Source organism: Aotus nancymaae, unplaced genomic scaffold (genome assembly GCF_030222135.1).
Source record: "Aotus nancymaae isolate 86718 unplaced genomic scaffold, 86718_ANA_hifiasm-v0.15.2.pri h1tg000021l, whole genome shotgun sequence".
Classification (NCBI taxonomy): Eukaryota; Metazoa; Chordata; class Mammalia; order Primates; family Aotidae; genus Aotus; species Aotus nancymaae.
Genome location: NW_026988433.1, coordinates 8072894 through 8214563, shown reverse-complemented (window position 1 = coordinate 8214563; position 141670 = coordinate 8072894). Strand labels below are relative to the sequence as shown.

General features: G+C 49.8%; 3 protein-coding genes, 3 non-coding genes and 1 pseudogene across 6 annotated transcripts; 2 read left to right on the top strand and 5 right to left on the bottom strand.

Annotated features, from left to right (window-relative positions):
- Nucleotides 1–31117: 31117 nt before the first annotated feature.
- UBC (ubiquitin C) lies at nucleotides 31118–33682 on the bottom strand. Its single transcript, XM_064379583.1, has 2 exons — nucleotides 33575–33682; nucleotides 31118–32789 (listed from the first exon to the last, which is right to left on the bottom strand). The coding sequence occupies exon 2, from the start codon at nucleotides 32784–32786 to the stop codon at nucleotides 31185–31187; it is 1602 nt and encodes a 533-aa protein (XP_064235653.1). The 5' UTR covers nucleotides 32787–32789; nucleotides 33575–33682; the 3' UTR covers nucleotides 31118–31184.
- A 10121-nt stretch (nucleotides 33683–43803) lies between these two features.
- On the bottom strand, nucleotides 43804–43875 carry TRNAA-UGC (transfer RNA alanine (anticodon UGC)). The gene has a single exon. It is a non-coding gene; the product is annotated as a tRNA-Ala (tRNA).
- Nucleotides 43876–49654: 5779 nt separating this feature from the next.
- TRNAF-GAA (transfer RNA phenylalanine (anticodon GAA)) lies at nucleotides 49655–49727 on the bottom strand. The gene has a single exon. It is a non-coding gene; the product is annotated as a tRNA-Phe (tRNA).
- Nucleotides 49728–57494: 7767 nt separating this feature from the next.
- On the top strand, nucleotides 57495–57566 carry TRNAA-UGC (transfer RNA alanine (anticodon UGC)). The gene has a single exon. It is a non-coding gene; the product is annotated as a tRNA-Ala (tRNA).
- A 2369-nt stretch (nucleotides 57567–59935) lies between these two features.
- DHX37 (DEAH-box helicase 37) lies at nucleotides 59936–106640 on the bottom strand. The gene is made up of 27 exons (XM_064379582.1): nucleotides 106459–106640; nucleotides 100463–100632; nucleotides 96748–96860; nucleotides 95096–95414; nucleotides 92032–92180; nucleotides 90168–90260; nucleotides 87988–88084; nucleotides 86803–86916; nucleotides 84432–84533; nucleotides 84111–84225; nucleotides 82064–82159; nucleotides 81732–81817; nucleotides 79873–80017; nucleotides 79133–79209; nucleotides 78594–78826; nucleotides 75427–75538; nucleotides 72486–72592; nucleotides 72131–72319; nucleotides 69856–69980; nucleotides 69649–69765; nucleotides 65679–65851; nucleotides 64268–64382; nucleotides 63991–64128; nucleotides 63727–63821; nucleotides 63563–63636; nucleotides 61540–61637; nucleotides 59936–61344 (listed from the first exon to the last, which is right to left on the bottom strand). The coding sequence occupies exons 1-27, from the start codon at nucleotides 106562–106564 to the stop codon at nucleotides 61259–61261; spliced, it is 3444 nt and encodes a 1147-aa protein (XP_064235652.1). The 5' UTR covers nucleotides 106565–106640; the 3' UTR covers nucleotides 59936–61258.
- Nucleotides 106641–110912: 4272 nt separating this feature from the next.
- BRI3BP (BRI3 binding protein) lies at nucleotides 110913–140757 on the top strand. The gene is made up of 3 exons (XM_064379581.1): nucleotides 110913–111119; nucleotides 127707–127809; nucleotides 139088–140757. Exons 1-3 carry the CDS (start codon nucleotides 110913–110915, stop codon nucleotides 139525–139527), a joined length of 750 nt encoding a protein of 249 aa, XP_064235651.1. The 3' UTR covers nucleotides 139528–140757.
- Nucleotides 117487–117567, bottom strand: LOC135276298 (U4 spliceosomal RNA; annotated as a pseudogene).
- Nucleotides 140758–141670: the final 913 nt, after the last annotated feature.

Sequence of the window (141670 nt, the reverse complement as noted above, 5' to 3'; positions counted from 1 at the left end):
GAATGTCACGTGCCTGTGGAGGCAGAGACGGCCGTGCTGTGTCTGCAAGCCAAGAAATGCCGAGGGCTGCCGGCAGCCACCAGAGGTCAGAGGAGGCAAAGAAGGCTCCCCACACCCCAGGCTTCAGAGGGCTCTGCTGATGCCTTCATTTCTGATTTCTGCCTCCAGAAATGTAGAAAATACATTTCTGTTGTTCTAAGCCACACAGTTGGTGGCACTCTGTCCCGCAGCCCCAAGGGACTGACACCCTCTCCACCCTGTTCGTTTAGCCCGGCCGTTCTTGCGCTTGAGCAAACAGCAGAACCATCTGGAGGGTTTGTGAAACCCAGATGGCCCGCCTCGCCTCTGGAGTGCCTGATTCAGTAGGGCTGGGTGGGCCTGATAACTGCATTTTCAGCAAGTTTCCGGGGGACGCTGGTGCTGCTGGTCTGGGGACCACACTTTGAGAACGACTGATCCAGGCCACACCATCTCCTGCCTGGATGACAGCTCCAAGCCACTGACTGGCCAGAACCCTCTCCCCTCCTCCCTTCCCCTGCCACCCGCAGGCAGGCTGAGCTTCCTAAAATACCTCGGAAATTGTCACTCCCCAGCGTAGACTCTCCAGTGGCCTCTCATGGCCTGCAGGACAAAGTCCAGACACCTTCGCAGGCCAACTGCAACCGCCTGGTCTCCGCTGGGGTGCCCAACACACACTCCCCACCCATCCCCAGGCACAGGAAGGAAGGGAGAAGAGACACTTTCAATAATTGTTTTTGTTTTAATTTATCAAATACTTGTGAATAGATATAGTGTTAGTTTGCTAGGGTTGCCATACAAAGCACCACAACTTGGGCGGCTGAAAGCAACAGAAAGCCAGGCACGGTGGCTCGTGCCTGCAATCCCAGGACTTGGGTAGACTGAGGCGGGAGGATCACTTGAGTCCAGGAGTTCAAGGGCAGCCTGGGCAACAAGGTGAAACCCTATCTCTACAAAAAAATACAAAATTTACCCGGGTGTGGAGGTGCATGGCTGTACTCCCAGCTACTTGGGAGGCCGAGGTGGGAGGATCACCCAACCCAGGGAAATTGAGGCTGCAGTGAGCTGAGATTGTGCCACTGCATTCCAGCCTGGGTGACAGAATGAGACCTTGTCTCAAAAAAATACAAATAAATAAATAAACAGAAAGTTTACTCCCTGGAAGTTCCGGAGGCCGGAAGTGTGAGATGGAGCTGTCTGCAGGGCCGCGCTCCCTCTGAAGGCTCTCAGGCTCCTTCCCTGTTGCTTCCAGCCTCAGGGGTTGCCGGCAACCCTTGGGCTCCTTGGCTTGCAGATGCCTCTGCAGTCATGGGGCCAACTTCCCCCATGTCTGACCCCGTCTTTCCCGTGTACATGTGTGTTTACAAGATGGCTCCGCTCTTACAAGGACACCAGTCCTGTTGGATTCGGGGCTAACCTACTCCAAGAGGACGTCATCTCAGCTCATCTGCAATCACCCCACTTCCAAATGGAGTCACATTCTGAGGTTGGGGCTTCAGCATTTCTTTTTGGGGAACACAGTTCAACCCACGACAGATCGTATTTTTCTTTTGAGACAGGGTCTGGCTCTGTCACCCAGGCTGGAGTGTGGGGGCACAATCGCAGCTCACTCAACCTTGACCTCCCAGGCTCCAGCAATGCTCCCACCCTAGCCTCCCTAGTAGCTGGAACCACCGGCATGTACTACCATGCCCAGCTAATTTTTTTTTTTATTTGTAGAGACAGGGTCTCCCTATGTTGCCCAGGCTGGTCTCGAACTCCTGGGCTCAAGTGATCCTTTCACCTCAACCTCCCAAAGTGCTGGAATTTCAGGTATCTGCCACCGCGTCTGGCCCCATGACAGATGTTGATCATAAAAAGAGCTAATATTTATTAAGACTGAACCTCTTGCAGGGCAGTGTTCTAACGGTTTTACATTTTAGCTCATTGAATCCCCACATCCACCTCTGGAATCAGAACCAATATTACATCCACTTTTCAGATTCGGAAACTGATGCACAGAGAAGTAAAGTAACTGGTTCAAGGTCACACAGGGACACAGGGAGGGAGTAACCAAGCCCGAATTAGAACCTGAGTTGTCATTGCTGGAGTCTGAGCTTCACAAAATCCAGGAGAAACAGAAGGAACAGAAAGGCCTATTTGATGAAAGTGAGTCCCGCCCCTCCCTCCCTCACCCTCGACACCTGTTCTCCTCTTGCAAATTTTGGAAAAGATTTGGTAATTAATGCTTTGCAAAGGCAAACAGTAGAGAGCATGAGATCATCAAAGCACTGTCAGACTTTTACGTACCACACTGCAGAGTGATGGGGTTATTCTGAATTCTGGCGGAGCGGCGGGGTCCTTCCTTATCCTCGGGGGATACGTTCCAAGACCCTATCGGACGCCTGAGACCTGAGATAACACTGAATGAACCCTGTGTCGAAAGTTTTTTTCTAGGATAAAATTTAATTTATAATTAGGCACAGTAAGAGATTAACAACAATAACTGATAGCACAATAGGCCGGGCGCAGTGGCTCATGCCTGTAATCCCAGCACGTTGGGAGGCCAGGGCAGGCAGATCACCTGAGGTCAGGATTCAAGACCAGCCTGGCCCACATGGCGAAACTCTGTCTCTACTAAAAATACAAAAGTTAGCTGGGCTTAGTGACACATGCCTGTAACTCCAGCTACTCAGGAGGCTGAGGCACAAGAATAGCTTGAACCCAGGAGGTGGAGGTTGCAGTGAACAGAGATCGCTCCACTGCACTCCAGCCGGGTGACAGAGCAAGACTCTGTCTCAAAATAAATAAATAAATAAATAAAACAGAGTAAAAAATTGAAATATATATATAGCATGTATGTGTATATATACATACATATACATACACTATATATATATATAATTCTTTTTTTAGAGATGGGGTTTCGCTCTGTCAGCCAGGCTGGAGTGCAAGGGTGCGATCATAGCTCACGGCAACCTCTGCCTCCTGGGATCAAGCCATCATCACTTCAGCCTTCAGAGTAGCTAGGATGGGACTACAGGTGCATGCCATCACGTCCGGCTGATTTTTCTTTTTCAGACAGAGTCTCGCTCTGTAGCCCAGGCTGGAGTGCAGTGGAACAATCTCTGTTCATCGCAGCCACCACCTCCTGGGTTCAAGCAATTCTCGTGCCTCAATCTCCCAAGTAGCTGGGATTACAGGTGCCTGCTACTAAGCCCGGCTGAAACTCCTTTGTATTCTTAGTAGAGACAGGGTTTTGCCATGTTGGCCAGGCTGACCTCAAACTCCTGGCCTCAAGTGATCCACCCGTCTCAGCCTCCCAAAGTGCTGGGATTACAGGCTCACGTGAGCCACCGCGCCCGGCCTAATTTTTGTATTTTTAGTAGAGATGGTTTCACTATGTTAGCCAGGCTGGTCTAAAAGTTTTTTGTTCTATCCTCCACATTTCTTGGGAAGTTTGCTGTTGAATATTTTATCATTACAGTTGCTATTGTAAACAAGATCTTTTCTTTCATCAGAAGTAAAGTTACATTTGTATAGATAGGTCCAAAGATTTATTCCACAGATGTGGGATGAGCCCCTGAGAAAGCTGCATTTTCAACTAATCCATGACCCAGCTGATCCTAAGGCACATAATATCCAAGAACCATCCTCCCTCCCCACTACTGTCTGGCAAGGGCTGGGATATCACGGAGGCAAAAGACACAGTTTCTGTTCTCATGCAACTTCTATTTCGGTGCAATCCACTGTTTAAAAAAGTAAAAATTGGCAGGCCATGGTGGCTCACGCCTGTAATCCCAGCACTTTGGGAGGCCAAGGCGGGCAAGTCACCTAAGGTCAGGAGTTTGAGACCAGCCTGGGCAGCAGTGCGAAACCCCATCTCTACTAAAAATACAAAAATTAGCCAGGCACAGTGGTGCACACCTGTAATCCCCCCATTCAGGAGGCTGAGACAGTAGAATCACTTGAACCCAGGAGGCAGAGGTTGCAGTAAGCCGAGATTGCACCACTGCACTCCAGCCTAGGCAACAGAGCAAGACTCAGTCTCCAAAAAAAAAAAAAAAGTAAAAATCAAAATTGTATAAAAAGGGCCAGGCACAGTGGCTCACGCCTATAATCCCAGCACTTCAAGAGACGGGGGTGGTGGATCACCTGAGGTCAGGAGTTCCAGACCAGCCTGGTCAATATGGCAAAACCCTGACTCTACTAAAAATACAAAAATTATCTGGGCATGGTGGTGAGCACCTGCAGTCCCAGCCGCTCCAGAGGCTGAGGCAGGAGAATCGCTTGAACCTGGGAGGCGGCGGTTGCAGTGAGCCGAGATCGTGCCACTACACTCCAGCCTGAGTAAAAAAGCAAGACACTCTCAAAAAAAAAAAAGTTGTATAAAAAGGCAAAAGCCACCTGTGTTAGGGTATATATTAAGCTGCTAAGAGACTCCAAAATACAGTGGCCATAACAAATTAGAAACATATTCTCTCCCTTAACAGCACAGAGGTGGCTGCTAGTCCAAGAAGGCAGGAGATTCGGCTCCACATGGTCACCCAGGGACCCAGCCTCCTGCTGCTCCACCATCCACAGGGGCAGAGCTGGCTTCTCAAATCCTGTTCACATTCCAGCTCAAAGTGAGTGGGAAACAGAGGCGGACCACCAGCTTCCCTTCTACCCATGCGGCCTGGAAGTGTTCCCATCACATCGTCCACCTGTATCTTATATGCCAGAACATAATCTCGAGGCCACACCTAGCTTCAGCAGAAGCTGGAAAACATCACCTCTAGCCGGTGACATATGTGCCTCTGGAATTTTAGGGACCCTAAAACTAAAAAGAACAAGAGGATGTGGTAATTAATCTCGGCTCACTGCAACCTCTGTCTCCCAGGTTCAAGCAATTCTCTTGCCTCAGCCTCCCCAGTAGCTGGGACTACAGGCTCGCGCCACCATGCCCAGCTAATTTTTGTATTTCTAGTAGAGACAGGGTTTCACCATATTGGCCAAATGGTCTTAATCTCTTGACCTCGTGGTCTGCCTGCCTTGGCCTCCCAAAGTGCTGGAATTACAGGCGTAAGCCACCTCGCCCAGTCCTGAGAATTATTATGATGGGCAGCAGTTCTGGATTCCTCCTGTGGCCTCATTTCCACGTTCTTTGGAATTTCTGAAAACTGAAGAACTGAAATTAGAGTTTTTCCCAGCATCGAGCTGGCATGAGGAACTGAGTTCCTATTAACTGAAACAAAACAAGAACAGAACAGAGGCTGACGCCATTCAGAGAAAATGGCTTTCTCTTCTAAAAAATAACCTCTTTGAGGCCGGGTTATGGTGGTACATGCCTGTAATCCTAGCACTTTGCGAGGTTGAGGCGGGGGGATCACTTGGGCCCAGGAGTTTGAGACCAGCCTGGGCAACACAGTGAGATGCCTTCTCTACAAAAAATACAAAATACAAAAATAAGCCAGGTGTGGTGGTGCATGCCTGTAGTCCCAGCTACTCAGGAGGCTGAGGTGGGAGGATCGCTTGAGCCTGGGAGATAGAGGTTGCAGCAAGCTATGATCACACCGCTGCAATCTAGCCTGGATGACAGAGCAAGACTCTCTCTCAAAACGGGGGGGAAAAAAAAAGAAATAAACTCTCAAGTCAAGACAGAGCCTTCATAAACCTTCATGAAAGGAGGGCTGAGGCTCGTGGCTGGGCTCTTTCCTGGCGTGTGGGCCGTGTTCCTCCCCGAGGATTTCAGGAATTATCCATTTAAACTCCCTTGTCTTACCAATGGGGATACTGAGGACTCAAGAGACCTCTCACAACCAAGGTTCATTCTGCACGAAAACAAGCTGCACAGTTGTCTATGGAGATGTTACATTAGAAAGCCTCAAAGAAAATCTCCGGACAGCTGTACAAGAAACTGGTAACAAAGGTTGCCTCTGCGGAGGGCAGTCAGGGCAAGGCAAGACTTACTGTTTTGCCAAAACCCCTTTTATATACAGAGATGGCTTTCTTTTCTCTGTCTCTGTCTCTGTCTCTGTCTCTCTCTCTCTCTTTCTCTCTCCCCCTCTCAAGACAGGGTCTGCCTCTGTCGCGCAGGCTGGAGTGCAGTGGTGTGATCTTTGGTGTCACTGCAACCTCTGCTTCCCAGGTTCAAGAGATCCTCCCACCTCAGCCTCCCAGACAGCTGGGACCACAGGTGTTCACCACTATGCCCAGCGAATGTTTTTTAATTTTTTTTGTAGAAATATCGTCTTGTTGCCCAGGCTAGACTCAAACTCCTGGGTTCAAGTGATCCTCCTGCCCCTGCCTCCCAAAGTACTAGGATTACAGGCATTAGCCACCGCACCTGGTCAGTGATGGCTTTAAAACATTTATGAATTCCATAATTCCAGCACTTTGGGAAACTGAGGTGCGTGGATCACTTGAAGTCAGGAGTTTGAGACCAGCCTCACCAACATGGTAAAACCCCGTCTCTACCAAAAATACAAAAATCAGCCAGGAGCACATACCTGCAGTCCCAGCTATTTGGGAGGCTGAGGTAGGAGGATTGCTTGAATCTGGGAGGCAGAGGCTGCAGTGAGCCGAGATCATGCCACTGCACTCCAACCTGTGCAACAGAGCAAGACTCTATTTCAAAAAAAAAAACCACTTGTGGGGCCGGGCGCGGTGGTTCACGCCTGTAATCCCAGCACTTTGGGAGGCCGAGACGGGTGGATCACGAGGTCAAGAGATCGAGACCATCCTGGTCAACATGGTGAAACCCCGTCTCTACTAAAAATACAAAAAATTAGCTGGGCATGGTGGCGCGTGCCTGTAATCCCAGCTACTCAGGAGGCTGAGGCAGAATTGCCTGAACCCAGGAGGCGGAGGTTGCGGTGAGCCAAGATCGCGCCATTGCACTCCAGCCTGGGTAACAAGAGCGAAACTCCGTCTCAAAAAAAAAAAAACCCACTTGTGAATTATTTAACATTTCTCCATAAAAATGCAGAGCCTTTATGCATCAAAGGACACAATCAATAGATTTCCTCCCACAGAATGAGAAATTATTTGCAAATCTCATAGTTAACAAAGGATGAATATGCTAAAACTCATCAACAAATAACTCAATTTTAAAAATGGGCAAAAAGTTTATCGTGATGGCTCATGCCTACAATCCCAGCACTTGGGGAGGCCAAAGAAGACATAGCAATTGATAGGAGTTCAAGACGAGCCTGGGCAACATAGCAAGACTCCATCTTTCCAAAAACTGAAAAAATTAGCAGGGTGCGGTGGTGCGTGCTGTAGTCCCAGCTATAGGCTGAGGCAGGAGGATGGCTGGAGCCCAGGAGACTGAAGCTGCAGTGAGCCGTGATCACGCCACTGCACCCCAGCCTGGATGACAAAGCAAGGCCCTGTCTCAAAAAAAAATAAAAAAAGCAACACGGTGGGGGCAGGTGTGGTGGCTCAGGCCTCTAATCCCAGCACTTTGGGAGGCTAAAGTGGGAGGATCCCTTGAGCTCAGGAGTTCAAGACCAGCCTGGCCAACATAGTGAAAGCCCCATCTCTATAAAAATACAAGGAAAATTAGCTGGGTGTGGCGGCAGGTGCCTGTGGTCCCAGCTACCCAGGAGGCTGAGGTGCAGGTTGCAGTGAGCCAAGATCACACCACTGCACTCTAGCCTGGGTGACAGAGTGAGACCTTGACTCAAAAAATAAAATAAAATAAAGAAGAAAGAAAGAAAAAGAAAAAGTGGAAGTGGGAGGAGGCGAAAGACGTGAATAGACATTTCTCCAAAGATGATGCACAAATGACCAATAAGGAAATTAAACAATGCACACTGCTCATAACCAGAAAAGCACAAATCGAAACCACAGTGAGCTACCACGTCACACCCATCCAGATGGCTGCTTCCAAAACACAAAAAGTAGGCGGAGTGCAGTGGCTCACGCCTGTAATCCCAGCACTTTGGGAGGCTGAGGTGGGAGGATCACTTGAAGCCAAGTTTGAGACCAGCCTGGGCAAGATGGCAAGATGCCATCTGTACCAAAAAAAATGCAAAAATTAGCCAGCCATCATGGTGGCATGCACCTGTAGTCCCACGTACTCGTGAGGCTGAGGCAGGAGGATCACTTGAGCCCGGGAGGTTGAAGCTGCAGTGAGCCGAGATGACATCACTGCACTCCAGCCTGTGCAACAGAGCAGGACCCTGCCTCAAGGGAAGAAAAAAAAAATCAAATTAAATTAAAAAGTGGCTGGGTGCGATGGCTCACACCTGTAATCCCAGCACTTTGGGAGACCAAGACAGGCAGATCACTTGAGCCCAGGAATTTGACACCAGCCTTGCCAACATGGTGAAACCCCATCTCTACTAAAAACACAAATGTTAGCCGGAAGTAATGGTGTGCACCTGTAATCCCAGCTACTCTAGAGGCTGAGGCAGGAGAATCGCTTGAACGTGGGAGGCGGAGGCTGCAGTGAGCCCAGATCATGCCACTGCACTGCAGCCTGAGAAACTGAGTTCCTCCAGCCTGGGTGACAGCAAGACTCCGTCTCAAACAACAACAACAACAACAAAATGCTTAAGTGGCGTTGAGTTCACTCAGTGTCGTCTAACCACCACCTCTACCTAGTTCCAAACACTTTTATCACCCCAAAATGAAACCCTTACCCATTAAACACCCCCCATCCCCCTCCCCCAGCCCCCGGCGACCCCTCATCTGCTTTCAGGCTCTGTGCATTTGCCTGTTCTGGACGTTTCCCATAGATGGAGTCACACAATATGTGGCCTTTTGTGTCTTTTCTTGTATTTAAAGTATAAAGTATTGTTGACATTTGAAAATGTGTTTATGTTCCTACCCAATTACCATTCCTATTACTCCATCTTGAGAACTAATTAAGAATTGTTTGAAGGTAGGAAGGATGCTTTGGGAAGATAAGAAGACTCAAAACTGTAACAGAAATATTTCCCCAAGATAGAAAAAAACATTGTTATTCATTCATTGTTTAGTCTACATGTATTTATTGAGCACCTACTATTGTCAAGCCTATTCTAGGCACCGGGATACAGCAGTGAGACGGATGAGGCCCCTGCTCGCGGAGAATGCTGGAGACGTAAGAAGTGAATACCAGGGATCCAAAAGTGCTAAGAAAAGAAGTAAAACAGATGCTGGGATCAGGCAGGACCGACGGCAGCCTTATGGCGGGAGGCCAGGGAAGGCCTCTCTGAGTTCAACTAACCTGGGAATGACAAAATAGGCCTGCCACTCAAAGCTAGGAAAAGATTTGCAGGCAGAGGGACCAGTACGTGAAAATGTCAAGCCAGGAGACTAAGGCTGCACAGCCTCTAACCGGTGGTCAGGGAAGGGGAGGCCGGGAGACTAAGGCTGCACAGCCTCTAACCGGTGGTCAGGGAAGGGGAGGCCGGGAGACTAAGGCTGCACAGCCTCTAACCGGTGGTCAGGGAAGGGGAAGGAGGGAACGGTGCCCTCAGGGAGGGCAGCAGCATTTTCTGCAGCCATGACGCCAACGGCAGACAGAAGCGACCTCTCCCTTGCTGTGGGAATTGGCAAGTTTCCGGAGGACAGCTTGGCAACAGAATCAGAAAGCTTTAAAATTTGCAAACTGCTGGGTGTGGTGGCTCATGCCTGTAATCCCAACACTTTGGGAGGCTGAGGGGGTGGATCACTTGAGCCCAGGAGTTTGAGACCAGCCTGAGCAACATGCTGAGACCCTCATCTCTACAAAGTATTTTCAAATTAGCCAGGTGTGATGGTGTATGCCTGTGGTCCCAGACACTGGGGAGGCTGAGGCTGGAGAGTCACTTGAGCCCAGGGAGGTTGAGGCTGCAGTGAGCTGTGACTGCACCACTGCACTCCAGCCTGGGTGACAGAGCGAGACGCTGCCTCAAAAAAAAAAGTACCTGCTCTGAGCTAGCGCCTCCATTTGTAGATACTCAAGCAACAACGAAATGAGGATGATAGGGAACGGCTGCGAAGAGAGCGGCTCATACTCTGCCTCGGGCGGCCTGGGTTGCTCAAGGAGCTTTCTGTTAGCTGCTGTAAACAACACGAATTGATTCCTTCCATTCTCTTTTGTCTCTGAGGTCAGAAGTCCAAATCCGTTTTACCTGGCTAAAGTCAAGCTGTCGGCAGGGCTGCATTCCTTCTGGAAACTCTAGAGGACAATCCGTTCCCTCGCTGTTGCCAGTTTGTAGAAGTCACCCTCACTCCTTGGCTCACGGCCCCCTCCTCCATCTGCAAAGCGCATCACTGCAGCCGCTGCCTCTGTCTCCACATCACCTTCTCCCCCAAGACTGACTCCTGTGTCCCTCTCATAAGGACCCTTGTGGTTACATCAACCCACCAGATAAGCCCCAGATCATCTCCCCATCTCGGCACCTTTAATTTAATCCCAAAGTAACACAGTCACGGGTCCCAGAAAATTACGATGCAGACATCTTTGGAGGGGCCATTGTTCAGCCTGCCACAGAGGGCCTTTTTGATGGGTAATCTGAGCCAAAACCAAATGATTGAGAAGAAGTCGTCCATGAGAGCAGAGTATTCCGGGTGGGGGGGCAGGCAGCAAGTGCAAAGGGCCTGTGGCAGGAGCTGGTTTGGCAGTTGGAGCACAGACCTTGAGACAGAGAATGGCACCAGGGGCCAGCCCAGGGCGGTTGGACCTTGTGGTCTGCAGTGAGCTATCATCCTTCCTTCTGCTCAGGCTGTGATTAATGTGATGAAAAACAAAATCGGGTTCGTGTAGAAGACAGCGAGTGTGGGAGGAACAACAGGACAGTCTTGGAGTCTCTCCAAGGAAATGACTTTGACCTCAGGCCTGAGTGGTCAGCGGGGCAAGGAGCAGGAGGCCCCGGTCCTGTGGAGCCTTGTGGCCTTCGCACAGGAAGCTGCATATTGTGTGTGTGCGCTGGGAAGAAGCAGATGATGGAGTGTAAGCAGGGAAGGGGCCGGAGTCGTGCACAAGTTTTAACGGACTCCCTGGCTGCTTTGCACAGAGAGGCAGGGATTCAAGAAGGACCTGAAAGTCTCTATATTGAGTTTTCTCATCAAAATCTTAAAGGAAGGAGAGGAAAACCGTTTGGCAGTTCATCAACAAGTTAAACATACAGGGAGTCTCTCCGAACCTGTTCTGGTTCAGGGGCTGCTCGATTGAAGAAAGGAAAAGAAGAGAAAAGAATCAAGTTAGACGTAACATCACTATATGACCCAGCAATACCACCCCTGGGCGTACACGCAAGAGAACTACAGGCACCCGAACAAATACCCGCCTGTGCGTGTTCATAGCAGCAAAAAGCAAAAATATACATCACATAATATTCATTTATTTTTAAACACTTCAAAACCTACTTGGGAAACAACTAATACACATCAACGGATGACAAAATGTGGTCTGTCCATGCCATGGAGTATGATTCAACCATAAAAAGAAATGAAATATTGGCTGGCATGGTGGCTTACACCTCTAATCTCAGCACTTTGGGAGGCTGAGGCAGGAGGATCACTTGAGGTCAGGAGTTCAAGACCAGCCTGGTCAACATGGCAAAAACCCATCTCTACTGAAAACACAAAAAAAATTAACCAGGTATTGTGGCAGGTGCCTATAGTCCCAGCTACTCAGGAGGCTGAGGCAGGAGAATCACTTGAACCCAGCAGGTGGAGGCTGCAGTGAGCTGCAATCACACCACTGCGCTCCAACCTGGGTGATGTCTCAAAAAAACAAGTCAGAGAAACCAGACACAAAGTGCAGGATTCCATTTACAGGAAGTCTCTAGAGTAAGCATGTCTACAGACAGAACACAGAGGAGCTCACTCCTGTTATCTCAGCACTTTGGGAGGCTGAGGCGGGAGGATTGTTTGAGGCCAGGAATTTGAGGCTGCAGTGAGCTATGATTGCGCCACTGCACTCCAGCCTGGATGACTGATCAAGACCCTATCTTAAAAAAAAAAAGAAAAAAAAGTGACAGAAAACAGATTGGTGTTTGCCAGGGACTGGGGAGAGGGGAGATAGGAGGTGACTGCTATTTCTATTGCTAATTGGTAGAGGATTTCCTTTGGGGGTGAAAAAATGTTCTGGAACTAGATGGAGGAGGTGGTTGCATAACATTGTGAATGTCCTAAATGCCCCTGAACTGTACACTTCAAAATGGTTAAAATGGTGACTTTCGTTTTTTAATGGTAAGTTCTATGTTATGGGTATTTTACCACAATTTATTTATTTATTTATTTTTGTCTCTGTCGCCCAGGCTGGAATGCAGTGGCACGATCTCGGCTCACTCCACTTCCCAGGTTCAAGTGATTCTCCCGCCTCAGCCTCTCCAGTAGCTGGGATTACAGGCGCCCGCCACCACGACTGGCTAATTTTTGTATTTTTAGAAGAAACAGCATTTTACCATGTTGGTCAGGCTGGTCTTGAACTCCTGACCTCGTGATTTGCCCTCCTCACCCTCCCAAAGCACTGGGATTACCAGCACGAGCTACTGCATCCCGGGCCTTTTACAATTTTTAAAAGACAGAGGAGATGGAGGAACGCAGGGAGGGAGTGGGGAACAGTGGCACCAGCTGCAGGTACCACGTGTCCATGCCCACTTCCCTTAGGGGATGCCAGCCTCAGCTAGGAGCAAGTCACCTCCCCACTCCCCCTTGTGGCTGCCTTGGAGAGAACTGGGGCGCCAAGACAGCCTGCATCATCTGCTTAGGAGATGCTCTGGCTTTGGGGCCATGGACCTTCCATTTAGGCTCTGCAACATTTCCCCAGGGCCCTTGCCAGCCCCTGACTCAGCGTGGTGCCCGTGAGCACTCACGGAAACCTCCCCACGCTGGAACGGGAGCACTGCTCCACCTTCTGGGAACATTTTAGAAGCCTCCAAATGGAAGCCTTAGCAACTGTTTCCTGTTTCTGCCAGCTTTCTAAACAGGCTTCCGTGTCTTACCACCATGTACACAGTTTTTCACCATTTTATCTATTCGTAAGTGTGATATTAAGGCCATTCACGTGGCTGTGCGGCCACCATCCATCTCCAGAGCTGTTTCACCTTCCCACACTGAAACTCGGCCCCATTTTCATCTTGCAAACTACAACTCCATACCCACTAACCCATGTCCTGTTTAGAAAAAAATTTAATTTTACATAAACACACTCTTTGCGGCTGAAGCAAATGTGACTGATTTTCAATGTGAAAATAAAATATAAAAACTGTTTTTGGCTGGGCACAGTGGCTCACACCTGTAGTCCCAGCACTTTGGGAGGCCAAGGCAGGAAGATCACTTGAGCCCAGGAGTTCCAGACCAGCCTGAGCAACATGGCAAGGCTCTGCCTCTACGGTCCCTTATTTGTTAAATGAACAAATAAAAAAACTGCACAATTAAATGAATAAACTGCACAGTTACTTTATAACAAAATTACCTTTGAGAAACATAATTTATAATTTCTTTTTTTTGAGACAGTCTTGCTCTGTCGCCCAGGCTGGAGTGGAGTGGCACGATCTCAGCTCACTGCAACCTCCGCCTCCTGGGTTCACACGATTCTCCTGCCTCAGCCTCCTGAGTTCACACGATTCTCCTGCCTCAGCCTCCTGAGTAGCTGGGATTACCGGCACACACCACCACACCCAGCTAATTTTTGTATTTTTAGTAGAGACGGGGTTTCACCATGTTGGTCAGGCTGATCTCCAACTCCCGACCTCGTGTTCCACCCACCTTGGCTTCCCAAAGTCCTGGGATTACAGGCATGAGTCACCACGCCCGTCCAAGAAACATTATAATTTTTTAAACTGTGACAGCCAGGCACTCTTGCAGTCTGTCATAGCTTCTGCGGTTCCGTATCCAATTCCGTCTTTCTCTCTGCATCCACCATAGCTAATAATTAGCAACACAAGCTCAGTGCAAACGCCAGATGAGGCAATCACTACAAACATTAGACGCCCTCCTGGAGGGCAAAGTCCCTACATCCCCGGCTGATATACCAAGGGCTTCAAGAAGTGTTTTCCACATGGAAAGGGACTTTGCCAAGTGGAGTAATCAATGAGGTCCTTATTGTGTGAGGGAACACAAAGTAAGTTTTAAGGTAAAACTCTCGTGAGATACTATAATTCACCTAGCAGATACATAAGCCAAGATCAGAGTGAGACGCTCTCGCGTCGCCAGGGTGTGAGGAGGCTGGCACTGCGGAGTGCTGTTGGCAGAAGGATATCTTTGTGTGACCTCTCTGGAGGGGAATTTGACAAAGCCTGTGTAAATTTAAAATGCATATGGCCTTTGGCTCAGCAAGTTCACTTTGAGCAGTTTATTTTTCAGATATAGATGCACACAGCAGCAGCAATCTCTGGATAAAAACAGCCAGCCAGATGCAGTCGTTCACACCCGTCATCCCAGCACTTTGGGAGGCTGAGGTGCGCCAGTTGCTTGAGCTCCAGAGTTCAAGACCAGCCTGGGCAACAAAGTGCTACTCCATGTCTATGAAAAATACAAAAAATACAGGGGATGCAGGCCTGTAGTTCCATCTACTCGGAAGGCTGAGGTAGGAGGATCACTTGAGCCCAGGAGGTCAAGGCTGCAGAGAGCAGTGATCGTGCCACAGCACTCCAGCTTGGGGGACAGCAAGACCCTGTCTCAAAAAACAAGAATAATAATAATAATAATAATAATAATAATAGGCCGGGCGCGGTGGCTCACGCCTGTAATCCTAGCACTTTGGGAGGCCAAGGTGGGTGGATCACCTGAGGTCAGGAGTCCAAGACCAGCCTGACCATCATGGTGAAACCCCATCTTTTAAAAAAAAAAAAAGAAAGAAAGAAACTACCATATTATTCTGGCCGGGCGTGGTGGCTCACGCCTGTAATCCCAACACTTTGGGAGGCCGAGGCGGGTGGATCACGAGGTCAAGAGATCGAGATCATCCTGGTCAACATGGTGAAACCCCGTCTCTACTAAAAATACAAAAAATTAGCTGGGCATGGTGGTGTGTGCCTGTAATCCCAGCTACTCAGGAGGCTGAGGCAGGAGAATTGCCTGAACCCAGGAGGCGGAGGTTGCGGTGAGCCGAGATCGCGCCATTGCACTCCAGCCTGGGTAACAAGAGCGAAACTCCGTCTCAAAAAATAATAATAATAATAATAATAAAGAATTAATAAAATACGTGTGCTCACTTTGGCAGCACATATACTTAAATTGGCATGATTTAGAGTAGTTTAGCATGACCTCTGTTTAAATTTAAAAACAAAAATAGCCTTGGCTGGGTGAGGTGGTTCATGCCTGTTAACCCAGCATTTTGGGAGGCCGAGGCAGGCAGATGCTTGAGCCCAGGAGTTTGAGATCAGCCTGAGCAACATGGCGAAACTCCATCTCTACACAAAACATAAAAATTAGCTGGGCATGGTGGCGCATGTCTGTAGTCCCAGCTACTTGGGAGAAAGAGGCGAGAGGATCGCTTAAACCCGGGAGGCAGAGGCTGCAGTGAGCTGAGATCACACCGCGGCTCTCCAGCCTGGGCGACACAGCAAGACCCGGTCTGAAAAAGAATAAAAAATAAAAAGAAAAAGAATGGCCATCATTGCCGTTGTTTTAGTAGTATCATACTGGAAGCACCTGAATATCCAGCAGGAAGGGATTGCCAGCTGAAGTGTGGTCCGTCTACACCAGCGCCGTCCAGTAGAGCTTTCTGCAGTGACGGAAGTGGTCTGTGTTCGCACCGCCCACTACAGTGGCTCTAGTCACATGTTTCCACTGAGCACTTGAAATGTGGCCAGTACACCTGATGCACTCACTTTATTTTTAAAATATTTTTTTAAATGGAGTCTCACTCTGTCACCGAGGCTGGAGTGCAGTGGCGCCATCTCAGCTCACTGCAATCTCCACCTCCCGGGTTCAAGCAATTCTCCTGCCTCGGCCTCCCAAGTGGCTGGGACTACAGGCATTCGCTACTACACCCAGCTAATTTTTGTATTTTTAGTAGAGACAGGGTTTCACCATGTTGGCTGAGATGGTCTTGATCTCTTGACCTCGTGATCTGCCTGCCTCAGCCTCCTAAAGTGCTGGGATTACAGGTATGAGCCACCATTCCTAGCCAACTTTATTTTATTTTAATTAATTTAAATTTAGCTGGGTGTGGTGCTGAGCACCTATAATCCCAGCTACTCAGGAGGCTGAGGAAGGAGGATCGCTTGAGGCCAGGAGGTTGAGGCTGCTGTGCGCTATGATTGTGCCACCACACTCCAGCCTGGGCAACATAGCAAGACCTCATCTCTAAAAAATAAAAGTGAAGAAGAAAACAAATGTAAATAGCCATGTGTGATTAGTGATTACCATGTCAAACAGTGCACAGCTACACAATAGAATATTCTGTTTTTTGTTTTTTGTTTTTTATAAAGATGGGGTTTCACCATGATGGCCAGGCTGGTCTTGAACTCCTGACCTCAGGTGATCCACCCACCTCGGCCTCCCAAAGTGCTAGGATTACAGGCGTGAGCCACTATGCCTGGCCCACAATAGAATATTTTGTAGCTGTAAACAAGAATAAGACAGATCTATACGGACTAATAAAAAAAAACTATTCTCCCAGTTTGGGCAACATAATGAGACCCTGTCTAGGAAGGAGGGAAGGAAGGAAGAAAGAAAGGGAGGGAGGGTGGAAGGGAGGGACTGGCAAACCAGCATGTGGGAAAGCTCACACATGAAGCCTGTGGGGAGGGGACTGGAGTATAGTTACCTCTTAGGGCCCCTGGGTTCCCCCTCACTTCTGCCCTTCAGACTCTGAGTACTTTCCTCTCCCAACTGTTGTATTTGCTCAAAGAGAGATCAGGAGTTCAAGACCCCGTCTCTACAAAAATACAAAAATTAGCTGGGCATGACGGCGGGTGCCTCTAATCCCAGCCACTCAGGAGGCTGAAGCAGGAGAATTGCTTGAACCTGGGAGGCGGGGGTTGCAGTGAGCTGAGATCGCGCCATTGCACTCCAGCCTGGGCAACAGAGCGAGACTCCGTGTCAATAAAAAAAATAAAATAAATAAACTTTTAAAATGTGTGCCTTGAGTTTGTCCAGACGACAGATGAAAAGTGGGTGTCCTCAGGCTTCGGCACCGCTGCTTTCAGCTGCCCACCCTCAAACCGTGGCCCTTACGGCATTCTGATGTTTTTTTCAGGGTGGCAACACATTCAGCTTCAACTATGGATTATAACTCGTCGAAACTAGTGGTTTACAAGGAGGGAAAATTTTGCCTCCCAGGGAACTTAGAAAATGTCCGGAGACCTTCTGGGTTGTCATGACTAAGGATGACCGGGCTCCATGGGGTAGAGGCCACGGATGCTGCTAACAGCCTACGATCCACAGCCAAGAATTATCCAGGCCAGTATGTCAATCAACAGTGCTGAGTTAGAGAGACTTTGGTCTAAACCAACCATAAAAACCCTCCTTGGCAGCCTCCTCTGCAGCTGTTGAAGGCCACTGCACCCAGTTCTGACCAATGAGACCAAAGGATGTCAGTGAACGCTTTTCTTTTTTCTTCATAAAAGAAACCCATGTGGCTGACTCCATTCCTCCCTGCTTCCTCCTTTGAATACAGATGTGATGTCTGGAGTTATGGCAATAATCTTGCAACTATGAGGAAAATCACACCCTAACATCAGAGTCCCTTATGTCCAAACGTCCTCCTCTTCCTTTTTTTTTTTTTTTTTTTTTGAGACAGGACCTTACTTTGTCTCCCAGGCTGGAGTGCAGTGGTGCAATTATAGCTCACTGGAGCCTTGACCTCCCAGGCTCAAGCAACCCTCCTGCCTCAGCCTCCCAAGAAGCTGGGACTACAGGCACGTATCTCCAGGCCTGGCTATCATTCTTTTATTGTTGTTGAAACTATAGAATCGACTTTTAAATTAGCCCAGCTAATTGTTTATTTTTTGTAGAGACAGGGGTCCTGTTATGTTGCCAGGGATGATCTTGAACTCCCGACCTCAAGTGATCTGCCCACCTCGACCTCCCAAAGTGCTGAGATTACAGGCATGAGCCACCATCCCCAGCTAGACTTATGTGAGGAAATTTACACCCCCTTGTTTAAACCTCCATAGTTTGATTTTTCTGTTTCCTATAGCCAAAAGCACTGCTAATTCATGTACCACCACTTAGTCTAATTCTAGTTGGTGAACCAATAAGGAGATTCCCATTTTAGTTCTACTTATAGGCCTGATGCTTCTCTTCTGCATAGTAAAGAGTTAGGGGCCGGGCGCAGTGGCTGACACCTGTGATCTCAGCACTTTGGGAGGCCGAGGTAGGTGTATCGCTTGAGCCTAGGACTTTGGGACCAGCCTGGGCAACATGGTGAAATCCTGTCTCTACAAAAAATACAAAAGTTAGCTGGGCATTGGGCATGGTGGGATATACCTATTAGTTCCAGCTACTTGGAAGGCTGAGGTGCGAGAACCACTCAAGCCTGGGGTAGTTGAGACTGCAGTGAGCCATGATCTCACCACTGCACTCTGGCCTGGGCAACACAGTGAGACCCTGTCTCAAGAAAAATAAAAGGATAACAATAATTATAATAATAGTACTAGTCTGGCCAACATGGTGAAACCCCATCTGCTCTAAAAATACAAAAATTGGCTGGGCGTGGTGGTGCACACCTGTGATCCCAGCTACTCGGGAGACTGAGGCAGGAGGATTGCTTGAACCTGGGAGGCAGAGGTTGCAGTGAGCAGAGATCGTGCCATTGCACTTCAGCCTGGGTGACAGGGAGAGACTCCATCTCAAATAATAATAATAATAATATTAAAACAATTAAAATTTAAAATGTTAAAAAGTTAGGTGTTTTCACTGAAGCCAGTCAAAGAGCCAAGTAGCTTCAGTGAGGAAAGAGACACTCATTGCTGACCACTCTGCAAAAGAGAAACCAACTTCTCCTGGTGGTGTGGGCGGAACCCGGTACAAGTCACCTCTCACTGTTGTTTATTAGTACTGTTTCCATTTACTACTCACTTCAAAGCAGGCTTTATCACTCACCGAAAGCCTTTGATGTAAAAACTCGCCAGTTTACTAATTGTTCCCATCTAGGCAATATATCTGTCTCAAGGTAGAAAACAAGATTTGGCTTCTGATTCTACGCCTAATAGAAGAACGTGGTTCTTAACTAAGGTGGTTTTTTGTTGGTGAGGGTGGCGGGATTTTTTTTTTTTTTCTTTTTCTTTTTTTTTGAGACGGAGTTTCGCTCGTTACCCAGGCTGGAGTGCAATGGCGTGTTCTCGGCTCACCGCAACCTCCGCCTCCTGGTTTCAGGCAATTCTCCTGCCTTAGCCTCCTGAGTAGCTGGGATTACAGGCACACGCCACCGTGCCCAGCTAATTTTTTGTATTTTTAGTAGAGACGGGGTTTCACCATGTTGACCAGGATGGTCTCGATCTCTTGACCTCGTGATCCACTTGCCTCAGCCTCCCAAAGTGCTGGGATTATAGGCATGAGCCACCGCGCCCGGCTTTTTTTTTTTTTTTTTTTTTAACTCTACTTGCAAACGTGTGTGTGTGTGTGTGTGTGTGAGAGAGAGAGAGAGAGACAGAGAGGGAGAGAGAGAGAGAGAGAGAGAGAGAGAGAGAGAGAGTCTGGCTCTGTTGCCCAGGCTGGAGTGCAGTGGTGCCAACACAACTCACTGCAGCCTCAGCCTCCTGGACATGAGCAATCCTCCTACCTCAGCCTCCCCAGTAGTTGGGACTATAGATGCGTGTCAGCACATCTGGCTATTTTTTTTTAGTTTTTGCAGAGACAGGATCTCGCCACGTTGCCCAGGCTGGTCTGGAACTCCTGGGCTCAAATGATCCTCTCACCTGGGTCTTTTAATCCCAGCATTTTGGAAGACCAAGGTAGGAGGATTGCTTGAGCCCAGGAGTTGAAGACCAGCCTGGGAAACATAGCAAGAGCCCATCTAAAAAAAATTAAAAATAATAATTTTTTTTTTCCTGAGACAGAGTCTCACTCTGTCACCCAGGCTGGAGTGCAGTGGCGTGATGTCAGTTCACTGCAACCTCTGACTCCCAGATTCAAGAGATTCTCCAGCCTCAGTCTCCCAAGTAGCTGGGATTACAGGCATGCATGACCATACCTGGCTAATTTTTGTATTTTTAGGAGCGACGGGGTTTCACCATGTTGACCAAGCTGATCTCAAACTCCTGACCCCAAGTGATCCACCCGCCTCAGCCTCCCAAAGTGCTGGGATTACAGGCATGAGCCACCACGCCTGGCCAGTTTTTTTTTTTTTTTTTTTTGAGATGGAGTCTCAGTCTGTCTGTCACCAGGCTGGAGAGTGCAGTGGCGTGGTCTCAGCTCACTGCAACCTCTGCCTCCCGGGTTCAAGTGACTCCCCTGCCTCAGCTTCCCCAGTAACTGGGACTACAGGTGTGTACCACCATTTTTTGTATTTTAGTAGAAACAGGGTTTCACCACGGTGGCCAGGATGGTCTCTATCTCCTGACCTCATGATCCGCCCGCCTCAGCCTTCCAAAGTGCTGGGATTACAGGCGTGAACCACCGAGCCTGGCCATAAATTTTTTTTCTCCTTACCCTGGGCCCCACAGAAGGGGGTGAGGCTTGGCTCCAGGTTTGGGGGATATAGTTAAGGAAGGATGTCAGCTCTGGGCCAAGGACAAGAATGACCTATCAGATCCCCCAGGGAAGGAGCAGGACCCTGGAGCAGCAATATCTGCAGCACACAATTGTCATTTCTCCACATTGCAATTTCCTTTCACTACCCCATGTCTGGCTGTCCTAGGGAAAGACCAGATCCCTGAGGCAGCCCAGAGAAGCCAAGTCCAAGGTGTCAAGAGGTCATGGGCAGAATCTCCCAAGGCAGCCAGCTGGCCGAGTGACAAGTGACGACAAGCACAGATTTGTGGAGAGTGTAAGCATTCTTCAGAAACTCCCAAAAATACCAGTGAGGGGAAACTGGCAGGCGGACTTCCTCAAGGAGTCACGCACAGTGCAGAACAGACCACTGTCCCCCGAGTGGGAAGGGAAACGCTGGCACACGCAGGCGCTGAGTCACACCTGCCCCTCCTCCTGCCTGCGGTCACTCCCCAGCCACAGTTGATGCTGCTGGACTTCGCCCGTCATCCCCGGGAGTTTGGCAGCTTTTGCACATTTTAAGATGCACTTGAGAGTTTGTAAATATGTCCTGCTTTTCTATGACCATCGCTGTGGAAGAGACAAATGCGTCCTAACCTGCTTCCCGTCAAAACTTGTGTTCTGGCCGGGCGCGGTGGTTCACGCCTATAATCCCAGCACTTTGGGAGGCCGAGGCGGGTGGATCACGAGGTCAAGGGATCGAGACCATCCTGGTCAACATGGTGAAACCCCGTCTCTACTAAAAATACAAAAATTAGCTGGGCATGGTGGCGCGTGCCTGTAATCCCAGCTACTCGGGAGGCTGAGGCAGGAGAATTGCTTGAACCCAGGAGGCGGAGGTTGCAGTGAGCCGAGATCGCGCCATTGCACTCCAGTCTGGGTAACAACAGCGAAACTCTGCCTCAAAAAAAAAAAAAAAAACTTGTGTTCTAACCCCAAGACGAAAAGCAGCAATAAAGACAACTAAAAATATATATATATATATATTTTAATATATTTTATTGCACTTTAGGTTCTGGGGTACCTGTGCAGAACATGCAGGATTGTTGCATAGGTACATACATGGCAAGGCAGTTTGCTGCCTCCATCCCCGTCACCTACCTCTGGCATTTCTCCCCATGTCATCCTTCCCCAACTCCCTACCCGCCGCTGTCCCTCTCCTAGTCTCCCCCAACAGACACCATGTGTGATGCTCCCCTCTCTATGTCCATGTGCTCTCATTGTTCAACACCCGCCTATCAGTGAGAACATGCGGTGTTTGATTTTGTGTTCTTGTGTCAGTTTGCTGAGAATGATGGTTTCCAGGTTCATCCATGTCCCTACAAAGGACACAAACTCATCATTTTCGATGGCTGCATAATATTCCATGGTGTATGTGCCACATTTTCCCTGTCCAGTCTATCATCGATGGGCATTTGGGTTGGTTCCAGGTCTTTACTATTGTAAACAGTGCTGCAGTGAACATACGTGTGCATGTGTCCTTATAGTAGAATGATTTATAATCCTTTGGATATATACCCAGTAATGGGATTGCTGGGTTAAAAAAATATTTTTTAAATAGATTCTATAGTTTCATTAACAATAAAAAGAATAATAGCCAGGCCTGGAGGTGCATGCCTGTAGTCCCCACTACTTGGGAGGCTGAGTCGAGAGGATGGCTCGAGCTGGGGAGGTTGAGGCTACGGTGAGCTGTGATCACACCACTGCACTCCAGCCTGGGCAACAGAGGGAGACACTATTTATTTTAAAAAAATTTTTTTTGAGACAAAGTCTCGCTCTGCCGCCGAGGCTGGAGTATAGTGGTGCAATCTCAGCTCCCTGCAACCTCCACCTCCATTGTTCAAGCAATTCTCCTGCCTCAGCCTCCTGAGTAGCTGGGATTACAGGTGCACACTACCATGCCTGGCTAATTTTTGTATTTTTAGTAAAGACGGATTTCACCATGTTGGCCAGACTGAGGTCTCCAACTCCTGACCTCAGGTGATCCACCCACCTCGGCCTCCCAAAATGCTGGGATTACGGGAATGAGCCACTGTACTCGGTGTAAAATTTTTTTAAAAAGTTTAATTAAAAAATTTAAAAAGAAGCTGGGTGCGGTGGCTCACACCTGTAATCCCAGCACTTTGGGAGGCTGAGGCACGCGGATCACGAGGTCGGGAGTTCAAGACCAGCCTGACCAACATGGTGAAAACTGGTCTCTACTTAAAAATACAAAATTAGCCATGTGTGGTGGCATGCACCTGTAATCTCAGCTACTTGGGAGGTTGAGACAGAAGAATTGCTTGAACCCGGGAGGTGGAAGTTGCAGTGAACTGAGAGCATGCCACTGCACTCCAGCCTGGGCGACACAGAGAGACTCCCTCTCAAAAAAAAAAAATTTAATAGAATGAGCATGGGCCGAGTACAGTGGCCCACACCTGTAATTCCAGCACTCTGGGGGACTGAGTTGGACAGATCACTTGAGACCAGGAGTTTGAGACCAGCCTGGGCAACATATAAAACCCCATCTGTACAAAAAATACAAAAATTAACCAAGTGTGGTGGCACACACTTATATTCCTAATTACTCAGGAGGCCGAGGCAGGAGGACTACTTGAGCCTGGAGTTCAAGACCAGCCTGGCCAACATGGGGAAATCCTGACTACAAAAAACACAAAAGATTAATGGGACATGGTGCATGCTTGTAGTCCCAGCTACATGGGAGGCTGAGGTGGGAGGATCGCTTGAGCCCAGGAGGCAGAGGTTGCAGTGAGCCAAGATAGTGCCACTGCACTCCAGCCTGGGCAACAGAGCCAGATCTTGTCTCAAAAACAAAACAAAACAAAACAAAACCCAATGAACATGTAACCCAATTCTGGCCAACGCTGGCAAGTCTGCTAAGAGGACTTCTGGGAAAGATTTTCTTGCATCTTCAGGAATCACAGGCAAGAGATGTCACCTTCCCTTCCTCTGGGCATTGTCTGCATGTGATGTCTGGAACTGGTCATCCATCTTGCTGACAACCTGAGAAAAAAGACCACATAGGAGGCCAGGAGTCCAAGCTCTGAATGTCATACTGGGAAGATAATATATTTTCCTATTGTTTAGGCCAATCAGGTTGAATTTTCTTCTACTGGAAGTATCCTAATACAGTAGAGGCTCAATAAAGCTTTTATAAATGAGTAACTAGGGGCTGGGCACAGTGGCTCATGCCTGTAATCCCAGTACTTTGGGAGGCTGAGGCACAAGGACTGCTTGAGGCCAGGAGTTCAAGACCAGACTGGGCAATATAGTGAGACTCTGTCTCTACCAAAAAAGTTTTTAAAAATCAAAAAGTTACCTAGGCCTGGTGGTGCACACCTGTAGTCCTCCCTGCTTAGGAGGCTGACTTAGGAGAATGGCTGGAGCCCAAGAGTTCAAGGCTGAAGTGAGCTATGGTTGCACCATTGTACTCTAGCCCGAGTAACGGAGCAAGACACTATCTCTAAAATATCATGAAATACATAAATGGATACCTACATTTGTTAAAAATAAGATCTCAAGCTAGACACAGCAGCTCACACCTGTAATCCCAGCACTTTGGGAGGCCAAGGTGGGCAGATCACCTGAGGTCGGGAGTTCAAGATCAGCCTGACCAATACGAAGAAACCTCATGTTGGAAACAGATGCTCGGTGCCACAAAGAAAAAGTAGCACTGAGACAAAAGATCTCTCAGCAAAACCATTTTTACTTTTTTTACTTCCTGCACTGCAGGAAGGGTACCTCGCTAGCCATCTTGCCACAAGAGTACAATGAACAAAGGAAAAGCAGACATATTTATCCCTTAAGCATTTGGGGTTGTCCTTCCTGCTGTGTTTGATCTCTGTTTCTTGGAGCCAGACCTCACAATTTAAACTAAAACCCGATTGGCTAACAACTTAAAACTTTTCTAAACAGGTAAGGGGTGTAGGTTGTGAGCTGGGACACGCCTGTGAGCAGGTCCAGCACAGATATCTTGGTTAAAGTACAAGGACATAGAATATACTACATGCCTGTAAGCATGGCATGTTTAACAGCTACCTAGGATAGGGCTTAACAAAGAGTTACTAGCACAATTCTGATTTATTATTAAACAAGAAAGAAAACTTTAAAGAGAAACTTTCCTAATTCCCACACCCCACCTCTATTAAAAATAAAAAAAAAAATTAGCCGGGTGTGGTGGCGCATGCCTGTAATCCCAGCTACTCGGGAAGCTGAGGCAGGAGAATCGTTTGAACCCAGAAGGCAGAGGTTGCAGGTTAGCCAAGATCATGCCATTGCACTCCAGCCTGGGCAACAAGAGCAAAAACCCATCTCAAAAAAAAAAAAAAGATCTCAAATAGTAACTAGCGGCAATGAAACTTTCTTTTTTTCTTGCTGTGCCACCCAGGCTGGAGTGCAATGGCGTAAGCATGGCTCACTGCAGCCTCCACCTCCCAGGCTCAAACGATCCTTCCACCTCAGTATCCTGAGTAGCTGGGACTACAGATGTGCACCACCACTCCCAGTTAATTTTTGTATTTTTCTGTAATGTATTTGAAGCTCATTCTTCCTTAATACAATTACCTTGCACTAATTCAGTTTAAAGGTAATTAACCCATTTACTCAGCTGGTCACAGTGGCTCACGCCTATAATCCCAACACTTTGGGAGGCTGAGGCTGGTGGATCACCTGAGGTGGGGAGTTCAAGACCAACCTGGATAACATAGTGTGACCTTGTCTTTACTAAAACAACAACAAAAAAAGGAAAAAAATTAGCTAGGCAGGTGGTGACAGGTGCCTGTAATCCCTGCTACTTGGGGGGCTGAGGCATGAGAGTCACGTGAACCTGTGAGGTGGAGGTTGCAGTGAGCAAAGATCATGCCACTGCACTCCAGCTTAGGCAATAGAGTGAGACTCTGTCAAAAAAAAAAAAAAAAAGTATTTCAAAGGCATTTCACCCATTTACTCACCCATTTACTGGTAGCAACACTTGAAGCCAGTGGTTCCCAGCCCTGGCTGCACATCAGATTCACTAGAAGAGTTTTTAAAATGCTGATGCCTGGGCGCCACTCCAGACCAGGCATTTGGTATTTGTTGAAAGCACTCCAGCCCCACCTCTCCACTTGCTTTTCCTACCTCAGTTATGCTGGTCTCCTTTCTGTTCCTCAAAGACGCCCACGTCTTCCAGCCCCCGGGCTCCTGTGCTGTGTCCTGTTTCTCCACCTTCTGCAAAGCTAAGGCCCATCTTCCAGGTCTCACACAAATAGTCTGTTTTTCGAAAGCCTCTCCTGACCATCCACAGGTAGGTTCCCAAACCGCTCCCATTCAACCTGACAGCCTCACACAGCTCCTGTCGCCAGGTGTAATGTTTGCTTACTAGCAAATCAAGGAACAGAAGCAAGCCATTTGATTCTTTTTGTTTTGTTTTTAGACAGAGTCTTCCTCTGTACAAAATAGGAAGGTCAATGGGATTTTAAGGAAAATGGATAATCTTCAGTTGGGGCAGTCAAGGAAGGCTTTGTGGAATATCTGAATTAGACCTTGACATTAGGTGGGACTTAAATTTGTTGAGGTGGCAGGGAACAACTTGAGTTGAAGGGTGGGAAATGGCAGAGTGGATGTGGGGAAAAGAAGTGGCCAGCACATAAGGGGAGAAGGGGACAGAGCATTTTGAGGGGTTAGACCTGACCGGCTATGACAGCAAATAGAGTCTCTGGATTGAAGGATAGCTACAATGGGTGTTATGGAGAAATTCCAGCTGGGGGTGGAAACACAGCTGCAGAACTGGAAGAGCAGCTTATTCTAGGCAGAAAAAGAAGAAAGTAAAAGGCATCTGAGGGGACAGGAAATCAACGCTTACTGATGAGTAAACAAGCCTCTGAAGTAGAGAGGTAAAAGCATACGTTGCTTGGTCAACCACAACCGCTTGGGAGTGCTGCAGGCTTCATGACTAAGCCAAAGTCCGTCCCTGAAGCTCCCTCTTCCGGCAGAAATAAACACTGCACACTAAACTGGCTGACTCCTTTAATTAAAAGGCACTTGCCAATCTCTAAGCAGTATACCTATATAGGAGTCACAACTGTAATATCTTGGTAAGGGTTTTGTTGTGCTTTCAGGCAAAGCATAAAAGGAACACTATTTTATGTTTTATATTTTATTTTATTTTTTGAGATGGAGTCTCACTCTGTCACCCAGGCTGGAGTGCAGGGGCGCCATCTCGGCTCACTGAAACCTCCGCCTCCCAGGTTCAAGAGATTCTCCTGCCTCAGCCTTCTGAATAGCTGAGATTACAGGTGTGTGCCACCACGCCCAGCTAATTTTTTATATTTTTAGTAGAGACAGAGTTTCGTCAAGCTGGCCAGGCTGGTCTTGAACTCTTGACCTCGTGATTCACCCACCTTGGCCTCCCAAAGTGCTGGGATTACAGGTGTGAGCCACCACACCCAGCAGGAACACTACTTTAAACAAATACAAACGATGCTATTTTTTTCTTAAGACTCATGCAACCACATCTATGTAAGTGAATCCTCGCATAGTATTCATTCGAGTGTGAAACCAAACTTTGGGATACTTTAAAATTTAACAATCGGGAACACTTAACTATTTTATGGAATAAAGTGTTGTCTAATTTTTAAAAAATAATTTTTTAAAAAGATTTAACAATTATCTCGTGAAACTATACTAGTCTAACATCTCTGTCGTTTAACTAGACTGAGGATGCCATGGTGGCAGAAGCATTGCTGTTGTCGTTGTATCACTATAGTTCCTGACATGCTTGTATTTATTAGATGAAAGGCCTTCTAAATGTTCACTAGAGATTGTGTTGCTTTCTTGGTTTTCTTTATTCTTGAGGAAATTACACAAAAGGTCTTTTTTCTTTATACAAAATGAAAGGCAGACTGGCCGGGCTCAGTGACTCAGGCCTGTAATCTCAGCACTTTGGGAAGCCAAGGCAGGAGGATTGCTGGAGCCCAGGAGGGCAAGGCTGCAATGAGCTGTGATTATGCCACTCCTCTATAGCCTGGGTGACAGAACAAGACTGTTATCAAAAAACAGAAAGTTAGAACTCTGTCAAAACTATAATAGCACAGTGCAGGACAGACTGTACAGACCAGTGTGCTACCTTTCTTGTGAAGGGGAATTATCTATATATGTATATGTGTATTTATATAATTATAGTACTCATTTTATATGCATAAAGTCTGAAAGTACATGCTGCGGGGAAGCGGTAGGGGGAAGGGGTGGATAGGAGACAAGGATGGAAGACTTTTTTTTTCTTTGGAGATGGGGTCTTGCTCTGTCACCCAGGCTGGAATGCAGTGGCACAATCTTGGCCCATTGTAACCTCCACCTCATTTTCCTGTCTCAGTCTCCCAAGTAGCTAAGACTACAAGTGTGCATCACCACACCCAGCTAAGTTGTGTATTTGTAGTAGAGACAAGGTTCTGATACACACACACACACACACACACACACACACACACACACACACACGTTGGCCAGGCTGGTCTCAAACTCCTGACCTCAGGTGATCCGCCCGCCTCGGCCTCGAAAAGTGCTGGGATTACAGGTATGAGTCACTGTGTCTGGCCTGGAAGATTTTTTATTATATACTGTTTAAAAGTTTTTAAGTAGTTGAAACACGTATGAAGACATCACCTCAAAAATTTATATTAACAATTCAAAAATATGCACATTAAGGATTTTTTAATTTAAAAATTGAGAAATATGGGACAATAATAATCATGAATTATAAAAATTAGTGCTAAGGCTGATTATTTTATTAGACCTAAGAACCTAATTAACATACAAATCTTGTATTTATGCTATTCTTTCACAACCTTTATGTAAAGCAGGCTTTTAATAGGATGTCATAAAAATAGATTATGCTCCTTGTCTTCAAGTTTCTCCTCTCAAAATCCCACATTTTGTATTTTTAAAAAATCAAAATTAGAAAACAAAATAGCATGATAGTGTGATCCTTTTAATTTGGCAGTTTCAACTTTATATAACCTATCTTACAGAACTAATAGACAAAATGAAGAAGTGTGAGGATGTACTTTGCAGCAGCATTATAAAAGCAAAAACCTGGAAACAAATATTGGTGGACAGGCTAAGTGAATCATAGGGCCTCCAGACAATGGAATACTAGCAAGACTATTAAAAAGAATGAGGTAGGTCTAGATACACTAGTGTGGAAAGATATTCATAATTACCTAGCTTCCCCTCCCCAAAAAAATCTTGAGAATCATCATACTAGAATGATCCAATTTGTGTATGTACATACATATGTACATAATAAACATGGTATATTTTTACACAGAGGAAAAGTCCCAAAGAATATCAACCTGTAAAAAGTAGTTATCCCTGGTAAGTAAAATTGAGTAGGAACTTAGATTACTATCACCTTTACTTTATAAACCTGCACACACACACAAAATGTGTATTAGTATGCACTGTAATTCCAAACAGTAAGAGACCTGGCGTGAGGCCAGGAGTTTCAGACTAACCTAGGCAACAAGGAAAACTCCCTATTTTTTTTTTTTTTTAAGACAGTCTTGCTGTCATCCAGGCTGCAATACAGTGGCACAATCTCTGCTCACTGCAACCTCCAACCTCTGGTTCAAGCAATTCTCCTGCCTCAGCCTCCGGAGTAACTGGGATTATAGGTGCCCACCATCCTGCCCAGCTAATTTTTGTATATTTAGTAGAGACAGGGTTTCGCCATATTGGTCAGGCTGGTCTCAAACTCCCTTTAATTTGGAACCTCAGGTGATCTGCCCACCTCAGGCTCCCAAAGTGCTGGGATTACAGACATGAGCCACTGCGCCCAGCCCGAAATCTATTTTTGAAAAATGTAAAAAATTTTTCCCAGAGTGACCACATATGGAAATTTCACTTTCTACATCACTAATTTTATGAATATACTTGTGTTGCTCTGTACTGCTTTTCAAAATTTTTCTAGTACCTATGCTTGTAATTCGCAATTTCTCATTAAACTTGATAGGAAGCACTTGTAGTTCAAGAGGCCAAGTGTTCTTCAGTGAGTTTCCAAGTTAGCATCCTTGCCTCTACAACACACACAGCTTTATTAAATAGACTAACGCTCTCTCATGCCAAGATTCTGCTGGCTCTGCAAAATGCTGTAACACAAATATGACCCAGTTCCCATATCCCACATCGTTAGCAGCCACGGCCTTTCTTGCACTTGACTTGATGTAGCTCTGAAGTTCCCAAAAAGCACTTGACACTGATTTATGAACCTTGCAATGCCCGACACCAAGTGTACATCTTCAAGACACTATTCAAGGTACTTTTTCCTTACACAAAGGTCACCCAGATTTTAATAGGCATTAAAATTATAGACTCACATACTAACTGGAAATGATTGCCTGAATAGCAGTGGTTTTGTTGGCTTGTCATGTTAACCTGACTCAAATGCTCGCTTGCATGGAAGTCATGGAAATCATACACTAGATGTACTCACAATGAAAACTCAATGGATTTGCGGATTTCTCAAATTTTAGTCCATTAACCCTAAAACTAAAGCTAAAACTGGTTTAAGCCACCTTAGGTGCTTTACAATTGCTGGAGCCAACATGAAATTCTTCCAGAGCACACGTTCATGAACCCCCTAAAATCTGGGGAGAGGAGGGACGCTCCTTGGGAAAAACCTTCCAAGGCCTCTAATGAGCCTCTGGATGACCTCTGGGGTGCCTACTGCCTGGTGTTCATCCCTTGTATTAAACCACTTTCCCTGCAACTTCCACCTTTGGTGCCAGTCAACATTAACACCTTACTAGTACCATCTGATTGGGTGAATGCTACTATACACTTGAGACAAACCCAGAGGTCAATTGCTTCACCCACTAGTTACATGCCAGTCCATCTTGACAATTTCAGCAAAAAATTGCTTTAAGGAATAGCTTTTATTCTCTAACCACTAATTGTTCTACACCTTGACAACTATGCCTTTTTCTACCTGCAACATCCTTTTAAAATCACTTGATCCCATGACTGTCTATGCAGCTCAGCATGCATTTATATAGCCCTATGTACTTAAAAGCATTCTTTCACAGGTACCCTCTCATCACTCCCACCTTTTAATATTCCTTCCTCCTTCCTGGTGTTCCAGTAATTCTCCCATTGTTAACTCATACACCCCCAACCAGTATTTTTGAAGTAACTTGAAAAATATCTCCCAATAACCTTAAGAGTCTTGCTCTGTCCTCCCAGTTGGGAGTACAGTGCTGCGATCTCAAATCACTGCCAACCTCTGCCTCCTAGGTTCAAGGGATTCTCCTGCCTCAGCCTCCAGTGTAGCTGGCATTACAAGCACCTGCCACAACTTTTTGTATTTTTAGTAGAGCCGGGGTTTCACCATGTTGGCGAAGCTGGTCTTGAACCCAGGTTTTATTTGCACCCACTTTCTACAGTTCATACTGTAAATCTACCTCCCTCTCATTCACTGACATTTGATGGTACCAGAGGAACATTTGTGGACTGGAAACCTTGATCCCTTTCACCCAGTCTAATGCAAAAATACCTTAACTTAAAAAAAATCCCACACCAATTGGGAATGCAACAACTTTATTGAAAGAAAAGTGCAACGAGATTTGTTGAAACCTTAAAGGGGAAACTTAGACACCCCCTCTCAAGCGCAGGACCAAGTGCAGAGTGGACTCTTTCTGGATGTTGTAGTCAGATAGGGTACGCCCATCTTCCAGCTGTTTCCCAGCAAAGATCAACCTCTGCTGGTCAGGAGGGATGCCTTCCTTGTCTTGGATCTTGGCCTTGACATTCTCAATGGTGTCACTGGGCTCGACCTCGAGGGTGATGGTCTTACCGGTCAGGGTCTTCACGAAGATCTGCATCCCACCTCGGAGACGGAGGACCAGGTGAAGGGTGGACTCTTTCTGGATGTTGTAATCAGACAAGGTGCGCCCATCTTCCAGCTGTTTCCCAGCAAAGATCAATCTCTGCTGGTCAGGAGGGATGCCTTCCTTGTCCTGGATCTTTGCCTTGACATTCTCAATGGTGTCACTGGGCTCAACCTCAAGGGTGATGGTCTTACCGGTCAGGGTCTTCACGAAGATCTGCATCCCACCTCTGAGACGGAGGACCAGGTGCAGAGTGGACTCTTTCTGGATGTTGTAGTCAGACAGGGTGCGCCCATCTTCCAGCTGCTTTCCGGCAAAGATCAATCTCTGCTGGTCAGGAGGGATGCCTTCCTTGTCCTGGATCTTTGCCTTGACATTCTCAATGGTGTCACTGGGCTCGACCTCGAGGGTGATGGTCTTACCGGTCAGGGTCTTCACGAAGATCTGCATCCCACCTCGGAGACGGAGGACCAGGTGAAGGGTGGACTCTTTCTGGATGTTGTAATCAGACAAGGTGCGCCCATCTTCCAGCTGTTTCCCAGCAAAGATCAATCTCTGCTGGTCAGGAGGGATGCCTTCCTTGTCCTGGATCTTTGCCTTGACATTCTCAATGGTGTCACTGGGCTCAACCTCAAGGGTGATGGTCTTACCGGTCAGGGTCTTCACGAAGATCTGCATCCCACCTCTGAGACGGAGGACCAGGTGCAGAGTGGACTCTTTCTGGATGTTGTAGTCAGACAGGGTGCGCCCATCTTCCAGCTGCTTTCCGGCAAAGATCAATCTCTGCTGGTCAGGAGGGATGCCTTCCTTGTCCTGGATCTTTGCCTTGACATTCTCAATGGTGTCACTGGGCTCGACCTCAAGGGTGATGGTCTTACCGGTCAGGGTCTTCACGAAGATCTGCATCCCACCTCGGAGACGGAGGACCAGGTGCAGAGTGGACTCTTTCTGGATGTTGTAGTCAGACAGGGTGCGCCCATCTTCCAGCTGCTTTCCGGCAAAGATCAATCTCTGCTGGTCAGGAGGGATGCCTTCCTTGTCTTGGATCTTGGCCTTGACATTCTCAATGGTGTCACTGGGCTCGACCTCGAGGGTGATGGTCTTACCGGTCAGGGTCTTCACGAAGATCTGCATCCCACCTCGGAGACGGAGGACCAGGTGAAGGGTGGACTCTTTCTGGATGTTGTAGTCAGACAGGGTGCGCCCATCTTCCAGCTGTTTCCCAGCAAAGATCAACCTCTGCTGGTCAGGAGGGATGCCTTCCTTGTCTTGGATCTTGGCCTTGACGTTCTCAATGGTGTCACTGGGCTCGACCTCGAGGGTGATGGTCTTGCCGGTCAGAGTCTTCACGAAGATCTGCATTGTCTGTTTTAACAAAAAAAGCCAAAACCCACCAGGATTTAGCAATTTATTAGCTTTCCTTAAGTTGTATGCCACATTGACCCAAATAATTACAATTTAAAACTTGCCTTACTTCACAAAACACACTCGCCAGCCCCAGTTTTCAAAACCCAGGCTTCAACTACTTACGACGGTGGGTACGTAAAACTGACCAAAGACACTGACGCCTCGCTTATTCTTCCCTCTCCAGAGGTCTGGCGCCTGCCGATTCAGGAGGTCCTACCCTAGGCCCGAACCCTGCGTCCTGCGACGGAGAAGAGCCTACCGTACACCTACCGGCAGGTGGCCCCACCCTGCATTATGAGCCGACAGAACGGGTGACGTCACCACAGAAGGCGCGCTCTCCCCACAGTGCTGGTGCACTGCCACGCGGCAACGCCGTAATTGCCACCCCCGCAACGGACAAGGCGAGTTCTCCAGTCAATCACAAACTTCACGTCAGGGTCCCCAAATGGTGCCCCAGCCCAGCCCACCCCACCAGAATCAGAGCTTTCTCCCGTTAGCGAAGACCTCAAGGCCTTGGGTCCATGTCCCTCAACCCTGTTTCAAAGACCTCACAGGAGTCTTCCAGTCAGCGCTCGGAACAGCCGCCATTTTGCCGCGTTCCCCCTACCTCAGGGCCACCTTTCTCGCAGACACAGCCGACAGCCCTCCGCAGTCGCTCGACCCGCAGCAGCGACCTGCCTCCATCCCACCTCGCGGCCGAACGGCCACGAAAGCCCCAGCCCTCCCAGAACCCCACTGCTCACCAAGCGGCGACGACAGCAACTGTCAGAAGACAACCACAACTGCACTCCCGGCTGCGACGGAACTAGCTGCACCACACCCGGCGCGTCTTTATATAGTCATCGGACTTCACCGCCCCAAGGAGATCCCTCCGCAGAATCGCCGAGAAGGGACTACTTTTCCCCGCCTCTTCCGCTCTCCGAAAAGAAAACCAGTTCCCTAGAATCACCCAGGTCCCGTCCTAAAATGTCCTCCTGCTGAGACTGGGGCTCTGGGCCGAGTCTGGTGGGCAGCGGGCCGCCGTCCTGAGAGGCCGGGCGGAGGGATCAAGGCGCTCGCTGCGCACTGCGATTATGACGTAGCGGCGCTCGCCGTGTGTTGGGGGGGTGGGGGGCCGCCCGTGGGAGGCGCCAAAACCCGGCGCGGAACCGCGGCACCTGGAGCCGGTGGGCGGCCTGCGTTCCTCAGCTGTGGCCCTGTACCCCCTCCTCTCAGGCCCGGCGGTCGCCTCGGGTCGCCAGCTCGCGTTCGGTGGACGTGGGGCGCGAACTGAGCGCCTCCCGCAGAGTCGGGGTGTCCCTCCCCTCCCGCGCGACCTGCCCTGGCCCACCCTGCGAGACGGACGGGTCTTTATTTTGGGTCACGTTTGAGATAATTAATGACTGGGCTTGTCTTGCTCAGCCCCCCTCAACCTTCCTCACTCCCAGCCTCGTCGCGGGGGCTCCCTGGGGCCGCCCCCATCCCCCGCTGCGGGCCGCGGGACAAGGACGATGACTCGGCAGATCTCTGGGCGGGCGCGGCCCCAAAGCTAGGGAACGCTCGAGAACTTTCCAGGGGAGACACTGCAGAGGATCTGGGTGTCCAGGTTAAATTTAGAAAAGAGAGGCGGAAACCCCACACAGCTTTTTAAAACTATCTGAGCTGGAACCCAAGGCTGAGCCAACGACATCTTTCTAGAGTGTTCTTTCACCTTCCTGCACATTCTGAGGGCCGGGTATGGAAAGGTCCTACTTGGTGGCAACAGGGAGGCATGGAAATTTCTCGCGTTTCAGTGGGTACGATTATTGTAATCAGGATCCATTCAACAATCAGACCCATTTTTTATTTTTTATTTATTTATTTTTTTTTTTTTTGAGACCGCGTTTCGCTCTTGTTACCCAGGCTGGAGTGCAATAGCGTGATCTCGGCTCACCGCAACCTCCGCCTCCTGGGATCAGGCAATTCTCCTGCCTCAGCCTCCTGAGTAGCTTGGATTACAGGCACGCGCCACCATGCCCAACTAATTTTTTGTATTTTTAGTAGAGACGGGGTTTCACTATGTTGACCAGGATGGTCTTGATCTCTTGACCTCGTGATCTACCTGCCTCGGCCTCAGACCCATTTTTAATCCGGAGATTTTAAAAGACAGGAAGGCCGGGCGTGGTGGCTCAAGCCTGTAATCCCAGCACTTTGAGAGGCCGAGGCGGGTGGATCACCTGAGGTCAGGAGTTCAAGACCAGCTTGACCAACATGGTGAAACCCTATCTCCATAAAAATAAATAAATAAATAAATAAATAATAGGAGTAAAATCCCAGCCCTATTTCGGGGCGGGGAGAGAAGAAAAGTAAGTATGTCAAATATGAAATGTAACCGTACAGGGCAAATCTATTTTGATAAAAGAAGTGGGAGAAAAGAATCACCAGACAGCTTTTTAAAGTTTTACCACAACCTATTTTGTGATCCTTGTGTGTCATTTCTTCGGCATATTTTTAAAATGTTTTAAAATATAAGAACATGGTGAGTTTTTTTAAATAGATCTTTTTTTAAGTGTGCCATGAAAAGTCCCCCTCATGCCCTCAATTTCCCAGCCACTGTTCCTTCTGGACTCTTCTAGAAATAGTCTCTGTTTCTACAATGTATTAGAGGTAGGGAGGCTACTTTGATTTCTACCTTGTAGCCTTCAAAAAAAAGTAAAAGAGGTTACTACCTGAAAATGTTTTGCCATTAGGAAAAGGCTAGATTCTTTTTTTTTTTTTTTTTTTTTTTTAAAGACGGGGTTTCACCATGTTGGTCAGGCGGGTCTTGAACTCCCGACCTCAGGTGATCCGCCTGCCTGGGCCTCCAAAGTGCTTGGATTACAGGCGTGAGCCACCACGCCCGGCCAGAAAAGGCTAAATTCTTAAGTTGTGAACATTACGTTATTTAAATGTCACTTAAAATATGCATCAAAGCAAAATGAACCTGCTATATATTTTCTATGGTAACACGTTTGTATTTATGAAAATGCAAGTTCTGTGCGTTGTTCAAATAGACTTTGACATCTCTAATTTTTAACATTTTAAAGAGAATGAATTCCTGTGTTGCTGGAAAATTAAATGATAAAAGTGTCATTTTCCAGGCTTGGCGGGATACTCCAGTGATTTCCAATACACATTTCTGCAAAGTTTTTGTTTTTTGTTTTTCCCCTAAGTTTCGGGAAGGAGTTTTGAAAGGAATAAAAAAAGCTGAGATTCTGAGATTCTTTCTGAGGTGACCAGGCCTGGCTTTCAACCACACCCTGTTTGCTTTTGGCTGTTACCCTGCTGCAAGCCTTGTGATTCATGTTGTTTAAAGGCTGAGTCACCAGCTTTGTGACATAGCTTTTTTCAGAATCCAAAAGGTACAGAGAAAAACAACTCTGACTGCAGAGGCAGGGGAGGGAGAGGAGGACATGAGAAAGAAAAAGTAAGAAGAGGATGAGGGGAGGATGGAGAATGGGCCAAAGGTTAGCTACAAAGAGAAACCAAAGTTGTCTCAAGCAGAAAAAAAATATTGAAAACACCCCAGCATTCCGATTTGAATGGTTATTAAAGCAAGCAGAAATAAACTTTTCTCCAAGGTCACTGAGGTGACAGGGAAGGGAGAAGAAAATGGCCTCCCGAAACACAGGTGTCCAATGTTTCTCTAGAAAAACTGTTCTCAACAAGGAGTGATATGCCCCTCAGGGGACATTTGGCAATATCTGGATATATTCTTGGATGTCACAACTCAGTGGGTACTAGGGGTGCTGCTGTTAATACTAGCACTCGTGGTACACCAGGGATGCGGCTGAACGTTCTGTAAGGGACAGTCCCCCACGACAAAGAATTATCTGACCCAAAACGTTAATGAAATTAAGAACGTGCTGAAATTAGGAAGCCCTGCCCTAGAAAGGGTTTTTGTTGCTGCAACAACTGCTTTCGTATTTTCCGAAAGGGCTCCCGAAGTCTAAATGTCCCACTTGGACTCAGGAGTCAGGTATCAAGTCATGCTCTTAAAACCTAAACCCTGCTGACCTAGAATGCGACGTGCTAGAATGTGCGAGAACGGGATGAGTCACTGGATCCGTTTTCAGTTCGTTCCACCCACAGATCCGTCCTTTGCAGGCGCCCCAGAAAAGATTGCTTCAGAGCTGGCACCAATGGAGAAGGGACAGAGGCCCAGCAACAGGGCGGGATTGGCAGGCGGGTGGAAGCATGTGATGGGCTGAGCTCACAAAGGGCCCGGGTGCTGGGCTGCTGGGGCGGATGGGGGTGGATCAGCGCCTGCTCCTTCGCCTTCCTTTCTCCCCTCCCCCTTCTGAAGGTCACTACCTTGTCTGTGACTTAATCCAGCCCCAAGCAACTGTCTGAGAGCTTGAGTGAGGGTGAGCAAAGTTGTTTCCCCCCAAGAGAAAGGGCGGAGTCAGAGAGCTGGTGGGAAGGGTTTGCCTTGCTTTCTCATCGCTTATATAACCATAAAAGGTTGTCAAGGATGTCTGCAGGTTAGCCTGGCAAACAGGAAGAAGAAGAAAAAAAACCCTAGGGAATGTGTTCTTCTTCCTGTTTCTGCTTGTGCTGTATACAGTTGTGTGGTGGAATACAAATTGCTCCCGCTTAAAAATAACCAGTTCATCTCACCAGTCAAGCCAGACTGCAGGGCTGGCCTCCAAATTTGCCTCGTTTAGGAGCATAAGGAAGTGATTTAACCTATTTGGGCTTTGTTTTGTCACTGTTTGGTTTTGTCTCAAAATTGTGGCAAAATACACGTAAAATTTACTATTTTTTTTTTTAATGAATGACAGGTTCTTATCTTGCCCAGGCTGGCCTGGAACTCCTAGCCTCACCTCCTCAAACACCAGGACAACTGGCCTGAGCCACTGTAGCTCCCATAATATTTACTATTTTTAAGTGTACATTTATTTTTTCTTTTTGAGACAGAATTTCGCTCTTGTCACCCAGGCTGGAGTGCAATGGCGCAATGTCGGCTCACCGAAACCTCTGCCTCTGGGTTCAAGCGATTCCCCTGCCTCAGCCTCCCAAATAGCTGGGATTACAGGCAGCACCAACATGCCCAGTTAATTTTGTATTTTTTATTTTATTTTATTTTATTTTATTTGAGATGGAGTTTCGCTCTTGTTACCCAGGCTGGAGTGCAATGGCGCAATCTCGGCTCACTGCAACCTCCGCCTCCCGGGTTCAAGCAATTCTGCCTCAGCCTCCCGAGTAGCTGGGATTACAGGCATGCACCACCATGCCCAGCTAGTTTTTGTATTTTTTCAGTAGAGATGGGGTTTTACCATGTTGACCAGGATGGCCTCGATCTCTTGACCTCGTGATCCACCTGCTTCGGCCTCCCAAAGTGCTGGGATTATAGGTGTGAGCCACCGTGCCTGGCCAATTTTGTATTTTTAGTAGAGATGGGGTTTCTCCATGTTGGTCAGGCTGGTCTTGTACTCCTGACATCTGGTTCTCTGCCCACCTCTGACTCCCAAAGTGCTGGGATTACAGGCTGAGCCACCGCACCCAGCCAAGTGTGCATTTCCGTAGCGTGGAGTACATTCAGTGCTGCACACCAACCATCACCAACATCCATTTCCAGAACTCTTTTCATCTTGCAAAACAAACTCTGTCCCCATAAAAAATTAACTCCCCATTCCTCCCCACCAGCCCCTGGCATCCACCATTCTTTCTGTCTCTGAATTTGACTACTCATATGACCTCATATAATAAGTTTTAAGTGTAAAATAAAATTTAATAGTTGAAAAAGCATTTTTTTTCAAAGAGCATTTCTAGGAAGCTCCAATTCCTAACACAAGCCTTTAACAATAACAACTCCTTGGCCGGGTGCAGTGGCTCATGCCTGTAATTCCAGCACTTTGGGAGGCCGAGGCGGGTGGATCACGAGGTCAAGAAATCGAGACCATCCTGGTCAACATGGTGAAACCCCGTCTCTACTAATACAAAAAAAATTAGCTGGGCATGGTGGCACGTGCCTGTAATCCCAACTACTCAGGAGGCTGAGGCAGGAGAATTGCCTGAACCCGGGAGGCGGAGGTTGCGGTGAGCCGAGATTGCGCCATTGCACTCCAGCCTGGGAAACAAGAGCAAAACTCCGTCTCAAAAAAAAAAAAAAAAAAAACAACAACATCTCCTTGCGGTCTTTTTTTCCTTGTCATGCACTAGTAGAAATATTTGGCTTTGTTTCTTTATTTGTTTATTTTTTTCGAGATGGAATTTCGCTCTTGTTGCCCAGGCTCGAGTGCAATAGCACAGTCTTGGCTCACTGCAACCTCCGCCTCCCAGGTTCAAGCAATTCTCCTGCCTCAGCCTCCGGAGTAGCTGGGATTACAGGCACCTACCACCACACCTGGCTAATTTTGTATTTTTCGTAGAAACGGGGTTTCTTCATGTTGGTCAGGCTGGTCTCAAACTCCCAACCTCAGGTGATCCACCCACCTCAGCCTCCGAAAGTGCTGGGATTACAGGCGTGAGCCACCTGGCCCTGTTTGTTTATTTTTTGAAACTATCTGGCTCTGTCATGCAGGGGTATGATCATGTCTTACTCTGCAGCCTCGAGTTTCCTGTTCAGGTGATCCTCCCACCTCAGTCTCCTGAGTAGTAGGACTGCAGGTATGCGCCACCACACCTAATGCTTGTTTTTTTTTTTTTTTTTTTTGTAGAGAGAAGGGTTTTGCACTTTGGGAGGCTGAGGCAGGTGGATCACCTGACGTCAGGAGTTCGAGACAAGCCGGGCCAACATGTTGAAACTCTGTCTCTACTAAAAATAAAAAAAATAGCAGGCATGGTGGTTCCAGCTGCTCCGGAGGCTGAGGCAGAAGAATCACTTGAACCCTGGAGGAGGAAGTTTGGCGAAACCCTGTCTCTACTAAAAATACCAAAATTAGCTGGGCGTGGTGGCACATGCCTGTAATCCCAGCTACTCAGAAGGCTGAGGCAGGAGAATAGCTTGAACTGGGGAGTCAGAGGTTGCAGTCAGCCGAGATCACGCCACTGCACTTCAGCCTGGCAACAGAGCAAGACTCCGTCTCAAAAAAAAAAAAGAATAACATAAAATAAAATAGATAGGGGTTTTCACCATGTTGCCCAGGCTGGTCTTGAACTCCTGGGCTCAAGTGATCCTCCTGCCTTGGCCTCCCACAGGGCTGGGAATACAAGCATGAGACACTGTAATCCCAGCACTTTGGGAGGCCAAGGCGGGCAGATCGCCTGAGGTCGGGAGTTCGAGACCAGCCTGACCAGCATGCAGAAACCCCATCTCAAAAAAAAAAAAAAATTATAACGTACAAAGTAATGTCATATAAGTGGGAGTCATAGTAAGAAATAAAAAATAAAAATAAAAAATATTGAAAAAAGCCAGGCATGGTGGCTTACACCTGTAATTCCCAGCAATTTGGGAGGCCAAGGAAACAGGGTCTCTTCAGCCCAAGAGTTAAAGACCAGCCTGAGCTACATGGTGAAACACTGTCTCTATCAAAACAGACAAACAAACCAAAATTAGCCAGGCGGTGGTGCATGCCTGCAGCCAGCTGCTCAGGAGGCAGAGGTGTGAGGATCACTTGGGCCTAGGAGTTTGAGGCTGCAGTGAGCTGTGATTGCACTCCAGCCTGGGCAATAGAAACAGACCCTGTCTCTAAAAGAAAAAAGAAACAAAGTGAAACTGCTTTTGCAAAAGTCAAAACAGAAAATGATTCCAGTGAAAGAGACTGGACATCACTGACCCCGTCTTGTGTCTAACCTCCAAACTGACTTTGGAGAAGCTTAGTTTATAGTTTAATTTTGAAACAAAGGTGATAAACAGCCTGTTTTCAAAACTATCCCCCTTCCTTCCTGGGCACTAGACTGCTTTGCAGGACTAACAAATTGGCCACAAGATCCACAGATTAGAAATTTTTTTTTAGAAAGTTTCTCTCTTGTAGTCCAGGCTTGAGTGCAATAATGCCATCTTGGCTCACTGCAACCTCTGCCTCCCGGGCTCAAGCGATTCTCCTGCCTCAGCCTCCCAAGTAGCTGGGATTACAGGCACCCGCCACCACGCCTGGCTAACTTTTGTATTTTTAGTAGAGACAGGGTTTCACCACGTTGGCCAGGCTGGTCTCAAACTTCTGACTTTAGGTAATCCACCTTCCTCAGTCTCCCAAAATGCTGGGATTATAAATGTGAGCCACCGCACCTGGCCAAGATTAGCAATTATGGTTTGTGAGTGATGCAGCTGTCGAGAGAAGTTTACCCTGCCCCCATGGCTCACTTGTGGAGAATATCTTTTTTTTTTTTTTTTTTTTTTTTTTTTTTTTGAGTCGGAGTTTCGCTCTTGTTACCCAGGCTGGAGTGCAATGGCGCGATCTCGGCTCACCGCAACCTCCGCCTCCTGGGTTCAGGCAATTCTCCTGCCTCAGCCTCCTGAGTAGCTGGGATTACAGGCACGCGCCACCATGCCCAGCTAATTTTTTGTATTTCTTTTAGTGGAGATGGGGTTTTACCGTGTTGACCAGGATGGTCTCGATCTCTTGAGCTCGTGATCCACCCGCCTCGGCCTCCCAAAGTGCTGGGATTACAGGCGTGAGCCACCGCGCCCGGCGAGAATACCTTTTAGTTTGTAATTAGTGGTAGGTGGGTAACAGCTGCCTACTTGGTGTATTTTTGAGTTATGAGTAAATACAAAACACCTGTTTATTAATAACCGCCTGTTAAGAAAGAATAACTACATGGCTGAGAATCTGCTTAGGGCCTTCAGCCTGGAATGCTGTCAGCCCCTGAGGCTCTCAGCTCGATAGGCTACCGGCCCCCCTGGATAGATCCAGTCTGCTGTTCTATCTGGGTGTCTGCCTCTGCCTGGGTGGGGGGTCTCCCAACTGAGCTGGTACTCAGCACAGCTGGAGACTGCAAAATTCCTTTCAGGCCCAAATTGCTCCTGAGGATAACATCACTATTATAAAACCTAAGATCAGTGCTCGAGGTATTTTGCATACTCTGCACTTTGTCAGTTGACACCACCCAGACTGATAAACTGGCTCATCTGGTCTCGTGGCCCTCACCTAGGATCTGACTCAGTGCAAAGGGACAGTTTCGACTCCCTGTGATTTCATCTCTGACCCAACCAATCAGCATTCCTGATTTCCCGACCCCACCTACCCATCAAATTATCCTTAAAACCTCCAGTCCCTGAGTTTTCAGGCAGACTGATTTGAGTAATAGTAAAACTCCTGTCTTCCACACTGCTGGCTGTGTGTGAATTAAACTTCTCTATTATGGCAGGGCGAAGTGGCTCACGCCTGTAATCCCAGCACTTTGGGAGGCCGAGGCGGGTGGGTCACAATTCCCCTGTCTTAATAAATCGACTCTGTCCAGGCAGCGGGAGAGGAGAAACTGGTGGGCAGTTATAGAAGCATGTCAGTTTTGTGTTAGGCCTGACAACTTCAGAAAGGATTCTCAATGTTTTTCCCTTAAAACCTTGATGACATTTAGGGAGAAATAACCTTTCCTGAAGCTCATTAGAAACGGGCTGTCACCAATGCATCACCACCTAACTGGTGAGCCGGTTCACAAGTTTCAGTTTCCTCATCTCAAAAATGAAAGCTCTACATCTAAGATTAGACAATTTTACCATTTAAAACATGAAGTCAAGTCAAATGAGAGAAAGGGGCTGACAGGTGAGGAATTCGTCATGATTGCAAAGGACTGGACCACAGAATGCAGGCAAGTCCCTCCATTATTTAGAGACGTGCGACCTGGTTAAACTTTAAAAAATATTACTTATTTTTATTTATTTTTGCCTAAAGATCATGCATGCAAGTAAAACTTACTTTCTTTTTTTGTAGAGACAGAATCTCCCTTTGTTGCCCAGGCTGGTTTCAAACTCCTGGGCTAAATTAGCACTACTCTTGCTTCGTGCCTCCCGAAGTGCTGGGATTACAGGCCTGAGTCACTGAGTCCAGCCACCGTGTTTTGCTTTCAGTGATAGAATACAGAAACACAGTTGAGATGAAAGCAGCTCCATCTTGGATGCTAATCTGCCAAGATAACTTCTGATTAATGTCTCTCCCGGGAAGGCCTCTAAGATTTCTACTTCACTTTTACCATAAATTCTGCCCTTAGATCAGGACAACCTAGATCGTAAATCCTGCCCTTAGGCAGATTCACATAACATGCTTGCCTTTGCTTGAGGGTTCGACTTCAATTATCCTCCATATTCCTTCCCTATGGTATGTATAGAAGCCCTGGATCTGGGGGTTATGGTGCAGTGAACCTCATATCCTCTGATTGCCACCCTGAGATTATGGTTTCTGTTGATAAGTCCCTAGTAAATGTTTCTTTCTGAGAAACTGGGTTTGTCAGTCCCTTTCTTTGACCTCTCAGCTCCCTTGGCCTTTGGGGGTAGGTTTGCATAGGCCTGCTCACCCCGGAACACAGCGTATGAATATAAATGTAAGTTGCACGTGCGTTAAAGCCACTGGTTCGTCATATCCATGGAGATGTGTTGCTGAGGAAGCAGAGGGCAAAGCCCCGCTGGGATGAGAGTCTGCTTTTGGGTTCCTCCCATGCAAACGAGGTGGTTAGTGGCAGTGCAGAGGAGTGAGATGGCAAACGGGGGGGCCCAGACCTTCCAGCGACTTACACACTTGCCCTCTGATGGCCAGAAATGCGTCAAAGCCCTCCAGGCCAGTGCAGTGCCATCACAGTGGCACAGATGTGGTGTAAACTCCCCAGCTGATCATCCTGCTCACTTTTGCTGTGGTTTCAATCATTGAGTCTGGTTTTGCCTTAACACTTCTCTGCTGATTACTCCCGTCAGCCTTTTCTAATTCACGTGCATTGAAAACATTAGAGATGTCAGAATGGGAAGATCATTCCTGGTGTGAAAATCTGAGCTCTACATAATACCTGGAATCATAATACTTATAGTAATCACATCCATGGCACTTTAATGACAAAGAACCATGGGCCAAAATGAATAGACAAGTCAGCAAAACCACAGTGGAGATGCCGGGGATCGAACCCGGGGCCTCATACATGCAAAGCATGCGCTCTACCACTGAGCTACATCCCCCTCCTTTTTCATGCCTGTTTTGAAAGGCTTTACTATATTCTTAAAGGTGTTTTTGTGTTTCTGTGTGTTTTACTTTTATTTTTGGCTTTTATGATCGTCTTAATTGACACATAACAATCGTGCACATTCATGAGGTGTGGTGTGATGTTGTGATCTTTGTACACAATTTGCAATGTTCAAATCAGGGCAATGACCACATCCATCCCTTCAAATGTATCATTTCTTTGTGTCGGGAGACATTACAGCTCCATGCTTCCAGCTATTTGAAATGTACAATAAGTTCAGGGACACTGGAACTTATTCTCCTATTTAGCTGTACTTTCGTATCCCGTAACCCACCTTTGGCTACTCCCACCTCCTCACCCCTTCCCCGCCTTCAGTAACCACTATTCTACTCTCCACTTCTGTGAGACCTACTGTTTCACCTTCCGCATATGAGTGAGATCATGCAGTATTTATCTTTCTGTGCCTGGCTTATTTCACTTTATGTAATGTCTTCCAAACTTACCCATGTTTTTATTTTTGTTTTTGTTTGTAGAGGAAAAATGACAGGATTTCATTTTGTTTTTTTTTTTTAAGGTTGAATAGTATTCTACCGTGTAGGTACACCACATTTTCTCTATCATATATCTGTTGATGGATACTTGGGTAGATTCCACATGTAGCTCTTGTGAATAAAGCTGCAGTACACATGGGAGTGCAAAAGGTTTTTAGTTTTTTGTTTGTTTGTTTTGAGACGGAGTCTGGCTGTCACCCAGGCTGGAGTGCAGTGGCATGATCTCGGCTCACTGCAACCTCCGACTCCTGGGTTCAAGCGATTCTCCTGCCTCAGCCTCTCAAGTAGCTGGGACTACAGGCGTGCACCACCATGCCCAGCTAATTTTTGTATTTTTAGTAGAGATGGGGGTTTCAGCATGTTGGCCAGTCTGGTGTCGAACTCCTGACCTCAGGTGATCCTCCTGGCTCGGCCTCCCAAAGTGCTAGGATTACAGGTATGAAACACTGCGCCCTGCCAAGGTTTTTTTCTAAATAAAACTTTTGTGTGTTTAAGTGAATGTTAGAGTTTAGCAAAAGCACAACAAAATAAATTGTTTTATGTTTCCCAAGTAGGTCAGCTCTTCATAACCTTGCAACTAAAATTCTAGCAGATACCGCAACCAAGGAACTAATGAAAACTGACCCATTCTTTTTTTCTTTTTTAAATTTGAGACAGAGTTTTGCTCTGGTTGCCCAGGCTGGAGTGCAATGGTGTGATCTCGGCTCACTGCAGCCTCCACCTCCCAGGTTCAAGCGATTCTCCTGCCTCAGTCTCCCAAATAGCTGGTATTACAGGCATGCGCCACCACACTTGGCTAATTTTATTTTTAGTAGAGATGGGGTTTCATCATGTTGCCCAGGCTGGTCTTGAGCCCCTGACCTCGGGTGATCCACCCACCTTGGCTTCCCAAAGTGCCGAGATTACAGGCATGAGCCACTGTGCCCGGTCAAAACTGACCCATTCTTCACAGAGAGGGGAGAGGAGGGGAGAGGAGAGAGGAAGGGAGATGGGAGAGGAGGGGAGACGGCAGAGGAGGGGAGAGGGGAGAAGAGGAGAGAGGGGAGAGGAGGGGAGAGGGGAAGGAGGGGAGAGGAGAGAGGAAGGGAGATGGGAGAGGAGGGGAGAGGGGAGACGGGAGGGAGGAATCGAGTTTCTTTCCAATAAATAAGGGCATTGTCTTGATTGTACCTCCACCCAGAAACCTCTGATTTCTCATCCTTTGAAACCCGACCAACCTTCAGTTACTTTGAGGTTTGTCGGATCAGTTGGAAGACTTTTTTTCCTCCCCAAAGAACTATTATGGTTGTGTGCCATGGCTTCTGGTGATTACATGCCTGTAATCCCAGCACTTTGGGAGGCCAAGGTGGGTGGATCACTTGAGGCCAGGAGTTCAAGACCAGCCTGGCCAACATGGTGTGAACCCCGTCTCTACCAAAAATACAAAAAATTAGCCGCGTGTGGTGGTGAGTGCGTGTTGTCCCAGCTACTCGGGAGGCTGAGGAGAGGGAATTGCTGGAGCCCAGGAGGCGGTGGTTGCAGTGAGCCGAGATCGCACCACTGCGCTCCAGCCTGGGAGACCGAGGGAGACCGCATCTAATAACAGACAACAAACAAACAAACCCGTTGTGACTATAAAAATAGGCAAACTGAAAAGAAACAGATCCACTCCCCAGAACCAGGGCTTTGGCTCGGAGGAGGGAGTCTCTTTACAACAGCCCACTGAAAAGAGCCATTCTTTAACTGTGAATTTGCATCTCTCTCTTCCAGAGGGTTTCTTAGGCACACCAGGGGAGAGAGGCTACAGTGTTCAGTGTCCTTCAGGTCATCAAAAGCCGTTCCATGGGGAAAGAGTGGGCGAAGAGCTTAGAGAGGGCAGAAAGCTGAAGGCTATGCCTCTTTCCATCAGCTGTGAGATTTCTTGGCTGGAAAATAGACACTTACTGTGATAAGGAAACCCTGCCTCAAAAATGTTCTGCCACCTCATTCTCCATAGTTCCCTGACAGCTGCTGGCACCTAAAACTCTTTTCAGACAAAGGCCATGCGGAATTGTCAGGAAAGTTAGTAGCCTGGGGGCAGGAAGTGCTGGACACAGCAGCTGTCATTGCATCACCTAACCGCTGGGCCTCATCTGTGAAACAGAGATTTGAATGCACATACCTCACCTGCTTGTTGGGACAATTTAATGAGTTACACATTAAACATGCATTAGACTGTCTGGTAGAAAGCACAGGCTCTGAGCCAGGTGCAGAGTCTTTAATCCCAGTGCTTTAGGAGGCTGAGGTGGGAGGATTGCTTGAGCCCAGGAGTTCAAGACCTGCCTGGGAAACGCAGTGAGACACCCCACTCCAGCCCCACTGGGGAGGCTGAGGCAAGAGAATCTCTTGAGTCTGGGAGGTCAAGGCTGCAGTGAACCATGATTGTGCCACCGCACTCCAGCCTGGGTGACAGAGTAAGACCCTGTCTCATAAATAAATAAATAAGGCTGGATCTGGTAATAATAAATAAATAAATAAATAAGGCCAGATCTGGTGGCTCATGCCTGTAATCCCTGCACTTTGGGAGGCTGAGGCGGCTGGATCACCTGAGGTCAGGAGTTTGAGACCAGCCTGGCCAACATAATGAAACCCCGTCTCTACTAAAAATACAAAAAATTAGGCCGGGCGTGGTGGCTCAAGCCTATAATCCCAGCACTTTGGGAGGCCGAGGCGGGTGGATCACGAGGTCAAGAGATCAAGACTATCCTGGTCAACAAGGTGAAACCCGTCTCTGCTAAAAATACAAAAATTAGCTGGGCATGGTGGTGCGCGCCTGTAGTCCCAGCTACTCGGGAGGCTGAGGCAGGAGAATTGCTTGAACCCCGGAGGCGGATGTTGCAGTGAGCCAAGATCACGCCATTGCACTCCAGCCTGGGTAACAAGAGCAAAACTCCGTCTCAAAAAAAAAAAAAAAATACAAAAAATTAGCTGGGCCTGTGTAGGGTCCAGCTCTACAGGGTTCTGTGAGTCCCCTCTCTGCAGGTGTGGAGATGAGAAATTGTAGAAATAAAAGACACAAGACACAGAGACAGAGAAAAGAGAGTTTGGGCCCGGAGATCCACTGCCAACCAAAGCGCCGAGTCCAGCAGTGGCCCGGAGTGCCAGATGCTCTGACTTTTATTGAGTACAAAGCTGGGGGCAGGGTAGGTAGGGCGTGGTGGGATTCTCCTGTCTCCACCTCCCGAGTAGCTGGGATTACAGGCACACACCACCACATCCGGCTAATTTTTTTGCATTTTGTTTTTAGTAGAGATGGGGTTTCACTATATTGGCCAGACTAGTCTCGAACTCCTGACCTCGTGATCCGCCTCCCAAACTGCTGGGATTACAGGCGTGAGCCACCGCACCCAGCCTTGACCTCTCTAAAGGAGCCTATGAATCCCACTCCCTATCCCATGCCTCTGGTTTGCCTGTTTTTTTCTTCATGACAGTTACCCATTTTATCCTATTTGTTCAATGCTAGGTTCTTCACTAGGTGGTGCCTTCTCTGTCTTGGTGCCTAGAACAGTGCCTGGCACACAATAGGTACTCAGTAAATATTTGTGAAATGAATATGAAAAGTTAATGTAGTATCGGGATGCGAGATTAAAATAATTCACCAAGACAAAAGTATGCCAAATTGCAGGGTCTTTATTGCCGGCGACCGCGGAGGACTCACGTCTCTCTAACCTGCGGCCCCGAAAGGAGGGTGCAAAGTCTTTTTATACCCAAAAAACCACCTTGGGAGTGGGGGGACGAATGGGGAGGGGGATCAACGGGCTTCAGACATTCCGAGGGCTGGTGGATTCCGTAAATCACCTCCTGGGCAGGGACGGGGGTGGGGAACTCCAGACATTCCGAGGGCTTGGGGGCTTATTGTCACTTTAATTGCTACATAAATGATTCACAAAAGTCAAGACAAACATTAGTTTACACATTGTTTGGGTACCGGTGGAAATTACAGATCTTAGTTCACAGGGGCCAAGATGAGATTAGCTTGGGCCGCGCATTCTGATAAGAAAGGCAGCAATTTTATCAGTTACTGATGAGAAAGGTAAACAACAGCAAAGGCCAGCAATTCTGTCAGTTACTGATGAGAAAGGTAAACAACTTCACCTGGTGGACATTATCCAGAGCAGACTAGCAGTCTTATTTACAGAAACCAAGTCAGCAGTTATTGCAAGGAGAATGGGGCCGGTATTACATCTCATTTTTGGAGATTCAGCTTTGTTATATAAAATGGCATTGCTCAGGTTCTGGCTCCAGGCCAGCTATAGCACATTAATAAGATAAGCGCCTGGGAAAGGTGATCGCTGTACTCAGGAAGCTGAGTCTGCAACTGCATAAAGACAAGAAAACATCTCAAATCCATCAACATTTTCCAAGGGCCCTCACTTGGGGCTGGAGCAAACCCTAAGATGGAAGCAGAAGGAGCAGTTCCTGGCCTCAGAGTTGATAATCTTATTCTGAGAAACTGTTACATAAACCAAACAGTTTGCAGCAGGGGTGCAAGAAATGGATGAACACATCTGCATGTGAGCACTGCCTTTTTCTTGCTTTCCTGTGACTGTGTGACATGCAGCATAGCCACAGACAACCACAGAACTAGAGTCCCGTTCACCTGCTGGGTTTATTCTTCTAGGAAGGGTGAAGAAAAATACAAATGAACACTAAAAAGTGTTATCAGCCTCCCCGTCGGGGAATCGAACCCCGGTCTCCCGCGTGACAGGCGGGGATACTCACCACTATACTAACGAGGACTGCCCTTGATGGAGTTATTTCAAGGGACTCCCTTAAGGTAAATGTAGCTTTCACTAAACAACATGTTCCAGAAAATTAAATATCCTGCATTTCCCACAAAACAACTAGTCCAACTTGACTTCATGCCGTTTTAAGGCGATCATCTCCTGCTCGGTCTTCGATTTTGCTGTGAGAGTTCAGAAAAAAGACATTAAAAAACAGGAAAAAAAATGAACAGACAGGCATCAACAAACAGGAACAGAGATTAGAGAATGCGAATTTGAGACACGAAGGAGGCGAAGAGGGGAAAAACTTGCCCTTATCTGATTTACCCAAACCGGGAGTGGTGGGGAAATTTCCTTTCCCTCTGGCTCCTCGGGGCTTTCTTAAATATAAAAAGCGAAAGCTCTTGGTTAATTGGAAAAATCGGCTTCATTTATGCACTTCCTTTTTCTCTTTGGCCTAGGAAGAAAGAAAAAGTGAAACTGCCGAAACCCGGGATCGAACCAGGGACCTTTAGATCTTCAGTCTAACGCTCTCCCAACTGAGCTATTTCGGCAGCTGCTTTGGCTGAGCTGCGCTTTTATCCTCCTGGTTGTTTTGACGGCCCTAGGTCTTCTACCCGCCTGGAGCTGAAGCTGGGAATGCAGGTTCACCAGGGCCCGCGTGCGGTGGCCTCTTTGTCTGCCAAGGCCACCACCTCCGAGAAGCCTTCTCTGATCACATCTCCTGGCAAGACCCAGCCCTTACTGTTTATTGTTAGCTTTATCGTTTTCCTTGTTGACTGATTGACCGACTGAATGAATGAATGAATGAATGAATCCTACCAAGCTCAGAGCTCGGCTTTCTCAAGCCCCCTTCTCTGCACAAAGGAAAAAGGTCACCCCCTGGGCGCAGCTTGAGGCGTGCCAGGGATGCCAATCCCGCCAGGGCCTGCGGGAGGACGCGTCATCTGGAACGCAGTGTTCCTCGGGCCAGGAGTGACTCAGATCCGGCCTCTGAGCGTGGCCTCCATGCCTGTGCACACCTGCTCAGCTTCCCAGTAGGAAGACGCCAACAGGTCGGCAACCAGGCTGGGCTCTTCCCTTTGGGAAGTGGGCGGTGGGACGGTGCGGCTGTCGTCCGGGAGAGAATGAGGAAGTGCAGAGGTGCCTCATGACCTGAAGTCATTCAATAAGTGTTCGCTGAGCACTTAGTGACCATTTGACCCATCAACGAATACAATCACAGGCAAGCTGCGGTGGCTCAGGCTAGAATCCCAGAGCTTTGGGAGCCTTCTTCTTCTGCTTGGGATTTAGTAATCCCAGGCAGAAGAAGAATCGCTTGTGGTTAGGGGTTCGAGATCGGCCTAGACAAAATAGTGAGCTCTCCATCTCTACTCCCACCCCCCGGGCCAAAAAAAGCCAAATACACTAAGAAAATAAGTCCCTATAATAGAAAACGCTAAGAAGAAAAATAAATACCTGCACCGTGGCGGGCAGCAAGAGAAGGGAAGATCTAACAAGATTGAAGAGCCAGCCATGGGAAGACCTGGAGGAAGAGCATCCCAGGCAGAGGGAACAGCTAGTCCAAAGGTCCTGAGGCTGAAACAAGCTTGGCTTGTTGGAGGGACAGAAAGAAGTTATGATGGAAGAGGTGGAGGGGAGGAAGGGAGAGGGGAAGGGGCAAGGTCTGAGTGGTGGGCTGAGACCAGATCTTGCCATCTTTGGAGGCCTAGGAGAGGAGCCTGGATGCTCTGGGTCTTGGAAAGCCATGGGGGAGTGAGACGATTGACATCTGCAAAGTCACCCCGGCAGGAAGTCCGTGAGGAGGCAGTTGGAGGTGTTGATGAAGGGACGAATTTGAGACAGGCTTCGGAAGGAGGGTGGAAGGATTTGATGGATTTCATATAGGGAATGGGGAAAGGAAGGGGTGAAGGATGACACCCAGCGGCTGTCTGGGCTACTGGATGGATGGTGGACACTCTTGCCCGAGGGCAGGTGCCTCAGGGTGAGTAAGGAAATCCAGCCTTCTGTCACAGGCATGTTACGTTTTGACATGCCCATTAGACTTCCAAATGGAAGCACTGGGTCAGCCAATTTCCTGAACTTCCTGGAGCAAACCAGAGTCCCCTTAAAGGTCCTCAAACCTGGTGTCATGGGCTGAATTCTATCCCTCCAAAATGTGTATGTTGAAGCCCTAACACCCAATTCCTCAGAATGTCACCGTATTTGGAGACAGGGCCTTTAAAAATGTGATTAAGCTAAAATGAGGTCATTAGCTGAAGCCCTAATCCACTATGACTGGTGTCCTGGTGAGAGGAGGAGATTATGATTGGGAGAGAGACACACGTGCAGGAGGACTGCCATGTGAGGACATGGGGGCAGGGGCGTGGTGGAGAGGAAGCCATTTGAAAGCCCTGGAGAAACCAAGCCTGCCGGCACCTAGGTCTTAAACTTCTAGCTTCCAGAAAAGTGAAAAAATACATTTCTGTATCTCTAGCCCCTCAGTCTATGGTACTTTGTTATGGCAACCTGAGGAGACTAATACACCTTCCATCCTAACACACATTGTGGCTGGATTTTCCGGAAGAGTGGAAGGATTTCACATTGCTTCCCTTCTGAGATTCTTCACTCCCTTCCTGTTAAGAATAGAACCCCTTCCGAAGATCCCTCTGCATAAGTATGGCAAATGGCCTTTGGGGAGCCCAGCATTGCGTATTCATTTCTGACATGGGTATCAGGTCTGGCTAGATCCAGCTCCAGATGGCTAGGCCAGCAACGCAGCACATCCAGCTCTGAGCCTGTGAGAGGAGTGGGCTTTAGCGTCCATCCAGATTTTCAGTTTATAGCAATCCCAAAGCAAGATGTGTGTTCTGAAAATGTGTGTTGCTAAAGAAATTGAGGAGGGAAAACTGGAGTCTCATGACAATTGTTAATTTTTTTTTTTGAAAAGTTAAAAATTCCGGCCAGGCGTGGTGGCTCACGCCTGTAATCCCAACACTTTGGGAGGCTGAGGCGGGTGGATCACAAGATCAAGAGATGGAGACCATCCTGGTCAACATGGTGAAACCCCGTCTCTACTAAAAATACAAAAAAAAAAAAAAATTAGCTGGGCATGGTGGCCCGTGCCTGTAATCCCAGCTACTCAGGAAGCTGAGGCAGGAGAATTGCCTGAACCCAGGAGGCAGAGATTGCAGTGAGCCAAGATCGCGCCATTGCACTCCAGCCTGGGTAACAAGAGCGAAACTCCGTCTCAAAAAAAAAAAAAAAGAAAAGAAAAGAAAAGAAAAGAAAAGTTAAAAATTCCCTAATTTTTTATTTCTGGTACCACTACCACAATTTACAGGGCAATATACCTGATGTAATGAAAAGGAAAAGAAACAGACAAAGCTACAACAGATAAAAGACCTCAGGAGCGCACATCTAATTGACACTACGTTGCATTAATCAACAGCTGCACTTTCTGCAAACTGCGGCTATGACCGTCCTGAACAAGAAGGGTTTGCTGTTCAAGCTGCAGGAACTTTTCTGACTATGGATCATCGCTCCTTCTGTCGCAGATTTTTACAGTTCCCCTAATGCATTTGGGACTGTCTCAAAGTAACCTACAGCTTTCCTGACAATTCCTCGCTCTCTCTCCTGCTAAGAACTGTAGCCCTTTTCTGCTGTTTTTAGAGCCTTCTGCTACCATATCCACCGCTTCCACCACCAGATCCATAACCACCACCATAGAGACTGCCCGAGCTTCTTCCACCAAAACGGCTCCCTTTTATGGGTCCATAATTTGATTGCTGTTGTCCACTATAATTTCCAAAATCATTATAGTTCCCGCCACCACCATAGTTACCATTGCCAAAATTTCCTCCTTCATTGTAGCCATCATACCCTCCACCACCGCCACCATATCCACCGCCTTGGTTTCCATATCCTGGCCCGCCACCACCACAGCCCCCTCTACTACCATAACCAGGACCACCGCCATAGTTACCACCATCACCGGATCCATTACATCCACCATCACCTCCTCCATAACTACCTCTGCTGCCACCACCTCCTCTTCCACCGAAGTTTCCACTGTGGCCAAAATTACCTCCACCACCTCCAAAGTTTCCTCCGCGACCCATAAAATTGCCAGATCTGGGAGTTGGGGAGAGATAGCATGGGGAGAAATGCCAGATATAGGTGATGGGGAGGAAGGCAGCACATCACACTGCCATGTGTGCACCTATGCAACAATCTTCCATGTCCTTCACATATACCCCAAAACCTAAAATGCAATAAAAAAAATTTTATTGTAGATACAAATGTCACGTTTTCTAGAAAAAAATATTAAAGATAACTTAATGAAAAAAAAATTACCAGATCCACCTCCATGGCCTGTGATCCAGCAGACTGCATCTCTTGTTTAGAAAGGGCCTTTTTCACTTCACAGTCATGCCCATTAATATGTCGTATTTCTGAACAATTTTATCAACTGTATCATAATCATCAAAACTTACAAAAGCAAATCCTCTCTTTTTTCTACCCTGCCTGTCTTCTATAACTTCTATGGTTTCAATCTTGCCACACTTTTCAAAGTTGTCTCTCAAATTATACTCTTCCGTATCTTCAATACCACCAACGAAAATTCTCTTCGCTGTTAGATGGGCACCAGGCTTTACAGAATCCTCTCTAGAAACAGCTCTCTTTGGTTCCACTACACGCCCATCAGCCTTGTGTGGTCGCGCGCACGTTGCCGCGTCCTCCTCTTCAACACAAGAATAAGTCACAAAAACCAAAGCCCCTGGAACGTTTTGTCTGGGGATTTCTCATTACCACACAATCTGTAAGTGTGCCCCATTTCTCAAAATGTTCTCTTAAACTGTCATCTGTAATTTCAAAGCCCAGACCACCAATAAACAGTTTTCTCAACTGCTCTCTTTCCTTTGGATCATGGGCCTCCTCCCTCCAGCGGCGATGAGGGTGACCGGGCGGCGGTTTTACCTCTACTTTGAGACCGGACTTGCCTCTTCCAACTCGAGTTCAGTATCAATTGTTAATTTTTTTTTTTTTTTTAGAGACGGGGTCTCGCTATGTTGCCCAGGCTGGAGTGCAGTGGCTATTCACAGGCGCAATCCCACTACTGATCAGCACGGGAGTTTTGACCTGCTCTGTTTCTGATCTGGGCCGGTTCACCCCTCCTTAGGCAACCTCGTGGTCTCCCGCTCCCAGGAGGTCACCATATTGATGCCGAACTTAGCGCGGACGCCCGATTGGCATAGCGCACTACAGCCCAGAACTCCTGGGCTCAAGCGATCCTCCCACCTCAGCCTCCCGAGTAGCTGGGACTACAGGCACGCGCCACCGCGCCTGGCGATTTGTTAATGTTTTTTAAAACTACTTACTCACTTTGCTCCCCATAGCTTTTTCTCAAATCATTCAGTTCATAAAACCAATCTCCTATTTTTCTCACTTTATAATGTATCAGCTCCGTGCTTTGCATGTAGAAGGCTGTCAATGAATATTTGTTAGATAAACAGGTTGCTGGGTCTTAATTAATTAATGTCTCCTAAGGCTGCGGTAACAGATCACCACAAACTGAGTGGCTTAAAACAACAGAAATTAATTCCCTCGCTGTTCTGAAGACCAGAGCCCAAAGTCAAGGGGTCAGCAGTGCTTGCTCCTTCTGGAGGCTCTGAGGGAGAAACTGTCCCATGCCACCCCCACCCCCAGCTCTGGTGGTGGCCTCAGTGTCCTTTCTCATGTAGTTTCATCACCGCATCTCTGCTGTCTTTTTCACATGCCTTCCTCTCCATGCCTCTGGGTACTTTCCCCTTTTCTTTATTATTATTTTTTGTTGTTAATTTTTTTGTAGAAATGGGAATCTCATTATGCGCCCAGGGTCAAGCCATCCTCCCACCTCAGCCTCCAAAAGTGCTGGGATTACAGGTGTCAGCTACCACAAGTGACCTGCTGTTTCCTTTTCTGTCTCCTATAAGGACACACGTCATGGTATTTAGGATCCACCCTAATCCGGGATCATCTCGAGATGGGCAGGACATCCTCAGAAGGTCCCTAATTCACAGTGTTGCAAGCACACTGGCGCACATCCTCATATACCTATTCAGTATATTTTGGAACACTGAAAATCATCTTTACCTTAATTACCTCTTCAAAGACCCTTGGATTCCAAGTAAGGTCTCCTTTTGAGGTTCTGGGCAGACATAGCTTATAGAGGATCACTATCCATCCCACTACGATTACCCATCACAGCTGGGCGAGGTGGCTCACGCCTGTTATCCCAGCACTTTGGGAGGCCAAGGTGGGCAGATCACCTGAGGTTGGGAGTTCGAGACCAGCCTGACCAACATGGAGAAACCCCTTCTCTACTAAAAATACAAAATTAGCTAGGCGTGGTGGTGCATGCCTGTAATTCCGGGTACTTGGGAAACTGAGGCAGGAGAATCGTTTGAACCCAGGAGGCAGAAGTTGTAGTGCACTTCACCCCCGGCAGGAGTGCAAGACTCTTGTCTCAAAAAAAAAAAAAAAAAGGAGAAGGATGTTCCTTGACCCAAGATATTGAACCTAAGTTATTGATTAGATGTTTCCATAGTTTCAGGATTTCAATTAAATACAGAAGAATATAAAGAGACAGAAAAAAGGCCAATAAAGCTCCTGCCCATACAAATCATGTTGTTGTTGTTTTAGACACAGTGTCACTCTTGTCACCCAGGCTGGTGTGCAATGGCACGATCTCAGCTGGTTGCAACTGCCGCCACCCAGGGCCAAGTGATTCTCCTGCCTCAGCCTCCCAAGTAGCTGGGATTACAGGTATGTGCTGCCACGCCCAGCTAATTTTGTATTTTTAGTAAAGACGGGGCTTCACCATGTTGGCCAGACTGGTCTCGAACTCCTGACCACAGGTGATCCACCGGCCTCAGCCTCCCAAAGTGCTGGGATCACAGGCATGAGATACCATGCCCAGCCCATCATGTTGTTTTAAAAAAGATCAAGTACAAGGTTTAAAAAATTGTAATAGAGAGGCCAGGCGCGGTGGCTCACACCTAAAATCTCAGCACTTTGGGAGGCTGAGGTGGGTGGATCACGAGGTCAAGAGATCGAGACCATCCTGGTTAACATGGTGAAACCCCGTTTCTACTAAAAATAGAAAAATTAGCTGGGCATGGTGGTGCGTGCCTGTAGTCCCAGCTGCTCGGGAGGCTGAGGCAGGAGAATTGCTTGAACCCAGGAGGTGGAGGTTGCGGGAGATTGCGCCATTGCGCTCCAGCCTGGGTAACAAGAGCAAAACTCCGTCTCGAAAAACCAAAAAATTGTAACAGCTAAAAAACAAGGGGTGATGTCAGAGGACTCCTATTCTTTTTCTTTAAAGCATATTAGTTGTATCTGACTTTTAAAAACTAGATGTATCATTTTGATAAAAATCGAATAAGAAAGGAAAGAAAAGAAAGCAGAAAAAAATAGAATTCCAAAAGTCCAGAAAGGTACAGACTTGGAGAGTCAAGAGTCACTCCCACCTACCACCCTAGTCCCAAAGACCCTTATGTCTACAGTGTTTGTGACTGATGTGACCTTGGGCGAGTCACGGAGCCTCTGCCTGTGCCTGTAGTTTTCAGTCTGATGTGGAGAGAACCTTGGTAGGATGGTTGAGGATGCAGTGCGTGAACACTACAGCACTTACCAATACTGCCCGCACATGTTAGGAACTGTATATTGTTGGCGGCTGCTGAGGCTGTTGTTACCGTGATGCCGACCGGAAACATGAATATACTCACACATTTGTGTGCATATATAACATTTTTTTGACATAGAAATGAACCTATTGTGCACACTGCTGAGCCCTCCCTTTTTTCTTCCTCCCAGCTGTCCTGCGAGGGCAGGACATCCTCGGAAGGGCCCTAATTCACAGTGTTGCAGGCACACCTGCGTGGCGCACATCCTCGTATACCTACTTAGTATATTTTGGAACACTGAAAATCATCGCCAGCAAGGTCTCCCGTGTTAAGAAAAAAAAAAAAAAATTCTCATGGTCTCCCCGTCGGGGAATCGAACCCCGGTCTCCCGCGTGACAGGCGGGGATACTCACCACTATACTAACGAGGATGAACCTTGCTGGTGGTTCTCCAGCTTAGTTCCTATGTCCGCGGGGTTCTCCTGCTGTCGTTCCTACCCTCTCCGGGCCACCCAGGCTCGGCGCCGGGCGCCCTGGCTGCTGGGCTTTCCCGGAGCGGGCAGAAGTTCCCTTGAATGGCCGGAGACACTGCACGTCCGGAAGCTAAGTCACCTGAACCAACAGCGTGAAGGGCACTTCCTGTATCACCATTCCCAGGAAGAGGCGCTATTGGCAAGGGGATGTAGCTCAGTGGTAGAGCGCATGCTTTGCATGTATGAGGCCCCGGGTTCAATCCCCGGCATCTCCACGCTTTTCTTTCCGCCTTTTTCTTGCAAATCAGTCGCACAGGACCCTGAAAGCCCCCATCAACCTGCCTGCGAAGAAAGCTTGCTTGAAAGGAGCTGCGCCAGCGCAAGTCCCTTCCTCCAATCAAAAATTCCCTGGGCCACTCCACCAGAGATCCGCGTTCAGTAGGTTGGCGACGGGGCCCGGGAATCTGCCATTTAAAATGAACACTCCCAGTTACTAGTTTCATAAAGTAGATAGAAAAACACTGCATTCCTAAGAAAGGTTCTGCAGCTGACCATTCATTAACTCTTGAGTGCCTCATGTCAAGTTCTGTGCATGCATTGATCACCTACTGTGTGCTGGGTAAAGCGTACATGCCCTGGTATCCCTGGATAAGACAGGCCAGGCAAGCTTTCTCAGCCTTCTTGGACTTTATATTCCAGTCCTGGAGACTAACAACAAGCAAGTAGTGATATGTTTTTTTTTTTTTTTTTTGAGACGGTGTCACCCAGGCTGGAGTGCAATAGCACGATCTCAGCTCACTGCAACTTCCACCTCCCGGGCTATTCTCCTGCCTCAGCTTCTCAAGTAGCTGAGATTACAGGCATCCTCCATCTTGCCTGGCTAATTTTTGTATTTTAGTAGAGAGGGGTTTCACCATGTTGGCCAGGCTGGTCTTGAACTTCTGACCTCAGATGATCGGCCCATGTCAGCCTCCCAAAGTGCTGGGATTACAGGCATGAGCCACCGCGCCTGGCCCTAGCAAGCGGCGATACGTTTTATGAAGACAATAATAGCGATGAGATGGAAACTCAGGGGTGCATGGGTAGGGGCTGCTTCAGATAAGCCACCAGGGGAGGCCTCTGCAGAAACAGTGTGTCAAGCAGAGGAAACGGCAGGTGCCAAGTTCCTGAGGTTGCCGGAAGGGCGCTCCGTGTTGAAGGGGCAGGGAGAAAGCCCAGTCCCGGAGCTTAGTGAACGAGGATGAACTTTATCTTGGAAGACGCTGGAAGGCCTGACGCTGGGAAACGGGACCAGATTCAGGTTTGCAAAGGCTCCCTCTGGCTGCCATGCGGAGAATACAGCCTGGGCGTGGATGGGAGTGGGGAGACCGGGAAGGAGGGGCAGTCGCTGCTCAGAGAGCTGCTGGAGTCTCCCTCCAGGGGTGCGGAGAGGAGGTGCCAGCGTGGAGTTCAGGACAAATTCTGGACGTGGTTGCATGATTTCCTAACGCAGGGGCAACACGCTTTATTTACCCGTTGCTCCTAGTGAGTTGGGTAATTTGGTTTCCTCTCACTGAAGTGTTTATCTGCACATGCATTTTCCTTGCCTTCTGGTGCCAGTCCCGATGGGGCAGATTTCCATATGGAGCAATGCAGGGTCAAAGGGCATGGATGCTTTTAAACACGCACTTCTCTGCTGCTCAGTCTGGAATGCAGTGGTGTGATCATAGCTCACTGCAGCTTCAAAATGATGAACTCAAGCGATCCTCCCACCTCAGCCTCCCCACCAGCTGGGACTACAGGTATGCTTCACCACCTCCAGCAAGTATTTTTCATTCTTTTTATAGACAGGGGTCTCGCTATATTGTTCAGGCTAGTCTCAAACTCCTGGCCTCAAGTGATCTTACCTCAGCTCTCCAGGGTGCTGGGATTACCGGTGTAAACCACCATGCCTGGTTTATTTTAAATATTGCTAGATTTTGGGCCAGGTGCAGTGGCCCACACTTGTAATCCCTGCACTTTGGGAGGCCAAGGTGGGTGCATCACCCGAAGTCAAGAGTTGAGAGAGACTAGCCTAGCCAACATGGTGAAACCTCTTCTCTACTAAGAATACAAAAAATTAGCTGGGTGTGGTGGTGGTGGTGCACACTTGTAGTCCCAGCTACTCAGGAGGCTGAGGCAGGAGAATTGCTTGAACCCTGGAGGCAGAGGTTGCAGTGAGCCGAGATCGCACCACTGTACTCCAGACTGGGCAACAGAGCAAGACTCCATCTCAGAAAAAATAAATTAAAAATATATATATTTTCAAAAGGCTGTGGCAACTTACGCATTCAGTAACAACGTATGAAGGTGCTCCTTTCCTTATATTCTCATCAGCACTGGCTGTGGCCATGATTCTTAATTTTTCCCAATCTATGGGTACGAAGTAGAACTGAATTATTTGCTTTTTTCCTGCCCACTTTCTAGGGTGAACATGTTTTCAGGTATCTACCAGCAATGTGGATGCAGTTTTGGTTTTTTTTTCGAGATGGGACTCTCACTCTGATACCCAGGCTGGACTGCAGTGTCATGATCTCAAGTCACCACAACTTCTACTTCCTGGGTTCGAATGATTCTCATCCCTCAGACCCTCGAGTAGTTGATATTACAGGTACACGCCACCAGCCCGGGTAATTTTATATTTTTTATTCAAGATGGTGTTTTGCCATTTGACCAGGCTGGTCTCAAACTCCTGGCCTCAGGTGATCCACTTGCCTTGGTCTCCCAAAGTGCTGGGATTATAGGCATGAGCCACTGCACTCGGCCTTAGATGTAGTTTTTCAGTAGGGACGGGGTTTCACCATGTTCGTCAGGCTGGTCTCGAACTCCTGGCCTCACTTCTTCATGGCCTTTCCCTTTGTGTTTTTCTCACCAAATTGCAATAGGTCATCCAATAGTATGATGCTGTTTGTCGTGTTTTTCCGTATTTTTTCATATATTCTTTCATCTTCTTTGTTTATACAATTTACCCTGTCGATCTAAGATTTCAATAAGATAAAATGTCTTCCCTTTCCTTTATAGTTTCTGGGATGTTTAACTTTGTTTTTGTTTGTTTTTCTTTGTTTTTTTGAGAGAGACAGGGTCTCACTCTGTCACCCAGGCTGGAGTGCAATGGTGTGATCTTGGCTTACTGGGCCCTTGCCATGGAGGATGGAAGGACAGGGGCCCCCCACTCCCTGGTCCTGCCTGGGGCACTCCTGTCGTTCCTTCTTGCAGGAGGACCTACCCCATGCTCTTCCTTCCACCTCGGCCACAGAGGAACAAGGGAGGCACACTGAGGGGTCTGCAGGCCCCATTCAAGGCTCCTCCTCTGCGGCATGGCAGCGTGGCCTGAGCAAGGCCAAGGTCAGCTCCGCTCCCTGACATCTGAGAGCTGACCACGAGGAGATGAGATACCCACTCCCTGCAGCCGCAGCACAGGAAAGGAGCTGGCGGCCACCCTTCCACGAAGGCATGGGGCCTGGCGGTTCCCGGCAAGTCCCTTCAAGGTCAAAGCAGAGCTCAGAGGCTCACCTAATGCCTGGGATGGCTCTGAGGCCCCGGCTGGGTGGCACCACCGAGAGGGAAGAAAGGCAGGAAGGAAATGCCCTCCATGTGCCTCCTCGGCCTTCTGGCAGGGTGGGCGGGGACTGCAGGGGCCTCCAGCCCTACTGTTCCACAGGGACTAACGTAGTCCAAAGAGCGCATTGAACGGCACAGCGTCCAGTATGTGAGATGAAATCATCATCCGTATAATTGACAATTCAGAAGTCACGTGGGCGAGACGGCATGGTCGGCAGCAAGCTTCGTAGAGGATGGAGCTGAGATGGACGGGGGTTCCCAGGGCTTGACCTGCTTCCTGAGAGCAGGCCATGGAGCCCATGCCAGGCAGTCACAGTCGCAGGGTGATGAGCTGCTGCCGGCCCTCCAGGCCCCAAACCAGTCCTCAGCCCTGCAGCCAGGCGTCTGGTTAGTGGTCAGTGGTGGGGGGCCAGGCTTTCTCCACGTTGGGGTGCATGGCCTGTGGAAGCCACTCGCAGTACTCGGCCAGCAGGTCTGCAGGGGAGAGAAGGAGGACAGTGTCAGAGTGACCTGGGCCCAGGGCCTCTCCTGAGGTGGCAGGATGCTGGCCAACAGTGGTGGGGCCAGATCCTCCCACCAAGCCAGGGCTCATCATGCACAAAGCTCAAGGCCCCTGCCTCGGCGACCCCATCCCGTCCACTCCCACCCCCTGGCCCTGGTCAAACTCACATTTGGGGTTTTTCTTCCAAGCAGCTAGCAAGGCTTCACGGCAGTCAGCCTTCTCTGCAACCAGGGCCTGCAGGAGGCTCTCCGTCCGGGGCTGCAGCCTGTGGGGCAGGGAGGCAGGTTGGTGGCAGGTGGCCGGGGCACAGACCGGCTGCTGCTGGGGTCGGAAAGCAGGGCAGGCATCACCCCTCCACCAGCCCCGCCCAGGAGGGTGAAGAGCTGGCTGGGCATGGTGATGCACACCTGTATCCCCAGTTACTTGGGAGGCTGAAGTTGGAGGATCCCTTGAACCTGGGAGTTGGAGGCTGCAGTGAGCCATGATTGCATCACTGCACTCCAGCCTGGGTGACAGAACCAGACCCTGTCTCAAAAACAAACTGGCTGGGCACGGTGGCTCACACCTGTAATCCCAGCACTTTGGTAGGCCGAGGCAGGTGGCTCACCTGAGGACAGGAGTTCAAGAACAGCCTGGCCAACATGGCGAAACCTCATCTTTATTAAAAATACGAAAAAAAATTAGCCAGCTGTGGTGGTGGGCGCCTGTAATCCCAGCTATTCGAGAGGCTGAGGCAGGAGAATCCCCTGAACCCAGGAGGCAGAGGCTGCAGTGAGCCGAGATCACACCATTGCACTCCAGCCTGGGCAACAAGAATGAAACTCTGCCCCAAACAAACAAAACTCAAAAGCAAAAAAACACAATTCTCTAGACAGGCCTTCTAAAAAATAAATAATAATAAAATAAAAGAGAAGGTGAAGGGTCTTTTCCCTCTAATCATACCGGAACAGAAGACCCTGGACCCCATCTCCTCCCATCCACCCTGGCTGCCTCTGGTCCACGTTCCTTGCCCACCAAGGCTGCTCAGTGCATGCAAAATGTCCCATCTAGAACCTGCCTCTACATCTGTGCCTGGCTCCGCCCTGCCTCCTCCGAATCTGCTCACATCTGTGCCCGGCTCCGCCCTGCCTCCTCTGAATCTGCCCACATCTGTGCCCGGCTCCAGCCCTGCCTCCTCTGAATCTGCCCACATCTGTGCCTGGCTCCGCCCTGCCTCCTCCGAATCTGCTCACATCTGTGCCCGGCTCCGCCCTGCCTCCTCCGAATCTGCTCACATCTGTGCCCGGCTCCAGCCCTGCCTCCTCTGATTCCGGGCAGGCTCTCCCTGCCCAGCCCATTCGCACTCCACCCCGTGCCCACCGAGGCCTTACCTGTGTCCTGCCATGGCACATGGATGGTGCCTGGATCCCAGGCCCAAGAACCTAGCCAGCACAGGGCCACACGGGGAAACGTGCCCTGGTGACTGACGCGGCTCATGACAGCCCAGCAGGGGGTGCTGTGCCACACACCCCCACTTGAGTCCCTGGAGCTCGCCTGCACCTTCAGGCCTGTCCCTGTGCCCCAATCCCCTGCACCAGAGGATCTGCCAGCCCCAGGACAAGGGAAGCGTCCGTGGGTCTGGGCCACAGGCAGGAGAGCAGAAGCAGGAAGCGGAGCAGGGGTGGTGGGCGGGGTGGGGCAGGTATGTGCTCAGCTGGGAGGAGGCCCCCAGGGCCAGGAGGGCAGGATGCCTGCCACTGACACCTGGTGGTCTGTGGGAGCTGCCCAGTGTCTCCCTACCCCAGATTCATGTCCACCCAGAACATCAGTGTGTGACCTTATATGGAAAGAGGGTCACTGCAAATGTCATAAGCAGAGGTCATCCTGGAGTAGGCTGGGCCCTGAATCCAAGGACTCCTATCCTTGTAAGGAGAGAGCACAGAGAGGGACCCAGAGACACACAGAGACACGCAGATGGAGGCAGGGATGGGAGTGATTCGGCCACAAGCACGGGAGGCCGGCAGAGGCAGAGGGACCCGCCCCGAGCGAGAGCCACCGCACAGAGCGCAGCCCTGCAGAGCCTTCAGACCCCAGTGCACGTTTCTGATGTTAGGCCTCCCCGTGTGTGGCCCTTTGTCCCAGCTGCCCTGGGGAGGTCATCCAGGCCCCCAACCCCTCCTGCCCACTGTGAGGTTCCCACAAAGGCTGTACCTGGCCCATGTCTTCAGCATGGTGCTGGGGCTGGACAGCAGACAGCCCTGGTATGAGGCCAGCTTGCGGAAGACCTGGCAAGAGACCACAGGAAGGGGTGGGCCCTGGGTTGCCCCCTGCCCACAGTATCCGAGACGAGGGCCAGGGGCCGCTGTGCCACCTACCTGCCCTTCCAGCAGGAACCGGGCAAAGTGCTTGTAGCGGTCAATGCCCTCCGGAAAGTCCACCTCGATGGCGGGGAGCGGCCAGCCCACGCGATCTGGAGGGCAGGAGCCAGTGAGCCAGGGATCCTTCTGCAGCAGCCCTCCCGAGTCCCATTCCTGCCCCACCTGAGACACACACGTCCGGGGACAGGGAATGGGACCATGTGTCCAAGAAGCCCAGGACTGCAGGAGGCTCAGGATGCCCAGGATGCTGCCCCCACTCACAGAACACGCTGGCACGGTGACATAGCACCCGCCCCCGCTCAGGGCAGTAGGTTGGGGCCGGCTCCTCCAGAGGCTTGTCGAATTGGCAGTAAGAGGGCAGCAGGGCCGGGATCCACTGGACCTCCACGCTGGAGACGCCTGGGGGCCGGGGGACGAGGCTGGGGTCACAGTAGCACCCTCCATGGGAGGGGCTCCTATGCCTCCACCCCAGGGTCCCAGCCACAGCCCCATCAGAGCCACCGTGAAGGGATGAGGAGCTGTCTGCAGGCCTCGGTACCTTTCATGTACATCTTGGTGGTCTCCACGATTTCCTGGTAGACTACAAACTCGGGGAGCTCTTTGAAAAGGACGGAGCTGGGATGGATGAAGACGGGGTCGTCGAGGAGAGGGGTCTGCAGAGAATGGAGAGTGATGTGGTCAGGGAGGAACCTAACCCAGGGGTTCCACATACTCTCAACCCAGGAGTATCTGACTAACCACTCCCAGCCACAAAAGTAGGAGAGCGTTCCAACAGCCAGGAAACGCGGCCCATCCACAACACTGGAGTCTGATCCAGCCATAAAAAGGAAGGAAGCACTGACTCCTGCCATGGCGTGGCTGGGTTTTGAAAGCATCGTGCCAAGTGAGAGACCAGACATGAAAGGCCACGTGTGTTAAGATTCCACTTGTGCCAAACGCCCAGAATAGGCAGATCCACAGACAGAAAGCAGGATCCTGAAAACAGGGGTGAAGGGGAACCAGGGACCCACAGCTAACAGGTGTGGGGTTTCTTTGTGGGGTAATGAAAATGTTCTAAAGTTAACTATGGTAATGGTTGCAAAACTCTGTGAAAGTACCAAAACCACTGAATTGAATACTTTGAATGGGTTTAAATGCAGGCCAGAGGCAGTGGGTCACACCTGTAATCCTAACACTTTGGGAGGCCAAAGTGGGAGGATTGCTAGAGGCCAGGAGTTTAAGACCAGCCTGGGTAACATGCCTCTAAGCCCAGCGTTTTGGGAAGCCAACGCGGGTGGATTACCTCAGGTCAGGAGTTCGAGACCAGCCTGGCCAACATGGTGAAACCCCTTCTCTACTAAAAATACAATAGCTGGGCGTGGTGTCACACGCCTGTAATCCCAGCTACTTGGGAGGCTGAGGCAGAAGAATTGCCTGAACCTGGGAGGTGGAGGTTGCAGTGAGCTGAGTTCCTGCCACTGCACCCCAGCCTGGGTAACAGAGTGAGAGTGTCTCAAAAAACAAAATAACAACAACGAAACTAGCCCGGGGTGCTGGTGTGCCCCTGTAGCCCCAACTACTTAGGAGGCTGAGGCGAGACTGTTTGCGCCTGGGAGTTCGAGGCTGCACTGAGGCATGATTGTGCCACTGCACTCTAGCCTGGGCAACAGAGTGAGACCCTGTCTCTAAAAAAACCAAAACAAAAAGAATTTAAATGCTGTGTGAATTCTATTTCAATTAAACTGTTATTTTTTTTTTTTTTTAAACTTGGGAGTGAGAACCGAACCAAGGAAGATGGGATTCTACTGCAGGCCCCACCTGTTCCTTGGTGGGATATTTCCCAGAGCTTTTGGGGGCCCACAGCTGAGAGGGACAGGCCTCCCCAGGACCTGGAGGGCCCAGTCTGCCTGCCCCTCGCCAGGTGCCCCAACCGTGCCCCAAGCTAGCAGGGCAGGGAGGTGGGGGGGCACCTTGTAGGCGTTCCTCCACTTGTCCTCTAGCAGCTCCTCGCTCTGGACCCTGCGGGCCAGGTGGTCCCCCAGGCCGGCCGTCACGATCTGTCGCAGGAAGGTCACCTGACTTTCGGTGGGCGGCTGCATCTTGGGATCCACGAAGAGCTCAGCCTCGGGGCACACGGCATTGACTAAGGAGAGAGCCAAGGGTGAGGACGGTGGCAGCGAGGCCCGGGGCCAGCTCTGCCCTGACCTCCTAGAGCAACCCAACCACGCTCAGTGATCTGGCCTCAGCCACCTGCTCATCCCAGCCACTCCCCAGAGGCCACCAGCAGGATACAAAGCCCCCAGCAGGCAGGACTGCAGCTGGCCCCCATCCACTCCTTCTTTCTTGGGACGAAGCCCTAAGTCCTGCCTGGGCAGCAGTGCATTCTGCTCGGAGATGACCCTCCCCCAGCACCCAGGCGGCCTCAGACTCAGTTCTGGTCCATGATGTAAAGAAGGGGTTTGCAGGGAGAGAGATCCAAGATGGCTGATGATTAGCAGCTCGGGCACGTACCTCCCAGTGAAAGCGCAAAGAACGAGAGGACGTCACACTTTCAGACGAATATTTGTTGCTCACGGACCAGGAGATTCCCAGTGGAGGAGCCCCACGGGTCGCCAGGGCGACTCTTGTGGCCGGCGTGGTGGTTTTGCTGGTGCCTTAGCACGCCAGTTCTTGGTGCAGAGTCCGGAGATTCCCGGGCAGAAAAGCACCATCAATCTTAACACCACTGTTTTGGCCGGCGCAGTGGATTGCTCAGATCTCGGCGCAGGGAATCAACAAGTTGGACGTCAGAGACCCAGTTAGAAAGCCGGTAATTATAAAGACGACAGACGGACAAATATATAATGAAGGGAAGAAACCAGCGTAAAAAGGTAGAGAATACTCAAAATCAGAATGCCTCTCCCTCTACAGGGGATTGCAATTCCTCATCAGTAACGGAACAAGGCTTAATAGATTACACGTGTGTTCCAATAACAGAAGCAGGTTTCAAAACGTGGGTGATAAGAAACTTCTGTGAATTAAAAGAACTTGTTCTAACCCAATGCAAAGAAACTAAGAATCTTGAAAAAAGGTTTGACGAACTGTTAACAAGAATGGACAATTTAGAGAAGAATATAAGTGAATTGATGGAGCTGAAAAACACAACACGAGAACTTCGCGAAGCATGCACAAGTTTAAACAGTCGAATTGATCAAGCAGAAGGAAGGATATCAGAAGTCGAGGACCAGCTCAGTGAAATGAAACGAGAAGACAAGATTGGAGAAAAAAGGATGAAAAGGAATGAGCAAAGTCTCCAGGAAATATGGGACTATGTGAAAAGACCTAATTTACGTTTGATAGGTGTACCTGAATGTGATGAAGAGAATGAATCCAAGTTGGAAAATACTCTTCAGGATATCATTCAGGAAAATTTTCCCAACCTGGCAAGGCAGGGTAATATTCAACTCCAGGTAATACAGAGAACACCACAAAGATATTCTTCAAGAAGACCAACCCCAAGGCACATAATCGCCAGATTTATTAGGGTTGAAATGAAGGAGAAAATACTAAGGGCAGCCAGAGAGAAAGGTCAGGTTACCCATAAAGAGAAACCTATCAGACTTACAGCAGATCTCTCAGCAGAAACCCTACAAGCCAGAAAAGAGTGGGGACCAATATTTAACATCCTTAAAGAAAAGAACTTTCAACCCAGAATTTCCTATCCAGCCAAACTAAACTTTATGAGCGAAGGAAAAATTAAATCTTTTGCGAACAAACAAGTACTTAGAGAGTTCACCACCACCAGGCCTGCTTTACAAGAGCTTCTGAAAGAAGCACTATACATATAAAGGAACAACCAATATCAGCCTTTCCAAAAATATATCAAAAAGCAAAGAACTTTAACACAATAAAAAATTTACATCAACTAATGGGCAAAACAGCCAGCTACCATCAAACGCCGGTATTAAACTTATATATATTTTAATTGGATAAAAAGCCAAAACCCATCGGTATGCTGCATCCGGGCCCATCTTACATGCAACAATACACAAAGACTCAGAGAGAAGGAGGAAGATTTACCAATCAAACAGAGAGTAAAAATAAACTAATAAACAAAAAGCAGGAGATGCAATTCTCGCCTCTGATAAAGTAGACTTTAAAGCAACAAAGATCAAAAGAGGCGAGGAATGACATTACATAATGGCAAAAGGATCAATGTAACAAGAAGAGCTAACGATTCTATAGATCAATGAGATAGAAAATTAACAAGGATATTCAGAACTTGAACTCAGACCTGGAACAAGTAAACTTAATAAACATTTATAGAACTCTCCACTTCAAATACACAAAACATACATTACCACCTCACACCTATTCCAAAGGTGACTATATAATTGGAAGTAAATCACTCCTCAGTAATCGCATAGCATTTCATAGGTTTAAATTAAATATTGGTTGGCTGTTTGTTTGTTATCTTCTTCCCTTATTCCTTCCTGACTACATCATTAAGTATAATTATCAGTATAAAAGAGCTTTTCAATACCCATTACTAAATTGCATTCTAGCCTGGGCAAGAAAGCAATACTCCCATTCTCTCTCCCTCTTTCTTTTCCTTCTCCCTCCTCCCCATTCTCTCTCTCTCTCTTTCTCTTCCTTTTTCCTCCTTCCTATTCTCTCTCTCTCTTTAAAAAAAAAAAAAAAAAAAAGATGCAAAGCAGAAAAAGACTTCTCATAGTCACAGCATGCTTTCTTTTCAAGTTTGCACCATTTCCTTTCAGGCTTTTTTCTACCCATGTAAAGAAATATGTTTTTAGTGAAATTGGATTATGCTATATGTACCATGATTTTTACTTATACCATAAGTGCTTCCAACAAATAATCCTAGAACATGGCACTTTTAATGGCTTCATAATATTCCATCCAAAGAAAAAAAAAAAAAAAAAAAAAAAAAGAAGGGGTTTGCAGATGGAATTCCTGGAAACGTTCAATACAGGAACAGGACAGCCGGCAGGCGCCCTGGTCTCATCCTTCCCTTCTCCTTCCTTCCTGGAAGGCAGAGGTGACTAAGCCTCCAACTACCTTCTCAGCCCACAAGGTGACCTTAGGATGGAGGCCACAGCGAACGGCTGGAGGATGGCGGCAGAGAAACGCCCTGGGCTGCTGACCCAGTGGCTCCTTTTCCTTGCAACAATAAACATCTAACGTCACCAAGCCACTGTAACTAGTGCTGTCTGGAGGCTGAATATAATTCTGAGCTGCTGCACCTGGGATGGGCTGCTCAGGAAAGCCACAGCCAGAGGGACACAGAGCACGGTGACAGGGCCACCACCATGCACCTGGGACTGGGAGAAGGACCAGCCGGAAGAGAGCCATCAATTCTGGCATCAAATCCTGGGATCTGCTTGAACGGAAGGCAAGTTCCCCACTAGCCTTGGGTAAAAGAACACGGCCTGCCTGGAAGAGACCCAGTATCCACGCTGCCCTCTCTACACATGGTCCTCCTGCCACGCACTGGAGGACACTTTCTTCCTCTCAAGCTTCCCTGGGTGCTGGTGGCAGGAAGCATCTGTGCTGCTGAGCCAAGGTACAGCGTCCAGGGCAAGGCCTCATCCTTCTGCATGAGAAAGGTCTGGGGCACATCTGGGAGGGAAGAGGGGTCCAGGCCAGGGCGGTGATGGAAAATGGCAGGGGGACCAGGGAAAAGGCAAAACCAAGAGACAGCCTGGTGGGGGAGGGCGCAGGCTGGAGGCTTGAATCCGCCAGTGCCCTGCTCATGTGCGCGTTCCCTCGTGCCTGCAAACGCTTCCCAAGTATTGATTTAGGGTTATAAATACATTTTGGTGAGTAGCGAGTTTGCAAACATGGACTCTGTGGATCGCTTTGCTCAGAACAAGTTTAAACATTATAAGCGCGCAGCTCAGGCTGCCCGCGGGTGCAGGGGTGTGCTGGCGCGGGCCGTACCTGCGGTGGTCAGCTGGCCCCGCAGGCGCCGGATCTCCATCATGGCTTTGTACCGCAGCCCGTTGGCTTCGCAAAACTGGGGCGTGCAGCCGGAGTACTCACAGGCTCCCACGGCACCTGGGGGATAAAGCGGGGGCATGCTCTCTCCCTGACCCATCCCAGGCCGGGGTGACCCTCCTGACACCCTCCACCGGGCAGGGCACAGACCTAGCAGCACCATGAGGTCGCCGAGCTTCAGAGAAGCCCCCTGCCCCGCCCAGGTCCTCTTCATCTGGGCCACCCGGGCCCGCTTGCCCTTCAGCCTGGCGAGCTCCTCGTCACTGGACGCTGGTCTGTAAACACACACACACACTGTCTGGGCTGCGGCCCCGGCTGCCCTCAGGGCCTCAGTGGCGGGAACTCCTTTAATCGCCAGGACAGGCTCAGAGGCCTTGTGGGGTCACCTGCGCGAGCTGGGTCTTCCCTGCCCTTGACGCTCCTGGTTCTTGGGTCTTCAGACCCCAACCGAAACTGACGCCACTTTCTGCTTCTCTGGAGAACCCTATTATTCTCCCCATGGGATTCTGATGAGTAGCTGGGATTACAGGTGCCACCACCATGCCCGGCTTTAACCATTTTGGCCAGGCTGATCTCAAACTTCTGACTGCTCATCTGCCTGCTTTGGCCTCCTAAGGCTGAGATTACAGGTGTGAACCACCATGCCCCTGGCTAAAGCTGCTTTTAAAGTTCAGATTCACTGACCCTGAAAATATACAAGATGCAGAAAAAGCAAGTTGCAGGATCAGCTGATCCCATTTCTGCAAAGTAAATCTCTATCCGTGCAGAGTGCAGGGAAAGGTCTAGAAATGCACTGGTCAACACAGTGGCCACTGGCCACATGTGGTTGTTTAAACTAGTTAAAAATAGGTAAGATGTTGAGTCAGTTTGTTACCATAATTGCCACATTTCACAGGCTCAGGCTGCAGTATGCAATGGCTCATGTAGCGATGTGGTCTAAAGCAAAGTTCCTGGTTAGGGTGGGTGGGACTGGGCGGGGGGCAGGTGGAGGAGGATAAGCCAAGAAAAATCATCCAAATCATCCAAGATTCCCCAGTGTCCACCTGATTGCCTCCCCAACTAGTGTCTGCTCTGTCATCTGACAAGATGGTACAAACACAGGAAGACTGACCCCAAGGGAAGCAGCAGACTCTGCACAGAGGCAAAGGCTCATAAAGTCACTGAAGTGACGTCGAGGGCCTGCCTGCACCATTCTGAGTTGATGAGAGATGGTGGCAGCAGAAGCCTGGCTCATAGCTGAGACAGAGACGGTCAAAACTGATGACGTGGCCAGGTACAGTGGCTCACGCCTGTAATTCCAACACTTTGGGAAGCCGAGGTGGGTGGATCACGAGGTCAGGGGACCGAAACCATCCTGGCCAAATGGTGACCCCATCCCTACTGAAAATACAAAAATTAGCTGGGCATGGTGATGGGCGCCTGTAATCCCAGCTACTTGGGAGGCTGAGGCAGGAGAATCGCTTGAATCAGGGAGGTGGAGGTTGCAGCAGTGAGCTGAGATTGTGCCACTGCACCCCAGCCTGGTGACAGAGCGAGACTCCGTCTCAAAAAAATAAAAATAAAAAAAGAAAGTAATTAAGGTGCAACAGATCTAATAACAAAAAACAAAAAAACCTGATGTCGTGAAAGGCTGTTTCATGAGGATGATGTGAATGCCAAAGACTTATGAAGCCCTTGAGAAACTCAGGCTGCCTCCACAAATTTCTGCAGAAATGACCCCTTTTATCATCAAGCTGCCAAAGGGAGATCTATGCAACGGGATGCCAGGAAATTACTAAAGAATTGTTCATTCTAAAGTAGCATGTAGTCATAATCTAAATTTTTCTAGGTATATGTGAGTGTGAAGAAAAAAGTCAATTTTGTTAAATATATAATGCACTAAACATACTTTCACAGTCTTAGCGCCATTCTTCTTTTTCTTTTTTTTTTTGAAAAGTGTCTCACTCTGTCACCCAGGCTGGAGTGCAGTGGCGTGATCTCGGCTCACTGCAAACTCTACCTCCTGCGTTCAAGTGATTCTCCCACCTCAGCCTCCTGAGTAGCTGGGATTACAGGTATGAGCCACCATGCCTGGCCTTACCTAGTGCCACCTTTCAAGGGTATTGCTTTTCCCTATTTTGGTCTATGTTTTAAATGATTTCACTCAAAGTGTCCTTTTTCTGGAATCTACGACCTTCTGATGATCAGTGGAGGACCCCCACCCCACCTCCTAGTCTCACTATTTCACGTAAGGGGCAGCAGACAGGGACCACCACGGCCACCGCAGAGATGAGAACGCAGACGGGCTCAGACAGAACGAGGGTCTTGCGAGAGGCCACCCGACAAGCCGGCAATTCCCAGGAAGCTGGGGTGCAGGTCAGCTCTCAGCCCAGAGCCCCCATTGGGACTGAGCTTGGCCCCGAATGCCCAGCCGCTAACCTCGCACCTGTCCAGCTCCTCAAACAGCTCCCGCACCGTCATGGTGGCCACGATGGTGATGGCGTAGGGCAGGCAGCCATGTTGCCGGCTCAGCGCCAGCATCTTGGCGTAGCGGGGCGCCACGGGGAACGTGGCCATGGTCCGGCCCAGCGCGGTGATGGGGCAGCTCAGCCGGTCCTTCTGCAGTTGCTTTACCCTGGAGATGGAGGTGGTGGTGGTGCTCCGAGAGGAGGTTCTGGAGCCAGAGCCGGAAGGCCCCACGCTTGAGGCGGCTCGGGCCCAGCAAAGGGGAGAGAGGGCCCCACTCGGCGCAGGAACAGGGCCCCGCTCGGCGCAGCATGCAGGCATGCTCCTGGCCCTACCTTTCTGCTTTCTGAGGCGCTTGCAGGGCACCCAGTGCGATCAACAGCTCCTCGGCGGCAATAAGGGCTTCCATGGAGGGGGGTGTCGGGAAGGGGAAGTTGATGACCTGGGACATGAGGAGACGTGGCAGGGACAGAGTGAGTGGTGATAAGCAAGTCTGGTCCTCCTGTTCTGTCTGCAGCAGGCGCTCCCTCCACCCCCTCTCCAGGCTCAGTTCACGCCAGCAGGGACACAGAGGCCTGGGGGTACCCTCAAAGGCCAGGGGCCAAGGGAACTCACATCATCCATTCACTCAAAAACATGTCCCAAGCACTGGCGAGGCCCTGGGGGCTGTGCTTTGCCCCCACTGGGTGCTTTTTTTGGCTTTTGTTTTTAAACGTACTATTATACTCATGAGGACTGAGTGTCATTTGACCAGGAGGGGCTGCAGGTAGTCAGTGAGGCATAATGTGAATAAATTGGCCTGGTGTGGTGGTTCATGCCTATAATCCCAGCACTTTGGGAGGCTGAGACAGGTGGATCACCTGAGGTCAGGAGTTTGAGACCAGCCTGACCACCATGGTGAAACCCCATCTCTACTAAAAATACAAAAATTAGCTGGGTGTGGTGGTGCTCGCCTGTATTCCCAGCTACTTGGGAGGCTGTGACAGGAGAATGACTTGAGCCTGGGAGGCAGAGGTTTCCGTGAGCCGAGATCGTGCCACTGCACTCCAGCCTGGGCAACAGAGTGAGACCCCATCTCAAAAAATAATAATAATGTGAATAAATGTATCACAATGGCCAAAAGGTGGAAGCAACCCATGCGTCTATTAGCAGAAGAGTGGACGAACAAAACGTGGTCCATCCGTAAAATGGTCTATGATTCAGCCATGAAAACACATGAAGCAGTGGCACACACTACACCACGGGTGGACCTTGAGAACATCACACTCAGGGAAAGGCGCCAGGCACAAAGGCCACATGCTGTAGGATTCCATCTGCATGAAATGTTCTGAACAGGCAAAGCCAGAGAGGAGAGGGGACAGGGGCCAGGGACTGGGGGTGGTGACAGATAAAGGGTACAGGCTTTCTTTCTGGGGTGATGAAAATGGTCACGGTGGTGATGTTTGCTCAACTTTCTGAGCACACTTTCAATGGGTGACTGTGTGGCGCACAAACTCTATCTCAATAAAGCTGGAGGCGGGGCGGTGAGCCTGCAGCAGGCACGCAGGTGCGGAGGGGATGCTAGGAACCCAGGTCTGGGAGAAGGCAGGCGGGGGCCTGCTCGGGAGCTGACTCAAGCGCCAGGGGAAGCCACTGCCGAGTTCCCACAGAGGGGACTTGATGTCACTCCAGATAGTGGTCCTAGCCACGCTGATCTCCCAGCCCGCGCCTGACACTTTCTAGCCATGTGACCCACAGTCAGGCCTTTCTGTCTCAGTGCCTCAGGCTCCTCATCTGGAAAATGGGGTGATAACACTAGTAACTCCCTCCTAGGGTGGCTGGAGGATGACCTGAGGTCACACGTGCAGAGCACCCAGCACATACTTGGCATCCATTATTTTTTTCTTTTTACTCTTTTTTTTTTTTATTTTTTTGAGACAGAGTCTTGTTCTGTTGCTCAGTCTGGAGTACAATGATGTGATCGTGGCTCACTGCAACCTCTGCCTCCCAGGTTCAAGTGATTCTCCTGCCTCAGCCTCCCAAGTAGCTGGGATTATAGGCACCCACCACCATGCCCGGCTAATTTTTTTTTTGGAAACAGAGTCTTGCCCTGTCGCCCAGGCTGGTGTGCAATGGTGTGATCTCAGCTCACTGCAACCTCCGCCTCCTGTGTTCACATGATTCTCCTGCCTCAGCCTCCTGAGGAGATGCGATTACAGGTATGCACCACTACACCTGGCTAATTTTTTGTATCTTTTGTAGAGACGGGCTTTCACCATGTTGGCCAGTTTAGTCTCAAACTCCTGACCTTAGGTGATCCACCTGCCTCGGCCTCCCAAAATGCTGGGATTACAGGCACGAGCCACCGTGCCTGGCCTCCCTGGCTGTTTTTTTTGTACTTTTAGTAGAGATGGGGCTTCCCCGTGTTGGCCAGGCTGGTCTTGAACTCCCGACCTCAAGTGGTGCAGCAGCCCCAGCCTCCCAAAGTGCTGGGATTATAGCTGTGAGCCACCATGCCCGGCCGGCATCCATGATTTTATTAGGTGAAAAAATCAAGCCCAAATCAGCGTGTAAAATATCACACAATATTCAGAAAACCACAGTCAGTAACAAAGAACAGGAGGTCATGTGCTTGGAAACATAACTGGGGACACAGGCCACAAATGGTGGACAGTGGGCTGCGCTTCACCTTCTCCCTGATGGTGTGCAGTATCTGAATTTTTTATAATTTTGAACATATTAACATCCAGAAATATCAGTGCACACAGATGTTTGAAAGGCACTAGAAGACCATGTGGGTTCTGTCACTTATGAGCTCTGTGTCCCTGACAAAGACCCTCACTTCCTTGCCTCAGTTTCCTTCATCAGTTAAATAGGGATCTGAACACCCACAGGACAGCACACAGCATGGCACGGGGTACTGTCTGGCTCAGCCTGCCCTGGAGCAGGGGGAGGGGGTGACCCTGGAGGGATCCTCCCTCCACTGAAGGACTGGGTGGGAGAAACCTGCAGCCAGGAAGAGCCGGCAACGCGTTCTGTGCGCCCCAGGACAGATGGCCCACGGGCAGCATGCAGGACCCGGTTGCCTCTCTTCCAGGCAGCCCTCCCCTGGGTGCCCACGGGAGACACAGCATTAGGGAGGTGGTGGTCACAGGAGCCCAGAGGCTCCTGACGCACTGCTGTGTAAGTGGTTGCCATAGGCCAGGCAGCAGCAGGCTTAGCTCTGGGCTCCCTGCCTTGGGGAAAGGGAGGTGCCCTGACAGGGTGGCTGGGAGTGGGGCTGGGGCAGCAACTGACCTTTTCAATGTTAAGAGCCTTCATCTGAAGGATTAGGTCTTCAACAGGCCTCCGGGTGATTTCTGGAGGAGGAAACTGTTCAAAGTCACCAAAAACCGCAGAGGAATATAGCCTGGGCAGGGAGAAGGCAGGAAAGGAAACACAATTCAGTCATGCCACTGGGATGGGATCTCGACACCCACCAGCCATGGTGCTTCACCTCTTCCTGCCTCATTCTCCTCACCTGTGAAATGCAGCTCAAATTGCAGCTGCCTCATGGAGAACTGATAAAGATTAATTAGACACTACTCCACAGGCTGGGTGCAGCAGCTCACAACTGTAATCTCAGCACTTTGGGAGGCCAAGGCGGGCGGATCAGGAGGTCAGGAGATCGAGACCAGCCTGGCCAACATGGTGAAACCCTGTCTCTACTAAAAATACAAAAATTAGCAGGGCGTGGTGGCGCTTGCCTGTAGTCTCAGCTACTTGGGAGGCTGAGGCATGAGAATCGCTTGAATCCAGGAGGCGGAGGTTGTGGTGAGCCGAGATAGGGTCACTGTACCCCAGCCTGGGTGACAGAGCGAGACTCCATCTCAAAACAAACAAACAAAAGCTATTATTCCATGTAGAGTGAATGCTTAACACGGGATGGTGCATAGCACTCTACACTTTAATTGCTTCCTACTGGTTTTCTTTTTTTTTCTGAGACGGAGTTTTGCTCTTGTTACCCAGGCTGGAGTGCAATGGCACGATCTCGGCTCACCGCAACCTCCGCCTCCTGGGTTCAGGCAATTCTCCTGCCTCAGCCTCCCGAGTAGCTGGGATTACAGGCATGTGCCACCATGCCCAGCTAATTTTTTGTATTTTTAGTAGAGACGGGGTTTCACCATGTTGACCAGGATGGTCTCGATCTCTTGACCTTGTGATCCACCCACCTCAGCCTCACAAAGTGCTGGGATTACAGGCGTGAGTCACCGCGCCCAGCCTCCTACTGGTTTTCTTTGTGTATTTTCTAAATTTTCTACTTTTTAATTAACGTGTAGCCCTGACAAAAGGAACAGCAATAAAACTATTATAGATCTCTCTCACACACACACAGACACACACACACACACACACACACACACACAATTACAGCACACTGATTAGAAGATATTTGTCAATGACACATCTGGTTAGGATCTAATATCCAGGTTATATAAAGAACTCTTACAAATCAATAATAAAAGGACAGGTAACCTAATTTAAAAAATGAGCAAAAGGTCTGAATAGGCAGCTCCCCAAGAAGATGCACAAATGGCCAACAAGCATATGCAGAGGCCCAGCGTCATTAGTCATTAGGCACACAGGAACCGAAACCAGTGTGATACCATGTCATACCCGCTAGGAGAGCTAGGCTCAAAAGTACTGAGGCCCTCATACAACAAAAAAGGGAGGCAGTCGGGGTACATGTTCTCAGGACCTCCACAGGGCTGTGTAACAGGATATAGTCACACATTCAAACAAAACAAACACCTGAAGCCAGGCACAGTGCCACGTGCCTCTAACGCCCAGCTGCTTGGGAGGCTGAGGCGGGAAGACTGTTTGAGCCGAGGAGGTGGAGGCTGCAGTGAGCTACGCTGTGCCGCAGCACTCCAGCCTGGGCAACAGAGCGAGACCTTGTCTCTCAAAAAATATCCCAACAAAACAAAAATATTAAAAATAAGTGTTGGTGCTGGCCAGGTGCAGTGGCTCACACCTGTAACCCCAGCACTTTGGGAGGCTGAGGTCGGGGGATCACAAGGTCAAGAGACTGAGACCATCCTGGCCAACATGGTGAAACCCCGTCTCTACCAAAAATACAAAAATTAGCCAGGTGTGGTGGCGGGCACCTGTAGTCCTAGCTACTCGGGAGTCTGAGGCAGGAGAATCGCTTGAGCCAGGAGGTGGAGGTTGCAGTGAGCTGAGATTGTGACACTGCATTCCAGCCTGACGACAGAGCAAGACCGTCTCAAAAAAAAAAAAAAAAAAAACATGTTGGTGAGGATGTGAAGAAACCAAAACCTTACTCCATTGTTGGCAAGCATGTAAAGTGGGGTGGCTGCTGTGGAAAAGTCTGGTGGTTCCTCAGTAAATTAAACCCAGAGTTACCATACGGCCAGTCGTTCTCGTAGGTTCCACTCCAAGAGCAGCGAACACGGATAGTCAGACAAATTCTTGCACCTGAGTGTTCAGAGCACTCTCCACAGTAGCCAAGAGGTGAAAACAACCAAACGTCCACCAACTGATGAACTGACAACAAAACTCGGCACATCCGTATGGTGCGGTATCACTCAGCCACGGCCAGGAATGGGGCGCTGCCACCTGCCACCCGTGGTGGGCCTTGAAAACTCACTGTGCTGAGCGGGAGAGGCCAGACATACTGCATTTATCTGAGCTGTCCGCAACAGGCACTTCCCTAGAGACAAAAACTAGGGGATCGGCACACGCCACAGGCTGGGGTGGAGAAGAATCGGGGGTGACCGCAATGGCCACAGGGTTTCTTTTTGGGTTGATGGGAAGTTTTGACATCGTGGTGATGGTTGCAAAACTCTGGCTGTCCAAAAAATTCCTGTATTGTACACTTTAAAATGATGCACTTTATGGTATGTGAATTATATCCTGATCAAGCTGTGAACAAAACAAACAGGACTCAAAACCGGTGCCTGGTACCAGTAGCAGAATGAAGACAGTGTGAGGCCGGGCAGTGGCTCACGCCTGTGATCCCAGCACTCTGGGAGGCTGAGGCGGGTGGATCACCTGAGGTCAGGAGTTTGAGACCAGCCTGGCCAAAACAGTGAAACCCTGTCTCTACTAAAAATACACAAATTAGCCGGGCATGGTGGTGGTCGCCTGTAGTCCCAGCTACTCGGGAGACTGAGGCAGAAATATTACTTGAACTTGAACCCAGGAGGCAGAGGTTGCATTTAGTCGAGACTGTGCCATTGCACTGCAGCCTGGGCGACAAAACCGAAATTCCATCTCAAAAAAAAGAAATAGTGTGTGTATCTGAAAGTCAGCAAAAGGGCTGGGGAGCACCCCAAAGTCACAGGGGCCCACAGGACACGGGATGCACTACAGATGGGGGCAGGGTCAGCGTCCTTCCTTTGTTCCTCAGTGGCCACTGCAGGGCCACACCAACGTCCCTGGGGAGGAACCTGGTGACCCACCTGTAGCAGTGGCCGGGCTCTGTCCGGCCTGCTCTGCCTGCTCGCTGGTCAGCTGATGCCTGGGAGACCCAGGTGACATGGAAGGAGGACACACCAGTGACGCGGTCGTAGTAGCGCTTCTTGACCTTCCCACAGTCCACCACGTACTTGATGCCAGGGATGGTAAGAGATGTCTCAGCCACGTTGGTGGCCACGACACACAGCCTAGTCCCCACCGGTGGAGGCTTAAAGACCTAGGATTGGGGGAGGTGATGGCAGGAAAACACCGCAATCAGGAAAGAAACCGTGGAATGGAGGCACAAGGACAAAGCCAGCCAGGCCTGTGTGCTGGAGAGGCAACAAGGACAAGCCATGCTGCCTGGGCCCCAGGGCCGGGGGCGGGAGCGTTCTCTATTCTCCACAACTACCTCAATAGCCCTCAGAACTCTGGGGCTGCTGGTCAAACAGCAGATGGAGGGGACCGCCAAGGGCTTGACTAAACCCACTGCACTGCCCTTGAAAGTTCCCCAAAAGCTGGACACCTGGTCCAGCACGGTTACCTGTGCTTGTTTCTCTGGGGCCAGCAGAGAGTACAGCGGGAGCACGTGGAGTGGGAGGGAGACATCTGGCTGCTCACCTGGAGGGAATGCAGAGGATGCTGGCACCCCAGCCGGGACAGATGCCCACAGGCAGGAGCCGGCCACAATGGCCTGCACGCCCAGGCTGCCCCACCAGAGCTCCTGTCCTGCCCTGCTAGGGGGGTCCCCTCGGGACCAGCCAGGCCAAGCCTGGGGGGACTGCTGAGAGTTTCCCAGGGCTCTCGTCTCTACTGCCCTGAGTCGGGTCTTAACCCCTGCCTCACTGCAGTCTCCTCCCCAATCCCCTGGCATGGATCCTGGGACCTGACTCTGCCCCTCGCATCTGGGCAGCATCGTGGTGGGGGTCAGGTTGAGTCTGGTACCCTCTACTGCTCCACTCAGCCCCTGGCTGGGCACAGCAGGGCACTGGTCCATCTGCATTCATGGGGCCCCTGCGAGCACACGGCGCTGTACAACGCTCCCGGGCCCTAGAGGCCTGTGTCCCTCAGCAACGGGGTGGGCAGCCCCTGTAACATTCAACACGGCAAATGCTTGAGGCCTCCTCATGCGGGGCAGTTTCAGGAACTCGGGAAGCATCAAGGACAAAGCTGCTGGAACCCCAGCCCCCGAGGGGCCCACACCCCGTGAGCAGTGAGGGCTCTGGGCACATCCTCAGGGCAGAGCTATTTGAACGTGAGCAGGAAGCGGTTCCAGGGCCACACCTCCATCCTGCCCGCTGTCCCCTAGGTCCAGATCGAGGTCAGAGTCCACGGCCCCCTCTTCCTCGTCCACTTCTGCCTCCCTGTCCTCGTCACCTTCGCCCGCTGGCAACACTGAGTAATGATCCAAGTTGATCTGAGGCAGCACCTACAGTGAATGAGACATGGACACCTGGGCTGCAGGGGACCCTGGTGTGGGGACGTGGCATGTGCAGGCAGAAAGATAGATGCCCTTGCGTGGAAGCCCCAATCCCACCCACACAACGTGGACACCTGAGCTGCAGGGGACCCTGGTGTGGGGACGTGGCATGTGCAGGCAGAAAGATAGATGCCCTTGCGTGGAAGCCCCAATCCCTCCCCACCCACGGGCTGTGTGACCCAGAGCAGGCCACATAACTATTTGTTCCTGCCTCAGTTTCCCCACCTAAACCCTGGGGACTATCATGGACCTTGTCTCTCAGGTTGCTGGGAGGGTTCTGTGGACACACAAGAGGAACGTGGATCACTGCCTGACACGCCGGTAGGGCAACAGGCAAGCCGGAGACAGGTAAGTGCTACTGTCAGGGATCACAAGACCCATGGTGCCTTCACGCAGACACTAGAGACAAGCTCCTCCCAGCCCAGCCTCCTTGCTGCCCCGCCTCTTCAGCCAGCATCAGGGGTCTGCCGGCCCTCCCGGGGGTCCTCACAGGCCCCATGCAGGTGCTCAGGGCCTGGCTTTCTGGAAGCTTCCTCAGAGACTGTTTCAAATCCCAGCCCACCCTGCAGCTCCGAGAGCTGTGCATTGCAGAAGAACCGTCTTCCACAAGGAGTGCCACAGGCTCTGTCTCAGAAAAGGAAAAGAAATCCATTTCCGCCATTGCCCCAGGCCCAGACATGTAGGGGTGCCGCAGACCTGCGCTGTCCAGCGGGGTGGGTCCTGCAGCCCCGTGCGGCTACAGAGTAGCTGATACGGGCCTGGGGAAATGGAGGAACTGGATTTTCTTTTCCTTTTCTTTTCGAGATGGAGCTTCATTCTTGTTGCCCAGGCTAGAGTGCAATGGCACGATCTCAGTTCATTGCAACCTTTGCCTCCCAGGTTCAAGGAATTCTCCCGCCTCAGCCTCCTGAGCAGCTGTGATTACAGACGTGCACCACCACACCTGGCTAATTTTGTATTTTTAGTAGAGATGGGGATTTGCCCGGCATGAGGAGGCCTTGAGCATTTGCCGTGTTGAATGTAACAGGGGCTTCCCACCCTGTTGCTGAGGGACACAGGCCTCCAGGGCTGGGGAGTGTTACCCAGCACTGTGTGCTTGCAGGGGCCCCATGAATGTAAGACGGACCAGTGCCCTGCTGTGCCTTTGGTCAGGCTGGACTTGAACTCCTGACCTCAGGTGATCCACCCACCTCAGTCTCCCAAAGTGCTGAGATTACAGGTGTGAACCATCATGCCTGGCCTTCTTTTCCTTTTCTGAGACACAGTCTTGCTCTGTTGCCCAGGCTGGGGTGCAGTGGAGCCATCACAGCTCACTGCAGCCATGACCTCCTGGGCTCAGATGGTTCTCCTGCCTCAGCCTGAGCAGCTGGGACCCCAGGCACACACCACCGCACCGGGTTAATTCAAAAATTTTTTGTAGAGACATGGTCTCACCATGTTGCCCAGGCTGGTCTCAAACTCTATGCCTCAAATGATCCTCCTACCTTGGCCTCCCAAAGTGCTGGAATTACAGGCATGAGCTACTGTGCCCGACCAGGAACTGGATTTTTAATTTCATTTTATCCCAATTACACTTCAACTTAAGCAGCCACGTGAGGCTGGAGGCCGCCATCCTGGATAACACAGCCTTACTCTCCAGGAGTCCCTCCCAGCCCCCACGTACCTCGGCCCGAGCCTTCTTGGCCCTGGCCCTGGACTTCTTAAACTTCCGCATTTCCTCTGCTGAGTCTTTCTGATCGTCGTCCTTTTCTGGGGGAGGCAGGATGGGGAGAAAGGCATCTGTGGCCAGCGTGGTCACGAGCACGCTGTTCTTTGTTGTTCAAGACAAGGCCACTCAGTGGTGGCTGTTTATTCGGGTGTGAAGTGGGGAACGGCAAAGGCGCAGACTGACACTCCCAGAGGGAAACTCAGAGGCGGGAGCCGCACCCCAGCCAGAGAGCTTGAGGCCAAGCCCAGCTGCTCAGGGCAGAGCGCTGGTGGGGGCGTCCTCTTTACCTGGCGGCCGGGATCGGGAGGGTGGGAAAGCCTTCCTGAGCCTGCGGCACAGCGCGTGCACCTCAGCCTGCCCCGTCAGGAACACCAGGATGCCGCCTGTGGGAAGAACGGGCCCCTCTGTTATCCACCAGTCACTCACAAACACTGACTTAGCAAGGAGCACTTGCTGGGTCCTGCGCTGAGAGTCAGGGCTCCAGGGGTAATTGGGGAGGACGGGGGTGCACAGACGCAGATGAGCAGGAGGCAGCACCCCCAGACTGAAGGAGCTGCTGGTGGGAGTTCAACAAACATGGCGACTGCACATCCCAGCAGCACCACTCCTAGGCACAGACCTAAAAGCCAGGAGAAACGTGCTCAAGCGAAAACCTGCACAGCACACTCGTGACAATGCCGAAGCTGCCCTGGGACCCAAGGCTGCAGGAAGGCTCATTGCCCAAGCTCCCACCTCGCCTCGCCTCCTGCCAGCCCCAGTCTCCCAGAGAATGGATGGGAGCCCCAAGAGCCCCTGAACTCCCAGAGGCCTTACGCAGAGCAAGGACAGAGCATCACGAAGCAGCAACCTTGGCTTCCTCAAAGAACAAGGTCAAGCTTGATGAGAAGCACCCCACGGCTCCTGGCCTCCCTAACATGTAAAAAGTCAGCCTCGGGCCTCAATTCAGCACGTGAGGGTCTCTGGCTAGGATGGGTGCAGTGGGCTCATGCCTGTAATCCCAGCATTTTGGGAGGCCAAGGGTGGATCACCTGAGGTCAGGAGTGCAAGACCAGCCTGACCAACATGGTAAAACCCTGCCTCTACTAAAATACAAAAAATTAGCTGCGTGGGGCGGTGTGCGCCTGTAATCCTAGCTACTCAGGAGGCTGAGGCAGGAGAATTGCTTGACTCCGGAAGGCAGAGGTTGCAGTGAGCTGAGATCGCGCCATTGCACTGCAGCCTGGTCAACAAGAGCAAAACTCCATCTCAAAAAAAAAAAAGAGAGGCTGGGCATGGTGGCTCATGCCTGTGATCCCAGCACTTTGGGAGGCTGAGGCAGGTGAATCACCTGAGATCAGGAGTTCAAGACCGACCCGGGGAACATGGTGAAACCCCGTTTCTACTAAAAATACAAAAAATCAGCTGGGCATGGTGGTGGGTGCCTGTAATCCCAGGGAGGCTGAGGCAGAAGAATTGCTTGACTTCAAGAGGCAGAGGTTGCAGTGAGCTGAGATCTTGTTATTGTACTCCAGCCTAGCAAGAGTAAAACTCCACCTCAATAAATAAATAAGGCCGGGCTTGGTGGCTCACACCTGTAATACCAGCACTTTGGGAGGCCAAGGTGGGCAGATCACGAAGTTAAGAGATCGAGACCATCCTGGTCAACATGGTGAAACCCTGTCTCTACTAAAAAATACAAAAAAATTAGCTGGGCGTGGTGGCGTGCGTCTGTAGCCCCAGCTACTCAGGAGGCTGAGGCAGGAGAATTGCTTGAATCCGGGAGGTGGAGGTTGCAGTGACCCAAGATTGCACCACCACACTCCAGCCTGGCACCTGGCGACAAAGTGAGACTCTGTCTCAAAAAAAAAAAAAAAAACAATAATAATAAATAAATAAATAAGAGTCTCTGGCTGGAAGCGATCACGATCTATTCACATAGAAAGGGTCACGTCCATTTCAGTAACACGAGGCAGGTAATGGAGCGGCTGTGATGTGGACAAGGCTAGACTGTGAAGGGGATCCCTGACTCTCGGGGGACGTGCCTGTTCCCCCGCAGTGCCTCAGTGTCTATGGTCACCTGCCAGCACCGGCCTGCACCCCGTGGGTTTTTCCGCTTATCAGATAGGGACAGATGGCAAACTCCACCCTCTGGAAGCGGCTGAGACCTCATAGTATTTTGGGTGGAATGAGGCAGGACAGGTGTCGTGAACACTCTAGAGCCAGTGAGGAAGCCGAGGCCTGGCAGGGAAAAGGGACTGCTCTGAGCCGCTCGGGAGATGGGCCCTCCCACCCTGTGCCTTCAGCGAGTGTCTAGGCAGGGAGGCTGCTCTCGAAGGCTCCCAGCCAGGGCCTCACCTGCGGGCAGCATGCGGTGGATCTTGCAGACCTTCCGGAAGCACTCCCCGCTGTAGTCTTCCAGAGGCGTCCGCTTGTTGAAGTGCACGGTCACTGGGAACTGCCTGGATTCCACCTGTGGGATGCCCAGGAAGGCGTGGGGAGTGACTTCGGCCCAGGGCTGCCTTCCCTTTCCCCATCACCCAGAATCAAGGTTTCCAAGACGCCCTCCAAGCTGCTGTCACTCCCCCACGTGACCAAGTGAGATCTTTCAGGAGGCTCCCGACACTGGGGCATCATCGCACCGTCCAAGCCCACAGAGGACCTGAGACCCTGTGTTACCTTGATGACTGGGGGTGGCTTGGCGAAGAGCCTCGGGTTCTGGGTGAAGTCCTCCACCCGCAGTGTGGCTGACATGATGAGCAGCTTCAGTGGCAGCTTCCTCTGTGGGAGGACAGGCTCGGTGACCATGGCCCCAGGACCACAGGAGGGTCTGAAGCCCGGAAAAACGGCATGGGGAGGCTCTGCTGCCCGTCCCGTTCCCCTCCAGCCACCACCCGCTGCCCCTTTCTGGATGCCAAAGAAAGTGAGCCGACAGTGGGGTCTGCCATTCTCAGGGCAGTGGCTTGTTCCAGGGGGTCCTTCCAAGTCAGGTTTCCATGGTGGAATACGAGGCAGGAGGGTTGAGACTGGGGCCACCCGACCCAGCTCCCACCTGACACTGAGATTCAGCGGCTGTTGGTTCTGGGGGCTCAGGGAGGAGCTGCCTGATTCTCAGGTCTGTGGGGGGCCCCTTGGTCCCCAGCTCGCTCAGCAATGCCTGACAGCCTCATGGTGAGCTCTGCTTCAAGCCCTTGCTGCCTTTGCTTCTAACCCCAAACCCAGAAGCTAAGGAGTTGTGAGAGCGCCTCCGTGAAGGAGAGGTAAGGCGGGAGGCGTGGAACCCAGCACGGGCCCCTCTCTTGCCCTAATGACTGTCCCTGTCTGCCCCACCCCTGTGCCTTCCTGACCCCACATCGCCCTCTCTGCTTGGCCATTCTAGACACCCTGATGGCCCCCAAAGACATGAACCAAGACCACAGTGAGATATCACTTTCCATCCACGTCTAGAATAACAACAATGGCAAATGACAGGTGTTGGCAGGATTCCACATCCTGGAAGCTCTGACACCACCGGTGGGGAAGTCCCATGGAATTTCGCCATGCTGTGGGACATCATCTGCAAACGGTTACACACAAGTGACCATGGTCCAGCTACGTGGGAGGCTGAGGCGAAAGGACTCCTTAAGCCTAGAAGGTTGGGGTTGCAGTGAGCTGTGACTGCACCACTGCACTCCAGCCTTGGGGACAATAAGACCCTTCCTCGAAAACAAAAACCACCACCACAGAAAATCGTAAAAGGTACAGGGTTTGTTTCTGTTTTTCAGACAAAGTCACACTGTCACCCAGGTTGGAGTGCAATGGTGTGATCTCGGCTCACTGCAAGCTCCACTCCCTGGGTTCAAGCGATTCTCCTGCCTCAGCTTCCCGAGTATCTGGGATTACAGGCATGCGCCACCACGCTTGGCTAATTTTTATGCTTTTAATAGAGACAAGGTTTCACTATGTTGGCCAGGTTGGTTTCGAACTCCTGACCTGGTGATCTGCTCACCTCAGCCTCCCAAAGTGCTGGGATTACAGGCATGAGCCCCTGCGCCCGGCCTAGGGTTTCTTTTTGGATGAGTAACGACAGGTAAAACTGACTGTGGTGACGGCTGCACACTCTGTGAATGGACTAAAAACCACTGAATTGTCCATTCCACTGGATGAATGATAGGAAATGTGAAAAATAGCCCAATAAAGCTTGTTACCAAAAGAAAAAAGGCACCAGGCAGATGCCCGCCTCAGGGCCTCTGCACTGCTCTCCTTCAGTCCGACGGCTCCTCAATCTGCCGTGCACGCTGCGCGCCCCTCCCTCACTCAGCCCTCCCCTCCAGCTCAGAGGTCACCTTTTGGGTGAGGCCCTCGATAGCCCTGCACCCTGCCTCCACTGCCCCTGGCTCTGTCCGTCACTGGCTCACAGACTCTGAGTCTGTGTCCTGCCTGCTGCCCTTGCTGAAATGGAAGCCCCAGGAGGGCAGGAACCTGCTAGACGCCTGCACACGGCGTCTCGTTCACTGTTGATGTTCAGGGCCACGATGTTCAGGGCCTTGAACGTGGCCAGGCTCGTGGCACATGTGGAGTGCAGGCCTCTCTCGCCACCGGAAGGGTGGGACAGGCCTACTGCATGGCGCCCCGGCCCAGGATGGTCCCCCACTCAGCAGGCCTGTGTCAGGTTGGGGCAGGGAAACAGTGAAAGAGGCCCTGGGGGGCCCCTCTCAGAGCTCCAGGAGCCTGACTCTTAGCTGGACAGGCCCACCTGCTCTGCTGATCCCAGAGGCCCAGCGGCCTTGTCACCCAGCCCCAGTGGGCCTGGCCAGGTGCCAACACTGTGCCTGAGCCTCTTGCTTTGGGTGGGGGACGGACAACAGTTTATGAGGCTGGTGCTGGGCGATGGGGAGGGGACCACACAGGGGCTACTCCAAGGTTCACAGCCCTGGCACAGGGCCTTGATCTCAGGGACCTGCTTTCGGCAGCAGGTGCAGCAGGGAACAGGCAAAGGGAGCCTAAGGCCCTGACACAGCTGGGGGCGCCCAGGGCTTGGGGCTCCCCAGCACTCCGCCTCCCGCGCTACCTTGGCTCGGAGAGACACGATGCGGGACAGGAGGCCGATGAGGATGTCCGTGTACACGCTCCTCTCGTGGGCCTCGTCGATGATCACCACCTTGTACCGCAGCAGCAGGAAGTCCTGGGGGAGGCGCAGGGGTGAGGCCCCCTCCCAGCCTGAGCCCCTCGGGATGCTTCACCTCCCAGCACTCCTGCTTGAGACAGCGTTACAGGAGGGGCAGCTGCTCTTCATCAGAGCTGACCTGCCCAACTCGGGTGCCCGCAGAGTAGGAGGGCAGGTGGGAAATGGACAGGAGATTCGGGCTGGGGCTGTGGGAAGTCGGAGAGCAGGTGCCACACCAAAACCACATCCAGACCAAAACCACATCCACTGCCACACCCGGGAATCCCAGTGGCCTCAGAGCCAGGAGGGCTGGAATCACCTTTGCCATCCTCAAGACTGGCCCCGCCTGAGGGGCCGTCCCAGCCAGCACAAAGCACGCACAACCCCTTCACCGGACAGCAGTCCCCCACCCAGGCCCTGCATGCTCTCCGGACATGCGTGCCCCCACTTGACTCGATGGCCGGCTCCCTAGGAAGTGTGTGGGGCTTCCCTAAGGCCCAAGTGGACTGGCTGGGGAGGCAGCAGCTGGGGTTCTGACGTACAAACGGAATGTCCTTGGGGCACAGCTTCTGTGATCAGGGACTGTAAAGATGCACCCCTGCTCAAGGGCAAGGCCCAGCCAGCGGCCCCTCCCCTGTTCCTCAGCCTGAGGCGGAACCCCCATCCCACATCTGCTGCTGCCCCTTCCCAAACGCAGCTGGACTTGAAGTTCCCAAGATGGGGCTGCGTCTGGGTCCACTGCAGGGCAAAGCCTGCATGCCACAGGCGCTCAGTACACCCCGGGCAATGCATGAACTCGGTGACCCCAGTCATAATAAAAATACAAGGTCACATTTCACGAACACCTACTAGGTATTTGACACTGTGCTAAGCTGTTAGCATGCATCCCACACCTCCACTTCAAAATGATTCTCTGAAGAATGCACCAACACACTTATCAAGAAACTGAGCTTGGAGAGGCTGAGTGACTCGCCGGAAGTCACACAGCGGCACAGTAGGAGTGCCGGCTGGTCATTTCCCAGGTGACATCGTAGCACCCTGCCCCCGTGCCCACTGGCTTTGCTCTGTGAGCCAGGACCCGCAACCAACCTTCTGGATTTCTTTGAGCAGCACACCATCTGTCATGAACTTGATTCTGGTCTCCTCGGTCACATTTCCTTCATACCGGATCTGGTAGGAGACGACCCTGCGTGGACAGACTTCGGTTAGGGCAGAGCCGAGGCTGCTGGGGCTGTTGCCAGGTGGCCACTACGAGGCAGGCAGTGCGGCAGGCTGGTCGCTCGAGGCCAGGGCCCACCACCAACCTGAAAGACGGCCCAGACATCTCCCAGTCCACTCTCCCCCTCCAAAATCCTGGTTTCGGAAGGGAAGGGGAAGGAGCTGTTAAGGCCAATGGAGGAGTCAGGCCCCAAACACCCCAGCCAGGCCCGCCTCGGACAACCGCTGTACTGGAAAATGCTGGGGAGACTGGAACACGGACTGGAGTGTGTTGTGGAGACGTCACAGACATGGTAGCTATGATGGGGTACTGCAGCCGTGTGTGTTTCATAAAAAGTTGTTTGGGTTTTTTTTTTTTTTTAATTGAGATGGAGTCTTGCTCTGTTGCCCAGGCTGGAGTGCAATGGTGCGATCTCAGCTCACTGCGACCTCTGCCTCCCGGGTTCAAGTGATTCCCCTGCTTCAGACTCCGGAGTAGCTGAGATTACAGGCGCACACCACCATGCCCAGCTAATTTTTCTGTAGTTTTTTAGTAGAGATGGGGTTTCACCATGTTGGCCAGGCTGGTCTTGAATGCCTGATCTCATAATCTGCCCACCTCGGCCTCCTAAAGTGCTGGGATTACAGGCGTAAGCCACCACATCTGGCCAAAAAGTCTTTGTCTTAATTTAAAAATTAGCCTGGGCCAGGTGTGATGGCTCACACCCATAGTCCCAGCACTTTGGGAGCCTGAGGCACACAATCACAAAGTTAGGTGATCAAGACCATCCTGGCTAACACTGTGAAACCCCATCTCTACTAAAAATACAAAAAATTAGTTGAGTGTGGTAGTACATGCCTGTAATCCCAGCTACTCGGGAGGCTGAGGCAGGAAAATCGCTTGAGCTCGGGAGGTGGAGGTTATAGTGAGCAGAGATCATGCCACTGAACTCCAGCCTGCATGACAAAGGAAGACTCTGTCTCAAAACAAAAAAATCAGTCCTCATCTCTCAGATCTGTACAGGGAAATATTGAGGATAAAATAAGGTATCTAAGATTTGCTTCTAAACATTGGTAGGGAGGGGGGCCAGGAGGAGAGTGCAGACCCAGCAGGGTAGGCCAGGAGTTGACAATTATTACAATTGCGTCTTGGTTACCTGGGGGCTCATGACACTATCCTTTCTTCTTATGCATATGCCCCCAATTTTTATAATATTTAACAAGTTAAAGAGAGGATGAGGCAGCTTTTTTATTTTGATGCACACTGACTATGTACAGAATCGTCCAGAAGAATGTGCAGGAAACGGGCAGTGGTGGCTGCCACCAGGAGAGGAAGGCAGGGCATTGGGTGAGAAGGGCCCCCTCCCCCGACAGAGTACTCCGTCCCTGCTTTAGTGTCTTCCCAGCCTAACCTACAAACACAAGTCCCTGATGCCCTGCTGACCTGGGGGGCCGGTGGTTCTATCTAGTCCACCAGCATGTCCTGAGTGCCCCAGACGGGCCAGGCACACTAGGCGCTGCCCAGTAACATCTGATGAGTGGGCAGATGAGGCAGGCTCTCACTCTGCACTCTCTTGTGCCTTCTGCATTTCAGGCCATGTTGGACGTGTTAGACACAGGCCTCTGCCTTATCAACACATGCTCCCAGCCACTGTAAAGCACGTGCTGCACCTGCGTGTTCAAGATCGCTTTCTAAAGCAAGTCCTGCAGACGTACTGCCAGAAGGCTTGGTACTTTAGAACCTTGAGCTTTAGAATAACTTGGCAATGCTAGGTACTAACTCCGTGACTGCCTGCATATGACCCCCTGCTCTGTGCACGAGCCCCTTGGACGGGCCACTCTGTCCCCTCAGCACACTGTGCAGGGTGTAAGCCGAGGGCCTGCTTGGAGGGCTGCTGCTTGGGCAGGTCCTGGAAAGCTCTCTCCCACAGTGATTCCCGGTGCTCCATGCAGAGGCGACACTCCACCCAGCACCCTCGGCACAGACGCCACTCACCTCCTCCTGGACATCCCACGTCTGGGCAAGGCCACAGGACCACCCCGTAGCCCTCCCCAGGAAGTAGAGCTCTCACCGCTGCGACAGATTCATCTCTTTGGCCACTCGCTGGGACATGGCCATGGCAGCCACTCGGCGGGGCTCCGTGATGCCGATGATGCTGTCTTCGCTGGGGGAGGAAGAACAAGGCTATCAACAGAGCTCGGCCCCACCTGCACAGCCCAGAGCCTCACGCAGTTCCACAGCGAGATTCCACGTCCTGACTTGGCGCTCGCCCAGGCAGCATCGGAAACAATGCCAGGTTGCACCACTTTTAACAGCAAAGGGAACAGCCCAAACGTCAGCCACACACAGAAAACAGTTCGACATTCACGGTGCAGCGGATACCAGGCGGCCGCTAGAAGGAACGGGGCCTCGGGGAATCAGGCCAGGAGCTCTGTTTGCTCCGGTCAAGCATAAGCTCCTCCAGACACAGGAACCCGCAAAGCCGATGGGTGGCTGGTCCCAGATCTATGCAAACACTAACATCACAGGCCTGGGGCTGCTCTCCCTCAAAAGGCTGCTGGAGGGGCTGGCCTCGCTAGTGCCTGAACCTAGACAACAGGAGAGCTCCCTCCACTTCCTGTAAGTGCGGGGCCCACTTGCGCCAGGCCGTTTGCGCAAACAGGGTGGTTTATGCCGAACACCTATGTTCTTTCTTGGCATCTAGGCTTTCATTCCTGCCAGGCAGGGCGGGCTTAGGCGACCCCAGTAACAGCCGTGGGCCCTGAGTCTCTAACAAGCTTCCCTGGTGGAGGACATGTCCTGTGTGGTCACAGGTGGTTACTGGAGAATCAAGCGCACCCTGTGTGAGTCCACCAGGAGGGGACTCTGGAATCGGGAGCTGGGCCTCCCCAGGTGCCACTGCCCTCTGCCAACTGCAACCTTTGCTGTAATACACCATAGCCATGCGCAGGATGGCGAGTCCTGGGAGTCCCCCATCAATCACTGAACCTGTGCGTGGTCTTGGGGACCCCAACACACATAGGTCAAAAGTGCCAACAGGAGGCTAAGCAGTGAAAACAGTTAGCACTGGCTGGGCGTGGTAGCTCACACCTGTAATCCCAGCACTTTGGGAGGCTGAGGTGGGCGGATCATGAGGTCAGGAGTTCGAGACCAGCCTGATCACCATGGTGAAACCCCGTCTCTACTAAAAATACAAAAATTAGCCAGGTGTGGTGGCAGACGCCTGTAATCCTACCTACTAAGGAGGCTGACGTAGGAGAATTGCTTGAACCTGGGAAGTAGAGGTTGCAGTAAGCAGAGATTGCGCCACTGCACTCTAGCCTGGGTGATACAGCGAGACTGTCTAAAAAAAAAAAAAGCCAGGCATGCTGGCTCACGCTTGTAATCACAGCACTTAGGGAGGCTGAGGTGGGCGGATCATGAGGTCAGGAGGTCGAGACCAGCCTGAGTAACATGGTGAAACCCCATCTCTACTAAAAATATACAAAAAATATTACTCAGGCGTGATGGCACACGCCTGTAATCCCAGCTACTCAGGAGGCTAAGGCAGGAGAACCACTTGAACCCGGGAGGCAGAGGTTGCAGTGAGCAGAGATCACGCATTGCACTCCAGCCAGGGTGACAGAGTTAAGACTTTGTCTCAAAAAAAAAAAAAAAAAAAGAAAAAGCACATAGCTCTATGTGTCAGGGACATCAGGAACTAAGTGTGCTACACAGTCCACACACTTAATCCACATGACAACCTTGTGAAGTAGGTGCTATTATTCCTATCTCACAGCTGGGGCCCAGAGAAGTTAAGTAGCTTGTCTGAAGTCACACGGCATGCACAGGGCTGATCCAGGATCAGATCCCGGGGAGCCCAGGCTCTTATAGACTTTTGGGGCATCTCCAGTGTCACCCAGGGACCCACAGAGAACCCTGTGTCCAGCCCCTACCTGCTATAGCCTGCTTCGTAGAGAAACTGAGGCACCTGTGTGGTCTTCCCACTGCCGGTCTCGCCACACACGAGGATGATGGGGTGCTCGGCCACGGCCTCCATGATCACTTGTTCTTCAGACAGAATCGGGAGCTTCAGCCGTTCTTCCTGGAAGGAGAGCGAGTCAGCACTTAGGGAACAGCCAGACTACAGACAGTGACAGGATCTCCAGGAAGGTGGCAGCCGCCATGCGGGTGGTGAACAGATGTGCCTGCTGGGGAATGGAGGCCTTGGCAGCTGGGGAGGGGACCAGGAGCCATGGCCCAGGAGAGACAGAGACAGGGACCGAATCCTTCAGGACACCAGGCCTGACATCCCTGGCACAGCTCGGCTGGGGCAGAGCAGTCTCTCAGAGACATGGGAACCGTTGGCTCTTGCTGGCAGGAGTCTCAATTAATGGCACAGCCACTTCGATAAACAATCTGGTGCAAATATTCTCAAAGTCAAGGATGTGTGGCCCTGCGGCTCCTCTCCCGGTACACGTGCCAGAGCAGGGGCTTCTACATTCTTTTCCTATGACTCATGGAAAGAAACATTTTATATCATGACTCAGTACACACACAGGCACATGTAGGTATCATACATGGAACTGTGAAGCATAGCTCACCCTAATGTGTATGCAGTGGTGCTATCTCAGCTCACTGAAACCTCTGCCTCCCAGGTTCAAGTGATTCTCCTGCCTCAACCTCCCGGGTAGCAGGGATTATAGGCAACTGCTACCATGCCCAGCTAATTTTTGTATTTTTAGTAGAGACAGGGTTTCGCCATGTTGGCCAGGCTGGTCTTGAATCCTGACCTCAGGTGATCCGCCTGCCTTGGCCTCCCAAAGTGCTGGGATTACAGGCATGAGCCACCACGCCCGGCCAACAAGCTCATATTCTTAATTTTGCTCTATTTCTATTCTATTCCATTTGTTTAAAAAAAAAATGAGGCCAGGCATGATGGATGACACCTGTAATCCCAGTGACTTGAGAGGCCAAGGGAGACGATTGCTTGAGACCAGCCTGGGCAACATAGCCAAACCCTATCTCTACAAAAAATAAAAAAGTTAGCCAGGCATGGTGGCACACATCTGTAGTCCCACCTACTCATGAGGCTGAGGTGGGAAGACTGCTTGAGCCCAGGAGGTAGAGGCTGCAGTGAACCGTGATTGCATACTGTACTGCACTCCAGCCTGGGCAACAGAACAAGACACTGTCTCAAAAAAAAAAAAGAAAAGAGAAGAAAAGGAAAAACTACTCAATTCATGACCCAAAGATGGCTATGACCTCATATGCAAACACTGCCCAAGAGAAACTTCTGCACATGTGCTTATGCGAGAGGGACAAGAACGTTTAAAACAGCAGCGAAGGCTGGGCGCAGTGCTTACCCTGGGAGGCCAGGGTGGGCAGACTGCCTGAGCTCAGGAGTTCAAGACCAGCCTGGCAACATGGCAAAACCCTGTCTCTATTAAAAAATACAAAATTAGTCAAGGATACTAGCACGTGCCTATAGTCTCAGGCTCCTTGGGAGGGCGAGGCAGGAGGAGCCCTTGAGCCGGAGGCTGCAGTCCGCTGAGATCACGCCACTCACGCAGTGAGACCCTGTCTCAAAAATAAACGAACAAACAACAACAACCACAGCGAAGATAACAGCAAAAAGCTCAAACGACCAGATATTTAGCAACGGAATGTTTATCCTGTGCTATATTCACACCGTGGAATACTCAATAGCAGTGGGGAAAAGGTAAATGAACCTCAGCGATCTGCGTGAACATGGATATATCCCAGAGTATAATGCTGAGTAACAAAAAGCAAACCGTGGAGTAACGTAAATGACACGATGCCACTTTTAAATACAGGCAAACCTACGGTACGGACTGCTTAGGAACACGAATAGGAAAAAATTCACAAAGAAAAGCAGGAACTGAAGTCCCAAGGGATGGTAGAGACAGGGCATGGAGGAGGCCAGCCCACAGCCCACGTAGGAACTCCGGAGCCCTAGATGTGTCATCGTCGGCCGTTTAACAGAATCGCAATCCTGCTTCTCGGTATATTCTTCTGCCTCTTTAAGTCTTCATCAGGCTAAGCTGACTGCTCCAGCAAATGACCGCCAAGTGCCAGTGGCTTCACATGACAGGTTTACTTCTAGGTGATGTCATACACCCACCTTACCACCAGATGACACCTCTAGGGCTCCAGAGTTCCTACGTGGGCTGTGGGCTTTCCATGCCCCAAGCCCTTTCATTGTCATCACAACCCAGTGAGACCCTCGTTGTACCAGGAAGGAAACTGAGGCACTGAGAGGGGAGCCCCTTCAGTAGCCAGAGTACCCTCATTTTACAGACAAAGAAAATGAGGTGCAGGAAGTAAGCTGGAAAGCGGTGGAATCGGCACTTGATTTTGGATCAACTGATGCACTGCCCGAACTCTTTTAAAAAATTTTTTTTGAAACAAGAGTTTTGCTTGTCTCTCAAACTAGAGTGCAATGGCATGATCTCGGCTCACTGCAACCTATGTCTCCCAGGCTCAAGCAATTCTGCTGCCTCAGCCTCCCAAGTAGCTGGGACTTTAGGCATGCGCCACCACGCCCAGCTAATTTTGGTATTTTTAGTAGAGACGGGGTTTCACCATATTGGCCAGGGTGGTCTCAAACTCCTCACCTTGTGATCTGCCTGCCTCGGCCTCCCAAAGTGCTGGGATTACAGGCGTGAGCCACTGTGCCCAGCCAGCCCAAACTCTTATCTGGATGGGGCAACTCAGGTCAGGCCCAGTGGTCAGAGGGCAATGGTGATGGCAATGATGCTGTCACTGCCGACCTCCAGGGCCCTGAGCCTGCCACCAGACACCCGCCCTGTGCTGTGATCCTCCTCGCACACCAATCCCTGCCACAATGTCAAGGGTGGTGCAGTCACTCTCCCCTTTCCAAGATGGGGACACGGAGGCACGGCGAGGGGGTGCTCCTGCCCCACTTCACCAAGATGCCCTCTGTGCGCCCCTTGCCTGCTAACCTAGATTCCTAATCACAAACACGGGGTGGCGAACCTGCATTTCCGGGGAGCGGTTCACAGGGATGAAGACAGCAGGCTTGCCCGGGGCCCTGGGCAGGGCGGGGGCTGCGGCTGGAGGAGGAGGAGCAGGCATCTCAGCCGGCGCGGGCTGACTGCTGGGTGCTGGAGCTGGCGGCAGGGGTGCCACGGTGGTCCCCGCACCAGCCTCAGCTGGCTCAGCAGCCGGGTCCTCGTCCAGCTCCGACTCCTCCTCGGACTCCTCCTCAGCCGAGGGCTGGCGGCGACGTTTCCGGTGGGCACCACTGAGGCTGCTTATCTTCTCCTGGCCCAGGGCTGCCACCTCATCAGGCTTCCTGTTGAGACAGCAGAGACTTTAGGCACAGAGGCCCCATTTCAACACCCAGAGGTCAGGACTCCAGGGCCACGCCTCAGGGCCTTCGCACCTGCTGTTCCACTCCCGGAAACGCCCTTCCTGCAGACACCTCCTCTCACTCCACTAAGGCTCTGCTCAAACGCCACCTGGCAGGGACACCCCCTGGCCACACAGACCCCACACCTCCCCTTCTCCCTCCACTGCGCTCTTCCCTGCTTCATTTGCTGTTCAGTGCTTCCCAGCACAGGACACAGATGCACTCACCTGATGACTTCCCACCGTTGCATCTCCCCCATGACCCTGGCAGCTCCTTAAGAGAAAGCACTTTGCTTCTGTGCTCTATCCCCAGGGCCCAGCAGAGAGCCTGGACAGTCTGACTTGATAAACAGTCATATGAACAGGGCTCGCAGGCCCGGGGAGGCCTCACGTAAACGAGTAGCACAGGCTGAGTGCGACCACGGAGCCTGGTGGGACTGGATGGGAGGGGCACACCGTCCATTTAAGGGTCAGCAGCTTGGTGGGGACACTGCTGGTGTGGCCGGATCGTCCAACTAGTCAGGACTAGGTGGGAACATGAATTCACCTTATCGCCCAGGATGGAGTGCAGTGGTGCAATCACGGCTCACTGTAGCTTTGACATCCCAGGCTCAGGTGATCCTCTGACCTCAGCCTCCGGAGTAGCTTGGACTACAGGCATAACCCACCGTGCCCCGCTAATTTTTATTTATTTTTAGTGGAGATGGAGTTTCACCATGTTGACCAGGCTGGTCGCAAACTCCTGACCTCAGGTGATCCTCCTGACTTGGCCTCCCAAAGTGCTGGGATTACAGGCGTGATCCACAGCGCCTGTCTGGCTTGGTTGTTCTAAGCCACCATTGTTTGCAGTAATTTGTTATGGCAGTGCCAGGAAGCTAACATATTGACAAATAGCCCTCAGGCCTTAAAACATGACATAAACCAAACAAAACCCACCGATGGGCCACATCCAGCCCCTGACCACTTAATAGCAATTTCTGGCTTAATCAGTGATGCAAAAGCTGGAAGAGCCTGTGACATGGGACTCTGCACTACAAGAAAACATGGACCTCACTGGAGTGACAAACTGTGCTGTCCTGTGTGTCGCAGAAGGTTCAGCAGCAGCGATGGCCTTTACCCACCGGAGGCGTTTAGGATGACAATCAATTGTCAGCTGCTCAGGCCAACACAAAGTTATTTTCTCAAATGCCCTGTGCCCAGAGGACCCCATATCCCGTGGGCCCTCCCTAGGGGGCCCTGGAGGGAGGGAAGGGTCAGGAAAGGACTGGCCGACTCACTCTTTGGTGTGGTACATGCGGTCCCCAGTGCCCAGCTTGGAAGTGGTATAAAAGAGTCTCATCTCGGCTTCGGAAGCCTGGACCTCACTCAGCTTCTGCAGCAGCTCTGCTCGCTGGGAAAGCAAACGAGTGTGTTATGCATCTGCCATCGCGAGCCTCTCCTAAGAAGGGAAGCGAGACTCTAATAAAATTTCAACATCATGGCCGGGTGCAGTGGCTCATGCCTAAAATCCCAGCACTTTGGGAGGCTAAGGTGGGAGGATCATCTGAGGTCAGAAGTTTGAGACCAGCTTTGCCAACATGGTGAAACCCTATCTCTACTAAAAATACAAAAATTAGTGGTGGGTGCCTGTAATCCCAGTTATTCCAGAGGCTGAGGCAGAAGAATTGCTTGAACCTAGGAGGTGGAGGTTGCAGTGAGCCAAGATCGCGCCACTCCCCTCCAGCCTGGGCAGCAGAGCAAGATTCCCTCTTAAAAAAAAAAAATCTTGCTGGGCGCTGTGGCTCACACCTGTAATCCCAGCACTTTGGGAGGCTGAGGTGGGCGGATCATGAGGTCAGGAGTTCCAGACCAGCCTGATCAACAAGGTGAAACCCGTTCTCTATTAAAAACACAAAAATTAGCTGGATGTACTGGTGCACCCCTGTAATCCCAGCTACTCAGGAAGCTGAGTCAGGAGAATTGCTTGAACCCGGGTGGCAGAGTTTGCAGTGAGCCGAGATTGCGCCACTGCTCTCCAGCCTGGGTGACAGAGTGAGACTTTGCCTCAAAAAAAGGAAAAAAAAATTCAGCACCATTAACATCTGAAGTCTTTAAAATCAGAGGTCAAATTGCAATTCCATTGCTGCATGGAGTTCTATCAACAGACACAGCAAGCTTGGGATGGGCTTTTTTAACCCCTTTGACAGAATCTGGGGCTGTATAAACAAGGCTCTTTGCAGCAGGGCATCACAGTAGAAGACGATGGCCCATCCAGATGTCCATCAGCAGGACTCGAAGGAAGCACGGCCCAGTCACGTAAAGCGACGCTCCCTAGCCGCTCTGAGGAAGGAGGCGGCTTTGTGTGCCTGATGCCAACTGGTCCCCGAGCTACCCTGAGCAATGCTGTGTGCAGGGGGCGTACCCAGTGGGCTGCTTTCAGTTGGGTGAGGGTTTCTTGAGTTTTGCTTTATTGTTCTCGTAATTGTACATGTAGGTTTTATACACACTTCTATGTGTGTATTACACACACACACACACACACAAACACACACAGCAAAGTACAACACAGCAGGAAAGCACCCTACATAGGATTCAGAAAGGACACGTTGACCAGGTGCGGTGGCTCACGCCTGCAATGTCAGCACTTTGGGAGGCTGAGGTGGGTGGATCACCTGAGGTCAAGAGTTCAAGACTAGCCTGGCCAACACAGTGAAACCCCGTCTCAACTAAAAATACAAAAATTAACTGGGCGTGGTGGCACTTGGCTGTAGTCCCAGCTACTTGGGAGGCTGAGGCAGGAGAATTGCTTGAATCCGGGAGGTGGAGGTTGTAGTGAGCCAAGATCGCACCACTACACTCCAGCCTGGTGACAGGGCAAGACTGTCTCAAAAAAAAAAAAAAAAAAAAAAAGAACATGCTCACAGGTGAGTGAGTCTTCCCTTACTAAGACTTTGGGGACCGCCCATCTGCGGCTGCTGGGGACAGACCCTCAAGCCTCCTGATGCAGACACAGCTCCCGCGTGCAGTGGCCTCGCCAAAAGCCAAACTTGATTCTCACGATGCCTCCAGGTCAGGGTTCCGCAATCTCAGCACAGTTGACATTTGGGGCCAAATAAGGTTTTGTTTTTCTGTGCATCGTAGACGGTTAACAGCATCCCATGCTTCCACCTGCCAGATGCCAGCAGCACCCCCAAGTTGTCACAACCCCAAATGTCTCAAGACACTGCCAAACATCCCCTGGAGGAGGGGGAGGTGAAACTGTTCCAGATGAGAGTCACTACAACAGATCCAAACACTAATGTAAAAAAACTCAGACAGCAGAGGAGCATGTTTAAAATAAAGTGTTAAAAATCTGGAAGGCAGGAAACTCTGTAAGACAAACGAATAAATTACAATGGGAGAAAAAAAAAGAGAAGGGTGAGGAGTACCCAGGAAATTTAACCATTTACTGGATATTTGATATTTAAAAAAAAAAGATTAGGTGTGCTAACGGTATTCTGGCTATTTTAAAAGTCTCTACTTCGCCGGGCACAGTGGTTTATGCTTGTAATCCCAGCACTTCGGGAGGCCGAGGCAGGTGGATCACCTGAGGTCAGGAGTTCGAGACCAGTCTCACCAACATGGAGAAACCCTGTCTCTACTAAAAATACAAAAATTAGCTGGGCATGGTGGTGCATGCCTGTAATTCCAGCTACTCAGGAGGCTGAGGCAGGAGAATTGCCTGAACCCAGGAGGCGGAGGTTGCGGTGAGCCGAGATCGCGCCATTGCACTCCAGCCTGGGTAACAAGAGCGAAACTCCGTCTCAAAAAAAAAAAAATACAAAATTAGCCACACATGGTAGAGCATGTCTGTAATCCCAGCTACTCAGGAGGCGGAGGCAGGAGAATCGCTTGAAGCTGAGAGGCGGAGGTTTCCGAGAGCTGAGATCACACCATTGCACTCCAGCCTGGGTGATAAGAGTGAAACTCCGTCTCAAAAAAAAAAGTCTCTACTTTTGGAGATACAAATTGAAATATTTATGGATAAAATGCTACGTATAGTGGGTTAAATGGCGGCCTCCCTCAAAGATGTGTTCCTATCCCAGAACTTGTGAACGTGACCCTATTTGGAAAACAGTTTTTTGTAGTTGTAATTATGTTAAGGCTCCCAGGATTACACGATCCTGAATATCTGAGCGGGACCTAAATCCAATGAGAAGCGCCCTTCGAAGAGACACATGGAGGAAAGGCCGAGGGAAGAGGGAGGCAGAGACTCCCTCTTCTGTGGAGTGATGCAGCCACAAGCCAAGGGAAGCTGGAGCCTCCCGGAGCAGGACAAGGCCAGGAAGGGCCCCTGAGCCCAGTGAAAGCACTGCCCTGCCGACGTCCTGATCTCAGCTTCTGGCCTCCCAAGCTGGGAAAGAACAAATTTCTATCGTCTCAAGCCCCTCCGTTTGTGGTCATTTGTATGGCATCCCCGGGCAACTGGCACAGATTCATTCTACGAGGGATTTGCTTCAAAATGACCCAGGTGTGGGGAAGTGACCAGCAGTTGAGATAATCCAGGACCGACCAGGGGCTGAGCAGTGTTGGAGCCGGCAACGGGCACATGGGGGTTCATCGTACTGTTCTCTTTACCTTTGCACGTGTTTGAATTTTCCACGACAAACTTTTTTCCTCTGTAAAACATTTAAGGTTTGGTAGAGATAGAAAAGGCAGGGTGGCAGGGGGAGAACAGAACAAGAAAAGAAAAATAAATGTAAATTTTAAAAAAAGAAGAAAAAACAATTAAGGAGAAAAGTTTGACATTCTGTGGAAGAGCTGAGTTCAGTTCCTCTGCCATAGCAGCTGCATTTCAAGTGCTCAGCAGCCGTAGGTGGTTAGTGGCTACTGCACCGGACCGTGCACTGGAATTTTCCTCATTCCAGAAAGTTCTATCAGTTGCACCACAGAGACCCCCTCAGGAGGCGAGAGACTCCCCCATCTCTCTCTACCTGGAGAGCCACAGGCAGACCCTGCCTGGGTGGGGCATACCTGGCTCTTTTTCTCCTTCTGTTCTAAGATTTTCTGCAGTACTTTTCTCTCCTTCTTGGTCAGAGGCTTCTTCTGCTTCTGCGACAGGGGAGGGGCTTTGGCCTTCTTTTTCTTCTTCCCCGGTAGAACGAGCGGGTTGCTTGCATCAACTCCCTTCAACGTGTCCTTTTCTGAAAGAGCACAGACGCTTATTAAGGCCCCATTCTCCTGGAGGTGGCTCTGGTCCCGCCTCCCACAGGCCCCCTGACCTGCATGGGGGCCTCCTGAGCTGTGAGGTCAAATCTGTTTTCATAACAATACTGTGATGTTCTCAAGGCCTGGCGCGGTGGCTCACACCTTAATCCCAGCCCTTTGGGAGGCGAGGAGGGTGGATCACTTGAGGTCAGGTGTTTGAAACCAGCCTGGCCTACATGGTGAAACCCTGTCTCTACTAAAAATACAAAAATTAACCAGGTGTGGTGGTGGATGCCTGTAATCCCAGTTACTTGGGAGGCTGAGGCAGGAGAATTTCTTGAACCTGGGAGGTAGAGGTTACAGTGAGCCGAGATCATGCCACTGCACTCCAGCCTGAGTGACAGAGCGAGACTCTGTCTCAAAAAACTACCCCCCAAAAAAAACAATACTATGATGTTCTCTTTTTGTTTTTTGAGATAGAGTCTGGCTCTGTCGCCCAAGCTAGAGTGTAGTGGTGCAATCTCAGCTCACTGCAATCTCCGCATCCTGGGTTCCAGCAATTCTCCTGCCTCAGCCTCCTGGTAGCTGGCATTATAGGTATGCGCCACCATGCCCACTAATTTTTGTATTTTTAGTAGAGACTGGGTTTTACTATGTTGGCCAGGCTGGTCTTGAACTTCTGACCTCAAGTGATCCGCTAGCCTCAGCCTCCCTAAGTGCTGGGATTACAGGTATGAGTCACCATCACCAGCCTGATGTTCTCTTATGTGTACAGTGGGACTGGGCGTGGTGGCACATGCCTGTAATCACAGCACTTTGGGAAGATCACCTGAGGCCAAGAGTTGGGGACCAACCTGGCCAACGTGGCAAAACCCCATCTCTATAAATAATACAAAAGCTAGCCAGGTGTGATGGCACACACCTGTAATCTCAGCTACACAGGAGGCTGAGGCACGAGAACTGCTTGAACCCGGGAGGCAGAGATCACGCCACTGCACTCCAGCCTGGATGACAGAACAAGGCTCTGTCTCAAAACAAAAGAAAGAGTGTATAGTGGACTAGGCTAAGTTTGTGTCATACCTATTTCTAAACATAATAGTTTGAAAGTATGAATCCCAGACCATTTTAGAAAAATTCAGTAATCATATCACTCTTCAACTCCACCAAGCACAGAATCTTAGGTAGGATGGACCTTGGCAGATAAGTGTGTCTGTCTGACGTCTGATGCTGGGGTTTGCTCTCTGGTGTTCCTGTGTGGGCAGTATCTGATTCTTTGATAAACTGTTTGGTTTTCACGTCTTTATGTTACAAAGAGGACCAGTTTTGTGACCCTAATTAAGTACAATGGGCTGGGTGCGGTGGCTCACGCCTGTAATCCCAGCACTTTGGGAGACTGAGGCGGGCAGATCACCTGAGGTCAGGGGTTTGAGATCAGCCTGGCCAACACGGTGAAACCCCATCTCTACTGAAAATACAAAAATTAGCCAGGTGTGGTGGCATGCACCTGTAATCCCACCCACTAGGGAGGCTGAGGCAGGAGAATCACTTGAGGCGGAGGTTGCAGTGAGCTGAGATCCAGCCATGGCATTCCAGCCTGGGCAACACGAGCAAGACTGTCTCAAAAAAAAAAAAGAAAGAAAGAAAAGAAAAAACAAAAACCAAAAAAAAAAGAGATAATTACAAAAAAATTGGTTTATTGACATATTTTTTAAATTCTTTTAAAAATGTTTTGGTTTTTCTCCTCAAATCCCTTTTAGCTATACATGTCTTTTTGATGAAATAATGTTAAGCAATCCAAGCTATCCCCTATTTCTCCCTATCCTGTAGTTCTCAAATAGAACTAAAAGGAAACAAGAAAGGGTCAGAGGACAGTGGTGTGGTGTTTTTCTACAGGCTCCAAATTGTGATAATGTTGTTGCTGATGGCTAATGGAGCACAGGCTTGCACCTATAATTTTGTGTTGCAAAACTATCTTTAATTTCCAGTACGGTAACTATCAATTGATACAACCCACACAGTCAAAAACTCTTTGGGATCCTCGATTTTTTAAGAATTCTAAAAGGATCCTCAGGCCAAAAAGTCTGAGAACCATTATGATAAGAATAAGGAATTGTGTTAAGAACAAGGAAGTGGGCCACGTGCAGTGGCTCATGCCTGTAATCCCAGCACTTTGAGAGAACTCGGAGGGTGGATCACCTGAGGTCAGGAATTCGAGACCAGCCTCACCAACACTGTGAAAACCCATCTCTACTAAAAATACAAAAATTAGCTGGGAGTGGTAGGGCCTGTAATCCCAGCTACTCAGGAGGCTGAGGCAGGAGAATCGCTTGAACCCAGGAGGCAGAGGTTGCAGTGAGCACTCCAGCCTGGGTGAGAGAGAGAGAGACTTGGTATCAAAAAAAGGAAAAAAAAAAAAAGAATAAGTAAATGGATGGGGATATCAGATGGGTTGTTGGGAAGACTCTTCAAAAAAGGCATCTGACTCATATTCTTGTTTTTTTTTGGAGGAGTCTTGCTCTGTCGCAAGGCTGGAGCACAGTGGCGCAGTCTCGGCTCACTGCAATCTCCGCCTTCCGGGTTCAAGTGATTCTTCCGCCTCAGCTTGCCAAGTAGTTGGGACTACAAGCACGTGCCAAACGCCTAGCTAATTTTTGTATTTTTAATAGAGATGGGGTTTCACCACATTGGCCAGGATGGTCTCGACCTCTTGACATCGCGATCTACCCGCCTCAGCCTCCCAAAGTGCTGGGATTCCAGGCGTGAGCCACCGCGCCTGGCTGGCATCTGACTCATATTCTTATGAGATTCCTCTGGCCCCTGACAAAGGCAGGGATACCCAGAAACATCCTGTTCTGATGTAAGAAATAACTTTCCTCAAATCTCTGGGTCTCAAAGACCTCAGCCCCTCTGCTACGATGGCCTAGTTTCAAGTGTCAGCCCAGTGTCTATGGCTGTCTTTGAGGTGCCATCCTGAACTGTCACTGCCATAATTGTCACAGAATTGTCACCTATCCCGGGATACGCCCCACCTCTGTAACCTTCCTTCACTTTTCAAAGCATTCTCATTTCAGTCACCAACATATTTTCCCAAATTACCACCTCTGAAACCCTGATAGCAGGTAGGATGGCTACGACAGGTTAAATATCCCTGATCAGAAATGCTTGGAACCAGATGTGTTTTAGATTTGGGAATATCTGTATTGCATTTACTGGTTGAGCATCCCTAATCCAAAAATCTGAAATCTGGAATGGTCCCATGAGCATTTATTTCCTTTGAGTATCATGTTGACATTCAAAAACTTTTGAATTTTGGAGCATATTGGATTAAGGACCCTCAACGTGTGCTAATGGCCCCATTCTGCAGACGTGAAAACGAAGGTGCAGAGACTTTAGGGGATCTGCCTCAACTCCCAGACTGTCATGCAATTCTTTTTTTTTTTTTTTGTGATATGGATTCTGGCTCTCTCACCCAGGCTGGAGTGCAGTGGCATGGATCTTGGCTCATGGCAACCTCTGCCTCCTGAGTCAAGCCATTCTCCTGCCTCAGCCTCCCGAGTAGCTCCCGTCTCTTGAGTATCTGCCAAATTCTCCATGTGGTGCCCGCCACCATGCCCGGCTAGTTTTTGTATTTTAGTAGAGACAGGATTTCACCATGTTGGCCAGGCTGGTCTCAAACTCCTGACCTCAACTGATCTGCCTGCCTTGGCCTCCTAAAATGCTGGGATTACAGGTGTGAGCCACCATGCCCAGCCTGTCTGTGCAACTTCCAAGGTTTGAACTCAGACTTCCAGATTTCCACTCTTAACATTCTTCCCTATACCTTCACTGCCTTCCAGGTCCACCAACAGTGTGGAAGAGAATGCTGATTGGTGGGTGGAAGGAAGTAAACTCCTCCAGCAGCCCTGGTGACCCTTCTTTCTGTTTCTAGAATCTTTCTTAATGGCCAAATCAGCCTGGCCCTTGGGGTCTTACACAAGCGGCTGGATGAGTTCAATTTTAGAACATGTTTAGTTTCAGAGGCCTGCAGGACATCCTTGAATCCACACAACTGCTTCACTACCAGCCTCCTCCAAACCAGCCCTACTGAGGTGCTCACTGCCCTCCTGGTGTTAAATCCAGTGGTCCTTCCCTCCCTTCCTGATTCCAAAGCAGCACCTGACCCACAGCGAGAGTCCTTCTCCCTGGCCTCAGGACAATTATACTCTTGCAGCTCACCACACATGTTCTGGGCTGCTCCATCTCCCTTGCAGGCTCCTTATTTCCCTCTTCTCCAGGGCTGGACTCCTGCCCTCAGTCATCTGACTTTAAATAAGTATCTACATACTGACGACTCCAAAATGGGTATCTCCACCTGGACTTGCGTCTCTTGAGTATCTGAGTCAACAGCTGCCTGCCTACCCTCCCTGCCCGGATATCTAATAGGCCCCAAACCACCCAAACCCTAAGCTGACTTCTTGGTCCTCCCCACAAGCTGCCCACTCAACTCCTGGGAGTCATTCTTTGTCACCTCCACTGTTTTTGTGCACAAGCCCAGTCAGGCCACAAATACTGCCAGCTCAGCCTTCAAAACATATCTTGAGCTGGGTGCCATGGGTCATGTCTGTAATCCCAGCACTTTGGGAGGCTAAGGCAGGCAGATCACGAGGTCAGGGGTTTGAGACCAGCCTGACCAACATCGTGAAACCCCGCCTCTACTTAAAAATACAAAAATTAGCCGGGTGCGGTGGTGCACACCTGTAATCCCAGCTACTTGGGAGGCTAAGGCAGGAGAATTGCTTAAACCTGGGAGGTGGAGGTTGCAGTGATCCGAGAGTGGGCCATTGCAGTCCAGCCTGAGGGACAGAGTGAGACTCTGTCTCAAAAAAAAAAAAACCAAACACATCCTGAATCCACCCACTTCTCACCTCCCTGCTGCTGCTCCCTGGTCCAAGCATCAGCTCCACCTCCTCCTGCTGCTGGTTCTACCTTTGATCGCTACTGGTTTTCCTCAACACAGCACCTAAAGTGATGCTGTTAAAATATAAGCCCTCATCTGTCCTCCTCTGCTCTAAACACTCCCACAGCTGCCCTCTCACTTAGAGGAAAAGCCCCAGTCCTGGCCAAGACCCCAGTCCAGGCCAACCTGCCCTGGCCCCCTGTTTTTTCTCTAAACTTCAGGCAGCCACTCTGGCCTCCTTCAGATCTTAACTCTAACACAGTGAAGTCTTCTCCAGCAACTCTGTGGGATGCTGCAACTCACCCAATGGCCTCTTCTGTTTTGTCTGCCCACTGTATCCACAGAACTTTCTATGTTTTACATGTTATTGTTTGCCTGTCGCCTCTTATAAGCAGATAAACTCAGGGATTTTCTAAAAATCTCCCTTTCTGGTGTATCTCCAGTGCCTACAATAGTGCCTGGCATGTAATAGGAGCTACTACTAAAAAGGGGTCTGAGAGAAATGTCAGCCAGCCTGCAAGCTGAACAGACAAGACTAGGCCTAAAAAAACACATTTGGGGCTCCCTGGAGATTATAAAGAGATTATAATCGAAGTCATGGGAACGGATGAAACTACTTATTTATTTATTTATTTATTTATTGCAAAATTCTCCATGTTACTATTTGAGAGCGAGAGAAACCCCGGGTATTCCATATACACTGTTAAAACTAGGCTGTCACTAAGCCCCTCTCCTTTGGATCATCTGGAATGGTGGGGTACCCATTCCCCCACTGCACACGATCCATCCCACCTCTCTGGGACCCCTCACCCCAGAGTCCTGAAGGCAGGGCACAGGACCCCCTGGGAAGTCCCCGAAATCCAGCCCCGGTCCCGAGACATCTTACCCTCTAGTTCCAGCTGCACCAGTGGCGACTCGGAGGGATCCTTCGAGGGGCCGGGACCCGCCTGCTGGCGCCCCTTGAGGTTGTACCGCCGGCGTAGCTTCCCCATGGCGCCTCGGCCCGGTGGGGGCTCCGGCAGGCTGGACAGGCAGAGCAATCACAAGCCCAGCCCACGTGGGTTCCCGGACTACTCCCGCCGTGAGACTTCCGGGTTTCGCTATCGCGAGAACAGTAACTGACTCTGCCGCTGAGGGGCGGGGTTGGAAGAGAAACCGCGCTGAGAGGAGAGGCGGGGCCAGGCGGGGCCGGGGGCGGGGCTATTTAGAGAGGTGGGCGGGGCCTGAATCCCAGCCCTGGCCCCGGTTTCAGATTCGGGCTCTTCTCGCTTAGGGTAGTCTGAGTTTAAATCTGAATTATATCTACTGATACTAATTTGGCTGCTTGGGAGTGGGAGTGTTTTGCCTTTTAAAATATGCCCCTGCCCCCAATACTCCAGACTTCTTCCCCCCAACTCTGGTTTGCGCATCTGCATTTTCTGATATTCCTACAAGAAATGTATTAGTTGTCTAGTTTTAAAAAGGCACCAACTATTTCCATCACAGGGACAGATGGAAGATCTAAAAGGAGGCCTCTATTAGACAACTTTAAATTCCTATTACTGCATCACATTGTAACGCACTCGGAATCAATGCATCATTATTTTTCTTTTTTCGGGACAAGGTCTGCCTTTGTCGCCCAGGCTGGAATGTAGTGGAACAATCTCGGCTCACTGCAACCTCTGCCTCCCAGAATCAAATGATTCTCCTGCCTCAGCCTCCCAAGTAGCTGGGACTACAGGCGCCCGCCACCATGCCCAGCTACTTTTTGTATTTTAGTACAGACAGAGTTTCACCATGTTGGCCAGGCTGGTCTCGCACTCCTGACCTCAAGTGATCTGCCTGCCTCGGCCTCCCAAAGTGCTGGGATTATAGGCATGAGCCACCGCACCCGGCCTTTTTTTTTTTTTTTAAGGAGATGAGGTCTGGGCCTGTCTGCCAGGCCAGAGTGCAGTGGTGCAATCACTGCTCACTGCAGCCTTGACCTCTCCTCCTAAGTAGCTAGGACCACAGGCACACGCCATCACAACCAGCTAATTTTTCTATTTTTTTTGTAGAGATGGGATCTCCCTATGTTGCCTAGGCCGGTCTCAAATTCCTGGGCTCAAGGGATCTGCTTGTCTCAAGCTCCCGAAGTGCTGGAATTATAGGCACTAGCCACCGCAAAGGCCTTAATGACATTAAAAAAAATCATAATTAGTATATCAAATCTGTGGGGTTTTTTGTTTATTTTTTGAGATGGAGTTTTGCTCTTATTGCCCAGGCTAGAGTGCAATTGTGCAATCTCAGCTCATCACAACCTCTGCCTCTTGGGTTCAAGCGATTCTCCTGCCTCAGCCTCCCGAGTAGCTGGGATTACAGGCATGTGCCACCACGCCCGGCTAATTTTGTATTTTTAGTAGAGACAGGGTTTTTCCATGTTGGCCAGGCTGGTCTCGAACTCCTGACCTCAGGTGATCTGCCTGCCTTGGCCTCCCAAAGTGCTGGGATTACAGATGTGAGCATCAATGCCCAGCCTGTTTTTGTTTTTTTGAGACAGAAGTCTCCCTATTGCTCAGGCTGGAGTGTAGTGAAGCAGTCTCCGCTTACTGCAACCTCCACACCTCGGGTTCAAGCGATTTTCTTGTCTCAGCCTCCCAAGTAGCTGGGATTACAGGCACTCGCCACCACGCCCATCTAATTTTTGTATTTTTAGTAGGGATGGGGTTTTACTATGTTGGCCAGGCTGGTCTCAAACTGCTGACCTCAATTATCCGTCTGCCTTGGCCTCTCAAAATGATGGGATTATGGGCCTGAGCCACTGTACCCAGGCTCAAATCTGTGTTTTTATGGATTTTGTTAGGATGACAGTGATCTAAAGTTTCTTCTTTAAATGTTTATTTAAATAAATTAAAAGTTTAAGAAATGTTGATGAAACGTTAAGTAGGTAGTGGTACATTTGCCTATATTTCCTACTAAAATGTAATTTGTACTATATTTGTACCTTCCAGAAAATATAAAGACCATCCTAGACAGCAAAAAGAAGGCAGATACGGGCTGGGTGTGGTGGCTCACACCTGTAATCCCAGCACTTTTGGAGGCCGAGGAGGGCGGATCACTTTGAGGTCGGGAGTTCGAGCCCAGCCTGACCAACATGGAGAAACCCCGTCTCTACTAAAAATACAAAATTAGACAGGTATGGGAGCATATGCCTGTAAACCCAGCTACTCGGGAGGCTGAGGCAAGAGAATCACTCGAAACCAGGAATCAGAGGTTGCAGTGAGCTGGGATTGCGCCACTACACTCCAGCCTGGGCAACAGAGTGAGACTCTGTCTCAACAAATAAATAAATAAAGTTGAACCAAAAAAAGCCAAACCCTACACTCATACTGTGTGGTTCCATTTACATAAACTTCAAACACAGGCAAAATGAATACCCTAAGTTTTAAGAGGGACATAGTGAATGGTAGGGGGCAAAGGAGGCTTTGGGGGGAATTAGTAATATGTCATTTCTTCATCTGGGTGCTGGTTACCCTGTATTCAGTTTGTGAAAATTCATAAAACTTACATGATTTTGTATTTTTCTGTATGTTATACCTTAATTTAAAAAGTTTATTATTATTATCATTTTTTGTAGAGATAGGTCTCACTATGTTGGCCAGGCTGGTCTCAAACTCCTGTGCTCAAGCAATCCTGCCTTGGACTACCAAAGCAGGCATGAGCCACACACATGACCTAAAAAAAGTTTTGTTTATTGTTTTTTTTGAGATGGAGTTTTGCTCCTGTTGCCCAGGCTGGAGTGCAATGGCCCGATCTCGGCTGACCGCAAACTTGGCCTCCTGGGTTCAAATGATTCTCCTGCCTCAGCCTCCCCAGTAGCTGGGATTACAGGCATGCACCCCCGTATGCCTGGCTCATTTTGTATTTTTAGTAGAGATCGGGTTTCTCCATGTCGGTCAGGCTGGTCTCGAAATCCCGATCTCAGGTGATCTGCCCCCTCGGCTTCCCAAAGCGGTGGGATTACAGCCATGAGCCACCGCACCAGGCCTACAAAAAAGTTTTTTAAAATATAAACAACACAGGAAAAAAGTGTGCAAAGGATATGACTAGGTAATTCACAGAGAAGTAACTCAAATGGCCAATACATCTATGAAAACCTTACCAGGAATCCAGAAAATGTAAATTCAAAAAAAAGAAAGCATTTTTTATTCCTTGGATTGGTAAAAATTGAGTTTTATTTTCTTGGTTGTCTGAAAAAAATGTTGGTTAGGCTTATTTGTTTGATTTAGGATGCAAACAGGGTCCTTGCATTGCATAGGTTATTATGGCTCTTAAGGCTTTAAGACCAAGTTATCCTCCTCTCTGCTCACCTTTTATGGCGCTTATTTATTGAACAAACTGGGTCCCTGTCTCGTAGAATGCCCCACATGCTGGAGTTGGCTGGTTGCTTCTGCTGCTTCTGCGTTCCCCTTATCTCCCATATTTCCTGTAAACTGTAGGTTTGATCTAGAGGCCCCATCAGGTTCCTGCTTAACGTGTCTTGGCAAGACTCCATCGCAGGTGGCGCTGGTACTTCCTGGCACTAAGATCGATTGGCGGGACAGGGACTTCGCGGCTTGGCCCCTCCATTTTCTTTTTTCTTTTTTTTTTTTTTGCCCCTCCGTTTTCAAGTTCCCCACCAAACCCTCGCCTCTTGGTTTTATCCCTTTCTGATGATCGTCGCGTGAATCCATGATTCCATTGAGGGGGGCCAAATAACTTTGGAATTGTCTCATTCATTCTCATGTATTAGCTGGACTTTGCTAAAAGAAAGTTTTCCTCCCCATCCATTTTGGGGCTCTGAAATACAGTTCAGGAAGGGCAGGAGGATGCTTGATGCTTTCTTGTTGTTTAAAATTTTCAGAACGAAAGAGCTGATGCCCACGAGGGCCAATTTTGGGGGTATTAGTGTAATAAATTCAGGGAGATTACATATACGTCTACCTCCTGTTTTCCAATCAGCAGCAGTCACCCGGTTGAAGCTGTTGCAAGTTTTACAGGCACGGGTTGCTTTTGCACGGATAAGTTAAAAAAGGGAATTATTTTTTTAAAATGATGAGAAGCCACACCGGCTCGGGCTGGCTTCCGGAAGGCGGGCACGGGGCCCCGGAGCCAGGGCGCGTTGGTCCCGCGCCGGGGGCGGGGCGCGGCGTGGGCTGGGCCGTAGCGCCTTTGTGCGCGGGGCGGGGCGGGGCGGGTGGCGCAGCGGCGGCGGCGGTGGGTAAAAGCGCGGCGCCCGGTGCGCGGCCCCCGAGCGCGCCAGCCCTGTCTTCGCCGGAGCCCGCGGCGGCCCAGCGCCCGGTCCTCATCCTGCACCGCGACCCCGCACCCCGCCGGCCGAGCATGGGCTCGCGCGCCTCAGGCGGGTCCCGGGCCCGGGCCGGGCTCCTGCTGCTGCTGCTGCTGCTGCTCGGGCTGCTGGCCGCTGGTGTGCAGGGGGCGCGGGGCCGCGGCGGCGCCGAGAAGAACAGCTACCGCCGCACGGTCAACACCTTCTCGCAGAGCGTCAGCAGCTTGTTCGGCGAGGACAACGTGCGCGCCGCTCAGAAGGTGGGCGCCGGGCCCGCGCCCACGGTCACCTTGCCCCGGCCGCCGCGCACCTGGCTCCAGGGGCCGGCCTGCGAGGAGCGCGGCCTCCGGGGTTGCCCGGCCGGCCGGCGCGCGGGAAGAAGGGGTCCGGCCTGCGCCTCGGGGCCTGCCGCTCGCGGCCCCCGCCGGGCCTGGCCAGTGCGGGTCTGGGCGGCCGGGCCTCGCGGCGCCCTCTCCTCCGCGTCCCGCTTCTCCTTGGATCTTGCCCCCGCGGGCGGCGCGGCCGGAGCCTCTCCCGGCTGCGCTGACGCCCTCCGCGCGTCTCATTCATTCATTGACCGCGTTTGAATGGCTCCCACTGTGAGCCAGGCGGCGCCCTCGCGCCCTCGCTCCCCACGCGGCTGCGCCCTCTCCAGCTACCCCGGGTTTGTCCTGGCCTGGCACTCCGACCCACATCCCCTGGGACCTTGTGCCCCACTCCTCCTCCTGTTTTGAAGATACATGGAGTCGTTTTTACTTTACAGGAAAAGAAGGGAGCAAGGCGATGGCTCGGTTGCTTCGGGAAACCGAGCACCTACTGTGTGCGGGGCTTTTCGCGTGGAGGCTTTCGTTTAATTTGGGATGGTCCAGGACCCTGCAGCCTCCTGGGAAGGATATTGAGTCCCAGGAGGAGCGCAGGGAGTTTTCCTCCATTCCTGCCCTCTGGAGCTGGGTGGGATAGGGGTGCTATTCCAGGCCGAAGTCCGCCTACCAACTCCTGAGAAGGAGGAAGTTACTGGGGACAGTTGTGTGTGGTATTGCGGTTCCTTTGCTGTTCCCTGGGGAGGAGGGGGAGTCTTGCTTGCCGCCAGCCTCCCTGGAGTTTTGGAGTCAGAGAAGTTTGGGTTCAAGTTGGAGCTCTACAAGTTGGATGGCTTTGGGCTTGTGACTTCACTTCTTTGAGCCTCAGTTTCCTTTTTTGTTAAATGGGGATAGTAATCATACCTCCTTGGTTGTGAGGTTGTATTTATGAATAGCTGGTACCTTCCTGGCCCAGAATCATGGCTAAAAATTAGTTTTCTGCTCATTGAGAGGGAAGGGGGAATAGAAAGGAACATTAAGGCCCAAGTCAGATTGACTGGATGTTCTTATTGGATAAAATTAAAGGTTAATTGGTTAGGAAAACAGTAACTTTTGACCTCCCTCTCCTATGGGCAGGGGTCCCCTCTTGCAGAGGTGCGTCTGTGTCTTCATACATGTGGAAGAGAGACTGCTATGTAGGTGACCAAGGAGGGAGGAGGAAGCAGGGCTGAGCTCCTGAATGCTAAAGGTTGCCCCGTAGTCTGGTGGGGAGGTCAGGAGTGTGAGCGAAGGGAGTCTACACTTACTTCCTCTTGATGCTGTTCCGGAGCCATTTGAAGGTAAAAATCAATTTGTTTTAAAGCAAAAAGAAGCCTGTCTTTTTCACCTGGGGTGACCACAGGACCCCTATGTCTCTACTGACGGTGATTCCATATGACAATCTAAGGCCAGTAAACATGACATGTGAGTGGATATTTAAGACTTTTACTTAAATAAGACAATATGTATTCTGCAGAGCATCTGAGAATCTGGTGGTCAGAGCTCTTCCTGGGGTAAACCAGGGTTTGTTCTTTTAATAGAGATGCTAATAATTACTAAGTGCTTTTGTAGATAGAGTAGCCTTACATAATCCTTAGGATGACCCTGTGCTGTAGGTACTGTTCCCATTTGACAGATAAGGAAACAGGCACACGCAGCAGTGAAGTGGCCGGTTTCAGGTCAGACGAGTGGCAGAGCCAGGATGTGAACCCAGGCAGAGTAGGGCATGGAGCTCACGTTGGTATCTGTCACCTGTTTTCCTGCCTCATGACCCCTTCCCTGTTCCTCAAGTCAGTGCAGCATCCAGAGGGTGACCTGACTTATTTTGTTTGTTTGTTTGTTTGTTTTTTTGAAGTGGAGTCTCACTCTGTTACCCAGGCTGGAATGCAGTGGTATGATCTGGGCTCACTGCAACATCCGCCCCCCAGGTTCAAGCCATTTTTCTGCCTCAGCCTCCTGGGTAGCTGGAATTACAGGCACATGTCACCACGCCCAGCTAATTTTTATATTTTTAATAGAGATGGTTTCACCATGTTGGCCAGGCTGATCTTGATCTCCTGACCTCAAGTGATCCGCCCACCTCGGCCTCCCAAAGTGCTGGGATTACAGGCGTGAGCCACGGGGCACAGCCCAGTTGCTTTACTTCTCTGTGTCTCATTTGTGCAGAGGAGTTAAATCGAGGAATTAGAGGAGATTGGTTGGGCTGTACAATGCCAGGCACTGAATAAGCATTTAGTAAATGGTAGAATATTTCTATATGAAAGGGATTTGTCCGGTAGGAGAGTGATAGACTTATTAATTCCTTTAAAAATTATTAAGTGATGGCAGGGCATGGTGGTTCACACCTGTAATCCCAGCACTTTGGGAGGCCGAGCCGGGCAGCTCACCTGTGGTCAGGAGTTCATGACCAGCCTGGTCAACATGGTGAAAGCCCATCTCTTCTAAAAATACAAAAATTAGGCCAGGCGTTGTGGCTCACACCTGTAGTCCCAGCACTTTCGGAGCCCGAGGCAGGTGAATCACCTGAGGTAAGGAGCTCGAGACCAGCCTGACAAACATGGTGAAACCAATTTCTACTAAATACAAAAAATTAGCCGGGCATGGTGGTGCATGCCTGTAATCCCAGCTACTGGGGAGGCTGAGGCAGGAGAATTGCTTGAACCAGGAGGCAGAGGTTGCAGTGAGCTGAGATTGCATCATTATACTCCAGCCTGGGCAACAAGAGGGAAACTCTGTCTCAAAAAATAAATAAATAAATAACTGGGCATGGTAGTGTACTCCTGTAATCCCAGCTACTTGGGAGGCTGAGGCAGGAGAACAGCTTAAGCCTGGGAGGCTGACGTTGTAGTGAGCCAAGATCATCCCATTGCTCTCCAGCCTGGGTGACGGACTCCGTCTCAAAAAAAATTATTAAGCGACTTATACACATGTGTTCATAGCAACACTTTTTACAATAGCCAAAAAGTGGAAATATCCCAAATGCCTATCAGGTGATGAAGAGTTAAAATGTGATGTGTCTGTATAATGAAATACAATTCAGCCATTAAAAGGAATGAAGTATTGCTATATGCTACTACTTGGATGAACCTTGAATAAAAAAATGGAGGAAGCCAGACTCGAAAAGCCACGTATGATATGATTCCATTTATATGAAATATCTGGAATAAAAAGATCCATAGAGACAGAAAGCAGATGGGTGGTTTCCAGGGGTTGGGGGAGGGAGCAATGGAGGAATTATTGCTTAATTGATCTAGGGTTTCCTTTTGGGGTGATGACAAAGTATGGAACTAGATAATGATGATGGTTGCATAACGTTGTGAATGTACTCACTGCCACTGAATTGTATGCTTTAAAATGGTTAAAATGGCCAACTTTATGTGTATATGATACAATTTTTAAAAAAAAAACTTGGCCTGGTGCAGTGGCTCATATCTGTAATCCCACTACTTTGGGAGGCCTAGGTCAGAGGATCACTTGAGCCCAGGAGTTTGAGACCAGCCTGGGCAATGTAGTGAGACCCCATCTCTATGCAAAACCACAAACATCAGCCGGGCGTGGTGGTGCACACCTGTGGTCCCAGCTACTTGGGAGGCTACAGCGGATGGATGGCTTGAACATGGGAGGTTCAGGCTGCAATGAGCTGTGGTCACACCACTGTACTCCAGCGTCGGTCAGGGACAGCGCAAGATCCTGTCTCCAAAAAACCCAAACAAATGAGAATTTTCAAGCACCTACTGTCCATGGAGAAAATGATCCCTTGCAGATGTAGCTGGACTGATGTGGTGGGAACATCCTGAATGCCAAACTGAGAAACTAGTACCTTCTCCCCATGGTCATGGGTCATAGTTGCATGGAGTACAATTTCATGTAGTTCTGAAGGTTAGAAAGCTAACTCCACTCCCACTCCTGACCCTGTCTCCTACCCCCTTCCCAGAAGCAGCCAGACATTCTGAACATGTAGAAATATATAGACCTATAGATTCTGCTCCCTGTGGATGGCTTTTTGTTTATTTTGCACTATGCTCACTGTTTTGTATTTTTCTTTTTTCCCCCTGAGATAGAGTCTCTCTCTGATGCCCAGGCTGGAGTGCAGTAGCTCGATCTTGGCTCACTGCAGTCTCTAATTCCTGGGCTTGAGTGATCCTTCCACATCAGCCTCCCAGGTGGCTGGGATTACAGGTGTGCACCACCACGCTCTGCTAAGTTTTTTATTTTTTGTAGAGGTGACAGTTCACTATGTTGCCCAGGCTGGTCTCTAACTCCTGGGCTCCAGTGATCTACCTGCCTCAGCCTCCCAAAGTGCTGGGATTACAGGCATGAGCCACTGCGCTGTTCCCTTTTTAAAAAAATGAATAAATTTTGGAGGGCCAGGCACAGTGGCTTATGCCTGCAATCCCAGCACTTTGGGAGGCCAAGGCGGGCAGAACACCTGAGGTCAAGAGTTCGAGACCAGCCTGGCCAACATGGTGAAACCCCGTCTCTACTAAAAATACAAAAATTAGCTGGGCATGGTGGTGCGTGCCTGTAGTGCCAGCTACTCGGGAGGCTGAGGCAGGAGAATCGCTTGAACCCGGGGGGTGGAGATGGCAGTGACTGGAGATCACGCCACTGCACTCCAGCCTGGTCAACAGAGTGAGACTCTGTCAAGAAAAAAAAAAAAGAAGATCAGACCTTATCAGTACATGAACTTTGCTTCCCCCTGTGAAGGGCTGCAGAGCACACTGCTGTGAGGATGTGCCGGCGTTGAACCTACCCCTGATGGCTAACATTGGTCCTATCTCGGGCCACTCCAAACCTGGCTGCAGCATGGGTCTTTCTATATGTTCTGTATGTATTGTTTTGTGCGCACATAGACACGTTCATCTGTAAATTGTTAGAAATGGAATTGCTGAGTCCAAAGGGTCTGTGCATTTTATAAAAAAGTTGCTTTTTTTGTTTGTTTTTAAGAGACAGATTCTTGCTCTGTCACCCAGGCTAGAATGCAGTGGTGCAAACATAGCTCACTGCAGCCTTGACCTCCCGGTTTCAAATGATCCTCCCACCTCGCCCTTCCAAAGTGCTGGGATTACAGGGGTGAGCGAGCACTTTGCGTTATTTTGTTTTTTTGAGATGGAGTCTAGCTCCATCGCCCAGGCTGGAGTGCAGTGGCGTGATCTTGGCTTACTGCAACCTCCGCCTCCTGGGGTCAAGCAATTCTCCTGCCTCAGGCTCCCAAGTAGCTGGGATTGCAGGCACCTGCCAGCATGCCCAGCTAATTTTTGTATTTTTAGTAGAGACAGAGTTTCACCATGTTGGCCAGGCTGGTCTTGAACTGCAGACCTCAGGTGATCTGCCCGCCTTGGCCTCCCAAAGTGCTGGGATTATAGGAATGAACCACCGCGCCTGACCTACCCTCTCCCTCTTTTATGTTTTTAATTGAATTGTAGTTGGTGTACTTTTTTTCCATACATCAATCTACAGCATAATGAGTTGTCACACACCAGACATACTCCTGTGACCAGCAGATCTAAAAGTGGATTGTTCCAGCCTCCAGAAGTCCCTTTCTGCTCCCACATGGTCACTGACCCCCTAGGTCACTACTGTATTGGTGTCTACCCATGTAAATTAACTCTTGTTTGCTTGTGCCCTTGCATAGAAGGGCTCTGTACGCCTTGTTCATGTTGCAAGATACTCGGTGGTCCTTCAAAGAGTGATAGCAGTTTCACTCTCACCAGCCACGTGTGAAGGCTAGTTCCCAAGCCCTTTCCAACAAAGTGGCTTTTCGGCTTTATGATGTATGAGACAGATGGTCTTTTCATTTATTCAGAATCCATGGGTATTTTCTGGGAACTGCCCTTTGTTTTTTTTGCTGTTCTGTTGAGCTGTCGGGTTCTTTTGTTTTTACTTTTTTTTTTTTTCATAAAGAGGCTTGCATTTTTTGCTGTTTGCAAGAAAGTATTTTGAGCAAAACGACTTGGACACTTTCCAGTCCTTTTTCCCCTACCAACATTTTAGCAGCTTTATTGAGGTATAATTGCACTACACCTCAATGAACTGCACATATTTAAAGGGTACAGGCTGACACCTTTTGACATATATACTTGTGAAAAATTACCACAATCAAGATAATGTTTTCTATAATTTTGTATTTTGAAAGTTTTTCGAAGTACCAAAAAGTTGAAAGAGCAGAACACAGAATAGCTGTAAACGTCTCACCTGAAGTCACCGTTTTTTTACATTTCCCCCAAACTTTTCTTTTTTTTCTCCAGATACATCTCATACACGCACACGTTTATTTTTATTTTTTGACAGGATCATTTGAGTTTTCAATTAGCAATAATTGTGCCTCAGATAAACCTCATTGGCTATGATACTGCCACTGCGCAAAGCTGGCAGGATCATTTGAAAGTTAGTTGCAGATGATCGGGTGCAGTGGCTCACACCTATAATCCCAGCACTTTGTGAGGCCAAGGCGGGCAGATCACGAGGTCAGGAGTTCGAGATCAGCCCGGCCAATATGGTGGAACCCTGTCTCTACTAAAAATACAAAAATTAGCCGGGCGTGGTGGTGCGCACCTGTAACCCCAGCTACTCAGGAGGCTGAGGCAGGAGGATCGCTTGAACCCAGGGTGCGGAGTTTGCAGTGAGTCAAGATCGCACCACTGCACTCCAGCCTGGGCAACAGAGCAAGACTCTGTCTCAAAAAAAAGAAAAGAAAGTTAGTTGCAGACATCTTCATACTTTTTCTTACAGAACCACAATATCATTGTCTCAGCTAAGAAACTTAAATATAATACAGTATTTTGTAATCTACAGTCCATATTCACACTGTCTTTAAAGCTTATAAAAAATCCAACACCGAGTCAGGGACTGCTCATGCCTTTGGTGCTCATGTCTCTAGGGTGTCAGAGTTCCCTCAGTTTTGGTGGAGGAAGGGACTTAATTATTAGTTTTTTTTTAGACAGGCTGTCACCCTGTAGCCCAGAATGGAGTGCAGTGGCACAATCTCGTCTCACTGCAACCTCTGCCTCCCGGTTTCAAGCAGTCCTCCCACCTTAACCTCCTGAGTAGCTGGGATTACAAACGTGTGCCACCATGCCCAGCTAATTTTTTTTTTTTTTGTATTTTTCGTAGAGACAGAATTTCTCCTTGAAACCCCTGTGTCGCCCAGGCTGATCTCTTAACTCCTGGGCTCATGCAGTCCTCCCGCCTTGGTTTCCCGAAGTGCTGGGATTACAGGGTTGAGCCACTGCGCCTGGCCTAGGAAGGGACTTTTTACAACATTGACATTTTTGAAGAGTACAGACTAAATGTCTTTTTTTTTTTGAGCTATAATTCGTACATCATACAATTTATTCATTGAAAGCTCAGCGGTTTTTAGTATATTTACAGCACTGTACAGCTGTCATGACAGTCAATTTTAGAATATTTGCATCACCCCAAAAAGAGACTCTACCCATTAGCAGTCACTACTTCGTTCCTTTGCCCCAACTCCCAGCCTTAATCAACTGCCAGTCTTTCTGTCTCTATGAATGTGCCTGCTGTGGGCTTTTTTTTTTTTTTTTTTTTTTTTAAGATGGAGTCTCACTCTGTTGCCCAGGCTGGAGTGCAATGGTGTGATCTCAGCTCACAGCAACCTCTGCCTCCCAGGTTCAAGTGATTCTCCTGCTTCAGCCACCCGAGTAGCTGGGATTACAGGTGCACGCCACCACGCTTGGCCAACTTTTTTTTGGTATTTTTAGTAGAGATGGGGTTTCACCATGTTGGCCAGGCTGGTCTTGAATTCCTGACCTCAGGTGATCCCCCCGCCTTGGCCTCCCAAATTGCTGGGATTACAGGCGTGAGCCACTGCGCCTGGCCTACTGCGGGCTTTTTGTATGAATGGGGTCCTGTACAATCTGGCCTTTTCTTTCACTTAGCTTCATGTTTTTAGGGTTCATCCATATTGCAGGATCAGTACTTTATTCCTCTTTATGGCTTTTTATTTACCCGATTGTCAACTGATGGACATTTGGGGTTGTGTCAAGTTTTGTCTATTGTGAATGATGCTGCTGTGAACATCATGTGCAAATGTTTGTGTGGACGTATGTTTCCAGTATTTCGTGGTGCATACCTAGGGGTACAATTGCTGGGTCATATGGGAACCTTTTGCTTAACACTTTGAGGAACCGTCATCCTTTTCCAAGGCAGATGCACCGTTTTACCTGCCCACCAGCTAGGTAGGAGGGGCCTGGTTTCCCCACATCCTTGTCAGCACCTGTTACAGTCTGCCTTGTTGGTTCTAGCTATCTTGGCGGAGGTGAAGTGATATCATTGTGGTTCTGACAGACCCGAACTGTCTTTTTTTCTTTTTCTTTTTTGAGACAGAGTCTCACTCTGTTGCCCAGGCTGGAGTGTAATGGCATAATCTTGGCTCACTGCAACCTCTGCCTCCCGGGTTCAAGCGATTCTCCTGCCACAGCCTCCTGAGTAGCTAGGACTACAGATGCCAGCCACCACGCCTGGCTAGTTTTTTGTATTTTTAGTAGAGACAGGATTTCACTGTGTTAGCCAGGATGGTCTTGATCTCCTGACCTCGTGATCTGGCCACCTCGGCCTCCCAAAGTGCTGGGATTATAGGCGTGAGCCACCGTACCCGGCCCAGAACTGTCTTTTGAAATGTCCCACAGTGTATATTATCTGATTATTTCCTCCGGGTTAGGCTCAGGCTTAGCTTTCCCAGCAAGAATTCTACAGAAGGCATCATGTGTCCTTACTGAGGCAGCACCACATCAGGGCTCGTGGTGTCTGTTTATGCCGTTGCTTTCTCATTGGTCAGTGTTGAGTTTGATCCCTGGGTGGAGGCTGGGCAGGCCCGCCATGCTGGGGGTGCTCTTTCCCCTCTGTGGTTCATGCGTGGTCTGTCTATATGTTCCAGCATTTTCCGTTCATCTGGCGTTTGCATTTCTGTGTGTTCTTCAGGTGCTTGGGAATCCTCTGAACTGCAAAGGCACCCACCCTCTCTCCCTGGCTTGCTCCTCAAGACGGCTTTGCCCTCATGGCCTGATTTTTCATAGGGCCAGTTTGTACATGCCTGGGGATGATGGAGGTGAAGAGAGACTAGGATGCAGGAAGGCCCTGGGTGTTGGATGTCCCCGGCTGACTGCTGCAAGTAGAGGGCTGATGAAATCCCAGGTTTGAAGCAATCTTGTTCCTCCCACGGTGGCGATGGCTGGGCCTTGTTTGCCCAAGGCCTCAGGCATCCACAGTTTGGTTACCTTTCTATTCCGAAAATTGTCCAACATGCACAAAGGTAGGGAGAGTAGGGTGAACCCTCCTTCACCTAGGTCTTCCCACACAGCAACTTTCTGCCATTCTGGTTATATCTTTTCTTTCTAAATTTTTTTGGGATGCCTGGAATACTATTTTAAAGCTAATCCAAGATGTTAGTTCACCCTTGCATATTTCAGTTAGCATCTTTAACAAATAAAAATTTTGTAAAATCAAAACCACAATACTGGCTGGGCGCGGTGGCTCATGCCTGTAATCCCAGCACTTGGGGAGGCTGAGGCGGGCGGATCACCTGAGGTCAGGAGTTCAAGACCAGCCTGGCTAACGTGCCGAAACCCTGTTTCTACTAAAAATACAAAAAATTAGCTGGGTGTGGTGGCGCATGCCTGCAATCCCAGCTACGTGGGAGGCTGAGGTATGAGAATCATTTGAACCCAGGAGGTGGAGGTTGCAGTGATCTAAGATCACGTCATTGCACTCCAGCTTGGGCAACAAGAGCAAAACTCCCTCTCTCCCCTACCACCCCATATATATATAAATTAGCTGGCTGTTGTAACACTCACCTGTAATCTCAGCTACTCAGAAGGCTAAGGCAGGAGAATCGTTTGAGCCCGGGAGGCGGAGGTTGCGGTGAGCCAAGATCGCACCACTGTACTCCAGTTTGGGTGACAGAGCGAAACTCCATCTCAAAAAAAAAAAACCACCAAAATACCATCATCACAGCTTCTGACAATTCCTTAACATCTAATGTAGGTCCATTTTCTGATTTCCCTGGCTCAAAATATGTCTTTTTACAAAACACTTTGTTTGAATTTGGATCTAAACTAAGTCTACGCATGCAGTTAGCTCACTGCATCCTCTGCCTCCCGCGTTCAAGCGGGAGGGAATTGCTTAATTCCCCTGCCTCAGCCTCCCAAGGAGCTGGGATTACAGGCACCTGCCACCATGCCTGGCTAATTTTTTGTGTTTTTAGTAGAGATGGGGTTTCACCGTGTTAGTCAGGATGGTCTTCATCTCCTGACCTCATTATCCTCCCGCTTCAGCCTCCAAAGTGCTGGGATTACGGGCATGAGCCTGTAGAGTCTTTTAAGTCTCTTTAAAAAAATTTTTAATTGTTATTTTTTTTTTTATTGAGATGGAGTTTCACCATGTTGGTCAGACTGGTCTCGAACTGCTGACCTCAGGTAATCCACCCGCCTCGGCCTCCCAAAGTGCTGGGATTACAGGCGTGAGCCACCGTGCCCAGCAATTGTTATTTGTTTGAGACAAAGTCTTGCTTTGTCACCCAGGCTGGAGTGCAGTGGCGTGAACACAGCTCACTGCCCCCTCCACCTGCTAGGTTCAACGATCCCCCAGCCTCCTCCCGAGTAGCTGGAACCACAGGCACATGCCACCATGCCCAGCTAATTTTTAATTTTTTTGTAGAGACAGTGTCTTGCCATGTTGCCCAGGCTGATCTCTAACTCCTGGACTCAGACAATTCTCTGGTCCTGGTCTTTCAAAGTGCTGGGATTATGGGCATGAGCCACCATGCCCAGCCTCAAACCTTTTTTTTAATTATTAACTTTATTCTTTTTTATAAGTAGAGTTTAAACAATAAAGTCTGTTTTTTTAAAGTTACAGAAAAATTGTGAAGATAGTTCAGGGAGTCACCATATACCCCTCGCCCAATTTCCCCCATTATTAATGTCGTATATTCATGTAGAACATTGGTTCCATTAATGAACCAATATTGGTACCTCACTGTTTGCCGAAGTCTGTACTTTAGTCAGACTTCCGTAGTTTTTCCTGCCACCCTTTTCTGTCTCGGGTCTCAGCCGGGATTCTACCTGACATTTGGTCCTCAGGTCTCCCAAGGTCCTCTCAGCTGGGAGTTTCTCAGGCTCTCCTTGTTTTTGACCTTGACAGTTTTCAGGAGCATTGGTCAGGGACTTTTCCTTTTCTTTTTTTTTTGAAACAGAGTCTCAGTCTATCACCCAGGCTGGAGTGAAGTGGCATGATCTCAGCTCACTGCAACCTCTGCCTCCTGGGTTCAAGCAATTCTGCTTCAGCCTCCTTTTAGTAGAGAAGAGAGGTTTCACCGTGTTGGCCAGACTGGTCTCCAACTCTTGAACTCAAATGATCCGCCTGCCTTGGCCTCACAAAGTGCTGGGATTACAAGTGTGAGCCATGGCGTCCTGCTGGTCAGGGACTTTGTAGGATGCTCCCTATTGGAATTTGTCTGATATTTTTCTCATAATGAGACTGGGTGATGGGTTTTGGGAGGAAGACACAGAATTAAGGACCATTTTTATCCTATCACATCCAGTGTGCAGCAAATCCTCATGATTTACGTCGCTTTTAATTTTAATGCCCCCACCTAGTGCTTTTTCTTGGATGTCATCTTATTTGATGGAGAAGCTGGGTCTCATCCCCTACGATCTCCACCATCTGCATCTGGCCGGGTGCATCCTCATGGTGGTGTTTCCCCATGCCCCATTCCCCATATCCCCAAGAACCAGTGGTTAGATCTGGAGACCTGGCCAGGCATGGTGGCTCACACCTGTAATCCCAGCAGTTTGGGAGGCCGAGGTGGGCAGATCACTTGAGGTCAGGAGTTTAAGATCAGTCTGGCCAATGTGGTTGAAATCCCATCTCTACTAAAAATACAAAAAATTAGCCAGGTGTGGTGGCCACGCCTGTAATTCCAGCTACTCGGGAGGCTGAGGCAGGAGAATTGCTTGAACTCATGGGGTGGGGAGCAGAGGTTGCAGTGAGCCGAGATCATGCCACTGCACTCCAGCCTGGGTGACAGAGCAAGACTGTTCCAAAAAAAAAAAAAAAGATCTAAAGGCCTGATATGATTGAGACTTGCTTTTTCCCCTGATTTCTGATGGAACAGCTCCCAGGCTCTGGGCTTCGCCGTAAGCTCCTGTATCTGTGTACACCACAGCCCAGGGGCCTAAACAGCAGACATATGTTTTCTCTCCATTCTGGAGGCTGGAACTTGAGCTCGAGGTGCCAGGGCTGGTTTCTCCTGAGGCCCCTCATCTTGGCGTGCAGATGGCCGCCCTCTCCTAGACTGTCTTCGAGTGGTCTTTCCTCTGTACATCTGGGTCCTAATCTCCTACTCGCATAAGGACGCCAGTCACATCGGATTAGCGCCCACCCCAAAGATCTCATTTCAACCTAATCACCTCTGTAAAGACTCTGTCTCCAAATACAGTCACATTGTGAGGTCCTGGGGCTTAGGGCTTCCACATAAGCCTTTTGGGGGATACCGCTCAGCCCATATTATTCCCCTTAGGGCTCCCTTGTCTACATCCACACAAAGTGGGTCAGGGGGTCGTACACCAGAGCAGGCAGAGCCAGCCCTGCATGAACGGCAAGTTCTCCAGCCAGATGCAAGTGACAGGCTCCTCCCTGATTCACCCTCTCCTGCCCCGGGCCGGTTTTCAGCAGGGGACAGGTGCTGTTCTTTCCACCGTAGAAAGAACCTCTGACCTGCACCTTTCTCAGCATTGCCAGGAGCTGCTTGAGCATGCCAGTGTCTCTGGCATGGCAGGTTTCAGAGCACCTGCCTGTCAGCTTGTGTTACATGGGAGGTGACCGCTCGGCTTGCAGGAGTTCCAGGTTGCCGCCCTGCAGCCCATCAATCCAACAAGAAGAACCTCAGCCGCTCCGATGCGCTGGGCACCTGCCATGCGCTGGGCACCTGCCATGCTATGGGTGCCAGTGAGGTCTTTACGGGTTCTGCTCTTGAATCCTCTCTCAGTCTCGTTTTACAGGGGAGAAAACTGAGGCACAGAAAGGTTCAACAGCGTGAGCAGGAATGTCTCTTCCTCCAAAAGTAACTGCTTCCACACACCCTTTCCAGGGCACTTGGTGCCATTTTAAAGGCCTGCTGTTCTTTTCTCAAAAAAGCCTTTCTTTTTCCCTCTGAACAAATTATAGAAATTGCTATATATTGTCTGGGTGCGGTGGCTCATGCCTGTAATCCCAGCAATTTGGGAGGTCAAGGTGGGTGGATCACCTGAGGTCAGGGGTTCAAGGTCAGCACGGCCAACATGATAAAACCCTGTCTCTACTAAAAATACAGAAATTAGCTGGGCATGGTGACATGTGCCTGTAATTCCAGCTATTTGGGAGTCTGAGGCAGGAGAACTGCTTGAACCCAGAAGGTGGAGGTTGCAGTGAGCTGAGATCTCGCCGCTGTACTCTAGCCTGGGTGATAGAGACTCTGTTCCTCACCACCCCCAAAAAATTGCTATATATTGACAAACATGTACAAGTCACACATACTTTAAAGAATTGCAGGCTGGGTGTGGTGGCTCACACTTGTAATCCCAGCACTTTGGGAGGCGGAGGTGGGCGGATCACCTGAGGTCAGGAGTTTTGAGACCAGCCTGGTCAACATGATGAAACCCTGTCTCTACTAAAAATACAAAAACTAACCAGGCATGGTGGCATGTGTCTGTAATTCCAGTTACTCAGTGGCTGAGGCAGGGGAATTGCTCGAACCCGGGAAGTGGAGGTTGCAGTGAGCTGAGATGGCACCAATACACTGTAGCCTAGGTGACAAAGCAAGACTGTCTCAGAAAAAAAAAGAGAATTGTAACAGGAAAAGCTGGGCATGGTAGCGCCTGCCTGTGGTCCTAGCTACGTGGGAGACTGAGGCAGGAGGTTTGTTGAGCCCAAGAGTTTGAGTGAGCCATAATTGCCCTACTGTACTCCAGGCTGGGCAACAGAGCAAGACCCTGTCTCCAAAATAAGAAAAAAGGCATACATTCTGTGATCTATTTCTTTATTTTTTATTTTTTGCTTCTTCGCTCAACTTGAGATCTGTGTCATTTGCTGCTGTTTGTTGCTGGATGTGTCCGTCGCTGGTCTCCCTTGCTGTGGAATCGCTCTCCATTCTGTGAGGAGGTCGCTGTCGGACGTGTCCCTCCCATTACCTCGTATGTCTGGCCTGCTGGCAGCTTTTTAGTATAGCGGTGCTCTGAAGGAACGTGTGCAACTGCCTCTCAGTCATGGTCCTCAGCCTCGAGTGCTGAAGTGACCAGTGCTCCTGAAAACTGTCAAGAGCATCACCAGGAGGGCTGTGGAGACAGAGGCTGAGCCCCATCCCTGGAGGGTCTGAGGCAGTGGATCTGAGGCGGGGCCTGGGAGTCTGCAATGCTGGAGCTCCTGGGTGATGTGCTGCTGCCAGTCCAGACACCACCACACTCTGAGAACCACTGAGCTGGGATGTGTACTGTGGCTTGGAATCTCTGGAATACCTCTGCACGGTTGTGGTTCTGATTCATGCTGGTCTTCTGCAGGCCCTCCTCCCAGATCCCCCCCCGCCTACCCCCACCCAAGGGAGGGGCAGTCACCTTCCCCTTCTCTCTAACGCAGCGGTCCTCAGCCTTATTGGCAGCAGGGACTGGTTTTGTGGAAGAGAATTTTTCCACGGACCAGGGCGCGAGGATGGTTTCAGGATGATTCGAGCGCATTGCGTTTATTGTGTACTTTATTTCCATTATCATTACATTGTAATACAGAATGAAATTTTTATACAACTCACCGTAATGTAGAATCAGTGGGAGCACTGAGCCTGTTTTCCTGGAACTAGACTGTTCCATCTAGGGGTGATGGGAGACAGTGATACATCATCAGGCCTTAGGTTCTCATAAGGAGCAGGCAACCTAGATCCCTCACATAGGGTTTGTGCTCCTATGAGAATTAGGTGGAGTGTCCCTCCATCGCCCAGGCTGGAGTGTAGTGGCACGAACTCAGCTCACTGCAACCTCTGCCTCCTGAGTTAAAGCGATTCTCCTGCCTCAGCCTCCCACGTAGCTGGGATTACACCTCGAACTCCTGGCCTCAGGTGATCTGCCTGCCTTGGCCTCCCAAAGTGCTGGGATTACAGGTGTGAGCCCTACCACGCCTGGCCTAAAATTTTCTCTTAAGATAAATTAGAGTTGGGTTTTCATTTTGTTGCCCAGGCTGGTCTCCAACTCCTGGGCTTAAGCAGTCCTCCCACCTCAGCCTCCCAAAGTGCTGGGATTACAGGCGTGAGCCACCATGCCCAGCCTCTATACTATTTTTTAGGGCTAAAATGTTGGTGTCCTCACAGGTCATCTTGGAGTCAATGCCTCTGTTAGAATACTGGACATCAGCTGGGTGTGGTGGCTCATGCCTGTAATCCCAGCACTTTGGTAGGCCTAGCAGGTGGATCACCTGAGGTCAGGAGTTCGAGACCAGCTTGGCCAACATGGTGAAACCCTGTCTCTACTAAAAATACAAAAATTTGACAGGCGTGGTGGTGCATGCCTGTAATCCCAGCTACTCAGGAAGCTGAGGCAAAAGAATTGCTTAAACCTGCGAGGTGGAGGCTGCAGTGAACTGAGATTGCGCCACTGTCCTCCAGCCTGGGTGACAGAGCAAGACTGTTTCAAGAAAACAAACCAAAACAAACCAAAAGTTAAAATGAGGCTGTACCTCGTATTCACCTTTCTTTAGCCCCGTGGTTCTGCAGAGTCACCTGGAGGCCAAATAAAGACCTCAGAAGCCTAGGTCCTTAAACTGGACTAGAGCATGGGGTTCTGTCATTACAGCTTCCTAGAAACAGAAACGTCCACGCTTTAAAAATGAGAGGTCCGCAGGGTGTGGTGCAGTGGTTCACGCCTGTAATCCCAGCATCTTGGGAGGGCCAGGCAGGAGGATCAGTTGAGGCTTGGAGTTGGAGACCAGCCTGGGCAACATGGCAAGACCCCGTCTCTACACAATAATAGTAATAATAAAGCCTGGCGCGCTGGCTGCACCTGTAGCTACTTGGGAAGCTGAGGCAGGATTGCTTGAGCCCAGGAGTTTGAGGCTGCAGCCAGCTGTCATTGCACCACTGCACTCCAACCTGGGCAACAGCGAGACCCCATCTCTTTAGAGAAATTAAGCAGAGGAAAGTAGAGACCCTGAACAAAGAGGGAGGATGAAAGCTAGCAGGAGCAATGGCAGGTGGCATAATGCGGGCTGCAGAGTGTCCCAGCCTCCTTAGATGCCTTGTTCAGCCCTTCCAAGGAAGGGGTGGTTCTTCCAGTTTTTCTCAGTTGGGCTGTGATCAGCACCCAGTTCAGGTCAGTCCCCTGGACCAGCAGACCACTTGTGTGGCATTCATCATAGGCTGGCTAGGTTCCCCTTCCCGGGTATAAACACCCGAGCTCCCGGTTCCCTGCTTGACTAATGGAGGAACACAGTGGCATGGTGGGTAACTGGGTGGTGACCGTTCTCTTGTTTTTGCAGTTCTTGAGCAGGCTGACCGAGAGGTTCGTGCTGGGCGTGGATATGTTCGTGGAGACACTGTGGAAACTCTGGACAGAGCTCTTGCATGTTCTTGGACTTGACGGTAGGTGCGGGGGTGGCATTCATGTAAGATGTCATTTTATTTTGGTGGTTCTCAAAGTGTGGAACTGGTACTCACAGTGAGTAATACATAGGAAGGTGTGGGGAGGGCTGGGTCAGTGAGGATATGAGTGAACACTTTTTATTTTAATAGTCTCATATGTAGGCCAGGCGTGGTGGCTTATGCCTGTAATCCCAGGACTTTGGGAGGCCTAGGTAGGAGGATTGCTTGAACCCAAGAATTCAAGACCAGCCTGGGCAACACAGTATGATCCCATCTCTACAAAAAAAGTGCATGGCCGGGCATGGTGGCTCACACCTGTAATCCCAACTCTTTGGGAGACTGAGGCAGACAGATCACAAGGTCAGGGGTTCAAGACCAGCCTAACCAACATGATGAAACCACATCTCTAATAAAAATACAAAAGTTAGCCAGGTGTGATGGTGCACACCTGTAGTCCCAAGTACTCAGGAGGCTGAGGCAGGAGAATCACTTGAACCCGGGAGGTGGAGGTTGCTGTGAGCCGAGATCATGCCACTGTACGCCAGCCCAGGCAACAGTACAAGACTCCTCTCAAATAATAATAAAAATAAAAAACAAATGGCCCATCAAAGCTAAGACTTCCCAGATGCCATTTAGGAAAAGGTCCAACTGGGTAGTGCCAACTTGTGTGTCCCTAGGCAAAACACAAGGACCAGAGGTAGAGTCTGTGGTTTACCAGGATCCTTAAAAGAAACGACCAGTTATTTAGGTAGAAGAGGATTCCGTGGAGACGGAGACACTCACAGAATCATCAGAAGGGCTGAGGGAGAGATGCATGGCCTCAGACACTGCCGAACTGGCCGTCCAGGGTTGCAGCTGGTGAAAGTATTGAGTTCAGGGTCACACAGTGTAGTGTAACTCGAGCACCAGGAGGCCACTGCTGCTACCATAACAACTAGACTTTGCACGTGGCTGCTGGGACCCTTGCAGTTTCTGGAACCATGCATATCGGTGGCAACACTTTACTTAATTTTCAAAGTTGTATATGTGGTGGGGGGAACTGCAAGGCGGAACTTAGTTTCTGTGCAGCCCCTAGCTGCGAGGGAGTCAGGCTAATGCAGTTCTTAGCTCTCCAGCTTCTGCCAGCCGGGAAGGCAGGCTGGGAGCAGGTGTCACCTGATGCTGCACCGGCCTGTCCACCAGACCCACTGCATGGGGCGAGAATCACCAGGGGAGCTGGCCCCTGGTTCTGTGGGCTAGGGGAGGAGGGTAGCGCATTTTGATGGTGCAGTGCTAGTCACACGCTTGCAGCCAGGAAGAGAGCCAGTCACGTGGGCTGAAATGTGCTCCCCACGAATATGTGTTCCAGTCCTAACCCCTGGACCTGTGAGTCAGCCCTTGTTTGGGAATAGGGGCTGCAGATGTAATTGAGTGAAGGGAGATCGTCTTGGATTAGGGTGGACCCTCACCTATGATTGATGTCCTTATAAGAAGTGGAAAATTGATGCTTGATGTCCTTATAAGAAGTGGAAAATTGCCGGGCGCAGTGGCTCATGCTTGTAATCCCAGCACTTTGGGAGGCCGAGGCGGGTGGATCACAAGGTTAGGAGATCGAGACCATCCTGGCCAACATGGTGAAACCTCGTCTCTACTAAAAATACAAGAATTAGCTGGGTGTGGTGGTGCGCGCCTATAATCCCAGCTACTCAGGAGGCTGAGGCAGGAGAATCGCTTGAACTCAGGATGGGGAGGTTACAGTAAGCCGAGATCGCACCACTGCACTCCAGCCTGGGCGACAGAGCCGAGACCCTGTCTCAAAATAAAAAAAGGAAGAAGTGGGAAATGTGGACACAGAAACACCAAGAAACATAGGGAGAAGACAGCCATGTGGAGCGAGAGACAGGGACTTGGGGGATGGAGCCACAGGCCAGGGAACACCTGGGCCACTAGCAGCTGGGCGAGGCAGGATCCTCCCTTGAACTTTCAGCAGGAGTATGGCCCTGCCGATACCTTGATTTCACACTTCTGGCCTCCAGAACTGCAGTGGATGCATATCTGTTGTAAACCACCCAGTCTGTAGTGGTTTGTTGCGGCAGCCAGGGGAAACTGTTCTACCACAGCCCTGTTACGTGCGGAATCTCTCAGCACCTCCCATCCGTCCTTGACACCCCCATTTTACTGATCAGTGATGGGGGAGTGAGGTCCACTGGCCGTGCTGGGCATACTGGTTCATACCTGTTGACACCCCAGGCCATTCGGAAACGTCTTCAGCCTTGATTTATTGAGTTCAAACTTTAAAAGGCCTTAGGCCAACTCAGCCACCTCACTGCTTAAAGAATCAGAGGTGTCGGCAGAGCCATTTGAGAGGACACTGTGCACCTGGCAGCCCCCGGGGCCACTTATGGCCCCTCCTGGGACTCAGTTGAGTTAACGCACCCTCCCCCAGATGCAGCCGCTGCGTGCGATCCTCTTAGCTTCTGTATCCACCACCTGCCCGGATTGTTAAACTCTCCATGTTTCTATCCCCACCCACTGAACCCTGGAGAAACAAACCTGATTGCAGAAAATCGCACGCAGCTTGGAATGAAAAAGTGCAGAGTAGGAACAGCCTCCTAATCATATGGGAGAAGCCCAGAATAGAGGCATCCGCAGCGGATCCAGGAGCCTGAATGCCTGCATTCATCAGGAGAGCAGCTGGCGCCTTCCGGAGGCAAGGCAAGCTTGCTTCCGTGTCGTGGCTTTCCTAGTTCTGTTTGACGCGTAAGCTTCAAAGCATCTGAAGGCCTTTGGAATTTGTGTCTTATGCACAGAAGTTTGAGTGTGCAAAATGCTTTACAGGAAACCATACACCAACGTTGGATATTCTGGTAAAAAAAGAAAAAGGTTTCTGTGAGCACAATCCTACAATTTCTTTCTTCAGTGTTTTTTTTAGAGTCTGGTTAAAATGGGAACTCCGTGGCCCAGAGTGGTCTAATAGAAAAAGAATGTAGGGGGGTGGATAGTAAAAAATAAAAATAAAAAAAAGAAAAGAAAAAGAATGTGAGCCCCGTAGGTGATAAGTTTTCTAGTAGCCATGTCAAAGAGTAAAAAGAAACTGGTAAAATTAATTTTTCTTTTCTTTCTTTTCTTTCTTTTTTCCTTTTTTTTTCTGGTTTTGTTTTTTTGAGGCAGAGTCTTGCTCTGTGCCCAGGCCGGAGTGCAGTGGCGCAATCTCGGCTCACTGCAACTTCCACCACCCCAGGCTCAGGTAATCCTCCCATCTCAGCTTCCTGACTGGCTGGGACCACAGGTGTGCGCCACTACGTCTGGCTCATTTTTGTATTTTTTGTAGAGCTGGGGTTTTGCCACGTTGCCCAGGGTGGTCTCAAACTCTTAGGCTCCAGTGCTCTGCCTGCCTTGGCCTCACAAAGTGCTGGGATTACAGGCAGGCGCCACCATGCCCAGCTGAAATTAATTTTAATATGATATTTTAGTTAACCCAATACGTTCAAAACATCTCAACTTACAATTAATAGAAAATTATTAACGAGGCATCTCACGTTTTTTCAGGTACTAAGGCCTTTGAAACTCAGTCTCTATTTGACACTTAGAGCACATGTCAGTTCTGACCTGTCACACTGATGACAGGAGGTGTGAGCCGAGATCATGCCACTGTACATGGGCTCAGCACACGATAGATGGCACAGCCTTTGTCCCCATTCTAGATCTGCTGGCACAGAACATGTGCCCAGGAATTGGAGGGATGGCTTAGAAGGATGGATTTAAGGCTCTTACGTTCGTCATGTTGCTTACTTCCTCTGAAGCCGCTGTGGCCACTTCCAACAAAGTTTCCAATAAAATAGGGAGAATGAATCCTGCCTCAATGATGCGTCAGCACAGGGCAGGGGCTGTGTGGCTCCGGAAACTGGATCCCCTGGTTCCAGATCCCAGCTCTGCCTGGTCCTAGCTGTGGGACCCTGGGCGAGGAGTCCTTATGTGGGAAATGCTGTTTACGACATCAGCAAGGCATGAGGACAGGATGACTGTGTGTGTGGGGTGGTCGGATGGCGCCCAGCCCACGGTTAATACTCATAAACACTCGGGAGCTTGTGAAGGGGCCCTTCTCCAAAATGCACGTCATTGTGTAGTTCTGGGACCTGTGCAATCTCGAGTCTCCACGCTGAGGGCCGTCTGGCCAGTCGCACCCAGAGCCAGCTTCCCCGGCTGCACCTTCAGGACTTGACAGATGTGCAGGGCTGTAAACGCGCCCACGTGGAGAAGCAAGTCGGCCACCAAAACATTCACTTTTCTTCAGCGGTGCCTGTTGGGAGTTGAGTTGTGTCCTCCCATATTCGAGATGGAGTCTTGCTCTCTTGCCCAGGCTGGAGTGCAGTGGCACGATCTCGGCTCACTGCAGCCTCCGCCTCCCAGGTTCAAGCAATTCTCGATCCTCAGCCTCCTGAGTAGCTGGGATGGCAGGCACCTGCCACCATGCCCGGCTAATTTTTGTTTTGTTTTGTTTTTGTTTTTTTGAGATGGAGTCTTGCTCTGTCACCCAGGCTGGAGTGCAGTAGGACCATCTCAGCTCACTGCAACTTCCACCCCTCAGGTTCAAGCCATTCTCCTGCCTCAGCCTCCCGAGTAGCTGGAATTACAGGCACCCACCACCATGCCCAGCTACTTTTGCAATTTTAGTAGAGATGGGGTTTCACCATGTTGGTCAGGCTGGTCTGGACCTCCTAACCTCTGGTGATCCACCCGCCTCAACCTCCCAAAGTGTTGGGATTATAGGCTTGAGCCACCGTGCCCAGCCTTCTGTTCTTTTGTAGCTACTTGGCCGTGGCAGTGCTAGGGAAGTCAGATGGTACTCCTTTGCTGTCGAGCAGAATGTCCAGGGTCACTCGTGTTCTCTTTAGGATTTCGAGGGCGTCAGGGAGTGACGTTACTTTGGATCACCCTTCCCTTGGCACGTATGGCAGCTTTTACTGAAGTCATCAAGGGGTGGAAGGCAGGGGTGGCATTCCCATCTCCGGGCATCTTTCCTGGCTGATCACCTGTCTCGGCCCCTTGCTGACATGATGGTGCTTCTCAAAGTATGCTTGGAGGAACCCCAGAGGGGTCCCTGAGACCCTTTTGGTTAGGAGGGGTGACTGCGAGTTCCTCTCTTCTCCAGCAACATGTCTCTGAGGTCAGGGATTTAGTACATACTTTAATACTTCCACATATATTGATGCCATGTTAAGATGATGATACTTTGGATATATTGGATTAAACAAAATATTAACATTAACTTCACCTTTTTTGTTTGTTTGCTGTGAGTACTTGAAAATTTTCAGTGACAAACTGACTCACATTTGTGGCTGGCATTCTGTTCCTTTGAATTCAGAAACAGATTCAGGGGCCAGGTCTCTTCTAAGAAGCTGTATAGGAAGGAGGCAGGCAGACATTCAGAGCACTGTCCCTGTTCGCACCGTGGTTTGTTCTGCTTTAGAAACAGCTGTTTTTCGTGAAAAATGTTTTGTGTTAACATTGTCTGGGTCAGTTCAGGCTGCGGTAAGGAAATTCCTAGACTCTGTGCGTATCGACAACAGGCATGTTCCTTTGTTCTAGTTGTTGTTGTTTTGAGACATCTTACTCTGTTGCCCAGGCTGGAGTGCAGTGGTGCAATCTTGGCTCACTGCAAACTCTGCCTCCCAGGTTCCAGCAATTCTCCTGCCTCAGCCTCCCGAGTAGCTGGGATTACAGGCGTGTGCCACCATGCCCGGCTAATTTTGTATTTTGTTAGTAGAGACGAGATTTTGCCATGTTGGTCAGGCAGGTCTCGAACTCCTGACCTCAGGTGATCCACCTACCTTGGCCTCCTAAAGTGCTGGGATTACAGGTGTGAGCCACTGCGCCCGGCCTAACAGACATTTTCATTTCTCACAGTTCTGGAGGTGGGAAGTCCAAGATCAAGGTGCTGGCAGATGCAGGGTGTGGGGAGAGCCCTTTCTCGTAGACGATGCCTCACTGTCTCACGTGGTGGAAGAAACAAGGCACTTCTCTGGGACCTCTTTATAAGGGCACTAAACCTATTCATGGGGGCTCCAGCCCCATGACCTGATCACCTCCCCAGGACCCCCACCTCCTTAAGACCATCATTGTGGGGTTAGGATTTCAACATAGGAATTTTGTGGGGACACCAACATTCAAAGCCCAGCATCTATAATGGATTGTTATTTGAAAGCGAGTTCAGGATAGCAGTGTTTTAAAATTATTAACAGTAGCTGGGCACAGTGGCTCATGCCGGTAATCCCAGCACATTGGGAGGCTGAGGCAGATGGATTGCTTGAGCCCAGGATTTTGAGACCAGCCTTGGCAACATAGCGAGACCCTACACAAAATCAAAACATTAGCTTAGTGGTGCATGCTTTTAGTCCCAGCTGCTCGGGAGGCTGAGGTGACAGGATTGCTTTAGCCCAGAAGGTAGAGGTTGCAATGAGCTGAGATCTGCCTGGACTACACAGCAAGACCCTGTCTCAGTCAGTCAATCAGTCAGACCCTGTCTCAATCAATCAATAACAATTTTTAAAAAATTAATTAAAAACTAGCTAATTTTCTCCTATGGTAAATATATCAATAGGTGGAACCCACATAAAACAAAAGCTCTGGAGACTCTTAAATAATATTGAAGAGTACAAAAGGGTCTTGAGACCAAGAGGTTTGGGAACCACTGGTTTAGTCTCCAGTCTGCAGGGGACAAGTGTGAAAGTCAGCTCCCAGGTCAACCTCATTTAGTGAAAATGCTCACAATCCCTCAGGAGGGCACGTGTAGGGAACACACGCTGGCTTCGGGATAGTCCTGCTGACCCCAAGTCTTTAGTCCCAAAGACAGCCACTGTTCACAAGGCTGGACTCTAGACACTGGTCAGGCGTGTGGAGTCTGATCATTTTGGGGAAGTCTGAGACGTTCACGCCTTAGGTGTCGTTAGGGACCAGAGGAGCCCCTGGGTGAGGCCTCCTGTCTCAGGCCTGCCCTGGATTTGTGCTTGCCCATTCCGGACGGTTGTGTCACACTTCTCCCCACCATCCTCTCTGTCCCCAGATGCATAGAGTTCATTGTGCCTAAGCTGTTGGATCTCAAAGTGACCCATAGATAAGCAGCAGTAGCAGGAGCCTCCCTGGCAAACTTGTAAGAGGTGCAGATTTAGCTGGGCGTGGTGCCTCGTGTCTGTAATCCTTTGGGAGGCCAAGGCAGGCAGATTGCTTGAGCTCAGGAGTTCAAGACCAGCCTGGGCAACATAGCGAGATCCCATCTGTATTCGTTGGTTTCCACCCTGCTATAAGGAACTACCTGAAGCTGGGTAATTTATAAATAATAGAGTTTTAATTGACTCACAGTTCCACATGTCTGGGGAGGCCTCAAGAAACTTATAATCATGGTGGAAGGCGAGGGGGAAGCAAGGCATGTCTCACATGGTGGCAGGAGAGAGAGAGCAAGAGCGAGGGGGAAACTGCCAGGCACTTTTAAACCATGAGATCTCATGAGACTCACTCACTAGCCTGAGAACAGCATGGAGGAGACTGTCCTGTAACCCAGTCACCTCCTTCCAGGTCCCTCCCCGGACTTATAGGGATTACAATTCAAAATGAGATCTGGGAGAGAGCACAGCCAAACCACATCACTGTCTCTATAAAAAATAATACAGAAATCAGCTGGGCTTGCTGGTGCAGGCTTGCAGTCCTAGCTACTCAGGAGTGTGAGATGGGAGGATCGCTTGAGCCCAGAAAGTCAAGGCTGCAGTGAGCCGAGATCACACCATCACACTTCAGCCTGGGTGACAGAGCAAGACCCTGTCCCCTCCCCACTAAAAAAGGCGAAGAGTCTTGGACCCACCCAGGACCTATTGAATCAGATGTCCTGGGGGTGGGGTCCAGCAACCCGTTTCCTAAGCCCTCAGGGGATCCCTGGAGGAATCACTCAAGTTTGAGAACTGCTTGTATAAATTAAACGCTTGGGATATAACTCTCCTTGAGCTTGTTAAACAACACCATGAGGAAACAAACCGTTGCAGTGTGTGGGACGTCCTGCAGGAAGACTATTCTGGAAAAGTTAGAATTCAGCATTTCCGTGTTTCTAAAATATCATGGGTCTCGTCTGATTAACGGAGACTACAGTGATAGTGAATGCAGAATGTGAATTCTGGGTCCTGGTGAGGGTCGGAAGGAAACAGCTATAAATATATTCCTGGATAACTGGGAAATTCAAGTGATACTATATGGAATTTGTTTGTTTGTTTGTTTTTTTAAGACGGAGCATCACTCTGTCACCCAGGCTGGAGTACAATGGCACCATCTTGGCTCACTGCAACCTCTGCCTCCTGGGTTCAAGCGATTCTCATACCTCAGCCTCCTGAGGAGCTGGTATTACAGGCGTGCGCCACCACACCTGGCTAATTTTTGTATTTTCAGTAGGGATGCGGTTTCGCCATGTTGGCCAAGCTGGTCTCAAACTCCCGGTCTCAGGTGATCCACTTAACCTTGGCCTCCCAAATGCTGGCACGAGCCACCACGTCCGGCCTGGAATTGTTAATATTCTTCGAATGATGATAGCATCATGTTTTGAGGTGAATGAAGCCTTTTTTTTTTTTAAGTTTTTAGTTTACTGATCTTGTGAAGAAGCCACAGTAGCCGCAGGCAGCATCCTCGTGGCACCTTTCCTCCTTCAGCTTTTTGCCAGCGCCAGCATTGGCCTTCGAGTCCCCCTGACTTGCTTCATGCTGCTCCTGCGTTCCTTTCATTGCTCTTTTGAGGTCTTTTTCCTCTTATGCAGGCCACATCTTGTATGTCTACGTTGGGTTCCTTTTTCTTTGCATAATCCAGGGAATCATCAGTCATGCCAAAGTCCATTGTCTCACCACCACCAGGACGAGTTCTGACTCCAAATACAAAGATGACATCCAGGGTGGGCTTGAACATTTTGGCGAGTTTTTCCCGAATTCTGTCTTAGGCACTGTTGCCTTTCCGGGGTGAAGGACATCAGCGAGCATTTGTCTGTTCTCAAGTAGTCGGTTGGTCATGAACTTTCTAGTGTGGATAGTTACCGTGTCATTTATGATGGTGGTCCATCTTCACACAGCCAGGGAGGAAAAGAAAAAGCTGAATGATGTCTTTATTCTCAGAAGATGCGTGATGAAGTGTGATGTGTACATCTTTCAAATGGGTTATTTTTAAAAGCCTGTAAATAAAGAAAGCATTTGGCATTTTTAATAATTGTTCAGTCTAGGTAGTTTCAAAAGGAATACTCTGTTCTTTTAACTTTTTTGTTTAAATTTCCTTAAGTCAGGCACACAGAAGATGCTACTCTTACGTTTCATTGCATTCTTGAGATGAAACTTGTGTGTGGGTACCAGATAGGATCAGGTTTAGCTGAAACAGAAATCCAACATAACATTGGCTTAACCAAGGTGGATGCTTATTTCCCTCTTCTATGAAAGTTCTCAGGAAGGTGGTGAGGCAGGTTGGATGCCTCTGTTGCATGTGGTGCTCTGAACTGAAGCACCTTCCATTTTATTGTTCCTCCATGAGTGACTTCTCTGCCCTCATGTTCCAAAACGGCTGCTCCAGTTCCAGCCATTGTGTCCACGTTCCTGCAGGCAGAAGAGGTAAAGGACACATTTCTGCTACTTTTAGGGAAAGTCCTTTGAAGCTACTACAGAAGACTTCCATTTACCTCTCTTTGGCCAAAGCTTAGTTACGTATCTGCAAGAGAGGCTGGGAAACACTTTAATCCTAGGCATTTGTGTGCCCAGCCTGAAAGTGGGCATTTGTTACTACAGAAATTGAAGGACAATTTGCAGGCTATGCCCCACTGTCAGAGGTGTTTTACTAAAAGGCAAAAGTTATTTTTTGAGACAATGTCTTACTCTGTTACACGGGCTGGAGTGCAGTGGTATGTCATGGCTCACTGCAACCGTGACCTCCCAGCCTCAAGTGATCCTCCTACCTCAGCCTCCTGAGTAGCTGGGACTATAGGTGTGCGCCGCCACGCCTGGCTAATTTTTTAAAAGTTTATGTTCTCTAGAGATTGGGTCTGTACTAATCTGTTTTCACACTGCTATAAAAACATACCTGAGGCTAGGCACAGTGGCTCACGCTTGTAATCCCAGCACTTTGGGAGGGTGAGGAGGTGGATCACTTGAGGTCAGGAGTTCAAGACCAGACTGGCCAACATGGTGAAACCTCATCTATACTAAAAATACGAAAATTAGCTGGGTGTAGTGGCACGTGCCTGTAATCACAGCTACTCGGGAGGCTGAGGAAGGAGAATTGCTTGAACATGAGAGGCGGAGGTTGCAGTGAGCCAAGATTGTGCCACTGCACTGCAGCCTCAAAAAAAAACCACAAAAAACCTGAGGCTGAGTAATGTATAAATAAAAGAGGTTTAATTGACTCACAGTTCTGCATGGCTCAGGAAACTTACAGTTACGGCTGAAGGCAAAGGACAAGCAAGCACCTTCACAAGGCAGCAGGAGAGAGAGAGCAAAGCGGGCAGCTGCCACACACTTTTAAACTCTCAGATCTCATGACAACTCCCTCACCATCACAAGAACAGCAGGGAGGAGACCACCCCCATGATCCAGTCACCCGCCACGAGCTTCCTTCCTCCGCACGTGCAATTCAAGATGAGATTGTGTGGGATCACAGAGCCACACTATGTCAGGGTCTCACTATGTTGCCCAGGCTGCAGGTGAACGATGTATACGATTGGAAGAGAAACCAGTGTATGGAGAGGGTTTTTTTTTTGTTTTTTTGATTTTTTTTTTTTTGAGATGGAGTTTCACTCTTGTTGCCCAGGCTGGAGTGCAGTGGTGTGATCTCGGCTCACTGCAACCTCTGCCTCCTGTGTTTAAGCGATTCTCTTGCCTCAGCCTCCTGAGTAGCTGGGATTACAGGCATGCACCACCACACCTGGCTAATTTTGTATTTTTAGTAGAGACAGAGTTTCAGTTTCTCCATGTTTGTCAGGCTGGTCTTGAACTCCCAACCTCATATAATTTGCCCGCTTCAGCCTCCCAAAATGCTGGGATTACAGGTGTGAACCACGACGCCCAGCCTGAGGAGGTGTTTTAAGCTCAGCATGGCAGGCCATCTTAACGGGTTTCCCTGGATCTCCTCATAGAGCTTAGCGTGACTATTCATGGAAGAACTTCCTTGAGTTCCTTGGATTGTTTCAAAGGCCTTTTAAGCCTGGCAGGCCAGCTCTGTTACCCAGCTCCAGCTTGTCAAGAAGCTCCAGGCCCCTGTGTAACCAGCCCTGTTCCTCTTTTCTGTCCCGCAGTCTCCAACCTGTCCCAGTATTTCAGCCCAAACTCGGTGTCCAGCAGCCCGGCCCGTGCACTCCTGCTGGTCGGCGTCGTCCTCCTGGCCTACTGGTTCCTGTCCCTGACCCTGGGCTTCACCTTCAGCGTCCTGCACGTGGTGTTTGGCCGCTTCTTCTGGATTGTGCGGGTCGTCCTGTTTTCCATGTCCTGCGTGTACATCCTGCACAAGTACGAGGGCGAGCCGGAGAATGCGGTGCTGCCGCTGTGCTTCGTGGTGGCCGTCTACTTCATGACTGGGCCCATGGGCTTCTACTGGCGAAGCAGCCCCAGCAGCCCCAGCAGCCCGAGCAGCCCCAGCGTGGAGGAGAAGCTGGAGCACCTGGAGAAGCAGGTCAGACTGCTCAACATCCGTCTCAACCGGGTGCTCGAGAGCCTGGACCGCTCCAAGGACAAGTGAAGGTCAGCTGGCCGGGTGGGCCCACAGTTACCAGCGCACTGTCTCAGAAAACGAAAACGGAGGAAAAAAAACCCAAACCCCAAACAATCGTAATAAACACGACTGAGCAAGAAAGCGGCACTGTGTGAGGGTATTTCCACCCATCCGGCAGCTCTTAGGACACGTTCCCAGAAGAGCAGAAAGATCATCAATGTGGAACTGCACGCAAGTGTCATTAGTGGGGAAAAATATATTTTTTAAACAAAGGATAGAACCATATAGCTGTACAGTAAGAAATTTATCTGTGCATAGAGCATAAAGTTAATTTTTTCAAGCATTTAAATACATCTTTTGTAAGGTTTTTTAATAAAGGCAGATTGAGTCAAGTTTATCAAAACTTTACATGGAGGGGAAGAATATGCTAATTTGACATTTGAGGAAAGTTTAAATGCGTTTGTTTTTGCAGCTTAGGGATTGGTGGGTGAGGTCTGTGTGCGTTATTTTCATGTTCCCAAACTGTGAGCTTTATTTCATGTTATTTTTGGTGGATGTCGACTTAGTTCATGAATGTTGTCACTTCTAAATGTGGACAGTCGGGCTGCGGGCTGCGGGCTGCGACTCAGCCTCTTGGATCCTGGAGACCCCTGCCAAGCCCCCGTCCGGCCTGTTTCTAAATGAAGACATCGCCATTTCTAGAAGACCTGAGACTTTCTTCCCTCTGTGCTTCGATGTATTTTCATCTCAACATTTTGAAAAGGAAAACGCAAGGAGGGGCCAAGAAATGTCTTGGGGATTTGATGCCAGGAAGTACCTGGGTAAGGATTGGAGACGCGCCAGAGCCTGTTCAGTGTCCCGGTTTGCGGTCTGCTCACTAGGCCTATCTACGAAAGCTGCAGCCTTGAGGCCTTAGAAGGAAAACAAACAGTAGCAGCTAGTAACATTCTCAAGTGTATTGCTGCCGAGAAAGATTCTCAGCAACAATTAGCAGCAATAAGCAAGCCTTTGAAAAGGTCTAAATAATTTTTCCTGAAATATTTACAATACACATTAGGTGCTTTTTATCTGAAATCTGTTGTGTTCTTATTTTAGGTGGTCTCTGTGGGCAGAGAGTGGGACATGCGAGATGGACAGCTGTGGGGGTCCCGGGCAAGGGAGCTTCAGAAGGTGTGGGTCAGGGGCTGGTACAAATGCCCCTTTGCTAGGACTTTTTTTTTTTCTTTTGAGACGGAGTCTTGCTCTGTTAACCCCCACCTCCTGGGTTCAAGCGATTCTCCTGCCTCAGCCTCCTGAGTAGCTGGACTTCAGGCATACACTACCACGCCTGGCTAATTTTTGTATTTTTAGTAGAGATGGGGTTTCACCATGTTGGCCAGGCTGGTCTTGAACTCCTGACCTTGTGATCCACCCACCTCGGCCTCCCAAAGTGCTGGATTACTGGCGTGAGTCACTGCAACTTGTTTTTTAAAAAAGGAAACCCTAGGCCACACACGATCTCAGCACTTTGGGAGGCCGAGGTGGGTGGATCACCTGAAGTCAAGAGTTCAAGACCAACCTGGCCAACATGGTGAAACCCCCATCTCTACTAAAAATACAAAAATTAGCCAGGCGTGGTAGTGTATGCCTGAAGTCCAGCTACTCAGGAGGCTGAGGCAGGAGAATTGCTTGAACCTGGGAGGCGGAGGTTGCAGTGAGCTGAGATCGCTCCACTGCACTCCTGCCTGGGTGACAGAGCAAGACTTCATCTCAAAAAAAAAAAAAAAAAAAGCCTAGCATTTTGTAGCTTTGAGGCTGCTGGGGCTCACGCTGTCTCCGTGGCCCTTGCCTGCCCACAGATGTGCCCTGGCAACCCACTTACAGTCTCCTGCATGCAGGTTTGTAGCTACCCCTGCCAGATATGCTAGGTCCAGGTCTCAGTTTGGAGAAGAGTTAGCTGTCTACCACTGCTTGTGTTGTGTTCCTGTAAAGTGTTATTTTTGGTTGCAAGTATCTGGAACACAGATGCAGATGTTTTTTAGGATGTTGACTAGGCTTCTGTTTTTAAGGTACATATGATGGGACCCAAACTCTCCTGGAGAGTTCCATTTATTTCTTGAACCGTGTACCTGTTTCAGGTACATGTTTATTCAATGTGCATGGATATTTAAGATTTGCTGGAAGCCGGCCG

Bases quoted from the DNA above. Each gene is read 5' to 3' on its own strand.
- DHX37 (XM_064379582.1), bottom strand. From the start codon at position 106,564: ATGGGGAAGCTACGCCGGCGGTACAACCTCAAGGGGCGCCAGCAGGCG. The intron at 84,534-86,802 runs GTAGCGCGGGAG...GTCCTCCCACAG, and splicing joins TCGTGTCTCTCCGAGCCAAG to AGGAAGCTGCCACTGAAGCT. The intron at 84,226-84,431 runs GTAACACAGGGT...GGCATCCCACAG, and splicing joins AGCCACCCCCAGTCATCAAG to GTGGAATCCAGGCAGTTCCC.
- UBC (XM_064379583.1), bottom strand. From the start codon at position 32,786: ATGCAGATCTTCGTGAAGACTCTGACCGGCAAGACCATCACCCTCGAG.
- BRI3BP (XM_064379581.1), top strand. From the start codon at position 110,913: ATGGGCTCGCGCGCCTCAGGCGGGTCCCGGGCCCGGGCCGGGCTCCTG. The intron at 111,120-127,706 runs GTGGGCGCCGGG...TTGTTTTTGCAG, and splicing joins ACGTGCGCGCCGCTCAGAAG to TTCTTGAGCAGGCTGACCGA. The intron at 127,810-139,087 runs GTAGGTGCGGGG...TCTGTCCCGCAG, and splicing joins GCATGTTCTTGGACTTGACG to TCTCCAACCTGTCCCAGTAT.